General features: G+C 36.4%; 1 protein-coding gene and 1 long non-coding RNA gene across 7 annotated transcripts; both read right to left on the reverse strand.

Annotated features, from left to right (window-relative positions):
* Positions 1 to 4,261: 4,261 nt before the first annotated feature.
* Positions 4,262 to 9,820, reverse strand: LOC129145323 (uncharacterized). Of its 2 annotated transcripts, XR_008550766.1 has the most exons (4): positions 9,406 to 9,820; positions 6,484 to 6,571; positions 5,930 to 6,057; positions 4,262 to 4,284 (listed from the first exon to the last, which is right to left on the reverse strand). It is a non-coding gene; the product is annotated as an uncharacterized LOC129145323 (long non-coding RNA). The 2 variants fall into 2 exon arrangements; XR_008550765.1 differs by lacking the exon at positions 4,262 to 4,284 and having other exon boundaries at positions 5,429 to 6,057.
* An 8,254-nt stretch (positions 9,821 to 18,074) lies between these two features.
* Positions 18,075 to 103,460, reverse strand: HYCC1 (hyccin PI4KA lipid kinase complex subunit 1). Of its 5 annotated transcripts, XR_008550764.1 has the most exons (14): positions 103,266 to 103,460; positions 74,941 to 75,019; positions 69,159 to 69,260; positions 65,237 to 65,416; positions 64,295 to 64,375; positions 63,686 to 63,801; positions 62,625 to 62,720; positions 56,372 to 56,488; positions 52,934 to 53,021; positions 51,177 to 51,336; positions 43,864 to 44,115; positions 39,159 to 39,240; positions 38,255 to 38,337; positions 18,075 to 18,111 (listed from the first exon to the last, which is right to left on the reverse strand). XR_008550764.1 is itself a non-coding variant. In XM_037509044.2 (12 exons), the coding sequence occupies exons 3-12, from the start codon at positions 74,989 to 74,991 to the stop codon at positions 43,541 to 43,543; spliced, it is 1,566 nt and encodes a 521-aa protein (XP_037364941.1). In that variant the 5' UTR covers positions 74,992 to 75,019; positions 102,307 to 102,380; positions 103,266 to 103,460; the 3' UTR covers positions 42,648 to 43,540. The 5 variants fall into 5 exon arrangements, 3 of the variants coding, with proteins under 3 accessions (XP_037364934.1, XP_037364941.1, XP_037364949.1); XR_008550763.1 differs by lacking the exons at positions 18,075 to 18,111; positions 38,255 to 38,337 and adding an exon at positions 42,575 to 42,690 and having other exon boundaries at positions 39,210 to 39,240; XM_037509044.2 differs by lacking the exons at positions 18,075 to 18,111; positions 38,255 to 38,337; positions 39,159 to 39,240 and adding an exon at positions 102,307 to 102,380 and having other exon boundaries at positions 42,648 to 44,115.
* Positions 103,461 to 144,179: the final 40,719 nt, after the last annotated feature.

Raw genomic sequence — 144,179 nt, forward strand, 5'->3', positions numbered from 1 at the left:
TCTCCCTCTAGGAAGTTTTCTCCAAACCCCAAGGCTAAATCTCGTTCCCCTTATATTATATATTTCCATTCCTTCCATCCTTTCGAGACATAGCTCTTATTCTGTATTGTTCACAGATGTTAACTACTTACTTAGTGGTCTCTCATTCAGACTGTAAGCTCCCTGAGACCAAGACCTTGTCTGATTCCATCACCTTTTAATCCCAATGTCTACAACATTTCTTGTCATATAATGGGGTCTAGGTGAACAAACGATAAACACTTACAATGGCACAGTGGTGAGACCAACAAATTGTTCTAAGATTATTTAACAACATCACAGGTTACAGAATCCAATGCCACACATGACCCACTGCTCACCCATTCTTGCCAAGATCATGCCTGAGAAGAGCAAGGTGATGGAAACATAACATAAGACTCAGGGTGCCTGGGGTCCTACTCACTTTCAAGCAGAACCATGCTATTGGTCCAATGGATGGAGAAGCAGTCTGGAAAGATAAGATGGATCATATTTTTCTCAAGGTAATAAACATATAAACATATAGGTGGTGCAAGGGGTTAAACACAGCACTGTGAAGCTGCCCGCAGCCACAGCAGCATGAGTTTGATCCCCAACGAGGGAGCTACCCACATGGCACAGCAAACCTCTCCTGTCTTACCTGCTGCTCCCCTCAGCAGTGTACTTTAGTCAGTCTGCCTGTTCTGTTCCCCAGTCTGTCTCTGGTGAATCCTCTCACCCCCCACACCCTCTGGCCTGTACCCCACTGCTTGCATGCATAAATAAGTAAATCTTTTTAAAACATTTAAAAAAAAAAGTGTACCTGGTCCTCTTTCAGCAACTCATGGTTGGAAGAACAGTTTTTGTTTAATGGAAGTGAGAAAATAACCGTATCAAAAAGACTTCCAGGAGCAAAGACAGAAAAAACAGAGAGTATCAGACAGCCTACTTGGAGTCAGCCGGATATGATTCCCGTGGTGACCAAGTCATAATGCCCCAGGAGCTTGGTGGAGAGAATTGTGCACATCAGGCCAGACAAAGCTGAAAGGGCTGTGAGGATGCTAAGCAGGGAGCCTCTAATCCCTTGGTTATAGGAGTAGTCAGTGGTGATGCAGTCAAATCCCAGCACTGTCATGTAGAGGAAGGCCAAGCCCTAGCAAGCTGGAAAGACTGTCTTTCCAGCCCTGTTAGCACATGTGCAGCAGCCTTCCCATGTTTTGAAGACAGAGAGGAACCCCTGTGGTTTTGGCCTGTTGTTTTTGGGATTAGACCTATCGTCCTTTGCTTTTTCTAAATCTTGTTGAGGAATCTACCAGTGGTTTCTCAAGAATCCATTTCACCTAAAATAAAATCCAAGTAAGCTTAAAGTCAGTACCCCTTAAAGTCAGTATCCCCTCATTACAGCTCAGGCCCCATCTGCCTCTAAGCACCTATCTATCTCTCTGCCTGAGGTTTCTTGCCAGTCGCAGGAACATCAGGTAAGATGTAATGGCTCAAAAATCAGCTAACGGGACCTCCCCTGGTGGCGCAGCGGTTGAGTGCTGGGCTGTGAAGCTGCCCGCAGCCTTTGCAGAGCTGGTTCGATCCCTGGCTGCCGGGTGAGGGTCCCATATGGCACGTAGACCTCTCCTGCCACCCGCTGCTCCCCTCAGCAGTGTACTTCAGTCCTTCTGCCTGTTCTGCTCCCTGCTCTCGCTCTGGTGAATTCTCTCACCCTCCCGTGTTTCTGACTGTACCCAGTGCTTGTATAAATAAATAAATAAATAAATCTGTAAAAATAAAAATCAGCTAACGAATGATAAGACTTGTTAAAGAAACACTCCAGTTTCCTGGGCTCTTGGTGGGACAATTCTGAAGTATGTCCTACATATCCGGTAAGGCTCAGTGGCACTGAGCCCCATCATGGTAACCCACACATTTACACACATTCTACTTGCTTTTATCTCTCCTCCACCTCTCATTTGCTTGCTAGAAGCACCTTCCAAATAGATAATTTATTGCCCTGATTCCTTGTCTCTTGAGAAAACCCAGACTGAGACACCTAGTGAAATCAGGAAGGTGGGCATTAACGTGAGAGAAAGGATATAGGGTAGGGTGAAAGACGGAAGTTCACAGGCTTAAGATGTTGTAAATGGACATAATGATGGATATGTCCTTTGGCTGGCTTTTTTAAAGAAACAATTGTTCATGAAAAGAAAGTGAGAAATACTCACTCCTTTGAGTTTTTCAAGAAAGAACAATGATTGCAAACAGATTTTTAAAATATATAACAATTTGTGAGAGTTATTTAGCACAAATTAAGACAAGATGTGAAAAGGACTAAAGTTGCCAAATAGGGCTGTGAAGGAATAAGTAAAGGTTAGGTGGATCAGATCTATTCTAAGCCAAAAACTGTGGGAAGGGTGAACATCTTGGTTATAGAAAAAAAAATTGTCAGAGCAGATCCCTAAAAAAGAAAAAAATAAATAAAAAGCTAACAATGACTTAAGTTTTCCGATGTATCAAGGATTATCTTATTTAGTTGTCAGAACATCTCCTGAGATCAGTTCTGACATAACGAGTCTGAATAAATTAGCCATCATGGTCACACAACTAATAAGTGACAGACGGAAAGAATTTAGTGCTTGTTCTCTCTCTCTCTCCAGCCAGCCATCCACCACCCAAATATAAATATCTATTTATCTAGCTCTATAAATACATATATTTTATTCATGCAATGAGATTTGGTGAGCTGCAACTGCAAAACAACTTGAGAGAAGAGAATTAATTATAAGAAATCTAGAAAGAGAAATAGAGGTTAGAAGCAATGCTTGGGCTGTATTGTGCCAAGCAGATGGGCAACACTGTCAATAGTCAGAGATGGTTCTTATCTTGGGAGAATGAGGACATATAAAGTTAGGTCGTCCTTCCTCCCATCCTCACCTTAGTGTTACGGAATTTCTTGTTTTAAAAGCATTGCTGGGGCCTCCCTGGTGGTGCAAGAGTTAAGTCTCAGCACTTTCAAGCTATCACCAAACACTGCTGCATGAGTTCGATCCCCAGTCAGGGAGCTTATCCACACAGTACACCAGACCCCTCCTGTCTCACCTACTGCTCCCCTCAGCAGTGTATTTCAGTAGATCTGCCTGTTCTGCTCCCCATTCTGTCTCTGGTGAATTCTCTCATGTCCCTGCACTTCTGGCCTAGACCCCAGTTCTTTTTATTTTTTAAAGATTTATTTATTTATGCATACAAGAACCATGGTACAGGCCAGATGTGTGTGGGGTGAGAGGATTCACCAGAGACAGAGTGGGGAGCATAACAGGCAGATTGACTGAAATACACTGCTGAGGGGAGCAGTGGGGGATACAGGAGAGGTCAGCTGTGCCATGTGGGTCACCTCCCTGGCCAGGGATCGCGCTGCAGTGTCTGCAGATAGCTTCATAGATTGTGTCTTAACCCTTTGCACCACCAGGGAGGCCCCTAGACCACAGTTCTTGTGAGCATAAATAAATAAAATAAATCTTAAAAAAAAAAAAAGCATGGCTGATAGCAAGGATGGCCAATCCATCATAATGCTTTGAATAAAGAGCACCCTATACTTCCTAACACAACTGTCTAGCTTAGCTAGCATCTTTAGGAAAGATGTTTATGAGTGAGATAGGAAGGAATCATCTCCCCAGGACCATGAAATAGATTGTATAGACTATAAGGAAAATTCCCATGGGGGTGTTACTCACATTGGGGTCTCTTTGAATGAAACCACTGAAGTTATGCAGTGCACATGTGTAACTGTACATGGCAGTCCCCACCTGTCCCTGCCAATAAAAGCAGGTATATGAACTATATGACCAATAGCATATTTGAAGGCATATTTGAAGATTGAAGGTGGAGATTATGACAGGACACAATCTCTGAAAAGAAGAAATGAAACACTGACATCATGGATCAAAAACAAAACAAGAGCTGCTCTGAGTGTGCATTACCTTGAGTGTTCACAGCCTCCTGTTATCTTTGTAAGAAGTGACCCCACCCTGTTTGTTGCTGGGGTTTTACAGCCATTTGGGGAACTAGTTGATAAACGCTCCACAGAAATAGAAACTCTACAGAAGTGAAACCAAGTTCCATCCAAGAATGAAACCACAGCCAATCACATGACATGCCCATGTTATCACCTGGCCCACAGACAGGGGGGCAAATACATAGATCTGATCCACATCTCTGCTTTATTTTGGGTGGTGTAATTTAAGCCACACTACATCCAAATAATTGTTGAATTAACTTGCTGTACTGCTGCTGCATTCATTCCTGTGAGAAGAAGGAAACATAGTGTCTCAGTGGATGAGTCCTTCCTCCTGGTGAATGCAACATAGTGCATTCGTGCCCTTGCTAGATTTGCTAGCCAGAAAAGAGTCCTTTCAGTCTAACTGTAGGTTAATCACAGGATTTTTCAACCTAGAGAAGACCTTCAAGAACAGTTGTTGGAACTTGAACAATTAACACATGAGTAAGCTGAGAAGCAGAAAGATTAGGTTACTAGTCTAGGTTACTAATTATTCTAACTTGTGTCTCAGCACTCTTGTCACACCCCATTATCTTAACAACAATAATAATATTAATACTATTATTATGACTAACTTGTTGACAGGGGAAAGAGGTAACAAAGGAAGAATAAAGGACAGAATTAGTTGAATATATATATTGTGCCAGATACTAGTTCAAAGTCTTCTACACATGTGCATCTCACTCACCCTCACAACTTTAAAGCCAATTGTATCTCCACTTTACAAATTTAAAAACTGATGTATAAAAAGGTGAAGTAACTTGCTCAAGGTCACAAAGAAGATAAATGGTGGGGCTGGGACTCATACCCAGGCAAAATAATGCCAAAGCATTCTTTTAACTATTCCACCATCTTGAAAACTATATTTATAAGATCATTTGAAAAAATATAATGAACCACAAGCATTATATTTTTATAATGAAAATAAAATAAATGTATTTTATTTTCAATTTCTTTGAAATTAATTACAGAAACTTTGAAGCTTTTCTTTTACCCAGAAACACAGGATACTTTCAAAACCATGTCACCCAGCTTTTACCCACATCCCTGCTTTATTTTGGGTGATGTAATTTAAGCCACAGTACATCCAAATAAGTGTTGTTTGAAAGAAAACATGATTATAAGGGGCTTCTACTCTTTGTAAGGAGTATATTTTAATAGACTCCTCCGTAATAGCTTCCTTTATCTTGGCTATCAATGCTCATGAAAATTTTCTATCAGGGAGTACCAATCGCACAAATATAGGGTAGGATAAGAAGTGCAGTATTAAGTTCACAATTTGAGTCTATCACCATATGAATGATCCAAATTTTACAAATGGAAGAAAAAACAGAAGATGCCAGATTCTTCATTTTGTTTCATTACTGAAAACAATAATTCTATCTTTCATTATCACTGAAAATGATAACTTTGGGGGATGAACTTTTTTTTGTGGGGGAAGTGGAAGCTTATCATGGGCCAGAATGTTGAAACTCTTAATTCCTTTTTTTTTAAAAAAAACAAAATTGCCTTCTGTATGTATGTTGAGCGTTTTTTCTCTTCAAAGTACAGTCTATATCTCCTTAGGAATAATTTCATCTATTTCTCACATGGTTCCTATGTACAGGTAGAGTGTGCTCAGTGCTTCACAAATCCTTTATCTCACAGAATTCTTCCCCAAATGGAGCTGGGGTTGGGAGTTGAGAGGTAGTGTCATTGTTTCTCCTATTCTACAGATAAGGGAAGTAAATATAGAGAAGTTAAATAACTTGTAGCTTGTAAGAGCTGTAACTGATTTGAGCTGGACTCAACTACAAATACCTCCCTTGGGGCCCTGATTGACTCATAGACTCACTAAGCCTACTTACAGTCAATCAAAGGACTCAGGATGCCCAAAGTGGCACCACTCACCAAAGAGCTGGCATTTGCTTTTCACCTATGAGGCTGACAATCCAGTCCCTTTGGATGGAGGTGGTCTGTGCCGTGCTGGCCAGGTTCACCAAAGTCCCCAGGGTGATGACAGCTGCACAGGAGACCACCTACAGAAGGAGCATTAAAGGGAGCTTGGAATCCAAGAATAGGCTTTCTCAGCCCATTGTGCTATGTGTGGCTATTTACCTGACAAACAACATCTACATGAACACAAAGAGAAAGAAGTTCAGGGCAGGTTTGGAGCCAAATGCTATTGTGTTGATTCTAAGCATTTTCTCCTCCCCACCTCATTAGCACAAGATCCACTGCTAATTTGTACCCTGCAGACAGAGACTCTGCGGTTCTGTTGCCTTCATGTCTGTTGGATTTAGGCTCTGATCCACAAATTAGGGGTGAGGAGAACACTGGGGAAAGATTAGCCAGATCCAAAACCAGTGAGCAGGGTTGTATAGAGATGACTCACTGAAGGACAATTGGGCCTTGTCTCTGACACTCACCCCTCCCAGCACAGGAAGGAGATGTGGGACACTCACTGTGAACCAGCCGTGCCAGAGCTGCTCCATCTCCCTTTTGCGGAAACATGAGCATCAGGATAACACAGCAGGCAGTGACAGAAGCATTCTGAGTGGAGAGTGAGGCATGAACAACTGTAAGTGGAAACACCAGGGAGCCCAATATTTTCCCTTGCTTTTAAGAGATAGGTCGCAGCCACATCATCATTTAATGCAGAGTAATTGCATTTGACCAGATCCCTGTGCCACCCGGGGTTACTGTCCTGATCAGTAGTGACTTGCTTGAGTAGGAGACAAAAGCAGGCTCCCGTGTTCACTAGAGGCAAAAGTCTTTGCAACCTCAAGGAAAAAACAAAGGCTGGCTTTTGCAAGATGAGAACATACTTTGAGAGGACAAGAGACTAGACAAATCAAAGAACTTAAAATTTACTACTGATGTATCACACACTTCTGGATTGAATTCGTGACTGAAGTTATCAACATGGCCACACTCCAAAGTTTATATAAATTGGCATTTTCAATTGTGCAGCTTCAGAAAAATGCCTTTCCAAGCTGTAGGTGGAACGAAAACAGTTGAGTTGGCCAGTAATCAAAAGAATGGGAAAAACATAGGAACTATGTTTTTTTACCCATAGGAACTATGGGTAAAAGAGTGGTTAAAAAGATATTATATCCAAGAGCAGAAAGTATCTCCTATACTCCAGATACTAATTCCTAGTTTAGAGAGATTAACCTGGTACAAAAGAAATTATTGTTTTTAATGAAAATTAGAAGTTGTTCTTAATGAAAATAACACAAGTATATTATACGCAGGTAATACCAGAATATTACAAAGAAGCCATGTTTTCAGGAATTTAATATTAAAAATCTGTGATGGAGAAATTAAAAGATTTTAAAGGTAGCACTGGAGGATGACACAAACTTGTATAACTTTTTCTAGTGTTTTTAAATGTTATGCTCTATTCTATTAAGTTAATGTCTCTATTTTATTTCACTAAATAAACCCCCAAAAAACTAGTTAGGTAATAATGTATCGTATATGTCATGGGTAAGAGTATTAACTTTATTTCTTGGTTTTCTGTCAACCTAATCACCTGTTAAGACCCCAAATATTAATGAAGATCCAGCTACCACTAGGCCCAACAGTGTGTGAGGAGAAGATTGTGTCTATATAGTGCTTTCAGGAACATAGATATGGCAAAGTGCCACATCTGGTCTGCCTACAAGATAGTAGAAGAAAAGCATGTTTTAATCATTGACCTAAAAGATGGAACAAAGATAAAATCAAAAAAGATGCATTTCTCCCAAAGGATGTAAAACATGCAGAATTTAAATTCAAAATGTCAAAATTATATATTTATGCAGTAGAGCTATAACATTTTAATATAATACAGATATACTTCAAAAAGTTGACCGAATATATGTTAAGAGATTTAAAAAAAAAATGAAAAAGAAAAAATGCCAAAGAGCCAAGAGGCCCATGAGAAAGTATCAGATGAACACTGTGAAAACAGGAGAACCTAAAGTAGCAAGCCCAGGTTACCCTAAGAAATTTGCTGTTTTGTCAATCTGTGGGAGATTTCACTCATTGCTTTGATAGATTGCTAGAACAAGGATAAAACAGAAATCTATATTAGATATATACTTATATGTACTTCATATATTATGCATGTGTGTGTTGTACTAAAGGGTTACATAAATCACTGCATCTGGCACCTGCAGAATACACATGCTTTTAAGTACATGAAACATATGGATAAATCAATAGGATAATGTATCATAAAGCAAATCTTAATTTCTAAATATTGAACCATATAGAGGATGTTCTCTGACCTCAAGACAATTAAGCTAAAAGTCAATAAGGAAAAAAAAATCAGAAAATCCCCATGTGCTTGTAAATTAAGAAATACATTTCTAAATAATTCATATGTCAAATAAGTAATCACATAGGACATTATAAAATATTTTTAACAAAGGATATTGAAACTTGTCAGATTTAGCTAAAGTTCTCCTTAAAGAGAAATTTTGTACTCCTGAATACTTGTTAGTAAAGAAAGACTGCATTTAATGAGCCAAGTATCTATACTAAGAAATTAGAAACAGAACCGCAAATTATATATCCCCTAAATAGAAGAAAGTCAATATGAAAGGCAAGGGCAGAAATTTGTGAACTAGAAAAAAGAGATACAATAGCAATAAAGTAAATTGTGGTGTATTATACAATGAAATACTATATACATCAATGGAAAGTAGCAAACAAGGGCTGCATGCAACAATATGCATGTTACAAATTTAATGTTGAACAAAAGCAATAAATGTGTGTAGTAGGATTTCATTTATACAAAGTTCAAGCTATACTTGAATTAAATTAAACTATATCATTTAAGGATGCCTACACTCGTGATAAAGCTATAAAGCAAAGCAAGGAAGTGAATGCCCTAGAAATGAGGCTCGTGGCTATTTCTCATTGGTGAGGAAGGAGCATGATTGAGCAGGGCCCCACGAAGGACTGGCTGCTGCCAAATTTTCATTTTTACTTGAGTGGTGGTTTCAAGGTTTACACTGTAATCATTCCTTATACATATTTTATGCACTTCGCTCCATTTGTTCATTCAAAATATTTAACATTAATATGCACACTTTATGTGTGATATTTTGAGACATCCTTACTGTCCTTAATATTAGTACTATTAACCATTCCAAATACATGATATTGTTTTGATTCATCTTACCCATATTGACTCATGAGGTAGATCAAAGATGCTCCTAAAACACATATAATGACAAATGTCATTAAGTAGCAAAAATATATACTCCTTTCAAGCAAATTCTGTCAGTTAACTCAGTGAACGTAAAATCCTGTTTTGTGTGAATTTACCTTTACAAAGTGGCCCGGTGCTAAATAAAAATACAGGCAACAGAAAAGCAACAGTTTTGACTAACCAGTTAAGGGATTCTCGGGGCTTCTATTTCTTCTTTGGTCACTAAGTGACCCAGGGAAATATTCAACCATGTCCCTTTTCTCACGTCTAGAGGTGGAGACAGAGAAGTAAGTGAGCCAACACACTGTAATATGAACTTTCCAGGAAGTAGGTTCAGTAAAAAGAAAGAAAGCAGAAATGGCACCCATGTCAAGATGGGAAGGTAGGACAGAGGCTCACGGTGGACATTTCCTCTGAGCAAATCTGAGGAATGGGAGTTGAACTAATAAGGAAGTTGGAGGGTAGAGACAGCTTCCTACCTTGAGAAAACCAAGAGAACAAAGGTCTGGAGCAAGGAAAAATATAAGTGCAAATAAGAAATTTAAATTTGGGGGTAAACCGTGCAAAGGTTAAAAGGGAGCAAGAAGGGGAGAGGATGGAGAAATCCAGAGGCAGATTCCCTTTTTCCCAGAAGGAACAACGAAGGTGGTCCTGTCTGGGTTTTTAGCTGTAGGGATCTCAACCCTGGCCCTTTTAGACACGCCCTCTGTAGACCGTCTGTCTCAGCTATTCACCCAGGAACCCTCTCTCCTGCTTCCCTTGTGCCCATCTTGATCATCATCTTGTACTCATATTCCTGACACCCTCACCAGAACTGTACCCCATTCCCATCTGTGTCAGTCCGTAATATCCTGGTTCCCAACCTGCAACCTCTCATATCTCTTACTTATTTTAGAGAGCCCTATTCAGAAAGTCTTCTTCATCTGCTCCCACCACCCTCCACCTATCTGCATTGCTACAGGGAAGATTTGAATAAAGCTCAGGGGTTAGAGGTTAAGACTATAATAGACCTATAAAAGACCTAGGAAACTTAACTACATATCTTTCAAAAGTGCTGTAAGAATTCCCATTTGAAAAGTTATTTGGGATTGAGCTCCTGGTATACTAGTCCTCTTCTCAATTAGACAGCCAGCCAAGGACTCTGACATTTAGTTTGGAGTCGAGAGCCTTCTCTGTGAGGCAGGCTTCTCTAGTTTACAGATCTAACTTTATCCTCCCTCCCTACGCATCCCAATCCTCAATTCACATGTAACAGTGTGAAAAAATGAACAAGAGATGACATTTTTTATCCACAGTTGTGGTAATTATAATACTAATTGTGTATTTGAAATAGTCAACACTTTGGAAATATAATTAGGAAAAATTAAGATGCACCCACACTCTGGAAGAGAGAGATGAGAAAACAAAGCTAATTGTTTTGTGACTTTTAAATTAGTAAAATCAATTGAGATTTTTGTGGAACATTGTCATATAAAAGAAAAAAATGTTGCTTAATTATCTTTGCTTATTTTTTTAACCTCCCATTTTACTTAATTGAAACCACTCTGCTCAGAGGAACGGTGCAATTTCAGATGGTGTGAGTACAGCGGTATCCCCTCCACAGGGACAGTCTGCCCCTTTCTCAAGAAGGGCTTCCTAAAGTAATGTCTACCCAGAGACTAACCTAAATTACTCTTCTCTTACTTTATTCTCCTGCTGCTTTAGTCTGTTTGCAGCTTTAGTCTGTTTTTACTCACTTCCAGAACTTTCAGTGTCACTTAATTCTCCAATCATTACTACACGCTAGGAAGAAAAAATTCAGTAATGAAAAATACATTTAAACTACTATAATAATCCTAAACAGGAGGAAGTCAATGTGTTTTAACTTCTTTCCAACTGGATTCCTCTAAAACTATTAAAATTTCATTTATTCAACTGCAGAAAGTAATCATGTAATCAATTACAAGGACTTTATTGCATATACATAAAGTCATAGCAATTGTTTTTGATAGATAGAGGCCTATTACTAATACTGTTCAAAGCCAATTGTTTTGGGGAAAATAGGCAACCAACCATAATCAGACTCACAAATTTGTCACACACACACACACACAAATGGTTAAAGAGATGTTTGGACAAAATTAAATGAGCTGTCATTTGACCCAAGAATAATGGGGTGAGCAATTTGTCTGTCTTTAATATGTTAGTTCTCTGACTTGTATGTTTTTGACAGGGCAAATTTATTAAGCTGGTATAAATAATGCCAGTTATAAATAAAAACTTCATTACATTTTCATAAACATATATTCCTGAGGAAAAAATTCTTGCCTCTGCTAATGACTATTGTACCTCTACAGTTAAAACAAGGAATTTCTGAAACTTTTAGGGTTGTGCTTACCAAACACAGACAGAAAGAAGGTTTGGATGGTTCACTGGACTCCCAGAGGTTGCACAGAAAGATGAATTACAAAGCAGAACTTCTGAACCACTCACCGGCATTGTCACCACAGGTGCTTTGTGTAGAAAGTGCTGGAGGTGCCAATGTTTCCTGTGGGTACTTCTCTTACCTCAGCCTAGACAAGGACAAGAGATGACCAAAACATCCCTATCTTGTAAAAGCCTAGGACACAGGCAGGAACACTTGTTAAAATTCTTAAGGAAAGTTTTATTCTGTGCTTTTAGAGACAAACAAGAGAAGGCTTTCTGCAAAATTAAGTTTCAACATGTCTCCAGAAAGCATCTGTGCTTAGAGAGGGCTCCCATAGAAGGTGCTGGCTCCCCAGGTCCAAACCATCATCTCTCTTCCCCTCCACCCCTTCCCCTTTGAAGCTCTGCTACTCATCTGCTGCCTTGTCCCCTTAGCAAACTGTGCTGTTGGCCCATTCTCGAGGAATCCTACTGAAGATTAAGGCCAACTACAAGTGTTAGGCTGGCCCTCCTAGATTGTTTGGTCTTTTTTCTAAGAGTAAGCACAACCTAACTGAAAGGATTCCATTTTTTAACAGAAATTTCAAGAATCAATATTCTTTTTTTTTTTTTTTTTTTTTTTTTTTGCTTGGGTGGAAGAGGGTGGACTTGGGGATGTTTCAGTTCTTTGGTTCATAACTTAATGGGTGATATTCAGTATCAGCTGTGGACCAACAAAGACTTCTTTTTTCCTTTCCTGAGACCTTAGAGAATTGGGTACAGGATCCTTGAGGCCCTAATTCCTACCAGTAATTAGCTAAAATACTTCTCTCAACCCAGCTCAGATTCTTGAAACTGCCTCCATGTTGAGTCTACCACATTTAATGGCAGAGTAAATTAAGAAGGCTAAGATTTTAAATGTTCTACCAAAGAAAGTATTTGATTTGACACATTCCAAATAAATTGTTTAAATGTTGCTACAAATATTTCTGCTACAGTAAATTGGCCTTGTTTTCAGAAATATTTATGGTACCATACATTTGTGAAAACTCTTTGCCCACCCAAGGGTGCTGTATTCCTGGTTAAGTGGGGAGATCAGTAGAGTGAGAGACCTGCAGGATGGTAGGATAAGTAAGGGCAGGGCTCACATCCTCTGTTAACCACCCTACAGCTGGTCCCAGGAACAGACCCAGCACAGAACAGGTATTAGAGGAAGGAGCCCATTTGCTATATTTACAAGTATAAAAATACAGCAATCCACCAAGCCCTTGGTTTGTAGGACAAAGGATAAAAAGGACACATCCCAGTTTTTATTTTTATGCCCATACTCATTATGCACGTGGAACAAAAAAGGAGCAGGCAGGTCTTTCAAAAGGAAAATATTCCCTAAGTAAATGAGAATAGTAACACAACTTTGAAACTGTAGGTGCTTTCTCTAAGCAGGATTCTGCAGGAGTCAAAAAAGCGAATGTAGTGTTCTAGGCAGAAAGCTGATGATACCTGGGAATGAAAGGAGAATTTGATAGTGCCTCAACAAAAGGTACAGATACACATACACTGTATTATAGGTGTATATATGTACACACAAATATACATGCACAGTATATATAAACATACATATGCATATGTACATATATTTAACCAAAGATTCTGGTGATCTACCTCAAACTTTCAAAGATAAATCAGAGATGCTTTGATTATGACTAGAGAAACAATGAGGTTCAGCTATAAATAGGGAACAAGGAGAAAACTATTCATTCTGTAGCAGCCAGCTTCCCCAAAAGCACCTTTCTCTACATGTAATATAAAAATCATTTCAAAATTTACCATTTATGCTTTTCATATCTTTCAAGAACAAAACTGACATACCCAAAGTCAATATTAAAAGAGGAGAAAAGAAATGAATCACAAGTTCCTGAGAAGTCAGTACTTCTGCTTTTAAAAGATGTTTCTTCTCTTTGTTGGTTGTTTGGGGTTTGTTTTTTTGTTTGTTTTGCTTTGTTTTTTTACTGTTGTTTTAAGTAAGAGAGTTTGGGAGTTGGGGAATTGCTATGAAGCTGTACATGATAATTGGTGGGTTTTTATTCTCCACAGGAGAATATTTTCCCCCCTCACTGAACATACCTGATAAAACCATGTTCTTGATTTAGTGCCCCAGAGGTAATTGAAATCTGAGGTGAAAAGCTAATGGAGCTCAAGGAGGAAGCACTGGAAAGCACTGGACAGATGAGAGAGCCAGTCTCTCCCCAGGCATGCATAGTCCAGTTTAGACAGATGCAATTTTCCACCCTGAATGAACTCCTTCTACAGAAACGGATAGTCCATGTTCTCCCAGGCACAGGAATGCTGTTACCTGAGCCACAGCACAGGCTCTGGAGTAAAAATGCTTTCGATCAGATTCAGGCTCCTCCACCCACAAACCATTTAGCTTCAGTCAGTTCACTGATGTCTTCAAGCCTGTTTCTCAGCTCTAACACAGAGGTAATAATATTTACCACAGAATGGTTAGGAAGATGAAACAAGAATGATAATGCATGAAGATGCCTAGAAGAGTATCTGGTAGAGATAGTATTCAAAAGAGCATAGTTACTGCCATTTATTATTAGCAGCAGTGCATATTCAATCATCATCATCCTACTCAAGGAGTTTGGTCTAACCTGAAGTAAAAGTGTGCAATGGCGATCAACATGGGAAAGGCAATACATAGTTTTGGGGAATATAAAACTAAAACTCATATACACTCTCTCCTCCCTTTCTCTGTGCCAGACTATCATCCTAAATCTTTGGGATTAATCTAGGCATTCCCCTGGGATTAACTAGTTGAGTCCCTCCAAGCATGATGCATAGTGATACAAACATAGAGCACAACAGAAAACAGAGTTCTACTCTATTAAATTAATTCTCAAATAGTCTGTGCACAAAGATTCTCATTAAGAATTCAAACAATACAGATATGGGCAATCTTCCAGAGGCTCTTCTAGAACCTTCTAAAGCATTATTATTGTTTATAGAAAATATACACTATTTACTTTTGTTCACATAAATGGACTGTTTGACATCTGTTTTTTCCATTCAGTAATGTCTGGAGATTTTCCCATATTAGTATATATAAATAGTCTGCTTTATTCCTTCTTTTCAATGTGTGTCTATTCCTAATAATTATCAATAGTTGATTATCACTAATAATTGGATTATTTCTGAACTGTTTGTTCAATAGTTGTGTCCTTTATTTGATCTCTTCCATCTGTTCTAGAAGCAGTTGCTTTCAGAGAAGGGTGACTAATTTGAGAGTCTGGAGTTTTGTTCTTTGGTCTACCACTTCTAACAATAACTTTAGATAATCATTAAGATACTCATTTTCCTTATCTAATAAATAAGAGAATTGGATTTCATGTCTCTTAGTTCCTGTACAGCTATAATAATATATATTTATATAGTATTGACATTGCATAGGTCTTATAAGTAATCTAATGATAATTTAAAGTATATGGGTGAATGTGTGTAGGTTATCTGCAAATACTGGGCAATTTTTTATAAGAAATTTGAGCATCTGGAGATTTTGATATTGGGAATGGGTCCTGGAACCAGTCTCCATAGATACCAATGGATGAGATTATTTTAAAAATTACTGTTACTAACGTAAATGCCCCAAAATAGACAAATGGATCAAAAAGCTGTGGTATATTTATACAATGGAATATTACTCAGCAATCAAAAAAGACAACTCATGTCATATGCAGCAATGTGGATGGAGCTGGAAGGGATTAGGCTAGCTAAAATTAATCAGAAAGAAAAAGATAAATACAAGATGGTCTCACTTCTATGTGGAATATAGAGAAACCAAACAAAAGGTCAAGAAAAAGTCAAAACCAGCAAGCTGACTATCGAACTGAGGCATACAGCAACAAAGGGAGCAAGAGAGGGTCCAAAACAGGGGAGGGATCAACACAAGGGAATATGGTGATGGTTCACAGGTGATACAGTGGTGAGAGAATTATGGGGACTACAATGATGTAGGAAAAAAATTTAATTAATAATAAAATAAAATAAATACAAATTACTGACCCCAAAAATTTCCTTTCATTGGAAAACCAGAACCTACTGTGTTGTGGATGAATAGTAATATAATTTATGGGGTGTGTGGAAAGGTTGGACATGAAGGATTGCTGTATTAGATGAGAGGATAGAGGAGATCCGACAAACATTTACCTGTCTTTTCTCCTTTACCTTCTGAACTTCAGTAGATTGCAAAGACACAGGAGTTCAGAGTAGGGTCTGCCCCATGCCCCTACATTCTTTGGACCAGCTCACATTCTTAACTACATTCCCATTCCACAGATATAGTCCTGGAGCTCTAAGACTGTGGAAATTGCAAACTTATTTCTTACTTCACTCCCAGGATTAACCTTGTCAATGTAATTAGCGATACAAGTAAAGACGCTCCCAATCCCATCTTGTTCTCTCTGACCAAGTCTCCAGCTCTTAGACTTCCTGCCTGCTGAAGCAAAGTTATATTCAAGCCAGCATTGGAATTAACTCTAATTTTCTTTCACTGAATACAAAATATAAATTCTTGAAGAACTAAGCAAATCTTCTCTTCTCCCATCTCCTACCACTACCCCCCGCCCCTAAAAACAATCACAATAGTTTAAAGCCTACAGAGATCAAGGCCAGTGGTCTGAGGTAAAACGATAACAAAGTCACATTGGTTTGTTTTTTTTCAGCCCCCTTTCCTTCACTGCCCCCTTTCCTTCTATGTCCCCCCATTGCCTCTGGATGCCAAAGGTCCTGATTCAAGGGCTCCCTTCTGCAGAAGAACCCTTCAGACCCACCAATCATCACAGTACCCCTTCCTAGAGGGCATTGCTAATGGTCTGCACCCTAAAGAAAAGGATGAGAGAAACATAAATCCTCATCTCAGCGGCCTGGGAACAGATGCCTGCCCTATATCTACCAAGGGAGTGGCATTGTCTGAGGGTCCCGAGAGGCAATGATTTTTATTTAATTGTGTTTAATGGTATATTTCACACTACCATGTAAAAGGATGGAGGTGGAGCTTTGTAGGTGATAATTTTTCTGGAGCCCTTCAAATATTCCCCACATTGCCCTGCTAATAATGGAACTTCATTAATCTACAAGTTTGCCTAATATATCTTTTTATCCCCCAAATTTGAGGACTAAAGACAGAGGATGAAATTACTATCTATCACTCACCAAGATTGAACACACTACAAATGATAAATTATCTTTATGAAAATTGTAAATAAATTTAATTATCAGAAGATTACATTGAATTTTATGGACACTTTGGCACAAATACCCTGAACTTTAAAAAGCAAGCATTAAAACTACTCTATCTGTGTAAGGTTGAAATTCTCAAAAATATTCCATATAGATTGTTCATGTACACATGGACTCCTTTTCTTATAAATCATTCCATTTAGATTAATTTGATGTCAGAAGAGGCTTTGACTGACTTAATTTAAATTTTCCTTTTAATTGAAAATTTTAAACTATAAAAAACAAATTTTTCTTTTTGACCAAGAGTTTAAAATATGTATGCATTTTAATAAAGTAATTTCCTTAGAATTATAATTTGTTTCCACTGTGACTAAGTGCATTCAAAGTATGATAGAAAGTTAAATAAGTGAAAATGAATGAAAGGTCTAACATTCTTTCCTCCTCATTTTGATTCATTTATAATGCTTTCCACCGTACCAGGTTCTGTTAAAATTTAGTTTTATTGAAGTATTTATATGTAAATACTTCATTGCAAAAACATATCCAGAGGTACAGGTAAAAACTACAAAAATGTAAAAACTAGGCAAATAGTCACAGGGAAAAACCCAACAAGTGCTAAAAACCTCCTGCTCATCCCTCTGAATCCCACAGGCCTATGGACCATCTCAAGTAAAAGACCTCCCTGTGAACTGCTCTGCATCTTTTCTTAACCACTATATGATTTTCAGCCTCTTATCATTTTCCCCCTCACATAAACCTTATTTTCCCCCCAACATTGAGGAAAAACATTCCTGAAAAGTTTGAACACATAATTTCACTTTGCAAGTCACTGTATTCATCTGCTGAAATCCACATAGACTGTTCATGTTTCTTCCTACGTCAGATTAAATCCCTCCCCCACTTCCTTGAGACCTCTTGCATACACTGCTATATTTCAAATAGTAATATGCAGGAACCTGTATAAGGCAGAGACGGCACCAAACATCACCAAGGCAGAGAGGCTGTTTTATTGTTATTTCCTTTTGTTGTACACACTGTGACATCCAGCTAGACGAGCTCCGTGATTAGTATTATATTTGAAATGAAAACGATTCCAAGTTCTTCAAAATTGCATTCTCAAAAGCTGTCTTCTTGAATTTCTATGCTTTAAAGACAATCTTCTGACAACTAAGATCATATTTAAATCGGCTTTGCAAATTCCAGCAAGAGACTGAGTCCACATCACTTGGGGATCTATTCTGTCGAGACCCCTTGCTTCCCCCTAGCCAAAAAGATAAACCATTAAAAATGTTGTATATATATTTTTAATTTAAGTATTTAACATACATGCTGCTAGCTAAAGTCCTAGGGTGTTTAAGACTACAAGGAAAAGAGACAAAAAATAGGATGCAAGGAGTGGCGAAGGAAAATTCATCATAAAGAAAGAGAGCAAACATTAATGAAAAGACCACAATTCTGGTTCCTCTGGTGTCTTTAACTATTTCTGGACTAACAGGAATTAATTTGTCCAAACTGACTCTACAAAATTTTAAAAGAACAGGGCATACTGTTCACAGTAGCATACATTTCTTTTGTATGAAAATTAGGCAGCAAGGCTGATGCATAGAGCTGTCTGCAAAATGCATACATAGTTCAGGGATAAAAGTGGACTTTGATCCCAATAGCTGCAGACTCCTGACTTAAGAAAGTCTCTGAAAATATCCGTATTTTATGAGGATTTGCCTTTTCTACAATTCTCTTTGGTTTCTGTGTGGATTTTATTTTTTTTTTTTTTTTTTTAAGATTTATTTATTTATTCATTTATACAAGCACTGGGTACAGTCAGAAGCGCGGGAGGGCGAGAGAATTCACCAGAGCCAGAGCAGGGAGCAGAGCAGGCAGAAGGACCGAAGTACACTGCTGAGGGGAGCAGCGGGCGGCAGGAGAGGTCCGCGCGCCATGCGGGACCCTCCTCCAGTGGCCGGGGAGCAGCCAGGGATCGAACCGGCACTGCAGAGGCTGCGGGCAGCTTCGCAACCCAGCGCTCAACAGCTGCGCCACCGGGGAGGCCCTCTGTGTGGATTTTAAAAAGGAAAATCCCACTGAGCATTTCTGTTCCTATCTCCTATCCTGAGCTTCTCTGTCATCTGTACTTGTTTTCCTTTCCAAAGGGGGCTCTTCTCTGACATTCTGGGAATTCAGAGTGCAAATCTTCCCGGTGTTAGCTCTGAGCATTGGGCAAGTGATTTAACTTTTGTAAGCTACATGTATTCAACAGGTATCTACTGAGTTATTGTGTGCCAAGCAGTTTTCTAAGAGGGTGAACAAGATTAAAACCCCCGCTTACCAAGCTCCTGTTCTTATAATAGGGGAAACACTAGATGGATAAAGAGGCATTTAAATATTAGGCAGCACTACGTTTTTTGAAGAAAAGAGTATAGCAGGGGAAGAAGGCAAGCTGTTTTAGACCCATCTGGAAAGGATTCTCTGGGATGTGTGGTTTGAGCAGAGACTAAATGAAGGAAGGGAGTAGGTCACATCTAGGTGGAAAACAGCAACTGCTGACTTAGAGAGGGACTAGCTTGGCCTGTTCCAAGAATGTCAAGGAGCCAGTGTGACTGGAGTGAAGTCAGTGTAGTGTAGGTAGAAGATAAAGTCAGGGAGGTATGTGGGACCAGAGCATAGGTGCCCAGTGGATTCTGTGAAACTTTAGATTTTATTCAGTTTTTAAAAGTAGAGAGGATTTTAACAGTGCTATAAGCTGATTTCATTTTATAAAAATGGCTCTGGTTGATTTTGTGGAGAATGGACTATTCAGAGGTAAGTAAGGAGGCAGAAAGGCCAGAAAGGAGATTATAGAAATGGCTAGGTCAAGGAATAATGGTATTTCACTGATCTATAAAACGAGGGCAATTGAAGCCACAATGGCACTGTTGTGAGAATTAAATAAGAGAATACATTTAAGTGGCTTAACATACCACCTATTACATAGGAATAACTCAGAGATAGCAGTATTATTATTTAGAGCTGATTCTTCTACTCCAACTCTTCACTCCTTTTCTAAGCTTTGGTACCCCACCTCTTGCTAGAGGGATATCAAATACTTCTTCATTTCCTCTAAGCATTTCCTCAAATGTCATAGACTAGCCATGAAAGCTGTACATGACCCAACTCCATGGAAGTAGTGTAGTGAGATGGTAGCTAGGGGAGATGGGGAACTGGGGAGACTGGGATAGAGGAAAGAGTGTTGGGTTGAGGATCTGGGCTCAGTCTCCGCTCTAAGAGTACAAGTCATGTGAATTCAGATATTTCATTCATTGTTATTGAGCCTTAGCTTCCTTATCCCTAAAATGGGAGAATTTTCCTTGATTTCCTCTTCGGAATGTGAAGAAAATTCAGTTAAGAAAATGCTTGTGTATACATTTATTGAATTATAAATCATTGTAAGGCTGAACCTATCTCTCTGCACACACATACTGCTAATGAGATAGAAAATACTGTATTGGGAAAGAGGATAGGGACAAAGAGTGAGGGGGTCCAGTGGATTGTGGTGGAGGGTTATTGGTACTTTGATGGTGAGAATTGTGTAGTAACATGCATTTGAAGAAGTATGAACCTGGACTCCTAAAACATACACGGTGTTATAAATCAATACCTGAATTAAAAAAACATATATATATATACACACATATATAAAGAAACTAAAAAATAATCCATAACTTTTTCAGTACTTGTGGAAATACTTATTTGAAAATCAGAGAAATAAACAATCATGCATCTAGAATAAGCAAAAAAAAAGAAAATAATTTCTTCCCTAGAGAATTTATAATTCAATCATCCTTAATGAAGCACTGCAAGCTCTCATTAGAGAAGAAAGTAGGAAATGTGCTTTCAAAAATCACAGGCCTGGTTTTCACAAGCCAAATATTTTATATTTAATTAAACTTTGCAAATGCTAATTCTTTTTTCTTTAGTCAAGCATATCTTCCAAGTATATCCATATTGCATAAAAAGACATATTAAGTAAAAGATGCTCAAGACACTATTTAGGCTTTTAAAAACAAAATTACAAATAACATTGCTTGTGGCACCCACCTTCTTTTAAAAATGGGAAAGGAAACAACTGAATGGCACAAATTAAGTTTTTTTTCTATTTTACTTTGTTTGTATTTTCATTATGATTGTCTCCTTATGGCAAAAAAGCTCACTGGTAGGAATTCTGATATGCTAGAACAAAATTGAACTGATTTTTTGTCAAATTTTATTTTCAGCACTAGGTAAAAATTACTTTGTTTTGAACAAATTTTCAAAATTTATTCTAAAGAGCATTCCTAGCCCAAATAAAGAACAAAATGGAGAGGAGGTATAGGAACATCAAATACTAAAAACTGGACTTCATGTAATTCTTTGAAGTTCTTAATTTTCTTTAGTTAAAAAAATTAATCATTAATTTAGAAATAACCACAAAAATAATTGTGTTAAAATGTACTGAGGTTAAAAATTTGACATACTAAGTATATTAGAAAAGATTAATTACTATGGCAGACACTGACTACTATTTATCCTATATTCACACCCCTTCTTTGCTGCTAACAAGCATCCACTTATTAAGGTAGAAGGCGAAGACCTTTCTAATTCAGTGTTGATAGATTTCTTCTCCATTTCAGAATATGAATCTTAATTTATCTAACCCAATTTCTACCTGCAGACAATGACTGCTATAAAGGTGGAGATGAGACCCAGTTTTAGCCAATGAGATGTAAATAGACATCTACTTGATGACCTTCTAGGATAGGTTTTAATCCACTGTTCTAAAAAGACAAGCTGTAATTAGGGATGTATACTGTAATTCCTAAAGCAGGCACAAAAAAATAGTAACACAAAGAGGTGTAGCTAAAATGCCATCATATAAATTAAAATGGAATACTAAGAAAAAATTTAAACAAAAAAAGAAGCAAAAGAACAAAAATCAGAGATGAGAAATGGTACCTCTAAATCCAACTGTATCAATAATTATACTAGGTTAATAGTATAAACCTATCATTTAAAAGGTCAAGATTATCTGAGTGGATAAAAATCTAGACCTAACTATAATCTTCCCATAAGAGACATACTTTCAGCAAACAAAGAGTTTTGAAAGAAAATGGAATAAAAAATAAGTCATGAAATCTAAAATAATATTAAAGCAATTCAGATGAAGTCAGAAAAAATTAAGCAAACAAAAAACAGAGGGAACTAATAGAAAACAAATACAGAGAGGTATACTTAAGACCCAACATAATTAATAAATAATACCTTAAAAGTAAATGGTATAAACATACCAAATAGATGATAAAGATTATCAGAGTGGGTAAAAGAATAGTACCCAAGTACATGCTGACTACAGTGATAGCAGGCCACTGGATAAGGCCAAGAATGCTGCTGCTGACCCTCTCCAACAAAGAATTATTGGGGCCACAATTCTAATGGTGCTGAAATTGAGAAATCCCCAGCTATAGTGATCAAGACAGTTTGATTCTGGCAAAAAGATACATATAGCACAGACTATAACCCAGAAATAGATCCATATGAATAGCCATAGCCAATTAATTTTAAAAAAATTTCCAAGGCAATTCAATAGGAATTTGTTAAAATATCTTTTAACACATGTTGCCAGAGAAGCCAGATTATTAACAAAGGAGAAAAAAATAAACATTAATCCTCTCTTCAAATCATACACGAAAATTAAGTCCGACTGAATCACAGACAAAACTATAAAACTTCCAGGAGAAAATAAAACATAAAATTTTTGTAACCTTGGGATGAACATTTCCTTAATTGAAACACTAAAACATGGATCATATAAAGAAAAAACGCTAGACTGAAATTAAACAACCAAAGAAGATATACAAATGGTCAGTAACCATGTGAAAAAGATGTTCAGTGTCATTAGTCATTAGAAAAATGCAAATTGAAACCATAATAAGACACCACTTCACACACACTAAGACGGCTAGAATAAAAAAGACAGTAACAGGTGATGGTAAGGAGAGGAAATGGCAAGCTTCATAGACTGGCGGGGGGGGGGCCATATAAAAGGGTACAACTACTGTAGAAAACAGTTGGATGATATCCTAAAAGGTTAAACATACAATTGCTATACAATAATATCACTCTGATGTTGTCAGAATGTTGGTGTCCCTTTCCCCCAAATGTGTATGCTGAAATCTTAATGCTTAGTGTGATAGTATTAGGAGGTGGGGGCTTGGGAATACTTAAGTCATCAAAGTAGAGCCCCCATGAATGGCACTGGTGCTCTATAAAAGAGATAACACATTGTTCATCAACACCCCCGACCCTGCCCCACCATAGAGGTCATAGAAGGAACTCTGCCACACTGAAGAGGGCGCTCATTCAACCTCTCTGCTTCCTCGAACTCAGACTCCAGCTGCAGAACTATGAGAAATTTCTATTTATAAGCTACTCAGTATGTGATATTTTGTTAGAGTGGCTGAAAAAGACAAAGACAGTATATTCATGTATTAGAATACCATTTAGCTTTCTTAATTACAAAAAAGGATAGATTATTGATTCACACCATAATGTGGATAAATCTCAGAATAATTATGCAGAATGAAAGATGCCAGACAAAAAAGGATGTGCTTTACGATTCTATAATGTAATTCTAGAAAATGGAAACTAATCTTTAGTGACAGAAAATGCATCAGTGATTGCCTTGGGGTGGAATTGGAGGGAGGGATAGCTCCTAAAGAGGCACAAGAAAACTTTAGTTTCTCCTCAAGGAAAATAAAAATTAAAGTATAGTAATATAGCAATAACATTTAAGCTTATGTAGAGATGGAATAATGTGAATTCAAAGGAGTCAGCTAAGAAATATGATTTGGCTAAACTTCCTTTTATAGAAAGGTATGCATCTGGATTTAAAGGAAATGCAACAAATATGATGACTTCGAGGGACAACTGAAAAATCAAACAACACAGAAGAGCTAAAATAAGGATGATCTAAACTGTAATCAGTCTAAAGTTGTTAATACATAAAAAGCAAGGATTACTATCGAAATAGTGAATAGATTTCTTAGCAAAAAGTTTGCTAAAAAAAAACAAGCTCACCATGAGATTGTATAATATTGAGAAAACATAATTATATATGTTATATGTTTTATATATAGTATAAAAAATTATACATCCCAACAAAACACATTAAAAAGTGCCAGAAATTCAAAAAAGGATATAAAAATAAAGTCTAAAATCTCATTACTCCATTACCAGAATATGACAAAACACACATATAGACCAATGTTTTCTTAAGCATTAAAAATTGAATAAAATAATAAATGTTGTAGTGATCTCAATTTATAAAAATAATTAAAGGTAAGGCATGAAAATGCACATTTTTAATTAAGAATTTTTCACAAAAAGTAACCATATTTTTTGAAACAATTATGTAACTGGGAATACACAAAGGCAGAAATTCTATAAACTGTGTACTCAGATTCCAGTAAAATTATATACAGCAAACATGGAGCTTAAAATTATCCAAAATAGAAGTATATTTTTATTTGCTTTTCTGATGCATGGCTAAATATCAAAATAATACAACATACAAATACATTGTCCCACAAATTTTGTATTTGTGAAATATTGAAAAAGCAAAATAATGAAGAAAATTAACCAGGTTCCTACCTGAAATACTGAGGGGAAAAAACTAAACAGTAAGCCAGAAGAAAGTAGAAATAGGAAAATAATAAAAATAAGAGTAAACATATACTATGGAGAAGGAAAAGTAAAATAACATCAAAGGTTGGTTCTGGGGGGGGGGAAGTTAATAAAGACCTATTAGCTCAAATAATGAAAAGGAAATACCAATTTATAGAACTAACTGTTGGATAATAAATATTTGTTGAAGAACAAATTAAGGAAACAAGAAAAGACAAAACAAACATAAATAGTTAAAAATAAGAGAAATTTAAATTTATCTGTAAGATACATAAAGCAAACATGACAAAATATTAGTATTGTTGATTCTAGGCATCAGTTTACATACCATTGTAGTGCAAAAATTTTGACCATAAAGTATTGAAAGAAAAATTAGGGATATAAAAGTTTCTTATATGCTAACAAATTTCATTACTATCTAGAGGTTGACAAATATAAAAATACTATAAATGCAATATTAAAGCTGATAAAAGCAAGAAAATAGGCAACACAATACCAATATGATAGAAAGTGTAAAAATCATCAAATCCTGAAGAAAGCTTAATAATTAAAGCATTAACAGAATTTGTCTTGGGATCTCATACTGCTTATCTCATAATGCAAGGTAAAATAGAGCATGATTCATCATGCTTTGAAGAAAACGTCACTTCTTAAAAGAAAATATTTTTATAAAAGTCAGTATCTTTAGTATCATTAAAGAAAATTTGCCCAAAAGGGAAAGAACTACAATTTCATGTCTTAATTTTTTCTTTTCTTATTAAATTTTTTTTGTCATTAAGGTAACATTGGTTTACAATATTGTATATAATTTAGGAGAATAGGGTCACATCTTAGGTGTGTAAGTTTTAATTTTTCTATATCTCTTTTCAATCTTTCCCCAAATGCAGATGTATTTTTACATGGCATTATGCAGTCTGGTTTTTCACTTAAGATGACAAATCTATTTCATTTCTATACAAGTTACTTAATAAAAATGACATATTAGTCATGAGGATTTTTTAACATAATTATTAACTTTATAACCTAATAAAACATATTTGTTTACAGGAAAAATCAAAAGTCTAATGGGAGGAAATAAATGTATGAAGACATATGCCCTGTTCTTGTCTCAGAAGATTAAGTAAAATATTAACATGTTTCCTAAATTAGATTAAATTCCAGTTACGGTCTCCAGCCCACTCTGTTGACAAATTAATAGTGAAATTTATCTGGAAAGTTTCATGAGTAAGCCTATCATACACTGCCATTATTGTTATTTTATGATGATGATAAATAACAGTAGCAGTAATGTCTTCAGCATAATCTGAATGTTGGCACCCTTTTTCCCCTAATGACAAAGATATGCAGATCAATTAATGTTTCCATCTCCGAAGACTCTTTAGTTAAGAAAATTCACATACCAATATTAAAAACAAGCAAGTAGATTAGGAATAACTCAAGAGGATAGATTAGAGAGAGTTTTTAATGCATCAAAATTTGATGTATTTAGTCTGAAAATAATCCTAAACAGGTTAGCATGAAACATTAAAAGCTATTTTTAAAGCTAGGAAAAGATGGACTGGTATATTGATCCCAGGTCTGGAAGAATGATATGACAAAATGGAGGCCACTTTAATATATATATATTATCAAAATTTGTAATAGTATAAACATATTTAAAGAAAAGCAATAGAAGAGAGAGAAATATGTAATAAACTATTTTTTTAAAGATTTATTTTTATTTATTTATACAAGCACTGGGGACAGTCAGAAGCGCGGGAGGGTGAGAGAATTCACCAGGGCCAGAGAGGGGAGCAGAGCAGGTAGAAGGACCAAAGTACACTGCTCAGGGGAGCAGCGGGCGGCAGGAAGGGTCTGCGTGCCATGTGGGACCCTCACCCGGTGGCCAGGGATCGAACCGGCACTACAGAGGCTGCGGGTAGCTTCGCAGCCCAGTACTCAACCGCCGCACCACCGGGGAGGCCCTGTAATAAACTATTGATAGATGTTTATTATCCTTACTTAACAACAATTTCAAATATAGAAGATTAGATCTTACTCTATAGTCAACATGGACAAATCATTTACACTTGCAGACTTACAGACATCAAATTACTAAAATGAAAAATGCATGAATTAAAAATTTTAAAAGCCTGAACTTGGAAGCATGAATTGGTGAAGTTGGGGTTGAAGGGCCAGCAGCAACACAGAGATGCCGCTGCATAGATGTGTGCATAATTTTAAGCAATGCACTTTTCTTTTTTTTATCATTCAGAAATCTATCTAGCAATGATCCATAAAAGAACTAATGTCTTTTAAGTTGGCAATTTTGCTTAGAGAACTATAAAAGCAATCATTTCAACCAGTATGTTCAACGTGCTGATATTAGCCTAGACAAGTGTTTTAACTGCTCTGGTTTGTTCATCTAACTGTATGTGAAGGGTTAGGCTGATGGAATGGTTCTCACATATGGTGTGTGAGTTTAGTATAGGACCTGGCCAGGGTTTGTCCAAACTCCCACCAAACAGGGCTGTTTGGGAAAGGTATGAAAACTTTCCTTTGTACCTTAGTTCAGGCAAGCTATGCCTAGATTTTTAAAAGCAAACTTATCATATGAAACAAAGGTGAAAATAAGAAAAATACATTAGTACCTGGTGATTTTTAACCAGAGACTGGCTGAGGTCAACATACTACCCTAGCTTCTCCAGGTGACCTCAGTACCCTCCAACTAAGAGACCCTTAAATCTAGGAGCTCTGTTAGAATAAGAGAGTCTTTTCGATTGCTGCATAGTATTGCATTGTGTATATATACTACATCTTCTTTATCCAGTCATCTATTTTTGGGCATTTGGGTTGTTTCTATGTTTTGCTTATTATAAATAATGCTGCAATAAACATAGGGGTGCAAGTATCCTTCTGAATTAATGTTTTGTGTTCTTGGGTAGCTTCCTAGGAGTGGAATTGCCGGGTCATATGGTAGCTCCATTTTTATACACAATGGAATAGTATGCAGCAATCAAAAAGATAAAATAATGCCATTCACAGCAACATGAATGGAGCTAGAAGGGATCATGCTCAATGAAATAAGTCAGAAGGAAAAAGAAAAATATCGGATATTTCACTTATAGGAGGAATATAGGGGAACCAAGTGAAGGGACCAAGGGGGGAAAATAATAACAAAAATCGTAACAAAACCAAACAACAATAAAAAGACAACTACAAATCAGTGGCATTCTGCAGGAGTTGGGGAGGGAAAGAGACCAAGGCGAGGACGGGAAGAACACAAGAGACTATGGTAACAGTACACCAGTGAATTGGTGGTGGAAATTCTATGGGACTTCACCTGAGAAAATAAAGAAAACGTTGTAAAAAAAAAAAAAAACCTAATTAATTAAAAAAAATAAGAGAGTCAGCAACTATTTGAAAAACATTTGTATTCTAGGTGTTAGACACTTTGCAGAAGCAGTTTTCCTGAAACTTATCTAATCATCATAAGGAAATAATTTCAAGTGTGCAAAAATATTTTGCAGGACATATAGGTAGATCCAGACTGACATGCTTATTAATATGAAGGTTCCTGGGCTCTGCTCCCTCCGACCCCACACTAAAATCTCCTTTGATGGGACAGAGAAATCTGACAAGATTCTGATGTAGGAAGTCTGAGGCTATCCTTAAAATAAAAATGTGAACTTACAGGAACTTTAAGATATTTCTTGCCCCCAAGAACCGAATAGCAGAAAGGTCCATTTGATAAATTTCTTTTAGCGGACTTGGTGCTCTTCAGTTAATTAATTGATTTCCAATGTATGCTCAATTTAAGTAGTTTCATTGATTAGATATTCTGGCACGGAACTGTCATGAAGCACAGAACCAAGGCTCCTGCCCACAAACACACTTGGCTTTTCTTTGCTTATGATTTTGGTTTTATTATATACCTGTTGTGGTCTTCCTGGCACTATATGGAGGAAAGTAGTGATGAAAACCACATTCCCCAAAATGCTGGCAAATTTCATGCACATCTAGGATTTGTATCTTCTGTCAATGGCATTTTACCCTTTCTCCATTTGTCATTCCATCGTTGATTCTCTGTCCTACCACTTAACCATCTCTCCAGCCTCTAGTACATTCTGCATTCCCCATGCCTTGTGTAGTTAAGGATTGACCTAGCCCAAAGACAGGAATGGCTTTGCCCTCAGTTCTTGTGAGGGGATCCCTAAGGCCTTGGAACACTCTGCCTAATAAGAGTACCTTTGCATACCTGGGGGCCTTAGATCACATTGGGCAGTCTAACAATGTGATTTTTGTGGGGATGTCAAACTAATCAGCACAGAATAACTTTCAAAGGGGCTAGAGATTAAAAGTTAGCCATACAGCCTGGTCAACCATATGTACATGACTAAGCCCCAGTAAAAACTCTAAATACCAAGGCTCAGATGAGCTTCCCTAGTTGGCAATACTCCATGTGTATGGTTACACATCATTGCTAGAGTTAGTGCTGTCCAGAGCTCCACTGGAAGAGGACAGTTGGAAACAGCATACATGGAATTTTGGACACTGCTCCTTGCTCCTCTTCCACAGGCTGATTTTAATTTGTATCCATTTGCTATAAGGAACTATAACCACAAGTGTAATAGCTTCTAGTGAGTTTTGTGAGACCTTCTAGTGAATTGTTGAACCTAAGGATGGTCTCAGCATTTCCCTAACTCTGCATGCCTGGAATGTTCTGAGCAAATCGGGGTCTTTCATTCTTCTAGACATTTCCTCCTACTGTACCTTTTATCTAGTGTCCCTTTTTCCCATAACCCGCCTCTCCCTTAATCATCTGGCAAATCCTGTTCTTATATTAAGGATAATTAAACAACATCTCTTCTGTTGAGTTCTTACCACATCCCTCTTTCAGACAAAAGTAGTCTACCAGCCTCCCCCCTGCCACACACACATTCACACTGTGCTCTCACAATTCTATCAGGACATTTAAGCAAAATAACCATGTCCTTCTCATCTATGCATCCCAGTACCCAGTAGCCTATGCAGTACACAGTAGATCTTAAGTACTGTGCATGGATTGAATGAAATAAATTGTCACAAGTTTTGAAATAAAGGTGGGAAAAAAGACTAGAAAGTAGGCACAAATAAAGCACAACTCAGTGAAAAATACATAAGACCATTAATAAGTATTAATTACTAAGGAATGTCAAGTAATATCATTTAATATTTAATATTAACTATCTTCATTAATCTGAAAGGGATGGCTTTTAAAAATATGCAAAATGAGGTTTGGGCTGCTACAATAATAACTATCTACCAAAGAAGCACATATACACTTTTAGGATTAGGCACATAAAATATGAGGTGCAAAATGTTACTAAAATAGGTAAATCTTCTTATTTTAAATTTATGAAGATTTGTTTTAGCAACTCAGTTACTCTGAGAAATAAAATACATCACTACATTTTCTTACTGTTTTTCTGGTCAACTAATCTTAGTTAACTTCTAGTGAGCTACTATAAGAATATATTTCAAAAATATGATTATTCTTACTGAAAAAATAAACCCCAAAAAATGCCACAGAAATTATGTTGCTGTCATTATTTCATGTTCTGCTATGTTCTAGTATGTTAGACCATTCAATTAGGGCAAATTATTTAGATTTCTACATTTTGAATACCTGAGTTTTAGTTTAATGAAAGCATCTAGCATTTCACAGTAAGGCTGTGAAATTGCAAAGTATTTATTTATGTGATTTTTGGCTTCAGGAACAGAGAGGAAGGATTTTGTGAACTTTTAGCTTTATATGATAGCATCTGAGGATAATTACTGGAATTGGATCTTAGGGTTGCCATCAATTTGATGGTTGCTTAAAGGTCCTTAACCTTAGAAGGCATCAGCTAACAGGACTTTATAAATGAGAGCGGCAGTATGTAGGTTGGTTTTGTTTTGTTTTTCTTAGCTCTTTTGTTATTTTTTAAACACAACCAAATTGCCCTAGTACTAGAGTGGTATTTGGTTTTGTTTTTAATACCAGATACTCTCTGATAATTAGTCTTGAAGTTTTAAAACTTTAGCAATGTCCAGCAAGATATTTAATTGATCCCCAAAATAATTCATATGGAGCAATCATTTTTTGTTCACAAGTCTACATTAAAGTACAATTTCTGTGAAATGTGTCTAATCCTACTCCTGTATCTTTGCAATGTGTTCTAACTAAGAATGAAGACAAAAACATTCTTATCAACAGAAAAGCTATGGCTGTTAGGACCGTCATATAGAAATCCAAAATCACTCAAAAGGTCAAATCTCAAAAGAAGTTACTTCTTATTAGTCCATATATAATAGGTCTATACAAGCTAGAAACTGTAGGATTCTGTACATTCTAATCAAACATGACCTTTGGACATCTTTGGGTATCATAAAAAATATCAATAAAGATTTTCAATAGGCATTTTAATTGTAGGCTATTCTCATGGCTGAGAATAGATGACACCATGTCCACCAATGTATTCAAAAACTCAAGGAGCTACACACCCATATTGAATGGTATAGCCAAAAAGTCAAAAGGATTTTCCCCAAACACTATGAAACATAGTTCTATGTAGACTCTTCCACAACTGGCCATAGATTGTTCTATAATACATTCAATTTTAGAGTATAGAGATTCTAGAAAAAAAATCTAAACCATGTCTCAAAGTACATATGGGTTACCATAGACCACTGGACACCCTCCGCCCTTTATTCCCAAACTCAACTGTCTTCCCTCTTTAGTAGCCTCAATTCTGTAGTCATATTTCTAGGGTTTTTATTTGTTTTGTCTTGCCAGTTCTTTTGTTTCTATATATTCCACATGAGTGAAATCATCTGGTATTTGTCTTTCTCCTTCTAACTTATTCCTCTTATCATAAGCCCCTTCAGTTCCACCCCTGTTGTTCCAAATGGCAAGAATTCATCTCTTTATTTATTTATTTATTTATTTATTTATTTAGATTTATTTATTTATTGATTGATTGATACATACAAGCACTGGGTACAGTCAGAAGCGCGGGAGGGAGAGAGAATTCACCAGAGCCAGAGCGGGGAGCAGAGCAGGCAGAAGGACCGAAGTACACCGCTGAGGGGAGCAGCGGGCGGCAGGAGAGGTCTGCGCGCCATGTGGGACCCTCCTCCCGAGGCCGGGGAGCAGCCGTGGATTGAACCAGCGCCGCAGAGACTGCCGGCAGCTTCCCAACCCAGCGCCCAACCGCTGCGCCACCGGGGAGGCCCCATCTCTTTTTTTAAATAGCTGAGTGAGATTCCATGTCATTCATATATATATATATATATATATATATATATATACACACACACACACCCCACATCTTCTTAATCCACTCCTCTGTTATTGGGCCTTTAAGTTGATCCCATAACTTGGCTATTGTAAATAGTGGTGCAATGAATATCAGAGTACATATAGCCTTTTGAATTAGCATTTTTATATTTATAGATATCTGGGAGTAGACTTGCTAAGTCACATGGTATGGCTATTTTTAATATTTTGAGGAACCTCCTCATTGTTTTCCATGGGACAGAATCCCTCTATACTTCAACTAACAATGTAAGAAGGTTGCTTTTTCTCCACACCCTCACCAGCACTTGTGATTTTCATCATTTTGATTCTCGCTGGAGTAAGGTGGTATCTTGTTGTGATTTTGATTTGCATTTCCCTGATGATAAATGATGTTGAATATTTATTCATGTACTGGTTAGCCAACTGTCTTTTTTGGAGAAGTGTCTAACTCTTCTGCCCATTTTTTAAATTGGGTTCATTGTTTTCTTTTTGTTGAATTGTATGAGTTCTTTGTAGACTTGGAATATTAACTACTTGTTGGAAGTGTGATGTAGAAATGTTTCTTCCCATTTAGTAGGGTGTCTTTTTGTTTTAATGACAGCTTCTTTCACTGTACAGAAGCTTTTCAATTTGATGTAATCCTGCTTAGTTTTGCTTTTGTTTTCCTTGACATTGGAGTTGAATCCCCTAAGACTGAAGCAATGTGTATTTTGCATGTGTTTTCTTCTATGTATTTTATGGCTTCTGATTTTACATCTAAGTCTTTAATTCATTTTTGAGTTAATTTTCGTGTGAGTGCAAGAGAGTGGTCCAGTTTTCCCAGCACCATTTTTCAAAGACACTTTCCTTTCTCCATTGTATACTTTTGGCTCCTTTGTCACAGATTAGGTGTCCATATATGTGGGTTTATTTCTCTGCTCTCCATTCTATTGGTCTGTGTGTCTATTTTTATTCCAATACTATGCAGTTTTTTTTATTTATTTTATTTATTTGTTTGTTTGTTTGTTTATACAAGCACTGGGCACAGTCAGAAGTGCGGGAGGGTGAGAAAATTCACCAGAGCCAGAGCGGGGAACAGAACAGGCAGAAGGACCGAAGTACACTGCTGAGGGGAGCAGCGGGCAGCAGGAGAGGTCTGCGCGCCATGTGGGACCCTCCTCCGGTGGCCGGGGAGCAGCCGGGGATCGAACCGGCGCTGCAGAGGCCGCGGGCAGCATCGCAACCCAGCGTTCAACCGCTGCGCCACCGGGGAGGCCCTACTATGCAGTTTTGATTACTATCAAAACAGCTCCTACTTGTGTCTCTTACTCCAGAACAACCCCCAGGTTTTTCTTTACATATTCCTCCTGTTCCATGTAATGTGAATGTCCTTGGAGTCCACCCTGTTAAAGCATGTATTAATCTCTACTGTCCAAGGGATATGTCAATCCCACTCCTGAACAGTGTTCCTCTTACTTGCTGCTACAAAAGTGGCAGTTGGTGGGAACCAGTCCCTGTTGTTGCCTGTGCTGAAGCCTGTTTCATATGTGCCCTTGGCAGAGTCTGCTCCACTGTTTGCTAGGGTCTACCAGGTCTGGACTGCTTCAAGTTCTTGCCCTGGTGCTCACTGGGATCTTTGCTGGGGTTTGCTGTGGTGAGGTTGCTTCCAGGCTCAGTCCTAGGGCTCACTGGGGTCTGCTGGGGCCTACTACATCTGGGCCACTTATCAGTTCCACTATAATGCCTGTGGGCTAGCAGGGCTCACCTCACATAACTTGGCTAGCCAGTAGGCCCATTCCACTGCATACTTGGGGGCCCCTCCTTTGGATGTTGCTCCTACTGTGTGCTATAATTCTGTGTTTTCCTTTCAGGAGTTATTGACTTTGTCCTACTTCACTCTGGTGGTGAGAATATGGTGGAAGTGAGCCCAGCATTTTCACTCTGCTGCCATCTTGCCACTCTCCTCAAATTGATTTTTTTTTTTTCAATATATAACCATAAAACTTGATTTTTAAAAAACGAATTCTGGTTCTCATGCAATTTTCCATCTTGACTCATTATCAATGCTATTTTTATTTCTATCTCTAACACCAATAACTGAATCACCTTTGAATCTGGTCTTATTGCCTTTTCCTCATAGTTCTGTTTTTTGACTGGGTTTATATATATTTTTTACTTAATACTAGATATTGTACGTGATGCATTGTGCAGTCTCTGGATGATATCTTTGATATCTCCATTACAGAACAGGATCTCTCTATTCCCTGGCAGGAAGATAAGAGTAATGGCAGGTAGATCACATTAATCCAAAAATAATCCAGTTGACTTGAAAACTTGAAACTAGTTAGCAATTTTTATAAAGTTTATTATTTACTCTGATTTCTCCTCTTCCTAGAGTGTAACTCTTAGTACACACCCTATAATCTTTAATTCTACACACCTTAGGGTGTGTACTAAGGTCTCTCCTTCTTAATGGGCCCTGCAATCCAAATTTTGCCTCATACATATGTGTATATATATATATGTGAAGTACCTCTGCTTTGACTTTCTGTTGTTTCCCTTTTTTTTAATTTTTCCTCTCTAAGCAGTGCAAGAATTTAGCTAATACTCAAGGCAGAAAGCCAGATGAATATCAGGCTCACTTCTCTTAAGTATCTTAGGTTTTCCAGGTGCTGGTTGGTTTGATGATCCTAAATATTTTTGTCTCTCCAGACTTATTTAGTCGTCATAGTCTCTTTACTTTTCTGATTTCTAGTAGTAACTTTGTTCCTGAACTTTCCATTCAGATTGTGTCAAAAAACTGGCAAATTCCATAAAGAATAAGTAGCTGCAGGTGTTTTTCACTTCTCTGGTTACCTTCTGTGGTGAGAGTCCCCAAGACAACCCTCAAGTTCAGTAATTCAGGAGGGCTACATGACTCAGCATACAGTCATATTCATGGGTATAATTTATAACAGCAAAACAATAGGTGCAAAATCAGCAAAGGGAAAATATGCATAGAATGAATTTAGAGAATACTTTCTCCAATGGAATCAAACCAGATGTGCTTAATTCTTTCAGGATTGATGTGCGACATAAGTGAAATACGTGGCCTTAGAGATTTACTGCACAGGGTTTGTATTGGGAACAGGTCATACAGGCACCTTATGGTTAGCATACTGCTTGTATCAACAGTTAACACCTAGTAGCCTACTTTATCAGTTTGGGAATAGGGGGAATATTGCTGTAAACGAAGTTGCCAGATGTTGGACAAAGACCAAGCTTGCAGCAGGACTTTCCCAGGATAGTGTCTCAGGCCAGCTATGTTAGCTCTTTTCTGCAAGTTCTCCCTGGGATTCTGGCTTCTATTTGATTAAAACTTCTATGGCTTCAGTGATTTTAAACAATTTTATCCAATGTCACTAGTTCTCAATGTGTTGCTCTGCTGTAGAAGCACCTGGTTATTTTTCTTCTCTGCTAGACATTAATTTGAAAAAAATTATAACATTTGAAACTTAAGATAATGGATTTTCTGTTCTTCTATGGGATATTCATTACCAGACATCTAAGCGATCACTTTATCTCAATTTTGGAAACCTGGGTGATTTGAGACTGTGTTGAATTCCTGGTATATGATGTGCAGAGCGGGGGGGATGTACCTTTAATTTGCTCTTATTTCCATGGTATAGCTTTTGTGGGTCTCAAACCCAAGACTTGGAGCTTTCCAAGACTGACCCATAACTTGGCAGACACTAGTATCCAATTTTTCTCCTTCCAGTATCTTGGAAGTAGTAAAAAAGTACTGCTTATCCCCTTAAAGATTTCTTTTAGAATTAGCCAATCCATCCAGGTAAAAAGTGACCCAAATACTGAAATTGTCTCTTTAGAAGATCATATTTTTAAAAAATTTCATACAGATTACTTAGTTGTCCATAGAATTTTCATGTTAATTACCTATTCTGCCATTACTGGAAGTAGTATTTCCTTTCTACTTTACTTCTTACACTGTAAAAGAAGTTGCTTAGATGTAATGTTTTGATAATGAATAGGGCGCTTAGCATGTACACAGAAGCATGGCATACAGGAAAGGCAAATATAAACCTAGATTCAAAGTGTCTATTCCATGAGGACAAAAGCTGCCTCTCCATGAGAAAAGAGATTTGGTACTTAGTGAGTATTTAGTCACTCTAGGGCATGATATCAAGCATTGGTCACTGCTCCTGGTAGATTGGTTTTTTAGTTGTAACAGTAATCAGGCTAGTCCTGAAAAAAAAATTCCCATATTGTTGAAATCTATGAATAGCATTTTGGCTGAAAGAAGAGAGAAAAATCATTAAGATAAATGCACTTTGCAAGCTTTCATTAGGTAATAATGGATACAAAAGTAAAATAAACTTGCAGTTTCTATTTTAAAAAGCCAGTTAGGCAAGAAGTGAGAATTTGTAGTGTTGAAGTTATATCTTTCCTACTTTATTTTCTGATTAAGCTAGATATTACTCATGTGCAAAAATAAGAAAGAAATTTCAAACACCAGCCCAGAAAAGTCTTCCTATCATTCATTACTCCAAGTAAAAAGAAACAAGATGTATCATAATTTACTTTTTAAAGAATCTTTATGCAGGGCCTCCCCAGTGGCGCAGTGGTTGAGCTCTGGGTTGCAAAGCTGCCCACAGCCTCTGCAGCACCGGTTTGATCCCTGGTCACCAGGTGAGGGTCCCACATGGTGCGCAGACTCTCCTGCCGCCCGCTGCACCCCTCAGCAGTGTATTTCATCAGTCTGTCTGCTCTGCTCCCTGCTCTGCCTCTGGTGAATTCTCTTACCCTCCCGTGCTTCTGACTGTACCCAGTGCTTGTATAAATAAATAAATAAATAAATAAATAAATAAATCTTTTTTTTTAAAAAAGAATCTTTATGCAGCTACAGCTTGAAGAATCAAAGCAGTGAAGTTATACGTGCTTCAGCTTCATTTCTTTCAGATATACATTAGAAAATCAAACAAGTTTGGGAGACTTCTGAATGACAAAAAAGCACTCCAGTATCTTTTATATTGCCACCCATTTCCTGATTGGATTCTATTTTGTAAAACAAATCTTTTTTTCTCTATCATGCATTAGGTATTTAACATCCATAGAGTACTGGATTTCTGAGAGGGACAGATTAGTAAAACGATAATCATAGTACAATGTAATAAGGATTATGTCAGAACACCATGAATGTGAACCAAGTACACGGGGGTCAAGAAGCTCTAGAGGAAATCTTTGATGAACCCAAAAACTCACTAAAGATATATCAGTATGCTACATTTATAATTTTGGCTTACACTCTTTGAACAGGAAGAGACAAACAGACCTAAAGACATCAATGTCAATGCAGCTTAGGAAAGAATATGCCACACCTATGTTAACATAACTTAGTTATTTATTCCAGGAAACCTTGGCAAAACTATAAACAAAACAAAATCAATCTCTAATTTGTTGTTCACATAAGGAAATTCCTATAGGAGGGAAACAATACCAGCTTACCTGGGCAAGCACCTGTCTTATCAAATTACAGTTTACTTACCATGACTCTTGTTTGCTGTGTCTACCAATCCTAAATGATTTCATTAACCTTGCCAAATGCATTCAGTTCCCTGTCTTGACAGACCTATCTTTTGAGCACAGGTTCTAAAGTTCTACAAACACCTTATTTTCTAGTTCTGAGACACAGCTAAACATATCAAGGTGACTTTCTTATTGCAGTAAGTTTTAGTACTTATTTTTGTTTTATTAAGGGTCATCTGATGATATCAAAAAACATATGGATCTACATTTTTAAAAAATTAAGATTGATCTGCACTGTTTTTAACGGCTACATCATATTCTACTGTATGCATGTAATTCACCCATTCCTCCATTAAGGGTCATTGAGATTGCTTTTTTCTTTTTTGCTATTATAAGCATTGCTGCAATGAATACCTTGCATGCTTTTGTTTATACATTTGTACTAAAATTTCTGTAGAATAGAGAATTGACACAGAAGAGTAAGATTGCTAGGTCAGAAAATATGTGCACTTTAAAATTTGATAGATCCTGCTGGATTACCGACCAACTTAGTTGTACCAATTTACAGTCTTTGCCAAAGGCTTGAGACTAATGATTTACCCACACTTGTAACAATAGTAGGAATCTTTTTAATCTTTATCAGTTAGGTTAAAAAAAATCTTATTTTAATTTGCATTTTACCATGTTTTAGACAGCAGAAAAACCACTATTCAGTTTACCACTAAAACATAATTAACTAAAGTTCTACAAAATGTTAATTATTTTCGGAAAACCTTTAACTTAAAACTATAAAACAGATAGGATGGATGAAATTCAAATATATGTTCACTACTCAGTATTTACTTAGCATTTTCTTTTACCAAGTGTTATCAAAGTGAGAGTCATAAAACCTGTGTTCAAGGCCTACCTTTGCCACCCAGAAGCTACGTGACCTTGGACAAGTCTCCTGCCCTCTTGAGAGCTTCCATTTCCTCTTTTGTAAAATAAAGGCTAAATGAAATTATAATTTGAATGACAAAATTAGCTATTACTACTACAATTACAATGCAAGGAAATTACAGAATCACTAGAATTATTTATAAAATTCATTCTTAATAATTATAAAATACTTATATTGGTATTGTCAAAGTCAGATTCTATTAGGTGAGTCGATAATTTCTTGGGACTACTGAAGCCACTAGAAAAGTGCATACTTCATAGGGGTAACATCCTGCTCACTAAATCACTGCTTGGGTTCTCTACAAGTGCTCCCCCAATAATAGTTTAGGAAATGTTAGTTCTTACATGAAGTGGATTTATTCAAATATGTAATCAACTACATATCGGACACTTTTTAAAGTTTCTAAGAGGGTTTTGTTTCTAAGCACACACAGTAATGTAATTCAACTAACACCAGAGATTTCCTAGAGCCAAAAAATAAAATTCTAAAACTTTGCTGAACTAGAGATCCTATCTGGAGATCTTATCTTTGATTCTTTTCTGAAACTAATAGCAACCTACGCTCCCCATTCATTATATGTCTTAATACCACCCATGTACAAAATCCTATGCTAGGTACTAGGGGTATATAATCTCTGAAATCAAGAGCTAAAGACTCAAAGTTAAAAGGGCAAAGCATTGTTATCTAAGATTGCCTGTGCTTCTGGTATAACAATCTGGTATAACATCACCCATGGAGCTAATCTTCTATTGGATGTTCACTAATGGACCTGTCACACTTCTCATCATTAGGCCATGTAAAACATAAAGCCAGGAATGAGAAGTCATTGTCCTATAACTTACTCCCCAAAGCTCTCAATAGCTCAACTCACCTAAGTCTTCCTCCTTTACTTTCTTCCTCCACATCATGACTTTTGAAAATTTTTATGACGCATTTTTAATGAGTAAAATGATCTGGAAAAAACATTTTTTCAGTTTTTATTTCAATAAAACAAAGGGCAACACTGCTGTATAAAGTATTGCATATGGAGAACATTTACACAAATATACAAAACTTCAAAAAACTAAACTCCAGTTTATTTCCACAGCCTTAAAAATGTAGAGAACACATAAAAATATCCAAAGTCATAGTTTGTTCTTTAGGAATGTAAACTCTAGGAATTCAATTAGAATTAAGCATATTTACTATGATTAGTATCACTACATAATTAGAAGAGAAGAGATACACAATAAACTTCACATGAGAAAGGAACAGTATGTGAAACAGCATCTTGTGTGTACTAGTAGAATCTTCTTATCAAGACTGGTACTCTAGAACTCTACTATCAAAAAAAAAAAATTTCCAAAATGTTCACTGCTAGTCTCTCTAGACATGCACAAGTTACAAAACACAGAATAAAACAAATTTATGCTCACTGATGAAGAATTTAATAATATTAAACACTAATGTGACTAACTCAAAGTATTCAGTACACTTTTACAAAGAAACAAATCTAAAAGTACAATTTCATGCTAATTAAAGGAGTAGAGAGTTTTTTTCATCCAAAACCTGGGAAGATATTATGATACACTGATTTCTATCTACAGTGCTTAATTTAAGTACTCATCAAATTATCCTTCCTTTAAATGGTTTTTAAAAAAATAATTTTTCAGTAACATTATTTAATATATATATTTCCTTGATGTGCTTCCCTTTGATAAAGTATAGATTTATTGTTCCTAAAGATTCACGTTAAACAGCCATATTATAGATATTTGGTTAAAATTATGGTCTCAGAGCACATTTTTCTTTATAATTTAAGCTTTCACACATTAATTTTGTTGTTCCAAAATAGCCAAACTCCCTTAAAACTGGGATCATTTTTATCTATTTTGGTTTAAAATATATTTTTCTTTAACTCAACTTTTATTTTTAAATGAATAATGTTCATTGAGTAGTTGCTTCATTATTGAAATGAGCAATGAAAATTTCAAATCAATTTTGTCATTCATCACTTAAGAACTGAAAATTTCTACTTTCAAGTCTACAGAGCTGCCTTAAAACAGTTCCACAGTGGTGTACAGGGGATTTCAGTTTGCTCACTTGTCTAGTCTACTTTGTTTCTCACCCTACTTGTAATTTAAAAGGCAAATTCTGAGTCCCTGTTTCACTAGTAAACCCCAGGTAGTTGGTACTTCAAGAGTGAGAGGTTGGGTAATTACAAAAATCATTAGAGGTTTAAAATATGGAATGGATCTGCTCAGATCCTCTGGGTCATGGGGTACAAGGCCCAAAATTTGTACAGAATCATTCTTGTGATAAAAGCTATTATTCTAGATATACAAAAGATCAGTGACCAAATGGTCAATTCAACATTTTCATGGAAATTTGACTTACAAAAGTCATTCAAACTTTCAAATTTAGAAAGGTGAGTAGGAAGAGAGTAACAGGGATAATAACAATTGTTAACATAGCATAATCCAATATTTAAAATTGCTATAAATTTTTTTCAAATGTATAACCCTCATTTGAAATAGTATCAAAGGTCATATAAAAAGAATTTTACTGTCAACATAACTCCACACTCCAGAAAATTAACTGGTGCTTATTACTTGGAGCAAAAGTTCAGAACCACTCCACTGGTTCTGAGTAAACCTTCAGAGATTTTTAATAATTACACATGTAGTTTTTTTTGTGCATTCTATAAGAGGATGATAACCCGTTTATACTTAAAAGTAGGTATCTACTGCCCTGATGCATTATGATTATAATAAAATACAAAATGTTACATCTTTATTGTAAAAGTAGATGAGAATCATTAATATTTTTAAATTAGAGAACTTATGAGGCCAGGTGTTAATGTTATTAAAAATTAATTACCTGCAAAAAACAAAACTATATTGATCTAGTTAGCTAAAATATTTGATCTTGGGATGTGAGAGCACTGAGAACTCTAAATATGAGATAAGTGATTTGCTTTGCAGTTTGATACTCTCTTCTAAAACTTTAACATGTATAAAAATCACTTTAAGATCTTGTAAAAGTGCAGAGTCTATTTCACTTACCATAATCCTCAATAAAAAAAAAATAGAATCTAATTCAGTAGCTCCAGGATACTCTGCATTTTTAACAAGATGCCAGGTGATGCCAATGCTACTTGCTCGTCCTCAGACCACACAAATAGCAAAGATCTAGAGTAATACCAAAATGAGGTTCCATAATAGTGGCTGAATATTAAAATCTGATCTTTCTTTTGTTCCAGATAATGTTTCCTCAAAATAATTCTACAAGATTTCTTAATCACCTTAATTTGCTTAAAATGCCAGTCTTTTAAATTAGTTCTTAAGACTATTAACGCTGTTAGGAGCTGTGGAGAAATTCTTTTAAAAAATTACAAAAGAATCACATGAAATTCACAGTGGCATTTTACAATTATTTTAAACTGTACAGAGGATACCTATTAAGTAAAAACAATATCAATTTTCATTTTCTGTTTGCCTTAAGTGTTTGGATTTTTTTTTTTTACTAAATTTATGTCAATTAATCTTATATTTGTATTACTGAAAGTAAAATAATCAAATTAATATATGTTAAAAATTATATTCAGGGTTCATGAATGAAAACAGTTCAGACTTTTTGGAATATTTGATTTAAAAGGATAGCCAAAGTAGTTATGGTAAAAACTGCATTCATAGTCAAGTGCTTTGGCACTCTTCAAGACAAACAAACTTTTCATATACTTGACCTCTGCATAACCTGTACAAGAGGAAATTAGCAAATTCTGTGTGACCACAGCTAGGGACTAGGAATAAGAAAACCAATGTGTACAAATAATGAAAGAGAGCAGGGAGATGGTTCCCTAAGCCTTCCTCCCCAGTCAACTTACTCTCCTCCTCAGCCCTACATTCTCCCTTGTACGTTGGATTATTACTTAAGTATACTTAAAGTATACTTGATTTACCAGAAACCTCAATCATGGCTGAAATGACCACCAACAACAATCACCAAACTTTCACATCTATCTAGGTCACAGTTTCCTATAGCTACAGATTTTTTTTAAGCCAGATTGCCTTTTTTTATTTTTATTTTTTGGGTGGGGACAACTACATTGATTATTATTTCTATTATAATAATTTCTTTTGAAATAGACCTGTTCACAAAGAAACCCATTCATTCTTTTCATATTTTATAATTTCAAATTAAAGAACTTGAACATAAGTAACCAAAATTAGTTAATATATAAATGCCCTTTGTCCATATATCAAGTTTTTATTTTCTTTCATGACATTTTAAAGATGAAAAATTTACCTAATTTCCTTCATTTGCAGACAAACAATTCAATAGTACATAGTTGTTTCTGGCATCTTGAAAGTTATGTTGCAAGATTTACAGTGATTTCCAGGAAGTCTTCAATGACATGTGCTCTGAATTATAGGAATCCAGATTAACTAGGATTTTCGAAGTCCAGCAGCAGAATAAGTTAACTGTATGGCCTACTACATCTTAGGAAGTGAAAGAATTTTTACTTGCTAAATCCAGATCAAACACTTTGAAACAACAAACCTACTTGCAGTTTTTGATTTTTGATATAAAAATGTTCCAAAGTTAACATCCTCTACCCATCCCCTGAAATCATCAAACAGTCTAGCTACTGAGTTAACAGGCATTTTCCAGCACCTTATATACACTGTTTTAATCTTAAAGATGATCCGGCTACAAACATTATTAACAAGCACTTTTCATACACATCATTTTTGTTTTTTCCGCTAGCCTGTTTTTCAGACTGACTTGCTGAACAGCCAGCTTAGAATTCCTGGAATTGTACCTCTGCCTCATCCTTTAAAAAATAGTTCCCATACATGGAGATTCCCTTTTACAGATTCCCTGCTGTAGGGCAAACCTACAGCTACCAAAATAGGAGTTATTAAACACACACACACACACACAAACCCACCTCACAACCTCACATGAGATGTCACCAGTCTGATCAGGGAACCTGCCAAAATGTATTTTCACTCTGACAATCTTAGGGCAAGAGCAACAAATAAGAAAAAAAGACTCAAATCAAGGGAGAAAAAACAACCACGAAATAACAAAACATTATGTCAACTAACTGCAACCTAGAGATTACTCCCTTCATAAAGTCAACGTAGGCTTCAGAATTTAAGACACAGGGCTCCTGTCAGGAACAGGAATGCAAGACCCTGCACACTTTCATAAAGAAGCAAAGTCGTATTCCCGGATTCACCAGTTAGGTGAGAGAACTATTACAAATTAATCTGTGGACAGGGTAATGCTAATACTAGGAGGTCTCTGCTGACCTGATTGATGCTTCATTGGAAGTTCAGTCCTTTCAGAAACATAAATAAGCTTTTCTTCTTGGAGACTACAAGCGGAAAACCTGTTGGCATCTGTCCCAGTCCCACAGCCAATAGCAGGTGATGGGTTATGTGGGACTGTGACACCACTGACTTGTTCAAAGGATTTACTAAATACGGTTGCAGCGGTCTTAGCCAAACCATGGCTACTAGGCTTAGGAAGGGACTGGCTGGTTGTTAATGTAAGTCTCTTCAAAGAGAGAAGCTCAAGATTCTCACTTTGGGCTCTTTGGGTTTGTTTTCGACCAAAATGATCTTTGCAAAATTCCCCTGAAGTTTCTTTTTCTTTTCCTCCAATTTTGCTTCCTCCTGAACGTCTCTGAGTCTTTCCTACACTTGTCTTGTTACTAGAATTGTGACTACTGTTTGATAAACCAGACTGGCTGGTACTAGACGCAGCCCTGGAATAAAATCCCTCGTCAACTTCAGATATCTCCATCAGTTCTTCTTGACCTGTTAATTCTGCATTTCCTAAACAAAGAAATAACAAAGATGAATTAACATTATTTTAAGCAATTTTTTAGTGATTAATACCAAATCAGTTATACTTTAAGCAAATTAAACTTTAGCATAATTACATAAAGCAACAGATTACAGACCAAAATCAAAGTCTAAATCAAAACATTCTAAAATGCAAAAATAGTTCACTGTAATTAAATAGCATTAATTTTGAGTAAATTAAACAAAAAGCATGCCAACCACATCCCACTGTGTTTTTAGAAAGAGATCTCTACTATTCATGCAAAAGATCAGAAACAATTAGGAAAAGTACCACACAGTTAAACTAGGGATAACCTCTCCCCTAGTATAGCAAGCCAGTACAAAATCAAAACTCTTACCAAGGAACTTTAAAAAAAATAGCCACTAAAATACTTTAAAGGTTTTTAGAAGTTTGCATTTTACATTGTAGATTATTCTACTAAAATAAAAAAAATTATAGCTTGCAAGTTCAAACTTTTTATTCATATACATTAACCTTCATATCAAAGAAGACAAAAATACAGAAATGAAAAAATATATATTTGAGTTCCACGCATAAGCAGAAATTATTTTGGAAGTAATTTTCTGCCTCAGTTTTCATAACAATTTACTCAAAGACAATATAGGTATGACCATTCCAAAGAGCATTAAGAATCATCGAGAAATTCTGGTGCATAATTCATGCATTTTGATTATTAGATAACATGCAAAATTTTTGTGACTGTGTAACTGTTGCTTAAAACATGCAGCAGTGTCCCTTTGCCAGGAGATACCTTGGAGTGCGACTATATAGTGCTCTGCTAAAACTGCACTCTGCCAGGTGAGTTTATTCCATCCTCCATCATTTTTCTTACAGATTTTTGCCTCCTGATCTCTGGCAAGACTTTGCTCTCAGTTCTAGGATCTGTGGCTGTTTCCTGCACACCCTGTATATGCTGAGCATCAATATCGCCTAGTGTTCTGCCTTTTTCCCCATTCCCGGTTCTTTCTCCGGCCACATTTGTGACACTAATCTCAGGAATGACAAGGATGCCCAATTCAGTAGTATCATTATTGTTGTCAGGTTGCTCTAGAATTGAAGATGATAAGACAAAATGATGGCTGAAAACAAAACAAAATAAAAATGCAAAACAAGAAAAACAAAAGACCCAAACAAAAATTGGATGACTGGATGTTATGAACTAAGCCAAATATTTGCACTGTAAAAAGTTCCAAATTTACAATACTCTTACAGCTCTGGGAGACAACAGGGTCATATTTTAATTTTAAATGACAATGAAAAAACTCACAACGCATCAATTCATGTTCTGCATTTCTTCACATACATTTTGACATGGACGATGAGGCAGAAATTTTTTACAAAACAAAATAAATCTCCATTATTTTTAAGATAAGACTGTGACCATCTAAACTTATGTCAAGTCTTAGCCAAATGACCAAGGAAGTACAGCCAAAACTCTAGCTCTTAGCAACATGTGGAACCAAGTCACTTAGAAATTCCCCTGTACACACTTAAAATTGCATTTTTTTTAAATTAGATTACACTGAGAAAGACTTACTAAGTCATGATACTGGAAAAATGCTTATTCATTTATGATATCAAAGTTAGTAATACTACAGATAATGTTTTTGTCTCACACATCAATTGTCTATTAGTAAATATTAATATAGCTGTGATATAATTAAGTAGTCTATTCTGTCAGATTCATACTTATTCCACAAATACAGGCTGGCTTGTAACAGTTCATTACCACACTAGAGCAAAACAGGTTTGGAAAAACAAGTTGGCTCTTGGTTCCTTATTCTGAAAATTATATTGTAAAAGAAATGAAGGAATTAAATTCCTTAGGAGTTAATACTTATAGACATTTGATTCTGACTTAAATCACAAAGCATGGCTTATTTAAAACTGTCAAGAAAATATCTGTAATGGGAAAAATAACATGAATATATTATGATTCAGTAACGAAACAAACAGCTCAAAACAACATAAGACTCTAAAAATAGTACATACTCAAAATATATAGACCACATACTTACAAATGTTTCTCATAACAGGATTATCTGACTTTCCCTAATAATTCTAAAAACCATGAAACAATAAAGGTAATAAAAGATTGGGGCCAGAGCCTCAAATTTTCCTGTGAATCCCAAACTTTGCGACACTTGGTATAACCACGGTTTCTTTAAGAACTACTGATGAGTGACTCTAACCCTAGACAATCTGATTTAATTAGTATGAGATCTGATCGGGCATTGGGATTTTTTTTAAGTTCTCAGGTGACTAATGTGCAGCAAATATGGAAATCACTACTTTATTCTAATTATTTCAGATTTTAAAAACGGGGAACAAAAGTTATTATGAATGCCTTAGCTACCCCTTACCCTGCAGCAATATTAGTTCTGGAGATCCTCAAATCCTTGTGTTGCCCTGGGCTCATGGACCAATGTGTTGGTATAATCACTTCCCATTTACTTAGTACTTCATGAATTTTTGACTGAAAGTTCTCTAAATGATTTTTTTTTTCCTAGCTAGAACAAGGCAGGTAGTATCACACTGCCATTTGTGGCTGCACCCTGATAATGGTTTCATGAGACTAAAACATTCCAGTCATGCTGTTGCCCATGGCTGACAGCTGTCTTCAAAGCCAGGACAAGTAAAATCTTACTGAGGTAAATGCCAGAGGCCACTGCAACTAAGAGTAAAACCACCAAAGCACTGCTGAGTGACAACCAAGACTTGTCTGTTTACAGTGCAGAGCAGTTCTCACAAAAAAATCTTTTAAAGGGACCATCAGTCCAAAAAAATTAAAAGAGAGAGAGAGAGATAACAAAGGCAATGAATATTAAAATTTAAGTTTTAGTAGATACACATAGAGATGGCTAACAATAAAAAACAATACTACTTATATTAACAGGCACAAAATAATTTTGTGAAAGCATTCACATGTTATTCAATTATATCTCAAAACAGCATTTGGTGAGCTTCTTCTGAAGTAGGCAATTTGATTTTCATTTATAGAAAAGGAAACTAAAGTTCAGAAAGAGCTACCCAGCTATTCAGTGGAGGATCAGAATGATACAATCTTTTGGCTTCAAATGTCCATTCTAATTATAAATCTATATCTCCAACTCATGAAAGTCAATTAGATTTAAATATCCTCTGATAACCTCTAATGGAGTTTAACTTGTTTAGTGAAAATTTAGAATTTTGCAAGAAAAATGAAAAATAGACTAAAAGGATATAAAGCAACACCGGGAAAATGAATTGCTAATCTTATTTACTGGGACAGTGGTACAAATCCATAATCCAAGAAACAATGGTATTCATTTTCTTAATTATGAAATTAAATGGTAACTACACAAATGAGATCATGACTCTTTGATAATTATATTATCACTCATAAATGGTTAAAATGGCAGATCTCAAAAAACTGCTTATTTAAGTAGATCCATCAAAAGCATGTAATTCTGGGGCCTCCCTGGTAGCGCAGCGGTAGAGCGCTGGGTTGCGAAGCTGCCCGTCGGCCTCTGCGGCGCCGGTTCGATCCCCGGCTGCTCCCCGGCCACCAGAGGAGGGTCCCACATGGCGCGCAGACCTCTCCTGCCGCCCACTGCTCCCCTCAGTAGTGTGCTTCAGTCCTTCTGCCTGTTCTGCTCCCTGCTCTGGCTCTGGTGAATTCTCTCACCCTCCCGCGCTTCTGACTGTACCCAGTGCATGTATAAACAAAAAAAAAAAACAAACAAACAAACAAATAAATAAATAAAAACATGCCTCTATTAAAAAAAAATTAAAAAAAAAAAAAGCATGTAATTCTGGACAGAGCTAGAAAGAACAGAAACAATTCTCAGGAAAACTACACAATAGAGATAATTTTGTAACCCAAACAAACATCTGTTACATGATCTCATGTTTTATCATCTTTCCAACTTCTTCCTTTGTATAATTCTGAGACCCAATCCACCGACAGACACATTCATACTGATCTTTCTGCTCCTTAGGTCTGGAATGCTCTTGCCCACAAACTACATGGTTCACCACCTTACTTCTTTCTTTCATGTCAATATTCTCCATATTTCATATACCTTCTTCTCTACTTTATTTTTTTCTTAGCACTTAATTACTCTTTAGCCTAAAATTATTTATTTATCTGTCTATTGGATTTAAGTTCCAAGAAGGAGGGATTTTTGTCTGGTCACTACTATATATCCAGTACCTGAGAAAGTAGATGGTATATAGCATTTTTGCAAACAATAAATATTTGTTTAATGAGTTGAATGAATCTCTTATTATGAGATGAAATTATTATAATAAATAAAGGTGAAAAGACATGCAAAAGACATAAGAAAGGTAAGCTGAGAATGTCTTACTTGACTTAATAAGACGAAAAAATAATATACAGCTTATGCTAGTAAGAATTATTAGATGGCAGAAAAAAAACAGAAATGGGTTCTCTTTTTGGAAAAGTGAAATAGTACTTAAATGTAGGTTTGTAGAAATTTTTAGTAATATCCAAAAGATTTTTTTAATCTCTAGCTTTCTTATGTTTGTCAGAGAATAATATAAATATCCAAGAAAGAAGTTAATTTCCTTTTTATAAATCCCTTTTAAAATATATATTAGAAGATGCTTTAAGGGAATATAAGTACATTAGAAAATGTTTAAAAGCTCAGAACTTAAAAATCTATGCAAAAAGTGTCACATTGTTCTATAACTATAAAACAATACTTACATTTGACTTCAAATAATTCAAAAAGTTCACAAAAAAAGATCCAAAGGGAAACTTCTCAGAATATTTTATTTTTATAACCACTATTAATAGATAACCTCCTCTCCATATACAGAAATGAAGAGAGTTAAAAAATACTTTTAATAGACATTTCCAAACTGGCTCTCAAAGGCACTCAAATAATTTCTCCCTAAAAATTCCTTCTGGCTTAATGGGAAAAAAAGTGAAACAAATTGTAAATATTAAAAATGATCATGTTAAGTAGTGATTTTTCTCAAATGTAATTTTATAATCCTAAATATCTAATCCATTATAACATTCATGAAACTCTTTATCCTAACTTTTGCTCTTATATTTTAGAGTTGACCTATACAAATAGTGATAATTTTAAGAAAAAAACAACTTATTAGTTCATAGGATTTATACCACTCTATACACAGACTACTTTATGAGTTTAAAGGATTCTCATTATAACACAAAGCACTTACAAAATTATTGGCAAAAATAATAACATAAGATGAAGCTTTAAAAAATAATCTTAAATATCTACATCATAAAATATCTGATATTATGAAAAGTATTTTAGAGTAAACCTCAAAAGAAAATTCTTTACAACTATAAGGCATAAATATTTTAAATGTCATAGAATACCTGAATAACTTCATACCCTTTAATCTAGACATTTTATGTTTATAATTAATTTTATTCACTGGAAGAAAAATATCTATATTGATTAAGCTATTCATTGCAGTGTTATCTATAATAGCAAAAAATTAGAAACAAATTATCATAGTCAGGAAATGGTTAAGTAAATAATGGAATATCAACTAAGTGTGGTATTATGTAGCCATTAAAATAACTGGAATTATAGAAGAACTTGGAAATATATTCAACAAAGTTAAGTGAATAAAGGCAAAATAGTGAAAAAAAGTAAAGTGCAAATATGAAAAATACATACACACATGGAAAAAACCTATAAAACAATAACTCTTTAAATACTGGGAACATAAGTGAGCATATGTCCTACCCAGTTTACTATCATTTGTTATACTGTTTTTCAATAAAACAAGAAAAGAAGATACAAGTTGCTCACACTTTACCATATTCAATTAAATGACTTTCTACTTTTAATCTAGCCCCATTCAATAATGTCATTTTCATTGAAGAAACTGAAGCATGTTTAGATTCTGACTGTATGCTTTAAATAGTAGCATAATTTGCACAAATGGTGAACATACTGCCTCTTTTACATATTCATAAAAAAATTATAAAAGTTGTCACACTACTTTAAAAATGAAAATGATCACTGGTTTAGCTGGAAGTTTTCATCATTGTTCTTTTTTGACATGCTAGCTACTATCTTCCCTGAATAGGAAAACTAGCAACTGTTCTCATCATCGACCTTCAGTTTCACCAGGTATAACTTTGTTCTTTCTTCATTTTTGAATTTCCTCTATAGAGACCACAGAGAAAACTAGAACCAAATATATCAAAAGGAACTACTATTTTCACTTCAGTTTTATAGAAAGAATGAACAATGACATTTGTTTTACCCCTAACATATTTGGTTGGGTAAAAAAGTGACTCCTGCTTCCCATTCTAATGGTTACCTTTGAGGAAGGTGATAATCATTATCACTTTTTTTTTTTTTCCTTACACTGATTCTTGCCACTACAACCCTTCTAGGTAGGAGAAAAGTTACACAAAGAATCAAGAAATCAAATTAAAATATAATAAATTATACGAGAAAGGGAAAAACATTGAGAAGGCCACTGAAATTTTGCTTCCATTAAAATTGCTAAATAATAATATGAGGAAGTCAAGAAGGTATATGAAAACAAAGAACCTTGGAATAAAAATTAACTTCCAGAAAATGGAAACACCTAGAGTTGCATTAGTGCTTTGCCAGGAAGTCCTGAAGAATATGTTAAAGTCCTTATTAGTTGTTCTACTTCAATATGCTAGTTTACAACCAAAGAGTTAGTTGAAATCTGAAACATTAAGGAATATATGCTAATAATTGTGACTAGAAACCCAAAAAGTATGAATAATTTTAAAATGATCTTTCCTACGCTCCCCTCTATTGAAACAAAATTTACAAATCGTACAATTTTAAAATAAATTGTTGCTTAAATATAAGGGACACCACTTTCCTGTCTGTCATGATAAATAATAAATTGGGAGTTAAAGGAGATCCAAAGACTTTTTGATCCATGCCACATGATACTTTTTACTAAAATTGGAAATTATAGCACTGTAAATGTAGAGAAAAATGTGACAGAATCAGTAATCCTCCAATTTGAAGAGTTGTCTATTTCTTACCGTGTCTTTTCCACCTATGACCTCTTATTGACATGCTGGTTACTGCATTTCTTGAAATTCTAGAGGCAGTTGGTGTGATTTCAACTTGAATGCACCTTGTACCCTCCTTACTAGATTTCATGGCACCATGAGGCAATGAAGCCTTTATTGCATTAGCAACCTAAAGAGAAAACATATAGCTTAAAACTGAAAATTAACAGACATGCATACTCTTAGATAAAACAAGATGCTAATTTTAACGGGTTTTTTAAAAGATTACTTTCTCCAAGGCATTTCATAAGATAACACCTAAGTTCTCTAGAATATGGAGTAAGAGCTCAGAAGGAAACTTACATAATTAGTATAATGTCATTGAGTTCCAAAATATTTTAAAAAGAATTCCAAAATATAAACTTATATTTCTATTTTTTTTTTTTTTTTTTTAATAAATTTTATTGTTATATTCCCCATACAATTGCCGCCCCCCATTCTGACCCCAATCCCTCCCCTCCCGCCCCCGCCCCCCTAAAAGTGTCTCTGGTTCATAGTTTTTTGTTGATTTTTTCACTTTCTTATAGTTTTTCATTTTCCTGGTCCATTATTTAAGTTTTCTAGATTCCTGCTATGAGTGAGACCATCCGGTATTTTTCTTTTTCTTTTTGGCTTATTTCGCTGAGCATGATCCCTTCCAGCGCCATCCATGTTGCAGCAAATTGCATGTGTTTATCTTTTTTGAATGCTGAGTAATATTCCATGGTATATATGTACCACATCTTCTTGATCCAGTCATCTATTTTTGGGCATTTGGGTTGTTTCCAAAGCTTAGCTATTGTAAACAGTGCTGCTATAAACATAGGGGTGCAGGTGTTCTTTGGAATTGATGTTTCTGTGTCCTTTGGGTAAATACCTAGGAGTGGAATTGCTGGGTCATATGGAAGCTCTATGTTTAGTAGGTCCAGAAATCTCCACACAGCTTTCCACAGTGGTTGGACCAGTTTGCACTCCCACCAACAGTGCAGAAGAGTTCCTTTTTCTCCACACCCTCGCCAACATTTGTTGTTGCTAGTTTTTTTAATATGTGCCATTCTCACTGGTGTAAGATGGTATCTCATGGTAGTTTTGATTTGCATTTCCCTGATGACAAGTGATGTTGAACATTTTTTCATATGCCTGTTGGCCATTTGCATTTCCTCTTCAGAGAAGTTTCTTTTAAGCTCTTCTGCCCATTTTTTGACTGGATTATTTTCTTTGTTGTTGTTGAGTCTCATCAGCTCTTTGCAGATTTTTGTGATCAGTCCTTTATCATTAGTGTTGGGTGCAAAAATGTTCTCCCAGTTGGTGGGGTTTCTCTTTGTTTTTGTTATTGTCTCTTTTGCTGTGCAAAAGCTCTTTAATTTGATATAGTCCCAGCTGTTTATCTTTGCCTTCACTATCACTGCTTTGGGTGATGTGTCTGTAAAGATGTCTTTGATGTGCAAATCACGTAGTTAAACTTATATTTCTAAATGCCTAGTGCTAATTAATAAATGCAGCTCCAGCATGGTATAAAGAACATACAAAAAGTTATGTTTTTCAGGTATCTGGAAGTTAAACTAATGAAATTTTCAAATTTTGTTATATATACCTTTTCTAGTGTCAAATTTTCTAGTATAACAGAAGCATGAGTCACTGCATAGTAAAGACATACTAATGCACTATCAATGGCAACCTTTCAATTTCTAGTTCTTAATTGAGAAATTTTAAATTACAAAATTTATACAAACAAATAAGGCACCTACCAGTAATGGCTCTGGATATAATTCTAGCTGAGCTCTATATATGATATCATCCAATGCTTTTTGAGCTAGATCCCATTCTCCATTATAACTGTAAAATTAAATGAGTTAAATGAAGAAAGCACAATTACTGCTAATTAATTCTATATAATTAAAATATAAAAAGAAACTGCTTATGATTAGTGAGGAAATTAACAGATCATTTTAGCACTTTGCTTAGCTTCCTCCTTTCTTAAAAACATATTTTTAAATCTTTGAATTCCTTTCAATTGTATCTGGAAGACTATTAATAGCAAAGAAATTTTATACATGTACATTTCTTCTCTAAAGAACATGTCTATTTATAGAACAAAAAAAAAGCTAAGGCAATCTCAAAGCACTTTACATTTTCAAGGAAAGCAGAGCATAGTAAATTATATACCTTCGAATACTGTACAGAACACTTTATGGTCAAATTACTCTTTAACTCCCACAGTTTTTAATGAGAATCTACAACTAGTATGGCTTGTGGCATCCTAAATTGTTACTTCTTTGTATTTTGACAGTTATTTAGAACTACAAGGGATGTTTGTGGGAAATACCAGAGTGATACTGAGAGAAAAGGTGTGTGTGTGTATTAATTTACAAAGGTATGGTCAAACACTTCCTTAAAGTAAGCTAATGTTGAAAATGGACTGAGAAATAATGGCCTGATTATCTGCCAACAAAATAAAAAATGTGAATTACATCAAAATATCAAGTGAGCCCTCAAAACTGGAAAGAGCATTGTTCCTACCCGAAAAGCAAGATAGAGCCATGTAATGTACAAAATCATGGCTTTTCACAAATTTAGCAGAAGCTGAGGTCCCAGAGCACCCAAACAGCCTGAAATCTAAGGTTAGACTAGTGCCTCTAAAGAGACAGTACATCATGCAAGGGTCCAAAAGAATTCAGCTAAATGTTCTAATAAATTGCTAAAATGCAAACAGAGGGCTAATAATACAGTGCAGCATCACTGCGAGCAGATACAAACAGAGCTTGCAACCACTTACAAGTTCCTCTCCACAAACCTCCTTTGGCACCCACAAGAAAACTGGGGGCAAGGCAGGGGAACAGAAAAAGCTCCTCTTGTGAGGGCAGGCCTTTTAAATAAGAGTGGCCACTTGTGCAGAAAAGGCAAGAAGATCCAGCCAGATCCTTTTCTCATGTGAAACAAAAAGTTTTAAAGCTTCTAAAGAAAGAGCAGCAAACCATTCACCTTGAGGGCAGAGGTGAAGACTGAGTGGACTATTACTGTGAGGAAAAGAAAAAAAAATAAAATAAAAGACACTCTACCTATGGGAGACAATCAGGAAATTATCCCATACAGAGTCCACTAGAGGTCTTTTACCTTGGAACAGGACCACTGAGAAACTCACATCTCCACCCTTGCCTTCACACACCCCTTCCCCCTGAGGCAGGGACTTAGCACCTGCTCAGAACTGAGGAGGCTAGGCCAGCACAACAGAGAACACCACTCTCCCTCCTTCCAGTGCCCCTCCCGGCTACTGGCTCAACCAAGCTAGTACACATCTAGAAACAAGCACTCTCCTGTAACAGGAGGGGTGACAACATGGAGAGACTCTGGGTGCAGAAACATTGGGAAAGCCAGAAACTGAGGATGGAGAAAGAATATTGAGAAAAACCCTCCAGCAATCTAGCTCTTACCCTAAGTGCCAGGTAATAGGAGAGGAATTTGAAGTATGTGGTGCCCTGAAAGTAACAACAGAAACAAAAAAAATCCAACAAGACCCCTAGAAGAAAAGAGGCAGGCTTCTTTCCAGACATAAATAATAGTGACCTCAGTTGCGATTGATCAACCCATGAACAAAATACTGATCAATTAAATAGTTCAAGGTGTTCAAAATACAAAACCACCCACTGTCAAGAGGCAAAGAACAATACCAAATTCAGAATTTGTAGTTTACCAGGGAAATTAAAGAAACTGTGATATCATAATTACCAGGAAAATTAAAGGAACTGTGATTATCATATTAAAGGTTCTAGCAGAAAAGATGGGCAATGTGCAGGAAAGGTCAGAAATGAAACAGTAACAGAGATGAAGAACCCCTTCAGCAGACTCACTGGTAGAGTCAATACAGTCCAGGAAAAACAAGGAAAAAATCAGTGAATGTGAAGATAGAATAACAGAAATTACTTAATCTGATCACAAAGCAAAAAAGGGAGAAAATAGGAGCTCTCCATCATGCTGGGTCTCTCCAATGTATACAGGAGGTAGACATGGTATTATTAAACTTTTCGGGCCTCCCTGGTGGCGCAGCGGGTTGAGCGCAGCGCTGTGAAGCTGTCCACAGCCTCTGCAGCACGGGTTCGATTCTTGGCCTGCCAGGGAGATTCCCACATGGTGCAGCAGACCTCTCCTGCCTCGCCCGCTGTTCCCCTCAGCAGTGCTTTTGGTCCATCTGCCTGTTCTGCTCCCCATTTTGTCTCTGGTGAATCCTCTCACCCTCCCATGCCTCTGGCCTGTGCCCCAGCTCTTGTATAAATAAAAAATAAAAATCCAGAAAAAAAAAAAAACCAAAAAACTTCTCTATGGCTTTTTTTCTCTGATGAGAGAGAGAGAGAGAGAGAGAGAGAGAGAGAGAGAGAGAGAAAGAAAATAAAATACATCATAGCATCCAAGAACTGTGGGACAATATTAATGGTCTAACATAGGGATCAATAAAACTTTTTTAAAAAGCCCAAAAATAAGTATTATAGACTTGTGGGTCATATTCTCTACCACAACTTCTCTATCACTGTGGCACAAAAGTAGTCATACACAATATGTAAACAAATAGATGTGACTATAGTTCAATAAAACTTTACCAAAATAGGCCACAAGCCAGACATGGCCTAAAGATCATAAATTCTGTCTTTAGTCAGGAAGTTCATTTATAATCTACTAGGAGTATCTACTATTCAGTATCAACTGAATATAATGCCGTGTAGTAAGAGAATTGAAAGTAGTAGAAAAATACTAGTATCTGGCATTAAATAAAACCAAGTATCAATATTAGAAGTTAATACTTGACTCCTAATATATTGCTTCTTATCAAAAAGTCTCTAAGTTTTTTTAAGGGCAAAAATTTCTGGATATTGAAAAAAATTCATTGGGGTAAAATTTATTTGGAAATTATGTTAAAAAAGAGTAATGAAGAAAGTGACTTTGAGTATAACTAAATGTTACTTATTTTCATTCTGTACTTGAATTAAAGAAAGAGGATGAAGTATTTCAGTTGGTTACAAATTCTTCTATTAAAAGTATAATTTAAATAAAACTATTATCAAAATTTTGATTCATACTTTTGCAAAAATATGATTGTTGATTTTTTTCTGATGAGATTATAACACAGTAACAATAAAAACTGACTATCATTTCCACAGACATCTAGGTTTACTTCATATATGAAATAAACTTACAAAGCAAAATAAATCCCCGTTAACATTTGCACCATGAATCCTGAAGAAACTGGAATCCTACTATTTATACCTTTGTATTTTCTTATATGCTGTCGAGGGTATCCACAAACACAGATCCTAGAAAGATGAAAATAAATATATTTGTAAAATTGGTAAAAATTTAAGTAGTTTTTTTACTACCATGAGATACCATCTTACACCAGTGAGAATGGCACATATTAAAAAAACTAGCAACAACAAATGTTGGCGAGGGTGTGGAGAAAAAGGAACTCTCCTGCACTGCTGGTGGGAGTGCAAACTGGTCCAACCACTATGGAGAGCTGTGTGGAGATTTCTGGACCTACTAAACATAGAGCTTCCATATGATCCAGCAATTCCACTCCTAGATATTTACCCAAAGGACACAGAAACATCAATTCCAAAGAACACCTGCACCCCTATGTTTATGGCAGCACTGTTTACAATAGCTAAGCTTTGGAAACAGCCCAAATGCCCAAAAATAGATGACTGGATCAAGAAGATGTGGTACATATACACCATGGAATATTACTCAGCATTCAAAAAAGATAAACACATGCAATTTGCAGCAACATGGATGGTGCTGGAAGGGATCATGCTCAGAGAAATAAGCCAGAAAGAAAAAGAAAAATACTGGATGGTCTCACTCATAGCAGGAATCTAGAAAACTTAAATAAGGGACCAGGAAAATGAATAACTATAAGAAAGTGAAAATCAAAATCAACAAAAAACTATGAACCAGAGACACTTTTTGGGGGGTGGGGGGTGGGAGAGGAGGGATTGGGGTCAAAATGGGGGGGTTGCAATTGTATGGGGAATATAAAAATAAAATTTAAAAAATAAATAAATAAATTTTTAAAAAAAATTAAGTAGTTTTTTTAACATGTATAAGTCAACAAGGTACTTTGTTCTTTTAACAAATCTAATATCTATATGAAACCAAGACTCTTTCCAAGTAGAACATTTGCTTGCAACATTTACTAGAAACATATAAAACTAGAGGTATATTATTATATAGCAAGTGAATCAGATTCTCAGTTTGGTTCACCAAATTTTGTCTCTGTCATGTGAAGACATAGTGAGAAGGCAGTTACCTACAGGCCTGGAAAATCGTTTTACCAGGAATCAAAAACTGTCAGCACCTTGACCTTCGATTTCCCAGCCTATAGAATTGTGAGAAACAAATGCATACTGGCTCAGTCAGTTAATCTATGGTCTTTTATTACTGTAACCTCATCTGACTAAGACAGAAACTAAGACAAATTAGCTGTGCTTCAAATAAAACCAATTCAAATTTTGTTTGATGTTATAAAAAATGTACATCCAAACTAGAATAGAGATTCTTCTCTTATAACTTAAAGAAGCAAAGTTAGAAAAAAATTTCTTACACTTTACAGCTTTATGATAGGGAATATCATAAAGCTAGCCTTCCTTGCATTATGATCATGCAGCTTGTTCTAGACAATGGTCTATTAATAGAAGCAGCTGCATGCTGGTTCCTTGGTTGCAAGACAGAAAGCAGATGTAATAACAGTGGTCTATACACGCAAGGGTCACTTTCTACGGAATGGCAGAAATCCAAGAAAGAAGGAGCCTGAAGACTTTAGAAACAGCCAATCTACTCCCAGGCCATCAACCAACTTGGACAGAGTAAATAAACAAACATCCACTTGATTTGTAAGCATGACTTTTCTATGTTATTGGAGCCAAATCAATATTTAAACTGATACAGTATGCTCTTTTAATAATAGTACTCAAGATGGCCCCAGAGGAGTTTGTAGAAGCCACAGGCTGGCACAATCAGAGCGTTTTTGCTGGATTTTTTTTCACAGAGAAGCTGGGAGAGTTGTTTTTTCTTCTGAGTTCAGTAAAAGTAGACAGTGTAAACCTTCAGCTGCCTGTGGTCACTATTCTTACCACATGAAAGAAGTTTACCTTCAGAAAGAAAGTAAACACCAACCGATGAAGAATTGGGAGAGGATATCCTCATAACATTTGAGCCTCTGGATCTAACTGACCCTGAGGTCAGTTCCACCCCTGTTTTCCCAATGTACCAAAAGCCACAAAGTTTTCTCTTTGGTATAATCTATTTTTACATAGTCATGAGTCAGTTGCAATAGAAAGAGTTCTAACTTTGATAAGTTATCTATGGGATATAGTGACAGAGATGATTACTGCTCTGGCTATACAAATTTAAAAATGAAGAGAGAAGTATAGTGTTCAGGAAAGCAACTTTTTCCACAGCTCTTTCAAAGACAACTTTGCCATAGTTTTAAGATGGTCAATCAACTTTTTTTTAATGAAAAAAAATAAAATATCTTAAATTATACTTAATACATGTAAAAATGATACTATTTAGGACATATTGAATTCAAACTAAACTGACTTCATTTTCTTTTTCATATTTTTTAATGTAATGACTTAAGTATTTAAAATTTCTAAGAACTAAAGGGCAATTTTCTCAAATATCAAAATGCTTGAAAGAGTCAGTCAGGGGGATAAGATTCCAGATTCTCTCATTTTCTCTAATAGCTATCCATTTAAGAAATAAGCAATCATGAGGGGTGAAGGGGAGGGGGAGGGCTAAAGACAAAGAGGGAAGGAAGCACAATGGGCTATAGGGTAGATTATGGGTGATCTGGTGAGGGTGCACTACAGTGGCTATAGCTGATGGCAGGATACAAATATTACCTCAATGAAAAGAATTAATGATTTTTTTAAAATAAGCAATCATCTACTAGAGGCTGAACTAGAATCTTTATACAGAAATGCAAAGGATTAGAGTTAAGGCATTGGCTACTGTAACAAATACTGCAGACTGGGTAGTTGATAAACACAGAAATTCATTTTGAGCAATTTTGAAGTCTGGAAGTCTGAGGTGAGGGAACCAGTGTAGCTGGATGAGGGCTCTCTTTAAGGCTATAGTTTTTTTCATTAAACATGGCAGAAAGGGTAAGGAAACTCTGGGGGTCTCTTATATAAGAGCACTAATCCCATTCATGAGGGCTCTGCCCATGGTTCTAAGCATCTCCCAAAGACCTCACCTCCTAATACTGTCACACCCAGTATTGATTTCAACATATAAATTTGGGGAGGGAAGACACAACCATTCAGACCACAGCAATTAGTTTTTTGTAACTACTAAAACTTTACTCAAACTTTGGAAATTGACCACAGAAATTCTGCATATATCAATGAAAGATTTTAAAAAGTAAAACTAATTATTTCCTTTAATCATAAAGTAGCAGAGTTCATCTATCATTCTATTTATTCAACAAATAGTTAAGTTTCTATTGTATGCCAGTTATTTCCGTAAACTCTACAGACCAATGAAGAGAACATCAAAGCTCTTGACCTCATGAAGTTCCAGCAGTTGAAAGACTACACCAAATGAACAAACAAGGTAATTATAGTGTTAGAAGTGCTAAAAGGAAGTAAACTGAAGTGGGAAGGCACTATTTTTTAAAAGACAGTTATGAAGGTCTTTCCCACGAGCTAACACTTGAGCTGAGACCCAATCTAATCTTGTTCAGCTGTATCATTAAACTGAGAATGATATCACTACCCTCATTTCTTCATTCCATTCTTTAAAAACTTAAAAATTCTGTGATTTACTCTTTAGTTCTTGATCTCTCTATTTAAGGATATTATTTTCTCATAGATTCTTCACTAAATTTAAATTAAATTCAGAGGGAAACAAAAACAATCATTAACATTACATGCTACATGAATACCTGACTCCTCTGTTCATCAGAAGAGTATCCTGGAAGTTATCTGATTTCCCTTTATAAATCCCACACAAAAGAGTAACTAAGGTAGCTGAGATGGCATAACTCCAATTTTTGTATTAATTTACTCAACAGAAAATACGTATGTATTTCATAAACCACATTGAAGCAAAAATCCTTTTAGAAGACATATTTTGTTGGTGTGTATATTGGAAAGCTCTGAGTATCAATTTTTAAGTGAGGAAACTCTTGCCATGATTCTGATTATCTGTTGAGAGACAGTGTCACATTCTTACACTGAAATGTAAACTCTTGGAATTGTTATCAATATATTCTAAGTTACAAGTCACACTAATTATTTTGTAATACTATCATCAGACCAGTGAGTAGAAATAGCCTGAAAAAGAGGATTATTCTTCTAGCTTTTCATTTGGGAAATATTAAAATTTGGTCTAGTTCTATTTCCTATGCACTTGGGTAAAAGAGAGGAATGTGAAATAAAACTCACCAATTTCAAAACCTCTTTCTTTTCTGCTCTGTTTTTTAAGTAGTGAGGAAGGTAGAAAAGTCAGGAGAGTAGAAAAGGGGGAAGTAAGGGAGGAAATAGAAAATGGAAGAATGCTACGTAGAAATAGCGCTAGAAACGAGCATTTTTCTGTTCTCAAACCCCTGCTCTTTAAAAATCCTAATAAAAGCTCCATCTTGTATCAGTTTCCTTCAGAGACAAGCACACACAAAAATAATGCTCACATAGTTGGAGAAAAGATTATTTTAATTGGGTTGCAGAAGAGTGACAAGATTTTGATAGGCAAAATGTTTACAAATAGAATAGTAAGCAATGAAAAGTCAACTGTGGGTTCTTTCAACAAGGGATAGCCTAGGATAAGATACACTCTAGACCTGCTGGTAAGATAATAGCACACAGGTAAGAAGAAAAAGTTGTTGTGCATCCATAGTGAACATGTATCTTCATCACTAGAGTACCGTATACAATAGCTACCATTTTGGGGTGATAACAATACACAGGAACAAATAGATTGATCAAGAATTCATAGCAGTGCATATCCAAGTCAGATAGCTAGCTGAGTCACCAGGTGAACAAAATCAGGAGAGTCCCTTATACAATGGGAGAGAATTTAACTTACCATTTTAGTACAGTTTTAGCTTAAATATTTGCATTTCACTTTAAAACCAGATGATCAAAAAAAGAATGGGTACATTTGTCACTTAATCTACCACAGATAGTCAATGAAATCTTTCTGGTAAAGATATATATATATATAGGCTTTACAGTATGGTTTAAGTTCCACAGGTAAAAACTGTTGCATCAATTTATTCCTTAAACAAAGTGTTTATTCTTACACTCATTATATAACGTCCACAACACGATGCAGATACCCCATCCACTCTAGATTGTTTTGAATTTTATAGATCCGTGAAATTCAAAACTTGGGGCATCTCTGCCTTAAAAGAATTAAAACAAGAAACATATTACAAAGATTTAGTAAGTGGAGGAAAAAGAAAATTGGTACCACCTTCCAAGGTCTAGGAAATGTAAGTAAGTATTTTCAAATACAGGAATCATCGGAAGACTCTCCACTTCTCTTCCTTTTTTCTCAAGCCCTTTGCCTTGCTATCTCCCTTCTCCCTCTAGTCCTGTGCAATTTTTTAATTTATTCAATATCAGTTTTTGCTGTTTTACTTTGCTTTGATTTGATTTCTAGTATTGCTCTTCTTCTGACTAAATTTCCCTGGTTGTATTTTCTGAATCAATACCCTAAATCTAAATTACTCTACAAGTTCTTTATTTCTATATTTTCCCTAATTTACTTGAATTATCAAAAGCATTTTCTCTATGACTTTTTTTTTTCATTTTGCTTTTCTTTCTAAAGATAAAATATTCATATAGGAAATCTAGGGAATGACAGAACATCAACATGAGAAAATTTTAAATTAGTTATAAGTTCATCAATTAGAAATAAATACTGTTAATATTCTGATCATATCCAGCCAATGTTAGAATCATATCATATATACTATCATTAAATAGTCTTTAAAATCAGAATTTTTAAATGCTGCATAGCATACTAAAGGACTACCATAATTTAGTCAGTCCTTTGGCTCAATTTTTTTCAACAACAAAAGCTTAAAAACCATTATCTCTTACGATTTCTTGGTACCTAATTAGAGCACAGTAAAAGTAAATAATAAAAGGTAAAGAAAATATAAGCTAATCACATACTAAAAATTGAAATCATATAGTTCTATCCTTTTATATATATATTATGACCCTTTTCTAATTAAATAATCCATTGAATTATATTTAGCTTTACACTCTGTCATGTTTTTGTGGATATCATTTACAGGGAGCTTTCTAGGTATTGAGTAGGCTGAACTTAATATTAACTCATTTAATATTTTAAACAAATAATTAAACAAAACAAAAATAACTTAGGAATCCTAGGTTCATATGTTTCAATATTAAAAACATTTGAATTTTAATTTACCTTGAACAAATTTGACACAGCGATTGAAGAGAAACACTGGGCATATAGGTTAAGGCAGCATTGTAACACAACAAAAGGAATGTCAACACTTCAAACCTAAAGACAAACCAAAAGAATATTTATAAATCTTTAAAATTCTAATTAGTCAACCATAATTAAGCAGGCATTGAGGAGAGGTATTATGTTATGGAACAGACCTGTACAGTATAATCATACAATAACAAAACTAAACTAAAAAGAAAAAGTAACAGTCACAAAAATCATCTTTAAAATGCAATGATCAGCCCTCCCTGGTGGCACAGGGGTTAAAGTCTCAGTGTTATCAAGCTATCTAAAGCCCCTGCAGCAAGAGTTCAATCCCCAGCCAGGGAGCTAACCAAGGTGGTGCAGCAGTGTATTTCAGTAGATCAGCCTGTTTTGCTCCCCACTCTGTCTCTGGTGAATCCTCTCACCCCCTGTACCTTTGGCCTACACCCCAGTTCTTGTATGCATAAATAAAAATAAATCTTTAAAAAAAAATTCAATGATCTACAGCAACATGGACGGAGTGGAAAGGGATTATGCTTATGTAAAATAAGTCAACAGGAAAAAGAAAAATATCTCATGGTTTCACTTATAGGAGGAACCTAGGGAAACCATACAAGGGATTAGAAAAAAAAAGACAAAACTAGCAGTCAAACTATAAATTGGAGATATTTATGAGGGGAGGGAGAGGGAACAAGAAAGAGATCAAAGTGAGAGACAAGAGCACAAGAGTCTATGGTAATGGTTCACAGGTGCCTAGGTGGTGGTAATTTTATGGGGGCAACACCTGAGAGGAGAAATCAAACATTGTACAAAAAAATTAATCATGTAAAATGATGTAAAAATATATAAATAAAAAAATTCAATGACCTAGATTACATCTGAAGCAAACAAAGTGACAAATTGAGATATGTTTTTCTCTTATATGAAATGACTCAATATTTTAAAAAATTCTTACACACAATTCATTAAACATTATTTATAAATCTACTGAAATAATTTTGTTAACTCGGTGTGGTAAGATCTCTACAGTATACCTATTCTGTGCTGTCAGCATCTCTCTTTGGGGGTGAGGTCCACTGTACACGACCTTTGATAAACCATGCTGGGATAGTGCACTCTCCGTCAGAGCCATGGACCCAATGCTGGAAGGCTAAAGAAAAGACAGTTAAATGAAGGAGGAAAGTCATTCTGTCAAAAATAGAATGTATACACCACAAAGAATGAAGATCAAATGTCTTAAAAGTATTCAGACTGCTTACTAAATTTTCTATTTAAACAAAGAACAAGTTAACAAGTAACTAAAAACCATACCACCAATAGAAAAAAAAAACAGTTTAACTTCAAAAGTTCTACTATGTTTATACATAATTGCCACACACACAAAAATAGACTAGTTTTCTTCTGATTATATAAAAAAAGTATTTCAAAATGAATACCTTCAATAGATCTCTTATTATCAAATTTTAAAATTTAATGATTTTGATTTCTCATTTCATTTGGGGAATAGTAAATACTTTGTGTGGTATTTATACTTTTTAAGGTACAAAATAAACTGATTTATTTTGCCTCAATAACCAGACCCTAATTTATAGCAAATTCAAAACTTAGAACCAATAAACTTACTTTGATAAAATGTTACTTACTTCATGATATACAGATGGTTTGGATAAAGATGGAATTGTAAAGCACAATACTTTGCTATGTCCCTGTTTGTCAACTATTTCCTACAAAAGTGAAAAAAGATCTTAAAATATTTAATTTTGTACACATACTTTAAAAGTTAACTTAAAATTGTTAGTTTAAAAAGAACTAAGAAATGAATCTTAAAGTCAACTAAAAATTTAAACTATGACTTTAAATTACCAACTATTAAATATTACTTTTAAAATATAAGTAACATATAGTTTTAAGGATGGCTGAAAAGTACCCAAGGATTATCATAATTTATTTACCCAATCCTTTGGCTCAATCTTTTTTAAACAAGGAATGTTTAAAAACCAGCATCTCTTGTGTCTTAATAATCATTGATATTTCTCAGATTAATAAGTTATAATTTCTGTACTAATTAACACAGTTATAAAATACGTAAATAGAAGGTCATTAAATTTCTTTTTATATTTTAAGAAGTACAAACATCAAGTATCTAGAATACCATACTAATTCATATAAACACTACTAATGCAAACTATGTATTAAATCAGTGTTGTAAACTCCAAGATGGTTCAAATTTTATAGAATTACTGGTAAATTTTAAGCGAGTTCTTTTCTCCTAAAATTTTAGTGAAGATGCTACATAGACAATGTTTTTAAATTTAAAACTTTAAAATTCAACACATTTTCAGATATCTCTATAAGAGAACTGAAATGATATGATTTCCAGTCCAGTCAATTCAAAATGCACATTTACATAATTATATGTATACTTTATATAGCCCTCAACCACCATAAAGTTATTTTTTGGAGAATGAGCTATGAGTAATTCGATGTATGAAAAACAAGTATTAGTTTTACTAAAATGAAAAATAGTTGCTATTATATATTTGTTTTTGCTGAAAAACATTTTGTTAACTACATAAAATACAAACCAAATTATAAACCCCTAGAAGAAGAGCTTCAATGCATCCACTGCTATGAACATTTCTGCTGGCTGAGACGGCAAGGTAGCACCAAATCAGTTCTGGGAGAAACTGCAGCGTAAATCGAAGTAACTGCTCCTCTCCACTGCGATAGAACTCAAAGAGCTGGTGACAGACAGGTTCTAGCAACTGAAAAAAAAAGACGAAATGTTAATTTAAGGACTAAAATGTTTTGAATGATATTGATACATGAAATACAAAAGGTCTTCCCTGATTGGTAATTACTAAAATAAATAAATGTTTCCATCTTATTAAAAACAAAACTATTCATGGGTAAGCAATGTAATACAACTTTCAACTCTGGTGGAAGGTCAGACAGTGCAGAAGAAATGTATATGAAAGCACTTTGAAAACTTTATAATATTCTTTAAATCTAAGGTAGTATTGTTATTAAAATTGTATCTTTATAACTTCTTAAATTAACTAACTAGGTTGTAAGAAGTTTCTTCCTAAATATTCTTTTTTCCTGATAAAATATACCAAGTATTGGCTACAAGACTGCAGAAATTGAAATGGGAATCAATCCTAGGTAGTTGCTGTCATATCTTTCCCTCCTGATGTGATACACAGCATCAGACAGCCATAACTGGTGTGTGGGGTAGTTGAATAATTATTGAACCCCTAGATTTAGACCCCTATTATAACCATAGTTAATTGCCCATTGGTAATCTAAATATTGCTGTCATTTTGTTTTAAGCATGATTTGGACTTATCTATAACTTTCTTCTCCCATCACACCCCCAACATTATCCAGTCAATAGAGTTGGCTGTATCTTTATAATGGGCATTTTTTAAAATCAGACAGGCAATAAAAGAGACTCTTAAAAGTATTATCTTAAAGCATACACAACGATCACAAGTCATAATCCCATGTCAAGAGAGTCACAGACTACTGATTTTTCAAACCATCAAGGTATTATATTTTCAATTCATTCATTTCACTAACTTTGGCAAAAGATTTAAGTCAATGTATTAAACAGATAATTTACTAATAATTGTAATGAATATAACCTAATTTATAGCAGATGTTTTGATTTCAAATAAATTAAATATATAAAATAAACTGAGTATAATTAAAATCAGTATTATTTATAAGAGGTATAGAAAAAGTTATACTTCAGTGAACATTGAATAAGTGAGACTAATCTTTCTGATTGAAAAATTATCTAATTTCTGACATTAAGAAATACTTGTCTAGGGCCTCCCTGGTGGTGCAGTGGCTGAGCACTGGGTTGCGAAGCTGCCCGCAGCCTCTGCAGCGCCGGTTCAATCCCCGGCTGCTCCCCGGCCACCAGAGGAGGGTCCCACATGGCACGCAGACCTCTCCTGCAGCCCACTGCTCCCCTCAGCAGTGTACTTTGTCAGTCTGCCTGCTCTGCTCTCCCCTCTGGCTCTGGTGAATTCTCTCACCCTCCTGTGCTTCTGACTATACCCAGTGCTTGTATAAATAAATAAATAAATAAATCTTTAAAAAAAGAAAGAAAGAAAGAAATACTTGTCTACTTTCAAAATGGAAAATTTTGAAATATTTTATTAGAAGGCAACAAATGTCTACTATCACCCTTGAAATTAACTGGAAACTGGAGGATCAGGAGGGAAAGTAAGCTCCTTCATAAAGAGCAAGAAAAGTTTTTAGGGCAGGAATTTAGAGGAATGGAGCTGGAGGTGGTATGAAGAAAGACTAGTAGGGGACTATTTAGCTTTCAGGGTGGAGTTCATACACCTGGGAAAACTGATAAAATCAACTGATATGTGTCTAGCAAGTATTTGCAAAATTATGAAGCCTATGTTGAAAGTGTATTCAATAACCTGCATGGACACATAACTTTACCTAAAATACCCTCAAAAAGGCCTTATGATACATCTAAAATCCAAAATTGAAAAGGTTTTGCTTTATGAAAGCAGAACCAAATGAATACAAACTTCAAGGGAATGCCTTATCCATACTTAGTGCATATAGAAATTAAACAAAGAAGCTATCTACCATGACCAAAATCACACAGCTCACAACTTTCAGCCATGGCTGTTGACCCTTTACAAAAGAAAAAAATGATAATGTTGGAAAAACAATGTTGGACCTAAATAACTTAAATACATTTGAGATAACAAATGGGGCATTAGAACATGCTGTGTTTCTAGTGTTTGGGTTGAATTTTTAAATGTCTTTTCTTATAGAAATACTGTCATATTTGATGGTTAGGTTTTACAATACCATTAAGAAAGAACTGCACCTCAAGTATATTTTCATGTGAACCATCAAGATACCTTTTTCTCCATTCTAAAACACATTCTCAATTCTAAAAAAAACTAAATTACAGGCAAGCTTTTATAATAATCCATTCATAAGTAAGAAGTCTGTATCCTAAGAGAGATTTCTAATGTTAAAAGGATTGACATTTAAATGCCTATAAATGACTAAGGCAGAGATAGAAGACAGGAAACAGCTAAAGTTGAATACATTTGCAAGAAAACATTGCAAATTTTTTTTGCATTGAACAATTACAGAGGAATACAGGTAGGAAAAAGACACAGTAAAGTTGGAAGGACACTAATATTCAGGTGTCAGTAGCCACTGAATGGACTTCTCATTCTGGGTTCCCTCTGTGTATAACACCAAAAAGACCTTCTTTGACTCTTTCAAAACACCTGTTTTCATAACAGTCTTGTACATTATTAGCTTCTAATCATATGTCTATCTTAAAATTAGGGATTTTTTTTAATATAAAATAGTCCATCACACAAATAGTTTGAGAAATACTGCTCTGAACTAGTAGAGCTGTATTTAATGGCAGATATTCTAAGTATATCACAATCTGCCACACAAACTCCATTCAAAGAGCTTAGTTAAAATACACTCCAAAAAAGTAATAATTTTTAGTTCTATTAAAATACTAAGCAGTAAAAAATATAAACAATATTTAATTTGTTTTAAAAATAATAAAGCACATAGCTATACTTACTCTATTTGGTGAAGTAATTCTCAATCAAATATGGAGAACTTCAAACTGGCTTCCACACAAATATTTAAAAAGTAAAACCCTTAAAGAAAACACGCTATCTATACATACTACACAAATTTAGAAGTTTCCATTCCCAGTAAGGCACTGCCCTCATTCAGGTTCTCAACAGTTCCTTCCTAGGCTATTGTCACAGTCTCCTAGTCTTCTTTCAATTTTTCCATTCTCCAACCTATGTTCCACATAGCCACCTTCCTAAAACAATAATCTGATCAACTCACCCCTTTACTGTAAAAAAAAAAAAAAATGTCTGAAAAGCTTATGATGGAATTCCAGGCCCACCATGGTTACAACTTAAACCTATCCTCCCAGCTTCAGTTCCTAACATTCTTATCCTCTCTTGGTAACAACTGCATTAGACTATCAGCTTTTTCCCCCAAATGCCATGCTTTTTTTATTTTCTATACTATTTCTAAGCCTCTTCTTTCTATTGCCTAACTTTTCAAATAGCTCATAATGGGCACACAAATATGTGCTGCATGAATAAATGCAGTGACCCACACTGTTCTAGGCTCCTCTAACAAAATAGACAGGTGGGTGGGTGGATGGATGATTGATTGATAGATAAGATAGATAGATAATAGATAGAAAAAAGAGGAAGAACTATTTCAAGATGGCTTTTAGAATATGGAAATAATTCTATTTTTGGCCTACGTGATAGTGTTATAGGACAGGGAGAGGGGCCCCCTTTCCTCGGGACCACCCTGTTACAATAGCACCCTGGAGTTCATTTTATTATAGTTTTTAAACAGATACATTTTCATACTCTTTCACATATGCTATATTTCATTATTTAAAAAACATTAAAATTAACTGACTCAATAGTACTAGCACAATAAAGTAAGAGTACTTACCTCACTTTGAGGCTCCTGGATAACTTTATAGAGAGAAGAAACTAAAGAATTCTTGTCTTTCAAATTTGTGGCATAATTTGATAAAGATGTTTCCGGTAGTGTCTAAACAAATTTCAAAAATACATTATGAAATATTGTGATAAGCAAATCAATACAGGTGGGAAAGTAGATTGATTGTTGCTAGAGACTGGGGGATAAGGGAAATTGGGAATGTTTAAGAAGTCTGCAGTTTCTTTTCAGGGTGATGGAAATGTCCTGGAATTTAGTTGCTGATTTTAGTTATACAACATGGTGAAAATATTAAAAACCATTGCATTATCACCTTAAATCAGTGAATTTTATGTTATATGAATTATATCTCAATAATAAAATTGTAAACATAAAAAATATATCTTGTCATCAAAAGGAACACAAATTAACATCAACAGCTCATCTTTGATCTAGGGGTTAGAAATGAGAATATGAATTATGTGTAAAGCCAAAGATGTATTTTTAATAGCATCATATAAATTACAAATCTCATTATCTATATTGATCCTGCTTCTTGATAAAGTTATTATATAAGAATCTGAAAATGCTTGAAACCTAAAAGGTCACAAATCATCTGATAACTCCTGAGTTACATATTGAGATTGTTAAGTTAGGTAAGGCTGCTCTGTTACAGAACTGTGGGACATTTTTAGACTTCTCAGAATTAGCGAAAAAGAGAGCCACACCACCAAAACCCGAGTTTTTTTTCTAGTGCCATTTAAAATATTGACAACTAGGCCTCCCCTGGTGGCGCAGCGGTTGAGCGCTGGGCTGCAAAGCTGCCCATAGCCTCTGCAGCATCGGTTTGATTCCCAGCCACCGGCGAGGGTCCCACATAGCGTGCAGACCTCTCCTGCTGTGTCTGCTGCTCCCCTCAGCAGTGTATTTCGTCAGTCTGCCTGTTCTGTTCCCCGCTCTGGCTCTGGTGAATTCTCTCACTCCACCCCACGCTTCTGACTGTACCCAGTGCTTGTATAAATAAATAAATAAATCTTTTAATAAAATAAAATAAAATACTGACAACTAATCACAGCTTGCCAGCATCAACCATCCAAAAAAGATACCATAGCCAGAGAGGAAGGGGGCGAGATAGAAGGTCAAAAATAAGTCAACTGGTTTTGAGTACAAGTAAGTCTGGAAAGGACAAAAACAAAGCACTACCATTACAAGTGATAAAATCCTATCCTTCTAGAGTATAACTCTCAAGCAAATTACTCCTTTAATTAATCAACAAATATTAATCCTGAAGCAGATATATCCTAAAATATTCTGATTCTATTCTTAGTTGTTCCATATCCTAGTATTTTCATGATTTAAAATATAGGTGCAGGAGTATGCATAAACAGACATAGAAAATGAAACAGCATATATTTTTATATTAAGAATATTTGATTCATTTTTACTTCACTGTGAGTTCCTTGAGGGCAAGAACTACCTTATCATCTCTCCACAGCATTCACCACAAGGCCTCATACCAAAACCTTTGCTGAAGGAACTTATCATAGAACAGAATAAGAAATAAACACTGTCACTATTTATACTTAAGTAGATTCTTTAAAAATAGGTCACATTTTACCTTAGGATATATAAGTAAATAGATTTTTTTTTTCTAAGAGAGTTTTGTTTACCAGAATGGTTAGTAAACGTGATCTGGAACCTCCCACCATTCTTTAGAGGTAGGGAGGGGAAATATTTTCAATTCAACCACTTACATAAAGAGGAGATTAGAGCATTCTTCAATATTTCAAAAGCATTGTAACAAAAGATCTCCAGGCAACATTCCATTTCCATTATTTGATCAAGAGTAACATAACACTGAAGGAATTTATATAAAAGGTAATAAAAGTCAAATATAGAGCTGATTTCTAATCCCCTGAATGGAAATAAACCTGATTGTCCGTGCAAAACACAATATATGTGTGCCCAACTATTAAATTTTAAACAAATGAACAGAAATATAATTCTTTTTAAAATTATTAGTGAATAAAAGGATTATTATAATATCCCATATACTATCTAGGTTAAAACTGAAACACTCAAAAATATTACAATTTTCAGTTTATATACCTATTTCCAATTAACCCTCCTAAAGTAAAATATTTTCAGCCCTAGACAAAAGGATAGCTCTTTTCTGAAAGACAAGGTCTAGAAAATACCTGGACCTAGGTGACTGTTGCTAAATAAGAGAAAGGGTCCAAAAAATTAGTGTAATGAACAATTAGATTTTACCACAGTTCTGTTAGTATTTTATTCTGTGAGTGTAGAGAAAGTTACTTTTGCCTAAAGATGGGGAGAAAATAAAATTGTTGTATATATGAAAATAGTGGTCAGGAAAACCTAAGATCCAAAAATGTCTAACATCAGTTACATTTTCTAGCACTAAGCTTTCTCACTTTTCAGAAGGCAAAACTGAAGAACAAAAAGCAAGTAGTAATGGGAAAGTATGTTGGGAAATTAGTCTTGGCAAAATTTGAAAAAGACAGATGCTTCATACAAAAGTATCATTTGGACAGATGGTTCTTTTTAAATGTAAGGAGATGATATGGGTTGGGTGGAAAAGAATTAATGAAGATGGACAGATGGGTGGAGAACCAATAAATAAAATAACTCTGTTCAACTTTACACATAAGGCTGAACTTTGAGTCATATATTGATATTCAGTGACTACCAGAAAACTGAAAAAATTAGGAGTCTGGAAATCTGCCAGTAAATCTACACATAATATTAAGAAAAACATAATACAATGTGAAAATATTTTACAAGTAAATCCTTAAACTAGTCACAAAATCACAAAACAATGAAGTCCCATTCTAATCGCTTTGTTTGTATATAAACAGATTCAGTGAGGGTCTACAGCCAGCAGAAGTATCGTGATGATATCAAAGGGTTTCTGACTTCACAGCCCAAAGTACTTTGTACCACTTTCAGTCATGATGACCTTGATTTCATTAAGCCCATAGCTATTAAATTTAACAACCAAAGCAATTAAACAACAGGCTTTTCTAAATATATAAATACCTACAAACTTCCTTCCTTGAATATTTTAATGCAATTTAACATCATTAGTCATTTCAAAGGACAAGATACTCTAAATTAAAAAGTACTGACAGATTTGTTCTCAAGCACTTTTTTATCTTCCATTACCTCTAGTATGCTGCTGATTTTGCCCAACAACCTTAATCTCTTTCTCAAACTAACAGTAGAATTCAGCATATACCAATACAACTCAGAATACTGCTCAAAATAATTTGGGGCCTCCCTGTTGGCACAAGGGGTTAAGTCTCAGCACTATCTAGCTATTGGCAGTCACTGCAGCACAGGCTTGATTCCCCAGTGGGACTAGCCCACATCGTGCAGCAGATTTCTCCTGTCTCACCAGCTACTTTCCTCAGCAGTGTATTATAGTAGATCTGCCTGTTCTGTTCCCCACTCTGTCTCTCGTGAATACTCTCACCCCCCACACCTCTGGCCTGTACCCCAGCTCTCGTATGCATGAATAAATAAAATCAATCTTTAAAAAAAATAATTTTTAGAAACATCTACCAAATTAAAAAAGGAAAGGGAAATACCTTACCTTTAACTACCTATAATATAGTCTTGACAATAATTTGAAACATTTCTTAAATTAAGTTGATTTAAAATTGGGCAAATTTAATTGAGGAAATAGAGAAAAATTAAATTACTTTCATTTCATGAGACACATGATTTCACACCCCTCCTCTCAATGGAAAAAGTTCCTTACCCCTGAATTAAATTTATTAAAAAATAATGAAGTATTACTACCAGAAAATAATGTTCTATTGGTTAAATAACAATTGGAAATATATTTTGTCTCTTCAAATCCTAATGTTTTTTAGTGGAAGATGCTTTTTAGAAAACAAAATGTTTGGAGTACTAATTGGGACAGGTATGCTATTGTTTCTTGGCCCTCAGTGAACAAAGCTAAGAAATGTCTGTGTATATATGCGTGGACATATATATATATATATATTCAGTTACATGAGTTCATAATGATTTTTCTGATCTCAGTGCAACACATCTCAGGGTTCTTTCTTGTCTTTTTTCATTCCATGTTTACAATTTCTTTCTGAGACACAGAAACCAAACTCTCGTTATGCTCCATATATTTATTTATTTGTTCAATGTACTCCACTCCACCAATAAAGCCATTCTGGCTGACTGGTTTTACATGCCAGTTCTGCAAGCCTTCACCCTAACCACCCTCTTTGCCAGAGACCAGGGCACACTGCTACCCTACCCTTCATCACTCATTGACATATTTCCTTTGGATGTCTGCGTATCCAAGTCAGGAGTGGGAAGAAAAGAGACAAAAAGAGGAGAAGGGAAGGGAATCAATTACAATTTTCAATTATTTTCCTTCATAGTTGATCCCTATGCCCCACCTTGTTATATGTCCTTTTTTTATAACTCCCATATTAAAGAATGAAGATTTAATAATAATTGCTTTTTAAAATTGACTTCTCCATTAAACTCAGGAATGCCCTAGAAAAGTGGCATTCTAGCTGTTAAACTTGAAAATTTCCATCAACCTGCTCCCCAAAAAATCAACATAAAATTAACCATATTAAACACTCTTGAAGTAGCAAAAGGCTTAAAAAACACTTTGAATACTTATTCACAAAGACAACATGTGTAGGGGGGAAAAATCATAAACAAGATATAATCAAACTATTATAAAATATAGAAGGCACTATACACTGTGCACTTTTATAATAGTCTACATCATCCTATGAAGACTTATAAGATCCACAAAAGGATACTCAAGTGGTAACTATAAAAGTTGAGGAAATAAAATCTGCCTAGTCATTCTCCAGGATAAGATGATAATAATAGATAAGGCCAGCTGAAAAATTAACAGGAATCATTGCTTCTCCCAAGGACACATTGCAGATGAAAAGTGTCTTAATAGCCTCCTTTCTTGAGTGACTACCATATTCCTACTCACTAAAAAGTCTCATCTAAAATCACAGATATCAAAAACTCTGATATTTAAAAACATATTAGAAAAAGTGAAACATCCCCCTCTTATCTGGAAAATCAAAGTCACTTTGACAGAGAAGTAGCCTTAATTTCAGTGATGGTACAAAGCCTAAGCTAAAGAGGTTCTGAACACAATCTTCCACACAGATGTCCAATTTGTAGCTTCTAAGATGACAGACCCTTGGTCCATTTCACAGTCCAAAACATATTTTTATGCCATTACGTACAGCTCTATTTTGTTTTGAGCCCATAAAAATCACACTTCATTTAAATTTCATCTAAATCCCCTCCACTCCAAATCCTCTAATATAATTTTGTATTTCTCTTTGATGAGCTGTCCCCATGGTTCCTCTTGTGTAGATTTCCTCACTAAAATAAGTCAATAAGTCTGACTTTTGTCAGACTATTCATTGGTCCCTGAAGGTCTTGGCTGACTGGGCTCGACAAAATCAAAATGCAATAGAAACCCAAACCCTCCCTTCCTGTGGTTCACGATGATGAAGTTCACAAAATGATGTGTAACAATGAGTGCCAGAGGACAAGGAGAAGGCGATTAGTGGTTAAAAAAACATAATTTTAACTATCACAGTGAAGATTCATGAGACAAGGAACAGAAATTTGATTTGCTTTGTCAATTAACCAAATGTTACAAACATAACTTTTTTGTCATCTTTTTAAAAAGTCAATGGAATTCAAGCCCCGGAAAAAATACATTGGAATATAATTATTAAATCAAAATAGTAAATTTTACCTTAAACTCAGACAACCACTCCTCCACAACCCCTTTCTCTGAAGTGAACATCTTTCCACATCTGTTCTAAACCTTCAACCTGAAAATAAACATAGAAAATATTAAAAATTTCTTTATGTTGAAATGACCATGGATAGAGTTAATCTTACAAAAAATATATAGCTACTTCTTATTTGTGAAATTGAAGCAGTTTCAAACATAAATTACTGGGTTCATATCAAAAGCGAGTACACAAACAAGTGCAAAAATGAAAGAATTTTGACAAAAGTATAAATATAGCATGATGAAATTCACTCTACAATTTTCATTCAGCTTTCAGAAATGTTAACTGTAGAACATACTGGACATTTTTCTCTAGTTTCAATTAAATAATTCCAAGAAATCATGCATCTTAAGGAACTTGCGGGAAACGTTTTAAAACATTTAAATGTTTTACATGTTTTAAAACTGTGAAAATACAAAAATCATCCACAACTGACTTTATAGAAAACATTAAAGTAACATAATTCTTTCATATTTCAGTTATTTACAACAGTAACTAGATAAGCCACTGGGTTCCATGAAGCTTAATACTCCTAAAACAAAAGTAAAAGTGGCAATATACAAAGTAATGACTATGTTCAACAAGTTATTCAGATTGGGTTATACTTAAGTATAAATTAAATTTAAAAAGTAAATCACTGTATATCTTTGTGATCAGTCCCTTATCAGTTGAATGGAGTGCAAAGATTTTTTTTCCCAATTAGAGGGGTGTCTCTCTGTTTTGGTTAATGTCTCTTTTGCTAAACAGAAGCTTTTCAGTTTGATGTAATCCCATGTGTTCATCTTTTCCTTGACTATCTTTGCTTTGGGTGACGAGTCTTTAAAGATGTTATTGTGATATATGTCTTGTAGTGTTTTACCTATATTTTCTTCTATATATTTTATGGTTTCAGGTCTTATGTCCAGTTCTCTTATCCATTTTGAGTTGATTTTTGTGCATGGTGAGAGGTAGTGGTCTAGTTTCATTTTTTTGCAATATGGTGGTCCAGTTTTTCCAGCACCATTTATTGAACAAACTTTCCATGTTCCATTGCATGTTCTTGCTCCTTTGTCAAAGACAAGCTGTCCACATAACTATGGTTTTATTTCTGGGCTCTCTATTCGGTTCCATTGGTCTATGTGTCTGTCTGTGTTCCAATATCAAACTGTTTTAATTATTATGGCTTTGTAGTATAGCTTTAAGTTTGGAAGTGTGATGCCTCCTTTCTCCTTTGTTTTCATCAGTAGGGCTTTGACTATTGGTGGTTTTTGTGTTTCCATATGAATTTCATTAGTATTTGTTCTATTTCTTTGAAGAATGTCACTGAGATTTTTATTGGAATACAACTCGCAAAAACAAAATAAACAACCCAGTCCAGAAATGGGCAGAACTTAAAAGACATTTCTCCAAAGAAGAAATGCAAATGGCCAACAGGCATATGAGAAAATGTTCAACATCCCTTATAATCAGGGAAATGCAAATCAAAGCCACATTGAAATACCACCTTACACCAGTAAGAATGGCACATATCAAAAAAACAAGCAACAAAAAATGTGGGTTTTTTTTAAAGATTTATTTGTTTATTTATACAAGAACCGGGGTATAGGCCAGATACGCAGGAGGGTGAGAAGATTCACCAGAGACAGAGCAGGGAACAGAACAGGCAGACTCACGAAATACACTGCTGAGGGGAGCAGCGGGCGAGACAGAAGAGGTCTGCTCGCCATGTGGGTTGCTCCGAGGCCAGAGGGGATGGAATGGGCACTGCAGAGGCTGCAGACAGTTTCACAGTGCCTGCGCCACCAGGGGACCCCCCCATAACAACAAATGTTAGTGAGGATGTGGTGAAAAAGGAACTCTCCTACTTTGCTGGTGGGAGTGCAAACTGGTCCAACCACTATGGAAAGATGTCTATAGGTTCCTCAGTCTACTGAAAATGAAGCTACCATATGACCTGGCAATTCCACTCCTAGGGAATCTACCCAAAGGACACAAACACATTAATTCAAAAGACCACCTGTATCCCTATGTTTATTGCAGCACTATTTACAATAGGTAAAACCTAGAAACAACCCAAATGCCCCAAAATAGATGAATGGATCAGGAAGATGTGATATATATATACAATGGAATATTATTCAGCAATCAAAAAAGATAAACTCATGCCATTCACAGCAACATGGATGGAGCTAGAAGGAATTATGCTGAGTAAAATAAGTCAGAAGGAAAAAGAAAAATATTGGATGGTTTCACTTATAGCAGGAATATAGGGAACCAAATAAAACATTGGTGTAAGAAAATAGTAACAATACAAAACACAACAAAGAAAAACAGACAATTATAAATCAGAGACATACAGCAGGGGAGGAGGCGGGAGAGGGATCAGAGGGAGGGAGAGAGGAGCATAAGGGACTGAGGTGATGGTGCACAGATGCATTGGTGAAGGAAATTCTATGGGGACTACACCTGAGGGGGTGTAGGGGGAAGCAAATATTGTTTAAAAATGAACAATGATGTAAAAAAATTTAATTAAAATTAAAAAAAAAAGTAGGGCCTCCCTGGTGGTGCAAGGGGTTAAGATGCAACCTATGAAGCTATTCCACTGCAACATGAGTGCAATCCCCGGTGGCCGGGGAGCAGCCGGGGATCGAACCGTCGCTGCAGAGGCTGCGGGCAGCTTCGCAACCCAGCGCTCAACCGCTGCGCCACTGCAGAGGCCCTCAAATTATATTCTTAGCCTTATTTTCTTGAATAAATGCCTGAGATGAAACTGTTTGCATTTCCAGTGATTTACTTTTTTAAAAAATATTTATTTATGCATGCATACAAGAACTAGGGTACAGGCTAGAGGTGTGGGGGGTGAGAGGATTCACCAGAGACAGAGTGGGGAACAGAACAGGCAGACTGACTGAAATACACTGCTGAGGGGAGCAGCAGGCGAGACAGGAGAGGTCTGCTGTGCCATATGGGTAGCTCCCTGGCCGGGGATTGCACTCATGTTGCAGTGGAATAGCTTCATAGGTTGCATCTTAACCCCTTGCACCACCAGGGAGGCCCTACTTTTTTTTTTAATTTTAATTAAATTTTTTTACATCATTGTTCATTTTTAAACAATATTTGCTTCCCCCTACCCCCTCAGGTGTAGTCCCCATAGAATTTCCTTCACCAATGCATCTGTGCACCATCACCTCAGTCCCTTATGCTCCTCTCTCCCTCCCTCTGATCCCTCTCCCGCCTCCTCCCCTGCTGTATGTCTCTGATTTATAATTGTCTGTTTTTCTTTGTTGTGTTTTGTATTGTTACTATTTTCTTACACCAATGTTTTATTTGGTTCCCTATATTCCCAGAGCGGGGAGCAGAGCAGGCAGAAGGACCGAAGTACACTGCTGAGGGGAGCAGTGGGCGGCAGGAAAGGTTTGCGCACCATGTGGGACCCTCCTCCGGTGGCCGGGGAGCAGCTGGGGATTGAACCGTCGCTGCAGAGGCTGCGGGCAGCTTCGCAACCCAGCGCTCAACCGCTGCGCCACTGCAGAGGCCCTCAAATTATATTCTTAGCCTTATTTTCTTTCTGCCTGGATCTACTTATTTTTATCTTGCTATACAAATAAATGAAGGAAAGTAAATATAAATGTACATCAGCTTTCTTTTGTACTTAACCATTGTTTACTAAATTAGGACGGAAAGTTATCACAAACAGAACCATGATACTTCAAATTATAGGGAATTGGAGAGGTAAAACTTATTAAAATTAAAAATCACTCTCTAGTTAAGATTATTTTCGTAAAGGTTAAAAGCAATCAAGAGAAACGTGCAAAGGATCAAGAATAGGCAAGGCAATCTTAAAGAACAATAGAACTGAAAGATTTGGATTTCTAAATAGCAAGGCCTATTATAAAACATAAAAAAAAAAAAAAACCCACAGCAATTAAGTCAGTGCGGTATTATCACAAGGAAACCAAAAAAACCAATGGAACAAAACAGAGCAGCCAGAAACAGATCAACACATACATGGTCACCTGATGCATGGCAACAATGACACTGCAATTCATAAAGGGTAGTCTTTTTTTTAAACAAGATTTATTTATTTATGCATACAAGAACTGGGGTACAGGCCAGAGGTGCAGGGGGTGAGAGGATTCACCAGAGACAGAGGAGGGAACAGAACAGGCAGATCTACTGAAATATATAGCTGAGGGGAGCAGCAGGCGAGACAGCAAATGTCCTAGTCATCACCTATTATGTAGTGTCTGGAAAGTATATACTCATGAGAAAATGAATAAAGGGGGCAAATAAAGTCCTAGTATTAATTTTTAAATGGTACTATTATTTTATTGATGTAAAATTGGTTTACAATATTGTATATGTCTTAGGGGTACAAAATTACACCTCTTAAATGTAGGTTACCATACCACATTCACCACCAAACACCAATAATATTCCACCATAGTCCACTGGGCCCTCCTCCCCCTTTGTCCTCTACCCCACTCTCCCCTTCTGGTAACCTCGGATTTATGGGTATGTTTTGGTTTCATTTTGTCACTTCCTTTGTTTTGTTTCTTTACCTTCCTCACATGAGTGAAATCATCTAGTATTTGTCTTTCCCCCGACATTTTGTTAAGCAAAGTCCCCACATACCCCTCCTTCACTTCCAAAGTCCTGATATTATTATAAAAATAGTTTTGAGCTTGCAGACTACATGAAAGAATCTTGGGGACTCCAAAGAAGTCCCCAGATGACAGTGCCCCAGCTTTCATCCTCATTCACTCTGACCTCTCCACTGTCTCTTCAGCGTACCGTTAGCTGTACTCAAACTCCAAAACCTTCTGACCATACCAGGACATATTGTTACCTCCCCACTTCAAATTCTCTCCTTACCTATTTCTTGCTTTTTACCACAAAGAGCAACAATAGAAAAAAAAAATTTGTTTACATTATCCCTGGGATCCAAGATAAGTAATAGTTATGACTAAAGGTACACAAAAGACTAGGTAGGGAAAGAAGTAAAGTGACCACAAAATGGAAACAGTGAGTTAAAAACTGTTTCTGTCTGCCAGCACTCAGCAAGAGGTTCTCTACAGTTGCTAAACCACCCCAACACTGCATATCTAATAAGTAACCCATTGAAATTTATGGCAAAGACTTGAATATGTACCTTTGCAGCTTTATAACCTAATTAGATATCTCAAGTAATATTCAAAACTTACACATATCAAAATTTTTCATTCTGTTCCAAGGCAAAAGGAATGAAAATAAGATAGATGTTTCCTGCTGTGTAATTAACATCCTTTTTGCCTCAAATACATCTTGGAACAGAATGTTTTAAATGGTATTAAAAAGCTTGGTAGGACTCTATACAGTATGTCACAAGCAGAGCTAGTCTGTGTGAAATTAACTTTTGACATTCAGTACATAAAATCTTTCTAAATCTAAAGTCTTATTTTTCAATCTCTACATTTTATTCTTATTTTAATCCTAGTTATGATTCCCAAATTCATCAAGATCTCTACAAAGCATACCATAAAAATACTATCATCAGAGACATTCAATATTATAATTGTCTTACTATTATCCGATTATGGAAGAAAATAAAAAAAGAATGTATTTATAACTTTGACTGTGAAACTCTAAAAAAATTCCTTATCTTACTATTATTCACATTGCCACTATAATTCCTAACAATTTTTATAAACATTTACTTTATATACTATTCTGAAAATCAGGTTTCCATAAATCTATAGAACAACCAAATTTCTATAAATGCTTTAAACTGCTGGCCCAATTAATGGGACCTTACAAAAGCTAACTTCAGCACCCCCAACAGATTATCAATATTCTGAGCTGAACTTCAGGAGAAGAGAGCAAAAGGAAATGTTCCATTCATATTACAAAATAAAATCAGTTTATCTCAGGGAATTTATTGCCTAGAAGCTGACAGAATAACTGGAGTCCTCTAATGGAAGTGCTTCTGATTGACTCAGTGTCTACCTGTGTCAAGTGAATAAAGTTGCTTCTCAAAGCACAGGGAGAACAAAATATAATTTAATAGGGCTAATAAGAGGAGTGGGGGAAGACTTTCCAAAACCCATAACTTAGATCTGTTTTTACACATAAATCACAAAACAAGTATTTGGTTATCAAGAATAGAGCAGAGATTTTTACTCAGGGAAATGTTTTTGACTAAAAGCATCTTTTTCCTACCCCAAGGACAAATAAAATTATGTTGGGGTATCCCAGTGCTATAGCAACCAGACCACTATGTTTCTGTTGAAAATGTGAGAACAATTAGAAAGAAAAATAACAATTCTTTTTCTCATTTCCATCTTGCCATTCTTCTCAAATCCTCCAGGACTTCAAAAGAACATTTTGTCCAGGTGATATCTAATTTAAACTCTAATTAGAGAAATAAAAAAAAAATTATTTGTCACCAACCATATTGATATCTTGACAGGGCCTATGACTTGTTTTAACAAAATAAAGCAGTGAACATATTGCTGTGGAGCAATCTGTAGTTTCCACTTACATGCATTTGGAAACCAGTCACCATGCTACGAGGAGTCCAACCCACTCCAAAAAGCTGGAAAAGAATAGAGGAGCTTGCTGAGCCCACATGAGAATCAGTACCAATGCCAGACATGTGACTGAGACATTCAGACATTCCAGCTAAGTCAAGCCTCCAGATGACTGCAGTTTCGGCTAACAACATGGAACAGAAGATATGTCCAATTAAATCCAAGTTAACCTTGGATTTGTGAGATAAAAAATACTTTCTGATTGAAGCCACTAGATTTGGGGATGGTTTGTTAGGCAGCAACAGATAACCACAACACTGACTTAATCAAACATTATGGGCATACATTTTTTGGTCAAGGCATGTATTCATTCCTATCAGAGAACTTTAGATTTATCAAGACTTAGTGCCTGCCACCAAGTATTTAGATTTTTCTCTGAAAAGTTGTAGTAAAACCTATTGCAAATAGACATAGATATCCATGAATGTCCAATAAATGATTATAACCCGCCAGTGTCTACTTTTTTTTCCTGATCTTATTAATGGCAGACACTGTGAAATAGTCAGCTAGAATTTAAAGTTTAGTGAAGTCCATGGCCAGAGAACAAAACAAACCTACAAACTAATATCCATCTTATCACAAATGTTATGTTTAATCAAAAGAGCCAACACATCACTGTAAACATCACAACCACTTTTTATTCATTAGTTGAAGCGATTTTATTTTGTACATATAACGCCACCACCTCAGAACTTTCCTTAGATATTTGAATGTTTTCATTTACATTTTTGGTTAAGAAAAATGAAACTACATCTCAATTTTCTGCTTTCTTGTATAGCATTTTTGCAAGTTTTTAGACATGCTATACCATACAAGTTCAGGGATACAATAAGGGACTCAGGTTTGATAGCATAATTAATAACCCTTAGTATTGGAACTTTAATATAAAATAGGCCACTGAGAGAAAATACACAACTTTCAAAATTCCTTAAGACTGTGATAGATTTTCCATCTGTCTAGAAATTTTTAAGTAAAACTCTCATGAATCTTAGGGATAAAACAGAATATTTTTAAATCCCTTTATCATCCTTGAACCATGTTAAAAACAAATTATTTAGAAGAAAGTTTAGTAAAATATGTTATTACATTGTTAGACATTTTCTAATAGTGTACCACCTTAAATGTCCCAGAAAAGAATATATGTAGAAGACCACAAAACTCAAATGTCCAAACCCATATTTCAAAGCACAGGATGAACATAGGTTGCTTTCATAGCATTGATATATTCCAAAGGAAAAATTTTTGTTAATTTGATGCTAAAATTCTGAGCATAATTCTATGTAAAATGCCATTAAGCTAAACCTGAATATATTGGAACTTACAAACTCTTCCATTCTGCAGAAGTTGGGGAGAAAGATAGAGACAATAGAAATAGTAACTGTAGATTAAAACCACCAAGAAACATATTTTCACCCCACGAGGAAGCCACAGGTCACTCTACCAGGAAGCCATCACAAACCACAGTATGAAAGAGAACACTTAAAAGATAATGTTGAACAAGTGAGGCATGCGTGATGTTACTATCAACAAGAAGTATTCATCTCAGTCATGGGAGGCGGGCAGTTCCCTGACTGTTCTTACATAAAATAAATTTTATCTGTCGATATATTGCACATTATTTTAGTCAGGGATATCTGAATGCTAACGCAAAGAAAGAGGGAGAATATTTGCAAAGAATCTTAAAGAAATCCAAGGGCAAGAATGATAGCACAAAAGGGGCTTAAGGAGATTAGATTTCAAAACTAGAACCTGTATCTCTATGTTACTGTAAATTCTCTGCTTAGTGCATCAGTTCCATTCGGTTTTTTTTTTGGTTTTTGTTTTTTAATTTTGTATATTTTTAAAATCACCTTTCATTTTTGTACAATGTATGTATTTTCATCTTGGTTATAGTCCCCATACAATTCCCATCACTCTTGTTTTGCAATTCCATCTTTATTTGTTGAATGGCTTCCTAGTTTACTCATCCTGCCTATGACCTATTATGGCTATTCTAGTCCTAACTACCATGATCTTTCACTCCAGAAACATACTGTCCTCTGTACTATGCCAATATTTCTCATTTCCCTAAATCTAAATTCTTTAAATAAATCTCTTTTTGTGCCAGTGCTTTATTTTGATCATGACTGCAACTCAGTAGTCAGCCTAGAGCCTGGCAGTCCTTGGGACAGATAGCTCTCCTTGGTCCAACAGTTGGGTATAAACTCATATAGATACAGACTTTTCCTTTTATTAATTTTTTTAAAGATTTTATTTATTTTATTTATTTATTTATACAAGAACCAGGCTACAGGCTACAGGCCAGATGCACAGGAAGGTGAGAGAATTCACCAGAGACAGAGCAGAAAACAGAACAGGCAGACTGACGAAATATACTGCTGAGGGGAGCAGTGGGCAAGACAGGAGAGGTCTGCAGTGTCATGTGGGACTCTCGCCCGGTCGGCCGGATTCGAACCCAAGCTGCAGAGGTTGTAGACAGCTTCACAGTGCTGTGCTCAACCACCTGCGCCACCAGGGGAGGCCCTCTTTTATTAATTTTTAAATTTTCTTAAAACACTGTTGTCCATAATTGTACAATATTTGATTTCTCCCCCAGGTGTAGTGCCCATAAATATCCCAAAACCACATCACCTGTGAACCATCACCATGGCCCTTTCCATTCCTTTGCCAACACCATGCTCTTTCCACTCCTGTTTTGATCCCTTTTCCTCCCACTTCCCTGCTTTAAGCCTCAGATCTATAGTTGCCTACAAGTTTTGTCTTTTTTTTTTTTTTGACCCTTTGTTCAGTATCCCTATATTCCTGCTATATGTGATATCATCCAATATTTTTCTTTTTCCTTCTGACTTATTTCAATAAAGCATAATCTCTTCCAGCTCCATCCATGTTGCTGTGAATAGCATGAGTTTATCTTTTTTGATTATGAGTAGTATTCCATTGTGTAGATACAGACTTATTTAGAAGAGGCTTTGTATGGGCAGAAATGATGAACATATCTAATATTCACAATACATATATCCCACAAGAAATCTAATAAGCTGGATCACAGGACACATCATTTCAATAAGGGAAACCTAAAATTGTGTAACTCTTTCCTTAGCAGTCAATTCAACATAAAGGTTTGAGTAGTTAAGTTCTAAGACCTTTTTCATACAAACAGCTTCCAAACCAAGTCACTCCTATCTTGCACTTACACAGCCACTTTTTAAATATCTAAATTACAATTTAGACTTATTAAATTGGTCCACACATAACAGGTTTATAAACATTTGTTCAGTGAATGTATAAATAAACAAACCTTTGATCTTTGCTTCTTTAGGCCCTAAAATCCATTCTGAGTTTTTAATATAACATTTACCTTAATTCACCTCATCTGAAAAATAAGGTGAAATTTTCAAGGTGACTTTCCCATCAGCAAACTAAGGTATAAATTATGATACACGATGATTTCACATTACCTCACCCTGCCTGTATGCTTGTAACTGTAAAATTCCAACATGCAAATTATTATGCATCATCAATATTATTTAATGAAAATTCTCTTATCTTAAAAGAATGATTAAAGTGGCTCTTTGAGTGAATTTATACATAATTTATGTCATTGGCTTTCACCAGAAAAAAATGACATGATCTCAAGATTAAACTACTTTTCAGTTTCTTTTAAACTAACAACATATTTTAAGTATTGTTTGACGTAGAAATCACACTTACAAGATGCTAAAAGTATGGAACAAAGTAATAGCTGGCATTATAAATTGCAGAGAAAAGACTTTTTACATTCTCTAACACTCTTAATCATTCAAGACCATTAATGTAAGATTCCTTGAAAAGCAAAATCCTCTCTAAAGAAACTTTCATTTGTTTGCCAGAGGATTTCTTATATGCACAATTAATAGTTGCATTTCAATTTGTTAAAGTACAAATGTTTTGTAAGATTAAGAAAAATGTTTACTTTTCATTTACAAAGATCTTTAAGATTATTTTTAAAATTACAAATCACGAGAGAAAATTAAGAACTTCATCACCAGCATATTTAATTTTTTTAATTAATTTTTTTATTTTTTATATCATTGTTCATTTATAAACAATATTTGCTTCCCCCCACCCCCTCAGATGTAGTCCCCATAGAGTTTCCTTCACCAATGCACCCGTGCACCATCACCCCAGTCCCCTGTGCTCTTTCCTCCTTCTAATCCCTCATCCTCCCCCACAACATGTCTCCGATTTACAATTGTCTATTTTTGCTTTGTTGTGCTTTGTACTGTTATTATTTTTTTACATTGATGTCTTATTTGGTTCCCCTATATTTCTGCTATAAGTAAAACCATGTGATACTTTTCTTTTTCCTTCCGGCTTATTTCACCAGTGTATTTAATTTTAAAGTACAAAATGTGTTGTAATTATAGGGGCAGTTCAGTCAGGATATTAAAAGCATAAAATACATACATAAAGTATTCAATAAATATTTGTTGAATAAATTTCCCACTTCATAATGCCTGTCACATTTACTATCTACTCTCCGTCACTACAGTAACACCCTCAGTCTGGGCATTTATTGCTTCTGCATACTCAGTTCACACAACTTTCGTGTTCCTGTTTCCTCTCCAGCATACCATGCAAGTGATTGCCAGACTAATCTTCCTGAAACATAGTAAGACATTTTCCCACGTCATACCTATCAAATCTTCCACCTCAAACACCCCCTATAATTGGTCATAATTTACCTATGTAAATTTTATCACTACTCTCCAAAACACACCATGTCTTCAAACCAATATGTCTTTGCCTATGTTTTCCCACTTACTCCTCAGAGTTTTACAATCTAACCAGGAAAATTCAATGCATATTAAGGAAGTATATGGGTTGGTAAGGTAAACTGTCAGGAGAGAATTATGGCACTGCATCTGTGAGTCACAATGGCATGGTCTGGTTATTTTAAAGATTGATTGATTGACATAGACAAACTTGACTTAGAAAATCTATTATAATTTTGTAAGAATTCTAAAAAAGCCCACTAATAAATGTATTTCATTACAATAAAAGTACCCCAAATTGGATGTTTTTAAATTTAATAATAGGTGGAAATCAATAGGAACTAATATTGACTGAAATAAAATTTTCCAAAATGTTTATACCATCTTTTATAAAATACAATTATAGTATAATATATCAATATATTAAGTGATTCATGTCTTACACCTCAGTAAATAAATGTCCATTAGGCCCTGATAACTAAGACACAAACTAAGATTTTTATTGACAAATTTGAAGACATTAATGTAAAAGCTTCAAAATATAAAAATACCTCAATACCATTCATTGACAATGATTATTGATAATTGCATGGTAGGTGGCATAGTGATCAGTAATACTTTGAACATATTCACTAGATCAGAACCTCAAGATGATAATTTATCAATATTGTAAACTGGGAAGGGCCAGAGTGGAAACAAAAAGAACAAGAATTGAACACAATGGGAAGTCAAGTGAGTACTTCAGTCAATAATTTTACAAATGCAAAAAGTCAGTATCACTATATGTTCAAATCGTAGCATTAATAATTCAACAAACCCTTGAGTGCCTACAGAGTATAATACAAACTGTTTCTATTGCTTTGTACTAGAGGCAAAAGAACAATTAAAAAAAAATAGGGTGTGTCCACATGGACTCTACAATCCACATGGCAAAGGAAGAGAAGAGCATAGATGAGGGGAAACTGAATCAAGAAAACACCCTCGATATTTTAGATGAATAATTACATGTGCTAGAACCATAATAAAATGATCAGAGATACACAAAGTCAACAATGCAGAGTACAAACAAGGATTCTATTATTACATAATTACAAAATTAAAAGTTTTCTCATTAAGAAAGAATAAAACAAGTTATATACACTTTAGTAGAATATTTATTCCCACTAGTATTTTTCTTTATTAGAGTTTTAATTGCTGCACTTAAATCTTTTCCACACAATTGCTGCTGCTATCCCACTCTTCAAAAGAAAATATTATCATATAGTTGTGCATTATTTCAAAATTTTCTATGCATATATATAATCAGTTCTCAAAACTCTTACTCTTGAAAATTATTAAGAACCCCCAAAAAGCCTTTTATGGTTATATTAACTGACATTGATCATACTTGATATTTTTAATAAAAAGTTAAACATTACAGTAATTACTCCATTAAATCAACACGAATACATAACTTTATTAAAAAATAACAATTTTCCTGGGCCTCCCCTAGTGGCACAGGCGGTTGAGTGCAGCGCTGTGCAGCTGTCCGCTGCCTCTGCAGCGCCAGTTCGATCTTGACCGGCTGGCGAGAGTCCCACATTGTGCGGCAGACCTCTCCTGTCTCGCCCACTGCTCCCCTCAGCAGTGTATTTCGTCAGTCTGCCTGTTCTGTTCCCCACTCTGTCTCTGGTGAATCCTCTCACCCTCCCATGCATCTGGCCTCTACCCTGCCTGGTTCTTGTATGAATGAATGAATGAATGAATGAATGAATAAAAAAATAAATAAATACATACATACATACATACATAAATCTTTAAAAAAATAAAATAATAGTTTTCCTAAACAAAAGGAAATATTGAGAAAAATTTAAAAAAAAATATTGAGAAGGCTGGTAGAGTTTCACAATTTTGCAAACTTTAGAACACAATTGGAATCTTCTAACTACTTAATTCACACTGTATAATAGTCAATTTGTGTTTTGACTTTTTTTACCAAAAAGATGCAATCACTCTGTATTGACAATTGATTAGTTTCCATCTAATATATCCTGGACTTTTTTTATTCATGAATGGTAGATTATTACCTCTCCTACTATTCTTCTATGTAGTTGTTTCCTACATTGTTGCTAGGCTTGACAATGTGACCTGTTTTGACCAATGGACTTTAGTATGATGCCAGCAGAGCTTCAATAAAAGCTGGTGCTTGGGCCATGTCCTCTTGAAATACACCCTCTTAGAGGTAGCCACCATGCTAAAAAAAAAGCTCAGGGATACCACTTAGGATAAGACCTTGGACAGTTTTCCTTTATAAATACTGATTTTAGTTTCATAGAATTTTGCTCCAGTGTTCTCCTCTAGAATCAATACAGTTTTTTTCTATGTGATATTTCTGTGATTAATGCATCTGGATTTTGTATGCATACACACAAGATATGATTCTAACTTTTTTCTCCCAAACAAAAAAGTAATTATACCAATATCATTTACTAAATCATTTTCCATTGATCTGAACTTGTCCCTTTAAATATGTACCCAATTGCCATATATTTCGGTCTGTTTCTGGACTCTCTATCCTATTACAATGATTTTTTTTTATTACTCCTCTATCTGTACCATACTATGTTAATTACTATAACTTAAGTGTTTTATTGGTTAGGAATTTCATTAAGTGCAAAATCCAAAGTAACAATGACTTAAATGAAAGAAAGCTTATTACCTTCTCATTGAAAATGAATACAAACGCTGGAAGTCCAGGGTCAGTATGGTGGCGACTATCTATTTTTACCCCACTACCTTAGCAAAATGGCTTCCATTGTCAAGACTATTTTGAATCTCAAGATGGTTGCTGTACTCATCATGTCTACAATCCAAGAAATGGAATAAGGAAGAAAAAGAATGGCCTCCCTAGGCATTCTTCCTTCCTTCTCTGGTCCCATTATAAACTTATACATATATCTCATTGACTAGAATTTAGTAATCATGGTCACACACAGCATTGTGGGAAGCTAACCAAAATCATCTTTAACAAGGTGACAATGTAGTTAAACATTGGGGTTCTACTCTTAAGGAAAAACTGAAAAATATTTGTAAATGACCAATGGTCTGTGCTATAAAGCACATATTATCTGGTAGGGTTTAGTTTATGCTATGAATATGAATGAGTTTTATTTTTTTACATTTTATGTTTTATTATTTGCAGTTATCATTAGTTATCTAAAGTTTTTAGAAAAGCCATCATGTTTATGTCAAATACATTCTGTTTATTTCATTTCTAAAAATCTTAATTATTAACAGTTCTACTTGTTCTTCAATTTATTATCTTTAATTTTCTAGATATCCATTGGTATAAATGTGATTGGGCAAATACAGAAACTAAGGCTCAGAAAGATTTAGTGATTTGTGTGTTAAGTGACATTGAAGCGCTATCCTACCTACCACACATAACTGAGAAATGAAAACATTATAGAATGATAAATGAATGTAAAGTATCATGATTAGTATTGGTTTAGGCAAATGCTATTGAACAAATGACCTATATATGAGGATAGATTTTCTTATTTTTTATTTAAGTCAGGCTATAAATTTATCAGAATATGACAAAGTAATCTAACTTAAGTTTGTAAAAAAAAAAAAAAAGCCTCAAACTTAGATATCTAGAATTTGAACTCCTCCAAGAAACATTTTTACCAGATTCTTCAAAATTGCTATAGTTTTGTTTGCAACTACATCTAATGAATTTGATATCAGGGATTTGAACTAGAACATACCTCTCTTATTCCTAGAATATATTTGCAAGGCTGGTTGTACTGTAGTTAGTACTAAGGACAAAAAAGTCAAATCTAGTAGGCAATTCATTTCAAAGACTCATCATTAATTAAATGCCAATAGTCATTTACCCCATTTATTTTGCTACTTTAAAAAAGATATAGTCTATAGAGAAAGAAAACAAAGAGTCAGATAAAGACAAACTTAAAACCTAACATTTGAAAGTTAAATACAGAACTGAAGCATGGGAGGTGAGGAAGAAGAGGGATGAGAAAAAAGTGGGGACAGTGCACAATGGTCTATGGCTGTAGACTATAGGTGCTTTGGTGACAGGAGCACTAGAACACTACACCTGAAGGGGGAGATTCTATATTTCCAAAATACCAACAACAATGTAAACCAACATTATTTCAATTACAATATATGTGCATGTATGTATATATGTATGTGTGTATATACACACACACACACACACACATATGTTCTTTGAAATATCTGTAAATAAAAGATAAAAGAAAAAATAAAAAACCTCATTCAGAATTTCAGAGGTAAAACAAAAGAACTTCAGTGATCTAGTCTACCAATCTCACACTAAGAAATCAAAGCACATTTAGAGGTTAAATTCCAGATCACTCTCCTAGTTAGTTATATATCTATTGCTAGAATCCCAAATTCCTGGTTTCTTTCAGATATTATCATATAATCATTGCAGAATAATTGGAAAAAATAAAAAGATCACTGTATCAATTCATCAAACTAGATAAATGCAAATTAATCATTTAGGCCAGCACTCCCTAAACTGACATTAAAAAAAAAAAAACTATTCTGAAAGACATTAACAGTTGTACTAAAGAAGTCTCTCCCTGTGAAAATTGTAACTATTCAAGAAGTTGAATTTCTTTTTTTTTTTAAGATTTATTTATTTATGTATACAAGAACTGGTGTATAGGCTGGGGGGGGGGGTGGTAGGAAGGTGGTGAGAGAATTCACCAGAGAAAGCAGGGAGCAGAACAGGCAGATCTACTGAAATACACTGCTGAGGGGAGTAGCGGACCAGACAGGAGAGGCCTTCTATGCCATGTGGGTTAGCTCCCTGGCAGAAGAAACTCATGCTTTAGTGGCTGGTGATAGTTTGATAGTGCTGAGACTTCAACCCCTATGCCACCAGGGAAGCCCTGAATTTCTTCTTTTTAATCAAAAGATTTCTCAGAGCCTTTAAAATGCTAACTCTGTGTTATGAATCTCCAGGATAGGTGTGTAGGGACCATGGGATCATTTACTGTCCAAACACAACTAGTATCATAGAAAACCCAGTCTAGAAAACACAGAAATGATAGCTATCCATGGATAATCTTGTATTAATGACTAACAATCCTCAAACAATTCTCGGGCACGATGCTAAGTGCTTTAAGAGAATTAAATTAATTATTTGAATAATAATCACAAATTTATTTAATCTTCACAGTCTTCCTAAGTGGTGAATTAACATAATCTTCATTTCCCAAAAAAGATATCTGAAAGGCAAAGAAATAACTTGTTCAAGGTCACACACTAGGAGATGCTTGAGCTATGGTTAGAACCCAGGCAGCAGCATAACGCCAGAGTCCCCACTCTCAACCACTCTCATGCTGTCGACAACCCCTACACCCTAGCACATAGCAGTTCAAAGTTTATAATACTCTGTCTCATGAATAATTTACTTTGATTCTTTTTTGTTTAACAATAATTGCATTCTAAATTAAAAACTAGAATGTTTTCATTCTGTATCAATTGGTAAGAGACAGGAAATTTTATGAATGACTCTACTTGGCAGCTAAATTGAAACTAGTCTTATAGAAAGGACATGATAGGATACTAATAGAAGGAAGGTTTTCAATTCACAGTTAGAGGCAGTTGTGCCACTTGTTTAGCACGTGACTGAGGAAATTGTTGATTTCAGTATTTTTCCTCAATAACTGGAATGAAGGGAAAGCAAAGGGATAGAGAAGTACATACTGTAGTAACGGTGCTCCACATCCTGTGGATGTGATGGAAGTTAAATGCCACAATTAGATTAAAAATCCTATTTGCTCATAAATTGGAGGTTTGTTGTTTGTCTTATTTTGTTTTGCTTTATGGCAAACAACTTTTTTTTTTTTAAATCTGGGACTGAGACCCTATTCCGTTGACTTTTAATTAGTTTACCCTGTTTTCAGAATTCTGGTAAACAGCTTCCATGCAATGAAAAAACAAGTGTTATACTTTTGCATATACCCAAAATTTTCTCTTTCAGCAAAGCAGCTCAAAACACTCTGAAAGAGTTGACTGAACACAGCACTATCTGATACATGACCAAATTTAAAAATGACAAGAAAAACAGTAAAAATAGCATATATATTTAGCTTATGGCTCAAGCACATAATGAAAAAAATGCTAAAAATGATTGTAACAACTCAGTATGTCTGGTTGATAATCAAAGAGGATGGCAACTATCAAAACAATAAACATGAGCCAAAAAATACATCAATCTACCCCCATGATTCTAACACAGCAAAGTAATGCTGCTGAGATATGTACAAACAATGAGCTCATATTAACATCATGTCAACAAGTATTTAAATCATATAGTGTTGCAAAACCAGTATTATCTCAAAAAAATATATAACTTTTAAATGAGAAAAAAATAGTATTTTATTCAGTCTTCCTCTTCCATTCTCTACTTTGAAAAAGCAAGCAGGTTTATTCATGGAGGCTCTCAAATACTTCGAAATTACCCCATAAACACTTTCTCCTAGCCAAATTGAAGAAATTCAGTTGATCTGAAATATTAGCCAGTTGCTTGCTATTGACTGTACTGTAATGGAAGAAGATGACCAGTTATTACTTTCTTCATTAAGCCATTCAAATTTTTCTCTACCATGGCTTAGGAAAGAGGGAACTGTTTTAAGGTTTTGACATTAACCTTGTTTTAAGTTTTAAGGTTTTGACATTAACCTTGACAAACTGTTCCTTAGGGGTAGGCAAATTAAGGGTATTTGAGATTCTGCTGCATCTAAGTCAACTCTATTAGTTTGCTAGTGGTGCCATTATAAAAAACCAGAGACCAGTGCTTCCACAACAGAAATTTATTTTCTCACAGTTCTGGAGGCTAGAAGTCTGAGATCAATATGTCAGCAGAGTTAGTTCCTTCTAAGAGCCACGAGGATCTGTTCCAGGCCTTTCTCCTTGGCTTGTAGCCATCTTCTCCTCTGTCTTCACATAATCTTCCGTCTGTACAAGTCATATCCAAATTTCCTCTTCTTATAAGGATACCAGTTATATTGGATTAGGGCCCACCCTAGTTGCCTCATTTTAGGTTAATTACTTCTGTAAAGATCCTATCTCCAAATAAGGTTACATTATGAGGTACTGGGAATTAAGACTTCAACAAGTGAGGGTGGGGAGTGGTTACTCACAAATCAGCTCATAACACCATCGAAGTTGCAAAAGGTAGGATGGTAGCAATTAACTGACAGATTACAAAAAAACAATCTGACTCTCTTTTCTAGTACTGGAATGCTTAAATATCATTAATTTGTTCAAAAACTATTAAATGTCTATGTCACAGATATGAGATTTATAAAAGTGATTATGACACAGTCCCAGACTTGAGGGATTCACAGTCTATTAAGTGATACAGGTAAACATAAAACATAGCAGAAGTGAATATCCCTTAATGCCTTCTGAAACAAATCAAGGTAAACAAGGATGTAGGCAAATGCAACAAAATAAAGTAAAAGTAAAAATAAATGCTATGAGGAAAATAGCCCAATATAAACATTATAAACATTATCTTGCAATCATTTTACTACCATTCATCTACCTCTTTTTCTTCTCTTTTCCCAAAAATAGCACACAGAAATGCACTTTCCAAAGCATAGCACTACTTTGATACCGTAAAGCCTTTTGCATGCTAAGTGCCAGTTTTCCCTGCTACAAGGTGGAGGACAAAGGAAGCAAGAAATGTTAAGAACCAAATTCAAATTGACTTGTGGGTTGAGTTGATATCTCAGGGTGAGTCACTGCCCTTTAGTAAATTGGGAATAAAACTCTTAACCATTAATGAAGTCAGCCAATAGCGGCACAGATGTTCAACTAAAAGATTGGGGGGGGGAAGAGGATGCAGTGAGAAAATGCCAGTAAACAGAGTTAATAGTGGTAATGTGAACCAAAAGAGCCAAAATAATAAAAACAACATATCGTGACTATAGCACAAATTCCATTTAATTCTTGACAAACAGAAATTCAATGGATCTTATTAATATGGTTGTTTTTCTTAGTTTAAAAAAGTATGGCATAAATAGTTCCGTATGATAATGTTTATTCATAGTTAACAGCCAATTTGTTTTAGTAGAGGCTGAATTATAAAATTATTTCTAATAATATTATCTTAGACTAGTATAACAAAATGCAACTTAAAATAGCTGCTCTGGAACTGAATGTGAGATATTAGTACAACAAAAATTTCTATTTTGGCTCCTCCCAAAGTACTTGAAAGTCCTGAAAGAATGTTTAATCCCTAGAGTAGTCTAAGCATTTCTTTTTCAAATATGCAATGTTTCTGAAGTAAAGATTTATAAGAGAAAGTAAAACATCTGTTTATACCCTTTCTTCAATAACCAATTGCTGATTGATGGAACCCAAATTCAACAAATCACAGTAAAGTACAATACACTCTGGAATTTCATAATCTAGTGACATGGAAAGTATCTGCCCTGATTTACCCAGCTTGTGACCAACTCAATATGATTTCCATGAAGACGCTGGCTTTTCTAAGAAGCTACCCAAAATTGTATGATATATTTGAAGTTCTCATAGTAAAAAGAACAAGTTTCACTCTTACAATAGACCCCCCTTTATCCATTCATGATACATTCTAAGACCTCCAGAAATTGTGGATAGTACCAAACCCTAAATATACTATTTTTTCCTATATGTTCACACCTATGATAAAGATTAACTTATAAGTTAGGTGAAGAAAGAAACAGCAATAACTAATAAGAAAACAGAATTAATTATAACAATATAGTGTCATAAAAGTTATGTGAACATGATCTCTTTCTCTCAAAATATTATGCATAATATTTTCAGATGACAAAAATCATAACTGCAGATAAGGGAGATGACTGTGATTTTCTTGCCATTGTCTTTCTTGGTTTGCCCTTTTTTCACTTTCAAACTATCATCATCATAGGTCTACTAATCCCCAATAAAAGTAAATTGTTAAAAGTCAGATAATATACGAATCACAAGGAGAAAGGCAAATATCAGATGATTTTACTCCGATATGGAACACATAGAAACAGCAAAGGAACAGACAAGACAAAATAAAACAAACCCTTGGGTTCTGATTGCAAAATTGAGGTTACCAGAGAGGTAGAGGGTAGGATCAAAAGGTAAAGGGAGTCCAATGGAAGATGGTAAAAGGTTATTGGTAAGCTGGTGGTGGCCATGTTGTGATAACATACATTCGAAGAGTTGTGAACCTATAGGCTCTTAAAATATATATAGTGATATAAACCGTTACCTCAATTTTTTTAAAAATCAGAGATATATGTATAGTAGAGGAGTTCATTAAAAGGAATACGTTTATAAAATATTTTAAATAGAAAAAATATAGTTAAAACAAATTATAGTGAACATTAATAAAATTTCACCTTTCATTCCTTTCTATAAGAGGAGGATTCACACCCTATATGAATCTCCCTCCCCCATTGTTTTAACATAGCTTAATAAATAGAAGAAGCAGCAAGATATCATCTCATACCTGAGAATGGCCCTTATCAAAAAGACCAGAAACAAGTATTGGTGAGAATGTGGAGAAAAAGGAACCCTCATACACAGCTGGTAGGAATGTAGACTGGTCCAACCCCTATGGAAAATACTATAGAGGTTTCTCAAAATATTAGAAGTAGATTTTCATACGATCCAGCAACTCCACTCATAGAGATCCAACTGAAAGACGTAAAAATGCTAACTTGTAGAGGTACATGCAGGTATGGAAATAGCCTAAGTAACCAAGAACAGATGAGTGGATTATAAGATGTGGTACATATATACAGAAATGGAGTAGTATGCAGCAATAAAAAAGAGGAACTCTTACCATTTGCAACAATAGGAATAGAAGTGGAGGAAAATATGCTAAGCAAAATTAGAAGGAGAAAGACAAAAACTGGATCATTTCACTTACATGTGGAAAATAGAGAAAAATACAAAAGGTCAGATGAAACCAAACCAATAATAAACCTTAGAAATCTGATTGTAGAATTGAGGTTACTACAGCAGAAGAAGAGGAACAAGCCAAGTGGGAAGGAGGCATAATTAGCTATGGTGAAGGATATGGGTGCCTTAGTGGTGAGTAAGTTGTGGGAACATATATCTGAAAGATGTGATCCTATACCTCTAAATCATATACAAGTTGTAAACCAAAGTTACTGAAAAAAACAACTCATGCCCACTTTCTAGTCAATTTCTGACTTTATTTCCTTAACTGTGAAAGATTAGATAACATCTATATTAGAAGAATGTTTTAGGAATTAAAAATACAAATAAAATGTTGGTACACTGTAGATGTTCAACAACTTTAGTTATAATTATCACGAACAAAATACTTATCTGTTGGACAACTGAGAATGCATTTCAGGATCTTAAGCCTGGCCGCCTAGGGGTAAGGGGAAGGATGGGAGACTTTATTAGATTTTAAGGCCCTCCAGTTACTCCTATCCTTATTTGTTCTTCACCAATTACCTTTCTGATTTGGCAGCCTAATCTACTGCCACTCCTTAAAATTGTTTCACCCTAATTTATTCCTTAACCCCCTCTAAATATATATTTGGTTCTTATCATGTATTCTTCATAACCTTCTAAATGATAAATCTGTTGTTTCCTTCTCATACTCTTTAACCTTGCCACAGTTTTCTTCCTTTCTGAAATTCTACTGAGACCAAATTCTGGTTCTATCACCCATGGAACCATCCTGATTTTCTGCACTTCTCCAACTGTCCACTCAATTTGCATATTTCTCCCATCTCTACTAAGTTGATGCTTCTCCTCCTACCCATTTCTAAAACACTTTCACCTTCCTCTCCATTCACTTATCAGCACCCATTTGAAGTTTCATAATTTCCCTCCAAATAGTCTTTCTCAAGTATACATGGCTTTGGAGACTGTGCTGTCAGTCACTGTCAGTCACAGTACTATCTGTGGATTAACAAATCAGTAGGAACCCTGAAACATAGATCAAAAGGGCATATATATGCCTGGCAAGTTTACAGAGGTCAGAGTTTTTATGCCTCACTGGAGAAATGCAGGAACTATGTGTATATGTGATTAGAACCAATATCTTAGTTGAATTAATGAAACAGCATTTACACTTAAAGGGGAGAGAAGATAAAAATTTCATAACTGCTTGCCCAACTTAAGCACTTTTAAGGTTTATATTATCTTCAATTTCTAAACCTATAAGTCACTCTATAAGTGAGTAATATAAATCTTCTAATAGCTGAAATTCCAAATCATTTTCAGAGTATAATTGAAGAATTCATATACAATGTTTTTGTTAAATCAAATACAAATAACTGAATGAATCCTTAGGCATTTTTATGAGAAAGCAACTAATGTGCATCAGCTAATAAAAGACTCTTTGTTCAAGAAAACACACACCAAACAAATATCACTTAACATTTACTACTAAAAGGCTTCCCTGATGCAAGCCTCAACAATGACAATATTTAAACTAGAATGGAAAAGTACTATTTCCAACCATCCTTTATCGCTTATATGCATTGCTTTTAACATTCTTCACAAAGTACAAACAGAAATGCAAATTGATCTTTCACATCCAAAAAATTAAAATGTGAATTATGCAAAGTACATTATACAAATAACATTCCATCCCATTCCAGGATCTTTTATCATAACCATATCTGTGTGTATTTGTAAAAATAGCAATAAGATATGATATGAACACAAAACAGACCAATAATAATTATGACAGAGCTACCAAAAACTGAAAGCATTTGGGCTAAGAGGAAAATACTCTATAAGATACACAAATAAGATGATTAAATTTACCTCTAAGTGACAAAGTATAAGGGAACAGTCTTGGGTAAGAAAAAAATTAGAGTACTGATTAAAAAAGCATGAACAACATCAGATAAGAATTGACGTTAAGCTCTGTCATTAACTGCTGTTGATGTTGACAAGTATCTGTTTCCTTATCTGCAGAATAAGACTATTACTTAGAAAGTCAGACAGATTAAACGAAATTAATTATGCAAAGTACTTGGGAAGTAGCCACATATTAAGATCTCAATAACTTGTATTCAATCCAAAAAGACCTAGACATATTTATAGCTAAACTATTTCAGACTTTTAGATTGTCAGTGTTTAAAAAGATGGAAACCTTCTCTATTTTTTATCTTACAAAGTGAACATATTCAGAAACCAAAATCTGCAAAAGGTAACATAAATAGTAGAGATGTATCTTCCATGGCAATAAAACCTAACATGACCTCAAAAGGGTATGCTATTATTTAAGTTGCCTTTACCCCAAAGAGAGCAATTAGTTGGTGATATTCTCTAGGAAATCTTGTAATATAATTCATCAACTGAGAACTAAAGGAAGAAAAACTGCATCATCATCAACGTACATGAAGAGAGTATGTGATTAAATTTAATATCGTTTTCCAACTTATTCCTCTATTCCAAAAGGAAGGAATAGAAAGGGTGGGGGGCAGTGACAGAACAGAAAGTGGATATAGAAAGGATAGAAAAATGGGTGCCTTTGACAACTTCTACTCACAATTCTATTCTGTTGCATTTGGGAAAGAGAATAGTTTTCTCCCCCATGTATTTATAAGGGCAAGAAAACAGGATTTCTTCTGTAAAAAGATGCTTTAAATAGGAAATTTTCAAACGTTAAATGTTCTCTTTCCTCAGTGCAGAGAGGCAGCCTAGCTTGGAAAGGGCCAAAAAGATTCTAACAATACTTGGCTCTCAACAACAAGCATTAGTCAAACTGTTAATTCCATCTGCTCCCCTCCAAAAAATGACAAAGCATTACATGGTGGTGTCAGGGGTCTCAGGTTCCATTTAAAGGGTTTTCCTGAAGGGCATCCATTTTCACAATATTAAGATACCCTCTGATTTTTTTTTTTTGAGTACTTCAGAGAATCATGATACAATAGGATTGAAAACTTTAATGCTGATACCAAAGAGATGGACTATCTTTGCCATCATATTCTTTGTTGGAGATGTTGCTTCCAGAATTGTCTTCCTTTCTTATTGTCAAAGCTCTGAATTTTCACCACGTCTTCTCCTCAGGGACATAGTTCCAATAAATATCCCATCTTTCCTGAATTTCTTACTTCTCATTTTCCTTAAGCATATAAAGAAACCCTCTAGATCTCTCTACAGTGGTTTTCAACCATCCCTCCAACACTGGAATTAACTAGGAACTTTAGAATATCTGTGCAACTACAGTAACAAGGTAGACTGATGGTTTCTTGGGGATAAAAGGGAAATATTATAAAGGGACAGCAGGAAATTTTTGAAGGTGATAGATAGATTCATTATTTTTATTGTGGTAATGTTTTTATGAACATAAACATATGTCAAACATTAATTGCTCACTTTAAGTATTATAGTTCATTATATATCAATTATACTTCAATAAAGCTACTGAAAGAAATACTGATGCCTAGATCCCACTCCACCCCTCAAATTGATTGGGGGGGGGGTCTCTCTAGAAATCAGGATTCTTAAAAATGCCCCAGATTGTAAATGCACAAGACTGCCAAGTACATTGTACAAATGTACAATGATAGCCAAGATAGCTTTCATTCTCTCTCTTCTTTAGATTTCTTGAAATGTCTCTCCTAAGCATGTTTTCATTACCATCATCCATTCTGAACCAAGTTTCTGAATCACCTCTCAGCTAAAACTGTAATTGCTAATGACACCTGTGGACTCCTAACAAAATTCACTGGTTCCTGGAGTCATCTCCTTACTTGACATCTCTCCACAGCATTCAAAATTGTTGACCCAGTCCCTCTCTACTTGAAAATCTCTTCATCCTTAATATCTTTCTTGATGTTCCTCCTGCCTCTCTATTACTCTTCTACTCTTCTACACTATTCTACCTATTTCTGGTTTTACCCAAGGTTCTTCTCTCGCTGCTGTTTTCATCATGCTAAAGGCTTTCCCTAACCTTATTTCAACACAACCAAACCAATTCAGCTTCAATCCTGACTTCATTTATAAGTTCCACATTCATTGATCCAAACACCTATCTACATCTTCACCCAATGTGCCACAGCTTTCTCAAATTCAAAGATCCACAACAGAATTTATCATCTTCCTCCCATTTATGTGTTCCTAATTTCCAACTAATGGAACCAATCAAATCATCAGAGACTTGATTCCTCCTTCCTTCCTCTCAAAAGTGACCAAGACCTATTAAATTCTACCTCACATTGCCAGAGTAAGTCTCTAAACCACAAATCCATTAGATGGTTTCTTATTTATCACCTTCAATCCAATCCCTTAACCAAGAGTAAAATGCCCTTAACTGGTCCTCTACCACTCTCACTATTCTCATCTTCCACCGATTCGCTATCTAATCCCTGTTGTGAAGTCACATCGAAGTCAATGTTATTCCCTTTGGCCTTGTCATGGACAATGATTTCCCTAACCTGCCATGGTTTTTCATGCCCCCTTACCTTCTCATTTATTATGTCCTCCTTTTAGAAAATAATTCATTTACCTCCTTCACTTGGCAAAATAATATCCTACTTTAAAACCCTACTATGGGCTCCTGACTACACCTATTTCTAAGTGAGTTAGCCCTCTCCTACTCTACTCCTTTATTACACGGGGCATATCTCTCTATTCACACATCACATAGTATTAAAATCTTTACTTCATTTATCTGTCTTGTACACTTGACAGTAAGGTCCTAGAATATAAGAATTATGACACCCATATGTCTGTATCCCTAGTACCTATTCAGCATGGGGTAATGACAAACTAATTTATTTGACATAATTTCAATTATTTTTAAAATGTAAACCTGTTATCTCCAAAAAGGTCTTGAATATTTATTTTTTAGACTTTTTAAATCTGTTTTATTGAAGAAACAATGTATTATAATGTTGTTTCAGTTGTGCATCATTAAAAATCAACATTTAGTTCATCACTAAAAGTCCAATACTATCCTCCACCATACTGTTCACTCCTTTTACCCAATTTACCCATCCCCCTCTGCCTATTCCCCTTCCATGTGGTAACCACTAATTGGTCTTATATTTATTTTTGTTTTATTTAGTTCATTTGTTTGGTTATTCTATATATCGCATAAATATTTCTTTTTATTATAAAATATATATTAGGCAACAGGATCCTGAATAAAACAGCTGACTATGTATTTAAACTCTGTCAAAACAGGTGCAGACAAACCTCTCCTGTCTCTGCTGCTGCTTTCCTAAGCAGTGTATTTCATTAAGTCTGCCTTTTCTGTTTTCCAAAAATAAATAATAAACTCTTTCAAAACGTTACTACAAAAAATGCAACCAAGCAGATTTCATAAAATGGAAATAGAGCAAAGAAGGGAAGCATAATTGGGAAAACACTCTGATCTACACAATGCCTCATTTGGGTGTCCATATCCAGGTACTGTTAAAGGTGATAACTAACGGGTTTTATAATACCTCCATGGTAGTAATAGTAAATCTTAAAAAGATAAAATAAAACAAGTCAGAATTGTTTTCCCTTGCCACTTAGTTTAAACAAATTATTTTAATACCTGACTTTGAAGTTACCATTGACCAAGCAGACCTTAAAGATTTATTTTTTTCTTTGCCTTTCCCTGAACTCCAAAAACATGCTTTGACGTTTTGAACTAATATTAATCTTATAAAACATAAAACGTACTAAACTGAAGAAAGAATGCTTAGAAATGGGGGTGGGGGTGGAGAAAGTAAGCAACAGAATATTCTTAGGGGAAACAAATCTCCCTGGACTATCACATTGACTCAAGGTTATAACAATTCTTATGACTTTATGCAGATAAGATTTTAAAAGCTGAAAATCTCCAACTGCAAAGTATTACATGAACCAAAGAGGTGACAGGCCAGCTTCAAAAACTACTATATGACCCAAACGGCACATAATTTGTTAAAGGACAGCTTGGCTCTACTGCCTATAGTATGGTCTGTGAGATAAAGTAGCAGCTGCCAGTACAACAAACTCCCCCTACCTGAAGAACCGAAGAGGCCGCCGGGTTTGTGATAGAAAATTTCAGAGATCCGGATTCTGTGCAGCACGAAACCACTAGGGCAAAATTTAAATCTTTAGGGAATGTCTGAATTCTTGAGGAGAGAAAGCACACGTGTGCATGCTGAAGGGACAATAAACACCCAGTTCCGCTGAAGCTTGAAAACTTGGAGTCTTTTAAACCAACAATTGTCAGACAATACCCTGACGATTCTCGACTACGTTCAAACAGCCTCGGGGAGAGAAATAACTCACAGAAGGGGACATGGGCTGAAGAGATCTCCAACGCTATATAACCAAGGAAAGAATCGTGACTGCTTTCTGAATCTCTCCGCCCAGCGAGGGACCAAAGACCTAGGCGACTGCAGCTGGCAAAGAGGGTGGGGGTCGACGGTGACCATTTTGGCCACCAGGCTGGACAGATAGCGGGAACTAGCAGGAGCAGAGGGAGCGGATGGGAGCGGTGGGGAGCGCACAGGCCGGAGCATCTGCCGCGGCTGAGTGGGGGTGAGGGGTTCCCACCCCAGGCCGACCCTGCAGAGGGGGGCTGCCCACCGGGCCGAGGAGGCTGCACCCGGGTCACGCCCGGAGACTGGACCGCTCCTCGCCGGGGAGAAGAAAGACCCAACCCGCGCGCCCGAAACTGCCGCCGCCCAGGCTGCGAGCGGGCTGCGCCCAACTTCGCGGCGAGAAGCTACCGCCGCAGCCCACCCCCCGGCCCCGCCAGGCACATCCCCCTGACACCCCCAGTGCCCGGCGAGGTCTCGCGCCCACCGGCGGTGCCTCGCGCCGGAGCCGTTACCCCAACGAAGCCGCCGCCCCAGGGACAAAGTCCCGGTCCCCTCCCAGCCGCCGCCTCGCCCCGGCTCCTCCCTGACGAAAAAGTTATCGGTCGCCGGACGCCCTGGGGGCCCGGCACGGGGATCTCGCAGCCAGACTCACCAGAGTGGCTCTCCGAACCCCACCTCCAGAGCCTCGACTTGCCCGGCTCGCAGCGACAGCGACGGCGGCTGCTCTGCTTTCTCCCGAGCAGCAGCACCACCTGCCCCCCTTCTTCCTAGCAGAACGGGTCCCGGCGAGCCATCTTCCCCCTCAGCTCACTGACTGACAACCCAGCCCCGAGGGCCGCCACTGCCGCCAGCCACTCTGACAGGCACGTCTAGTGACCGGTCCCAGGGCAGCCAACCAAGACCGCCCCACGCCAGTTCGACCTATCGCCGTCCGTTGAGGCGGGACCAGAACAACTTCTGCACCAATAAGAGTCCTCCTCTGCTGGACCTGGGGCGGAGCCATCGGATGGGCGGGAGAGAGACCCAGGTGGGCGTGGCCTGAGAATGGGCGGGGGCGGGGCACCCAGGAGAGATGATTGACTGTAAAATTGGCTGCCACTGCTAGGCAATAGCGATCAGTGAAAGTCCCTTAGACTGTGAGCCTTTAGGGTTTATGGCCTTTCAGAAGAAAGTAAGCCTTGCAGAGTGATGTGAAGAGAGTGAAGAGAAACTTAACTGGTATTTTAATTTCTTGGTGTAGGGTAAAGAAAATGTCAGGCTTTTCTGTCCTCCCACCATCAGGATAGATGATGGATCCTTGCGGTCCTGAATGCATGGCTGATGGCCGGCACCTGGAGTAGGGTGTGGGCCTAGGTAGATGGGATTCACCTGGGCTGAGACTGTGCTTTTAAGGGCGGCATCACGGGGACGCCAGTAGCAGCAGAAGCCAAGAAGCTGAGAAAGAAGCCGAAGAGAAGCTGATGAGAGAAGCAAAGAAGCAGAAGCAGGGAACGCCAGAGAGCCCAGAGAGAGTGCGGATTTGCTGGGGGCTGAGAGGACTGCCAGCTTCCGGGTCCCCCAGCATCCTGCCTGCCATATACCTGGTGAACCCCAATAAAAGACCTGCAAAAGCCACTGAGGACTCTGACTTCTCCTTTACCCGGTCTGCTGGATCAGAAAACTTGCACTGTGTCCTCTCCTGCCCCTTACACTTGGTCAGGAGGATTTACTTCCCAGTCATTCCAGTAACAGAGGTTTATCAAATGTTATCAAGTCCCAGGAGGAAAAACTATATACGTTTTGCAACATGGTAATAAAAACTCTTCCCACATTACTATATTATTTTTGGCCTTAGCCTGGAAAAAGTCAAATATAATTCCTCAATTTTCTTTCCAAGGGCTGCTATCATTTTCTTCATCTTCCTTCCCTACACTTCTCCCAAAACACACAAAATATTTTGTGTCATGACTGGAACCTGAACACAGCTGAACCATTTCCTGCATCTAGTTCCTCCATTTTTTTAACTTTGTCTACTCCTACCCCGTCCTTCTCAAGTCCATTTAGGATTAATTAGAAGAAAATGAGAACTTTAACCTGAAAGATAGGAAAGTCATTCTAGGTTTACACTAGTAAGGGGAGGGCTTCTCAAACCTGATGAACACATGAATCACAAGAACATTACTAAGAAAATATATCGCTTAACATCAAAAGAACATCAAGTGAACAATTTCAGGTCATCATTACGGCACATTTATAAAACAATCAAATGAGATTCCTCCTTTCCAAGAACATGGCTTATATTGTTATTATGAACAAAATTTAACAAGGTCTTGTAAAAAGAATACCAGAAGGCCTCCCTGGGGTTAAAATCTCAGTGCTATCAAGCTATCCCCAGGCACTGCAGCTCAAGTTCATGCCTGGTCAGGGAGCTAACCCACATAGCACAGCAGACCTCTCCTGTCTGGCCTGCTGTTCCCCTCAGCAGTGTATTTCAGTCAATCTGCCTGTTCTGCTCCCCACTCTGTCTCTGGTGAGTCCTCACTCTCCCCGACACCTCTGGCCTACACCCTAGTTCTAGTATGCATAAATAAATTTTTTAAAATCTTAAAAAAAAAAAAACACAGAGCTAGCTACAATGAGCAAGGGTAACACAGAAAAAGAAATCATATTTAGGAAAGTTAGAGAACTTCATGAGGAAGGTTATATTTAAATTGGATCTTAAAAGGTAAAAAGGAGTTTGCTAGAGAAGAAAGTCAAAGGGCATTTCAGGAAGTTGGAATAGCATATCCAAAGGACCAGTGTTGTGAAAGGGCTCTAGTAATTAGGGAACATTGAGAAAGTAGGTGGGGCTAAAAGGTGAGGAGCAGCCAAAAACTAGCCTAGAAGAAAAGGTTGAGATGAACTTGTCAAAGACCTAATGAGCCCAGGTAAAATATTTAGACCAGCACTGTCCAACAGAGCTTTCTGAAGATGGAAATGGCCTGTATTTGTGTTATCCAACATGATAGCCACTAGCCACTATATAGAACATTTAAAATATAGCATAGTGAAGGAATTCAACATTTTATTTGAATTTTAACAACTCTCATATTGGACAGTCCAGCTTTATATTTTATTCTATAGGCAATGAAGGACCAATAGAAGTTTTTAATGGTGTGGATAACACATGATTCTTTTGAAGGGTAGGAATCTAAAAACAATGTAGCCAGTGTCTGATCTCTTTGAGGGAATCTTGTCTCTACAAATAAGACCAGAGTACTGATGGCTGCTGTGTGAGTCCAGAAGAGGGAGTCAGGGAAGCTTTCACCATAGAGTTAAAAATTGAGCTGGTGGGCCTTCCTGGTGGCTCAGGTAGTTAAGTCTTAGCACTATGAAGCTATTGGCAGCACCAGTTGGATCCGGCCAGGGAGCTAACCACATGGCACAGCAGACCTCTCCTGTCTTGCCATCTCCTCCCCTCAGCAGTGTGTTTCAGTAGATCTGCCTGTTCTGCTCCCCACTCTGTCTCTGGTGAATCCTCTCAACATCCCATTCCCCGTACCTCTGGCCTACACCATAGCCCTTACATGCATAAATAAATTAAATAAATCTTAAAAAAAATTGAGCTGTTTCTCAAAGAATGAGTAGGAATTTGAATCAGAGAAAATGTGTGTAGAGGAATCTCTTGGAACAGAAGAGGGGAAGCACAATATTCAGAGGGCAACCATTTGAGCTGCCCAGAGTATGGGAAACTGGATTGGAGATAAATAATAGCATATCTTGAATGCAAACATACATCTTCAGACTCTGTCCTTTTGCCTAGTGGCTACCTGTCTGCTCATTAGAATCTCTTAGGATGCCTTTCAAAAATATTAATGCCCAAACCACTCCTATACCACATAAGTCAGAAAATTAGAGGGGGTATGGGGCTGGAGAAAGGTTTCATTTTAATAACTTCCCAAGATATTCTAATATACACCCAGGGTTGAAAATGGGGACATGACATCACAACATTTTACTAATTATAAATCAGGATTATGCATGGGATAGACTGAGTGGAAAGAGATTGAAGGTTGCTTACACATATTTAAATATTTGTTTCCTTTCTGCAAGGAGCAGGAAACAGTTTCTTGCCTGAAGTCACTTCCCATTTTGCAATGATAAGATGATATATAAGGCTATTTTAAGTCCTTCCTCTAAGTCATAGTAAAACCAAAAAACAAATTTACGTTTACAAAGAGTAGTCTCTATCACAATGCGTGTATGTAAAAAATGATTTCCATATGGTGGAAGATTATTAATGCCCTGGTATTGGGCATGGTGTATAACATTTGTAGAGGTATGAACTTATACCCCTAAAACATGTAAACATGTTGTAAATCAACATCACCTCAATAAAAATAATTTTTAAGAAGAACTTCCAATAATAAACTACTACACATAACCATATATATTTTAGCAGCAAAGTATCAGAAAAATTCCTCAGAACATTCTGTTTCAAAAGGGAAATGTGTTAACTTACTTTATGAAAGTCAGTGTATTCCGGACCTTGCCTTCCCATCTTTACAGTCTCTGATATCCACAGGCTAATTCTATATTACCTATTCAATAAAATTAACTACATTAACTATTAAATTAAAAACCTTTGAGCAAGTAAGTTTATTAAAATTCCAGTTAAACATGATCAAGCATGAACATTTTTTCCTACAATATTAAATTTCAGAAATTTTAAGAAAAATTTAGATCAAATATATTTCCATTAAAATCAGCTGAAAAATAGGCCACATGGCAAATTTTTCCAGATTTATTTAGATATAATTGACATGCTACATTGTATAAGTTTAAGGTGTATAATGTGATGATTTGATATAGATTGTGAAATATTGCCACAGTAAAATTAGTTAATACATGTCACTTCACATTGTGTGTGTGTGTGTGAACATTTAAGATTTGCTCTCTAAGCAACTTCTAAGTTTACAATACGGTACTGTACTATTAACTATAATGCTACGAAGACTGTATACACCAGGTTCCAGGAATTCATTCATTAGGTTCCAGGAACTTACTCATTCTGTAACTGGAAGTTTATATGCTTTGACCAACATTTCTCCATTTCTCCCACTTCTTTCCAACTGCTACTCTACTCTTAGTTTCTGTGTCACATGACTATTTAAAAATGAATGAATTAGGAGAATTTTGTTCTCAAAAATACATGAAAAATATGTCATGGCAAGTATGCTAAAATACATTTTTTTAGAAAATCAAAAATAAAAAGAGTATGCTGAAGAGGTCATTCTGTTTTGCTGTGCTGATTCCCCTTCAAAGAGAGCTACTACCATCAGTGACCCCAGTTAGGATCAACCTGAGCCATGATCTGGGTCATATAACCCCCTTCATAGAACCAGGTAACCTGAGGGCAGTCAGGCCTGAAAAGTGACTTGTCCAAACAGGGATGGTGGTGACTACCTAAACCTATTCTCTTTCAAGAACTTGAGCTGGAAACAGGAAGAGAAAAATCAATAAGTAGTGGGAGCAGGAGCTAAAAAGTCAAGCAGTAGAAACAAGTCTTGAAATAACTCTAACAGGATAACTGATGAGTAAACTGTAGCCAATAGGTAAAGAAGAGACATACAAAGGAAAGGATGAAGCAAGTGGTGATAAAGGAGCAGTAGAAGTAGAGACAGTAGAATGAGTCACTGCAATTAAGATGGGGGTCAATAAACTCCTGCTGTCAAGGGATGGATGAAGTAGCCCATTTCTTTCAGCGGCCCAGAATCGCTCCTGTTCCCTGAGTATCTATCCAACATCAGAAAAGCCCAACTGCAGCCATGCCCAGAGTCCTGTAAGATTCCCATCTGCATCACCTAGAAAATGCTAAATGTACCTTTCATCCCTGTATAAACCAATACAGAAGACTTCCAGAATCATGGGCCAAATGAAAGAACCAGACCAACTGCATTTTGCAAACAGAACTTTATCCTTCAAAGTTTGTGACAGATTTTTCTAAGAATAATATCCTAGAAAGAAGAAAACATTCTCTACCTTTAAAAAATTCATATTTTAAAATTAAAATTTCAATATCTTTATGACAAGTATTTTAAGAAAAAAAGTCTTCTTTCTCTTGCCCTTTAATAGTGGAGCCAATCTTGTTCATATTCATTAAAAAGTCATATAGACAGAAGTAGAAAACTAATGACTGCTAGCCTAATGTGATTGAAAATGAAAAATATCCACATATATCTTCTAAGACAGTTTATTAAGCTGTGTCTTCTGGAAGAATTATTATTGGCAAAATCTTGTTACAAAGTTTTAATAAATCATGTTTTTGAAAAATATTTTATGACATGGGGAAAAATAGATACAAACTGCATATATATTTTAATTTAAAATTTTGCAAGTGTTTGTGCCTAGCGGATATATCAGCAATATATAAGCATGGAGGTAGATTATCATGGGTGAATCTGATTTCCTTTTTCATATATGTTTTTAATTTTCCAAATGTTCTACTATAAACAAGTATTGGTTTTACCACCCCCCAAAAGTGCACATTACTTTCAAAGCTGAAGAGATAGCAGACTATACCTCACTCGTTGTTTATTCTGCCCAAATGAACCTCAGTTAAACATTCTTTTGCTTTTAGCCAAAGCATTCAAAATACTAAAAATGCTTTCATGAATCCCACAGAGAAGCACCTGTCATTGTTGATAACCAAAAGTCCTCACTAACACTTATAGGTAGATTTGCTCTTCCAATAATGATCCAGAAAATATCTAGATAACTGTAATAAACAGTGACCCCTCCTCAGAGGGGTAACATCTTTGGGCCCCCTACAACAGTAACATGTTCAGGCCATGCAGGAATTTCAGAACGCGGCTTAAAGGAGAAGATGAAAGATAATAGTTTTCATCCTGGGCCTGGTATATGAATCTTTCTCAGGTTTACACATCTATCCCCAAGTTCACATTCCAAGTGGAAATATTACTTCTCCCCCTTCTGACCGCTCACTGCCTTCATCAGCTGCAAAATACTTCTGTTGACGCAGTACAACACTTCGTTTTGTATTACCTTGAATATTTCCAAAATTGTTTGCCATGTGCTAAACCCTCACTCAGAGAGCAGAGGGCACAATCAGTCCAAAAGCTTCCTTGATTACCTCTCCAATGTGTAACCATGATGCAATTCCAGAGTAGATGAAGATGGGACCTCAAGGAATGGCAAGAAGAGGCACACCCCCAAAGAGTTTTGCCAACTCACTCACTCTGGTCTGTAACTCCTGGGTTAAGAGAGTTCAATGAATAATACTTCCATTTTTTCAACTTTGTTCTCATCTACTTAATCATCACCACACCGTGATACATATGCCCCAAAAAAAAAAAAGAAAATTTTCAGTGAGTGAATTCAACTCTTATTCCTCCACTATGATCTTGAACTGACCCAGTACCCAATCAAATTGCTCTTTCTTGACATCCATTATGCCGGCAGAACCAAAGAACACCTTCTCTAGGTGTCTGCTTACCAGACACAAGTCCTCGGTGAAGGCATGCAGTACATGCCCAGACCCGGCTGCCTTGTGTCATTTAAAGGGCATTACCTCTAGAAAAAAGAAAAAAACACCTGTATTTCTATGGGCTGAATCATAGTACTAATCCCTAAAGTCACTCCTTAGAATTTTTAAAGTCAAATTAGACCAGGAAAAGAAGTCACATTGGTTATTTAAAAACCAGCAAAGATGATTTGATCCTGTCCCTAAGAAAGAATAGGACTTTAGGAAAGAAGATTGGGAGAGCAGAAGGAAAGATTGTAAATAATTGGGCCTGGGACGGTATCTAGGAAGGTCTCACACTGGAGATCATGGCAGGTATACACTATGGAACCAACAAGATTGAGGGAGATTCTTGAAGGAAATAAAATATAGTAAAAGATTCCAGGAGACGCAGGCACTGATGACTTAGACTGGTTCTGCCAGCTCTGCAACTGAATCTTTTTTAATCAAAATATAGCATATATATATATATATATATAATAGAAAAAACAAAAATATGACACTTCTGACCCATGTCAAGAAAAAGAACACTGACAACAATCCTGAAGACTCCCTCCCTCTCTCCCAAAGATAACCTCAATTTTTAATCCCACTGCTTTCATATATCCATCACTATTGAATTTTATATCAGTGAAATCATGCACAATATATACTTTTGACTCTGACTTTTTCTCTCTCCATGTTATACTTGTGGTCTACCCTGTTTGTTGTAATTATAGTTTATTCATTTTCATTGCTATATGGTAATCTACTACATAAAATATGCCACAATTCACCTAACAATTCTAAAGCCAATGGATATTCAGATTGTTTTAGGCAGAGGGTGTTACAAGTAACATGCTGGGAGCATTTTTGTATATGACTCTCAGTACACCTGACTGTATCCAGAGATAGAAGATAGGGTCAGCATCTGCTCTCCTTTACACAAGATTGTCAAATTATTTTCCAGAGTAATTACATCATTTGCACACCCATCAAAGTTGAATATGAGACTTCCAGTGGCTCCTCATTCTTGTCAATATTCTGTTACCAGCCTTTTAAATTCTAGCTATTCTAGCAGGTATGGAATGGCATCTTATTGTGATTTTAGCTTGCATATTCTAGCTATTGTAGCAGGTATGGAATGACATCTTATTGTGGTTTTAGCTTGCATTTCCCTGATGACTACACTCCTGATTTTAAAGCATCTGTGTTTGTCCATATCATTACAAATCACTGCTCAAACGCATTTTCATATGGAACCAACAATCATTTATTAGTTCCCAAGTCCTCTGGAAACAGGATCCAAAGGTGGTAAGTGAGAGATATTTCTGGACTTGGTGATTTCAGATCAGTCTTGCTGGTTTAAGTCTGATGCATTGTCACTGACATAGTAGAGCAATAAGTTGTGGAGAAGACTGTGCCAGCCATGGTGGAGGCAAAAGGGTGAGAGTGAGGGGGCAGGGAGTGAGGATAAAGAATTAAAACTAACTGGGTTTTCAAACTTTATGGCTTAAAAATAGTTGATGATAGTTTCTACAATTACATAATTCAACAAATCAGTCATAAAACAGGATGGTGATTAATACTGATACAGATTAAACTAGCCTTAGAAACAAAGGAAAAGTGAACTTCAATGGGTCCGATGGTATTGTGAAATAAAAATCTTCCAGAAAGATCTTTCTTTAAATGACTCAGAGACAGAACAGGTTCTCTGAAAATGTGGGTGAACTTCTAGTAACATGATGATCTTTGAGGGAAGAAGAGGTTTATTTGGCCTCAAATCTAATTTGGCAGAATTTTTTTCAGACCTGACTATAGGGGGTGCCTTAGAAAAAAAGGCTGCCTATTACCTTCCTCTCAACCAAGAAGTGGTGCTAGATAACCTTCCCTGTTGTCTGGCACAGATTGACTATATGGTCAACCTGACTATATGGAGAATAGGAATAGTTCATGATAGGTTCTACTTGTTGAAATGTAGATGCAGTTGCCAGAAATGAGCATTCAAAACTCCCTACCTCTCCCCCACCCCAGTCGATGCTAACAATATTACTTTTCTTATTTCCAGAGGATGATGAGATCAGATGAAGTTATTTACTTGAAGAGGAGGAAAATATACACAGTAAAGAGGTCCCCTCTCACCTTTTTTTGTTACTTACCCTGTGTTCCAACTGGACTTCAGTACAGCAACTCACAACAATATGCAGCTACACACTTCACATAAAAGAGATCCAGGTTTGGAAACGGTTAAGTCACTTGGCTAACATAAATGACCACACTACGTGCTCCAATTTCCAAAGACCACTCCCTCCCTCTCCACACCTCCTCCAACAAGAATTATTGGATTTGACTTTGAAACGTGACCAGTTTAAGCAAGCAGTTTCCAAGCTTTCCCTTCATTTTGCTTCCAGGGTAGGAATGATCCGTGACTTTAATTTTAATACATTTTGGTTTCAGTAAGGAGTTGGCAGTTTTTCAGAAGGACTGTGCCAACTTTCATTTATTTACTGAGATTTACATTTCTCCATTTCTGCTTATAACCTCCCTCCCTAGCCCTCTTCTTCCCTGCTCCCCCAGTCAATGTGGTTTGAGGCCACTATATTATTCAGGAACAAAGGAATTTGAGATGCTAAATGTCTATTATAGAGATCTCAAATTTGACTAGAATTATCTGCAAGGTCTGAAAGCTAGATATATTGAAGGCACAGAAGATTAGCAGAGCCTTGGGGAATTTGCAACTGTAGAGAATAAAACATGGAGATTCAGAGCATCAAAGAACTCAGAGACAGAAAGAGGAACAAAGTAACTATTAAAAACAAAAACAGGGCCTCCCTGGTGACACAAGGGGTTAAGCACCACACTATGAAGCAATCTGCAGCCTCTGCAGCATAAGTTCAATCCCCGGTCGGCCCAGGAGCAACCCACATGGCTCAGCAGACCTGTCCTGACTCACCCGCTGCTCTCCTCAGCAGTATATTTCAGTCAGTCTGCCTATTCTGTTCCCCACTCTGTCTCTGGTGAGTCCTCTCACTCCCCACATCTCTGGCCTATACCCCAGCTCTTGTATGCATAAATAAATAAATCTTTAAAAATAAATAAATACATAAATACATAAATAAATAATAAAAGGCAAAAAATACCTTGGATCGGCCATTCTTGAAATGTGTGCCTTGGAACCCTAACAGGATACCTGTCTGGAGCAGTGGGGATGAAATGGGGGAGGGGAGTTATGGGAGAGTTTGGGAGATAGTGCTAAATGTGACTCCTTCAGGGAGAGCTGCAAAGGTACTGAGGACCCCTATAGTAAATAATTCTGTTTAATGGTTGAATTCCTATATTTTACCTCAAAATTTTTAATCATGGAAACATTTAAAGTAACACCTATTGCCATTCTCTTATGAAAATATAAAGGAACAAACTTTGAGAAAATAATATACTGGAAGCAGAAACTCAGGGAATTAAAAAAGCAAGAACACAATTTCTGTCTTCTCCTATGTTGGCAATATAGTTCTTGCTCTGGGATCCAAAGTCAGTTTGGTGCTCTTTCCACTTTGATGAACATCCTAGCTGATAATGGTGTAAGGGGTAAATGTGAGATGTTCTGCAAGTGTTTGTTGAGTGAATTAATGATTGAATGAAATGAGATAATCCTACTTACCACAATGTCTGACACAGAGTAAGTAGCAACAAATGCTGTACTTACTAGTCATCATCATCGTTGGGTTAAAGGAAACAAGAGAAAACTCAAAAAACTGTTATTGCTCCCCTCCAGGATAATTTAAAGACTAAGATAGGCTCTGTCATCAGATAACCCCCACATTTTCTGAAGAGAGCTAAATGATCATGCCACAATATAATGACCTTTTACACACAAATAAAACCTTACATGGGCATGTATCAGAATCAAGGATGAAAATGTTTGCTAACAGTCATAAACAATGAATGCCATGTTTCTCCAAGGATAAATATATACATATTTCAGTTCAGAGATGCTAAAATAGAAGAGCTAATGTTATTTGCGAGTTTTGCTTTTTTACTTTTAATATCCTTATCACAGTTGCAGTTATTACAGTAACAATATATAACATAAAAGAGATAATAAAGTTAACTCCTACTGCCACTTGGACTTGTAAAACAGAGTGGAGGCTCTAACTAACTGCATTGTTAAGATCATGTGGATCAACCTCCTTTGAAGGAATCCATCTTATCTAAGAATTCAAGTGTGTCCTAATTTAATAACTTACTGGAGTATGTTTCTCACTAACAACCACTAACTAATCACATCAAATCTTTTGAAAGAGAATTGTTTTTCCTGCCCACAATATTTCAGAAAGCATTAAGAATAAGGTTTTGCTTTCACTGAGCACTTTCTGTGATTTAAAGCACAGAAATAGATTTGTAGTTATATCCTTATTATCTCATTAATGAAAGATTTGCAAGAGGAGAAACTGACATTAAATTAAAGTGTTACTTATTTCAAATAAATTTATTTTCATTCTATCGAGTCTTGGGAATTTATCTGCCATGAAAAAGTTAAGTCAAAGTACAGAAGTAGGGAACTTCACACAACCTCACACACCAGGAAGTACAGAGAAAGATCAGGCCTCTGACTTGATTGATTTATTGGCCCAATGAAGTCATCAAAGACTTGAACTCCAACCCTTTTCTGGTCTACTGTGCACGGCACTGGCTTTTACTGAGACTAGACCTCTCTTCATGGAGGTTAATAGCTGCAACAAATAGTAGTTTATTATTCATCCACAACAGGAGAAAGTAAATCCTACAACCAAGGAGTATGAATCTACGCCTTTTTTTCCCCACAATCTGCTCCCACCATCATTCCTTGTGTGCCCATGCCCCTTTCTCTCCCACCTCCCTCAGGGAGAGAACCTCAGGATGTTTGATGATGCCTAGTAGTTTTTGAAGGTGTTACACATGGTCAAATTGTCTGTTACATGAATGTCCAGTATTTGTTTTTTGTTCTAATTTGTTTAGCTGCACATAATTTTTTTTCAAATTCCCTTAATTTTGTTGAAAATGACTGCATTTCATCCTTTCTTATGGCTATGTAATATTGCCTAGAATGTATGTACCCCACCTTTTTGATTCATTCATCCATTGAAGGAGATTTAGGCCACTGTGTTGCTGTGAATACTGTAGAACATATGGGATTTTTTTGTTGATGGTTTCATATCCTGGGATACATGATTAAGAGTGGGATCGCTGTGTCATGTGGTATTTCTATTTTCAATTTTTTAAGGTAAATCCAGATTTCTTTCCATGATGGTTTCACGAATTCACATTCCCACCAACACTACAATGGACTTCATTTTTCTCCTCAACCTCTCCAACACTTGTTATTGGGGGTCTTTTGGATATGTGCCATTCTCACAGGCATTAAGTTTTAATGCCTCATTGTAGTTTTAATATGCATCTCTCTTATTAGAAGTGACAATTTACATTTTCACTTTTGGGCTTCTGGATATCCTCTGTAGTGAAATGTCTGTTTATATCTGCTGTCTATTTGTTAATTGAGTTATTTGGGTTTTTGTTGTTGATATTTTGGGTTTTTGTTTTGTATGAGTTTTTCATGTATCTTGGATATTAATCCCTTAACAGTTATATAATTTGTAAATATTTTGTCTATTTAATTGTCTTGCATTTTCTTTCACTTATAGAGGCTTTTTAACTAAAAGCAATCTGAATTGTTTATTTTTGTATTTATTTCCCATGAGTCACCAAAAATATCTTTATTGTTGATATCATGTAATGTATCACCCAAGTTTTCTTCTATGCATTTTATTGTTTCAGGCCTTAAATCTAAGTCTTTAACCCATTTGGATTTTATTTTTGTGCATGGTGTTAGTGAGTAATCCAATATCATACATTTATGAGTGACTTTCCAATTTTTCCAGCACCATTTATTAGAGGCTATTTTTTTTTAAATTTTATTATCACAGTTCTTTACCATAAATTAGGTGCTGGTATTGAATCTGTGCCTTAGTAGGACTGGATCAACTTACTTCACTTATCAGCCCCCAGACCAGAAGAATGTGACTGTCCTATTTAGTGACTGTCAAAGTACAATCCTCAGGTCAGCAGCCTAAGCTGCTGAGAACCTGCAAAACTGTTAGAAATGCAAATTCTCAGGCCTCACCCTCAAGAATCAAAAATGCTAATAGTGGCATCCAACAATATGAGTTTTAGAAGTCTTTCATATATTCTAAAGTTGAAAGCCTGTATATGATTTGGGGGAATAAGTTCACACCTCTTCAGATGTATGTCACCACAAAATGTCTGCCCTCAAAGTATCTATAACCTCCCACCATGGACAAATGGGCACTCTTCTCCATTCTCCCCCATCTCTCATCCTACCTCCTAACTGGGAGGCCCACTCCTTTAGAGGAAAAAAACCCACTCCTAGAATTGGAGAAGGGGTGAATACCTGGACCAAATTTGGGTTATGATGGTCAGGAAAAAGAGAAAGTTATGTATTTTATGATGCTGGAATCTACATCTTGGATTTTCCAAGAGATGTGTTAGTTTCAAATATTCTATTCATGGACTTTGCAAAACATCATCACTATTAAGATGACTATTTCAAAACTCTCTTGATATGCTCTTATGAATGAACTATGTCTTAGAAAGACAATGAAAATCTATCAGAGCTGAAAGCAGCTGAGTTCAATTCTAGTTCTGTTACTGATTAACCCTATGTCCTTGAGAAATTCACGCAGACTCTTTACTGCTACAAAGGTATTAGAACACCTTTCCTGGAAAAGAAACCAATTGGAGTCAGCACTTATTGAATCCCTACTGTGCAGCACTGTCAAGGATTTATCTACATGCTACCATTAAATACTTAGAATAGCCCCTATGAAGTACGGAACTTGCCCAAACTCAGTGAGCTGCTGAGTGAAGAAAGGGATAAAGGGTATCTGACCCGCCAGTCCATTTGCTCAGCCATTGCCATAGATGGGCCTACTTCCCCTGACCCCCATCAGACTGACTCTTCATAATTCTGTAATTCATTTGGTTTTATGTGGCTTAGCTCACCATACTTTTTAGGAAAGAGGAAGCTTATTGTATGAAAATTAATAGGAACTTTGAATCTTAATTTCACCACTCTCCTATTATATAACTTTGAAAAAGTTACTTAGCTTCTCTGAAGCTTCTATTTTCAATCTGTGAAATAAAATTTTATATGGCATCTGTAATGACTAAAGTAGAAAATATGTATGAAAGTATTTAACGTATTGCCTGACTATAATAAACATTTAATAAATGTTCATGTCCCCTCCTATCTATTCCCCCATGGGGAACATTATTTGTTGAATAAGGGGGGAAAATTTTAGAACATTTATTTATTTCCCCCCAATATTTCCATTCATACATGACTTTATTAAGTCATGTGCAACAAGAATGTAACAATTCTGCCTGAGTCTTTCTGGCTAAAACTTTTCTAAGTATAAGAACCAGATAGGGGCACTAGTCTGGGTCAAGAACAGTCCTAGGGCCTCCCTATTAGTGCAAGGGGTTAAGTCTCAGCACTGTCAAGCCATGATCACCAGCCACTGCAGAATGAGTTTGACCCCCAACCAGGGAGCTAATCCACATGGCACAGCAGACCTCTCCTATCTCACCCAATGCTCCCCTCAGCAGTGTATTTCAATAGATCTGCCTGTTCTGCCCCCCACTCTATCTCTGGTGAATCCTTTCACCCCCTGCACCTCTGGCCTACACCCCAGTTCTTGTGTGCATAAATAAATAAAAATAAATTTGAAAAAAAAGAACAATCCTAGACCTTCCATCAGTCCTCCATATCCATGGTCTCCTAACAATCTCTTTCCAGAGTTTCTTTTTTTCTTTAAAGATTTATTTATTTATTTATACAAGAACTGGGGTATAGGCCTGATACGTGGGAGGGTGAGAGGATTCACCAGAGACAGAGTGGGGAACAGAACAGGCAGACTGACGAAACACACTGCTGAGGGGAGCAGGGGCATGACAGGAGAGGTCTGGCGCACCATGTGGGACCCTTGCCAGCTGGCTGGGATTGAACCTGCGCTGCAGAGGCTGTGGACAGCTTCACAGTGCGGCGCTCAACCGCCTGTGCCACCAGGGGAGGCCCTTCCCAGAGTTTCTTAGGTGAGCTATGTGGTCTGTGTTTGTGTTTGGGAGACCATTTTTCTTAACTTGCATCAATCTCAGAATAAAACAATCTTGTAAGGATAAGGAGTCTATGCCTTCATTTCATAGGCCTCTGGGCAATGGAGGGATAACAATACATACAAACAGTTTAGGAAAATTATTTGACTCATATTAATCAAAGCCCTGCTCCCAAGGAAAGAATGTTACCTTTGAACCAGATAGATTAAGGAAGAAAGAATTTTACCCTCCAAGTCAGAAGGGTGTGTGTTATAAATATTTCATGATTCATTCCCATGGATTTTAAAGGATTATTTAGGACAAATTGTTTTATGCCTTAATCATAACATCATTTTTAATGGTGAAAAGAAATAGAATTAGGAAATAGATCCTTTCAAACGTTTGAAAAATAAGTTTCCATGCCTGTTTTAAATTTTAATTTTTAGTTTGTCATGGACTGTTTACTTTTGTCATCTTGAAGAATAACAGAATTTTAGAGTAAATTTACAATAAATGACTTCTGAAGTTATTTGAAGCTTACACTTTCTTGTAACATTCTTCAAGCAGAGTGGACATTTATGACCTTGTATTTTCCAAGGCCATGACCAATATCCCTTATAGTCATAATTTTTTTAAAGATTAATTAATTAATTAATTAATTAATTAATTAATACAAGCACTGGGTACAGTCAGAAGCATGGGAGGGTGAGAGAATTCAACAGAGCCAGAGCAGGAAGCAGAGCAGGCAGAAGGACCGAAGTACACTGCTGAGGGGAGCAGCGGGTGGCAGGAGAGGTCTGCGCGCCATGCGGGACCCTCCTCTGGTGGCCGGGGAGCAGCCAGGGATCGAACAGGCACTGCAGAAGTTGCTGGCAACTTCGCAACCCAGCGCTCAAACTCTGCGCCACCGGGGAGGCCCTATAGTCATATTTTGAAGTAAATATTTGGCAAAAGAAAATTCATCCAGAGAATAACTCTCTAAAAATGTTTTGTATTGTAACGGAGAGGCAGTAAGATCATGAAGATGAATGTATGTCATTATCCCTCTGGTTGATACAGAAAACACAAAATGATAAAAGTTTGTTTTATGGCCTTTCTTTATTTAACACAATGCCAAGAAAGTCTGCAGCCATTTATCTAGTGTCTTCATGAGCAGAGGAAGATATACAATTGAAAAAATTTCCAAAAATGTCATTTTGGTAATCAATCTTAATAATTCAACTCTGTAGTTGTTTTAAGTTTCCATGTAATTTTTATATGAAAAAATATCAGTTTACATATGTATATTTATATAATATATAATTGTCCTAATGCTACTATGTGGATATATGTTTTTATTATTATCCGCCAGAGTTGGGCTAATAACCAAGAACCTTTAGGCTCTATGGGGTAAAGCCCATATGAAAAATAGATTATTAGACTCTTGTACTTTACAGTATATATACAGTGTATATATATATATATATATATATATATATAAACAGTTTCTATATATACAGAATATTAAATTCGTTAATATTCCCGAACCCTGGAAGATCCAAATTTTTGAACATTTGAATGTTTTATGTGGGCTTCCATATTTCTTCTAAATCAATTTTCTAGCATGAACCCTGGGTTTCTCTCAGCACAAATTAGCCAACATGTTTACTTTTACTCAAAATCTTTCTCTTACTTGATTTTTTAAAAAGAGTTATTTATTTATGCATACAGGAACTGGGGTATAGGCCAGAGGTGCGGGGCATGAGAGGATTCACCAGAGAGAGAGTGGGAACAGAACAGGCAGATTGACTGAAATACACTGCTGAGCAGCAGGCGAGTCAGGAGAGGTCTGCTGGGCCATGTGGGTTGCTCCCTGGCTTGGGATCGAACTCGTGCTGCAGTGGCTGCAGATAGCTTCATAGGGTGCGTGTTAACCCCTTGCGCCACTAGGGAGGCCCTCTTACCTGATTTTTTAATTAAATTATTCTTACTGAGATAACACACTGTATATGTTTTAGGAGTATAGTTTCACACTGCTTGCATGTTACGGAGACAAGACTAATAATCCTCCACCATATTTCACTGGGCCTGCTAGGGTCTTTGTTCCCCTCCCCTATCTACCCAAACCCTCTGGAAGCTTTGGTTCTTCAGATTTCAAATGTTTTGTTTCCTTTTTTTTTTTTTAATATTTATTTATTTGTGCATACAAGAACTGGGGTATAGGCGGGGGGGGGGTGAGTGGAGAGGACTCACCAGGGACAGAGTGGGGAACAGAACAGGCAGATTGACTGAAATACACTGCTGAGGGGAGCAGCAGGGAAGACAGGAGAGGTCTGCTGCGCCATGTGGGTAACTCCATAGTTGGGGATCGCAATCGTGCTACAGTGGCTGCGTATAGCATCATAGGTTGCGTCTTAACCCCTTGGGCCACCAGGGACGCCCCTCAAGTGTTTTGTTTTTATCTATTCCTTTGCTTTGTTTCTTTGTATTCCACATGAGTGAAATATTCTGGTATTTATCTTTCTCCTTATGTCACTTATTGCAATCCTCCAGTTCCATCCTTGATGTTTATTTTTTAAAATCTATTTCATTGGTATATAATTTACAGAGAGTAAAATGTACTTTTTTTAGATGGATGATATTTTGAATTCTGAAAAAGACATCTAGTTATTAACTACCAACATAATATGTAGAACATTTCTACGACTCCAAAAATGTTCCAAGTGCCACTTTATGATCAATCCCTAACCTATATCTTTCCCTTCTGTTTTAATTTTTTCCCAGAGTGTCATATCAATTGAAAGATGTAGCATGGGGATTTAAAATTTGTCATCTTTTAGTTAGCATAATGCATTTGAGATCTGAGTTTTTAATGCTGAGCAGTATTCCATTATACAGAACTCAACTGTATGTGATGTGTCACAGTATTGTATACAGCATACATATACCATATTTTACTTATCCCTTCACAAGTTGATAAAATTTGTTTGTGTTGTTTTTTGATGGTTATGAATAGGGTTGCTATAAATATTCATGTACACTCTGTACGGAGGTGTTTTAATTTATTTTGGGTAAAAACCTAGAAGATGAGGTGGAGCATGTAGTAAGTATATGTTTACTGTCATAAGAAACTGTCACACTTTTTTCAGTGGCTGCACCATTTTATATTCCACCCACAATGTTTGAGAGTTCTAGTAGCACAGCATCCTCACCAGTATTAAGTGGTCTGTGGTTTTAATTTCTATTTCCCTAATGACTAATTGTCTTTTCAGTGTTTATGTGCCATCTGTATCTTTTGTTTTGTGAAATGTCTGTTCAAATATTTTGTACATTTTTTAAGTGGGATCGTCTATTTTCTTATTATTGAGTTGCCAGCTATTTACACAATAAGAAATCAGTCTTTTGGGCCTCCCCGGTGGCGCAGCGGTTGAGCGCTGGATTGCAAAGCTGCCTGCAGCCTCTGCAGCACCGGTTCGATCACCAGCTGCTCCCCGGCCACAGGAGGAGGGTCCCACATGGCGCGCAGACCTCTCCTGCAGCCTGCTGCTCCCCTCAGCAGTGTACTTCGGTCCTTCTGCCTGCTCTGCTCCCTGCTCTGGCTCTGGTGAATTCTCTCACCCTCCCGCGCTTCTATCTGTACCCAGTGCTTGTATAAATAAGTAAATAAATAAATACATCTTTTATAAAAAAAAAAAAAGAAATCAGTCTTTTACTAGATAGTGTTTTCCCAGTGTGTGTCTTCTCTTCCATTTTCTTAATGGTAGCTTTTGAAAAGTAAATGCTTTTGAGGGGGCGGAGCAACATGGCGGCGAGGAGACGCTGCGAGTAAGATCTCCCATTAAAAAAAAGTTAATAGGGAGGAAAAGCGGCAGGTCCCAGTGAGAACTGAGACAGGGAAGATAAACGGACGACTCCAGCAAACTGCCCGAAGAAGAAAGTTGCCATAAAAGAGGACGAGAAGGGAGGGAAGCGCAGAACCCTGCTCCCCTCCCCCGCCCACAGAGGCGGCACTCTCCGACCGGCAGAGAGGAGGAAACAACAAACCAAAACGCCCAACAAGAAAAACGGATGCAGCAAGTGGGACTGTGAGTGGAAAGGAACTATTTCAGCCACCACACCCCGTGAACGGGAGCTGAGGCGAACCCTGCAGGATCCGCCGCGGAGGTGAGCTCCAGGCGCCAGTAAAGAGAGCCCCGCCCACCAGGAGGAGACCAGCACCAGCACACAGCCCCAGCCGCCCGTAAAGGCTGCTTGAAACTGACAGATGACTCCTGGAAGAACCAGAGGGGAACAGAGAAGCCCACCCAAGATGCCGGCCAGTCCCAACAACACAGTGTCCCAACGCATACGGCAAATTAGAAAACAGACAGTAGGGAGGAGAAGAACCACACGCAACCTAGCAACTCTCCAGAGAAAAAGCACACCACAAAAAGAAAGCCAGCCCCCAGATTGCAACGACAATAACTTGGAAGAATTTCTGAGCCTTCCAGAAAGAGAATTTAAAATTGCCGTGATTAAAAAACTGACAGAAGTCATAAAGGAAAACAATGATAAGGGAAAAATAATCAATGATCAGAAGAATGCAATTGAGTCCCTAGAGAGGGAAAACAATGGTCAGAAGAAAGAAATTGAGTCCCTAAAGAGGGAAGTAAAAGAAATGCAGGAGATCAAAGAATTAATGGAAGAACTAAAGAATTCTGGGAAAAGCAATGAAAGCAGAATAGATGAAATGGAAGAACGAATAAGTAATCTTGAAGACACAGAAATAAAAAGAACCAAAACAGAGAAGGAAAGAGAAGTACGAAGGAAAAAGAACGAAGAAAGACTTCGGGAACTATCGGACTCCATGAGGAAAGGAAATATAAGAGTTATAGGAATACCAGAAGGAGAGGAGAGAGATGTAGGAACAGAGAAAATATTCAAAGAGATAATTGAAGAGAACTTCCCAAATGTGAAGAAGGAGCTGAAAATTGATATACAAGAAGCAAGAAGAACACCAAACTTCCACGACGAAAGGAAAAATACAGCAAGACACATAATAGTAAAGCTCCCAAGAATCCAGGACAAGGAAAAATAATGAAGCTGGCAAGAGGGAAGAAACAGATAACATTCAAAGGAAAACCAATCAGGCTGACATCAGACTTCTCCGAAGAAACACTACGGGCAAGGAGAGAGTGGAGGGACATAGTCAACAGACTCCAAGAAAACAGATGCCAACCAAGAATACTCTATCCCGCAAAGCTCTCCTTCCTCTTTGAAGAAAGAATATGGACCTTCCCAGACAAACAGAAACTCCGGAATTTCATTGCAACTAAACCCCCACTCCAAAAAATTCTACAAGGAGTTCTAAAGCCAGAACCTCAGAGCGACGAATAACAATGAAAGAAGGCCAAAAAAAAAAAAAAGTTATTAAAAGAATAAATAAATAAAATCAAAGGAAAGACAAACACAATGGCAAATACAGATGTTAACATATCAATATTAACTCTAAATGTAAATGGACTAAACTCTTCAATAAAAAGACACAGAGTTGCAGCCTGGATTAAGAAACAAAACCCAACCTTTTGCTGTCTCCAGGAAACACATTTAGCTACAAAAGATAAAAATAGGCTCAAAGTTAAAGGATGGAAAACAATCCTACAAGCAAATGGACCAAAAAAGAAAGCAGGAACAGCTATACTTATATCAGATAAAACAGATTTCAAACTCAAAAAGATAAAAAGAGACCCCAATGGTCACTACATTATGATCAAGGGGACAATACTTCAAGAAGAAATAACACTCATTAACATATACTCACCAAACGAAGGAGCACCAAAATATATCAGACAACTGTTGTCCTCTCTGAAAACAGACATCAGAGAAAACACATACGTAGTGGGAGACTTCAACACACCACTATCAACAATGGATAGATCAACAAGACAAAAATAAGTAAAGAAACCAAAGCTCTAAATAAAGACCTAGAGCAATTGGGCTTAACAGACATCTATAGAACACTAAACCCCAAAAAAACGGAGTACACATTTTTCTCAAGCGCACACGGATCATTCTCCAGGATCGATCACATACTGGGGCACAAGACAAACATCAACAGATACACCAAGATTGAAATCATATCAACCATCTTTTCTGACCATGAAGGCATCAAACTAGAAATAAACCATAAAAAGAAGGCAAGGAACTTTCCTACCTCATGGAGATTAAAAACCACACTACTGGAAGACCATTGGACTAATGAGGAGATCAAAGAAGAAATTAAAAAATTTTTTGAATTGAACGACAAGGAGGACACCAATATCCTAAATGTATGGGATGCAGCAAAAGCAGTAATAAGAGGAAAATATATAGCAATAGAAGCTCACATCAAGAAACAAGAAAGAACGCAAAGAAACAACCTAATCTCGAAGCTCAAAGATCTAGAAAAAGAACAACAAGAAAACCCCAAAACCAGTAGAAGAAAAGAAATAATAAAAACCAAAGCAGAAATAAATGAAATTGAAACTAAAAAACAATCCAAAAGATCAATGAAACCAAGAGCTGGTTCTTTGAAAAAATCAATAAAATAGACAAACCCCTAGCCAGGCTCACAAAGGAAAAAAGGGAGAAAGCACAAATAAACAGGATCATCAATGAAAGAGGAGAAATCACAACGGACACAGCAGAAATCAAAAGAATAATCAGTAACTACTATGAACAGTTATATGGAAACAAGTTTAACAATCTAGAGGAGATGGACAAATTCCTACAACTCTACAATCACCCAAAGCTAGATAAAGAAGAAATAGAACACCTAAACAGACCAATTACAATTAGCGAAATTGAAATGGTAATCAAAAACCTCCCCAAAAACAAAAGCCCAGGACCTGATGGATTTACAAATGAATTCTACCAAACATTCAGAGACGAATTAGTGCCTATCCTTCACAAACTCTTCCAAAAAATTGAGAAGGAAGGGACAATACCAAACACGTTCTATGAAGCCAACATTACACTAATACCAAAACCGAACAAGGACAACACAAAAAAGGAAAACTACAGGCCAATCTCCCTAATGAACACTGATGCAAAAATCCTCAATAAAATTTTAGCTATCAGAATCCAACAATGTATCCATAAGATAATTCACCACGACCAAGTTGGATTCATTCCAGGGGCACAAGGATGGTTTAACATCCGAAAATCAATCAACGTTATCCAACACATCAACAAAAAGAAATATAAAAACCATATGATAATATCAATAGATGCTGAGAAAGCTTTCGACAAAGTGCAACACCCATTCATGATAAAAGCCCTTGAAGTTCTTGGGATACAAGGAACATACCTCAACATCATAAAGGCCATCTATGACAAGCCAACAGCCAGTATCATTCTCAATGGTGAAAAGCTGAAAGCAATTCCATTAAGATCTGGAACAAGACAAGGATGTCCACTCTCACCATTGCTTTTCAATATAATACTGGAAGTCCTAGCCAGGGCAATAAGACAAGAGAAAGACATCCAAGGAATCCAAATAGGAAAAGAAGAAGTCAAACTATCACTATTTGCAGACGATATGATATTATACATAGAGAACCCCAAAAACTCCACAGAAAAGCTAATTCAACTCATCAATCAGTTCAGTAAAGTGGCAGGATACAAAATCAACACGCAAAAGTCAGTAGCCTTCCTATACACAAACAATAAATCTGAAGAAGAAGAAATCGAAAAGACCATCCCTTTTGTTATTGAAACAAAAAAAATCAAATATTTGGGAATAAATCTAACAAAAGAGGTAAAGGACCTATACAAAGAAAACTATAAAACACTGTTAAAAGAAATAGAAGAAGACACAAAGAAATGGAGAGACATCCCCTGCTCATGGATTGGAAGAATAAACATTATTAAAATGGCCATCCTTCCAAAAGCAATATACAGATTCAATGCTATTCCAATCAAAATTTCAATGTCATTCTTCAAAGAAATAGAAAAATTATTGATGAAATTCATATGGAATCACAAAAACCCCGAATAGCCAAAGCTCTCCTGAAAAAAAAAGAAGGGAATGGAGGCATCAGACTCCCAGACTTCAAACTATACTACAAAGCCATAATCATCAAAACTGCATGGTATTGGAACAAGAACAGACATACAGACCAATGGAATCGAATAGAAAATCCAGAAATAAACCCACAGATTTATGGTCAACTAATCTTTGACAAAGGAGCAAAGACTATGCATTGGAGCAAAGAAAGTTTGTTCAATAAATGGTGCTGGGAAAACTGGGTCGCTACATGCAAAAGAATGAAGCTTGACCACCACCTCACACCATACACAAAAATCAACTCAAAATGGATTAAAGAACTAGACATAAGACCTGAAACCATAAAATATATAGAAGGAAATATAGGCGAAACACTACGTGATTTGCACATCAAAGACATCTTTACAGACACATCACCCAAAGCAGTGATAGTGAAGGCAAAGATAAACAGCTGGGACTATATCAAATTAAAGAGCTTTTGCACAGCAAAAGAGACAATAACAAAAACAAAGAGAAACCCCACCAACTGGGAGAACATTTTTGCACCCAACACTAATGATAAAGGACTGATCACAAAAATCTGCAAAGAGCTGATGAGACTCAACAACAACAAAGAAAATAATCCAGTCAAAAAATGGGCAGAAGAGCTTAAAAGAAACTTCTCTGAAGAGGAAATGCAAATGGCCAACAGGCATATGAAAAAATGTTCAACATCACTTGTCATCAGGGAAATGCAAATCAAAACTACCATGAGATACCATCTTACACCAGTGAGAATGGCACATATTAAAAAAACTAGCAACAACAAATGTTGGCGAGGGTGTGGAGAAAAAGGAACTCTTCTGCACTGTTGGTGGGAGTGCAAACTGGTCCAACCTCTGTGGAAAGCTGTGTGGAGATTTCTGGACCTACTAAACATAGAGCTTCCATATGACCCAGCAATTCCACTCCTAGGTATTTACCCAAAGGACACAGAAACATCAATTCCAAAGAACACCTGCACCCCTATGTTTATAGCAGCACTGTTTACAATAGCTAAGCTTTGGAAACAACCCAAATGCCCAAAAATAGATGACTGGATCAAGAAGATGTGGTACATATATACCATGGAATATTACTCAGCATTCAAAAAAGATAAACACATGCAATTTGCTGCAACATGGATGGCGCTGGAAGGGATCATGCTCAGCGAAATAAGCCAAAAAGAAAAAGAAAAATACCGGATGGTCTCACTCATAGCAGGAATCTAGAAAACTTAAATAATGGACCAGGAAAATGAAAAACTATAAGAAAGTGAAAATCAAAATCAACAAAAAACTATGAACCAGAGACACTTTTAGGGGGGCGGGGGCGGGAGGGGAGGGATTGGGGTCAGAATGGGGGGCGGCAATTGTATGGGGAATATAACAATAAAATTTATAAAAAAAAAAAAAAAAAAAAAAAGAAAAGTAAATGCTTTTAATCTTTTTTTAAATTTATTTTTAAAGACTTTTTTTATTTGTTTATATAAGAACAGGGGTACAGTCAGAGACGCAGGAGGGTGAGAGAATTAACCAGAAACAGAGCGGGAGTAGAACAAGCAGACAGACAGGACACTGCTGAGCGGAGCAGCAGGGCAAGACAAGAGAGGTCTGCTTGCCATGTGGGAATCTCTCTGGCTGGCCGGGAATCACACCCGCGTGCACAGGCTGCGGACAGCTTCACAGTGCGGTGCTTAACCCGCTGCGCCACCAGGGAGGCCCAGTAAATGCTTTTAATGAAATCCAACTTATCAACTTCTATTTTCTGGTTTGCATTTTTGGGATGTTACTTAAGAAATTTTTACCTAACTCAAATTCACAGAGGTTTTCAGCTGTAATCTTCCAGAAATACTGTAGTTTAAGGTGTATGCTATGATCCATTTTGAATTAATTTTCATGCAGTGTAAGTATGGGATACAGTTCATATTTTTGCACACGCACATCCAATTTAAAGTTCTATTCTTTTTCCACTGAATTATCTCAGCATGTCTATCAAAAAATTGAATATAAATGAGTTGTCCTTTCTGGGCTCTATTTTAGGAGTTGACCAACTTTCCCTGCAAAAGTACAAGTAAGAAAGATTTTAGCCTTTGCAGACCTTACAATCTCTGTTGCAACTCTTCAACTCTGTTGCAACTACTTGACTCTATCATTACAGCAGATAACAGTCATAGACAATATATAAACAAATGAACCTGATTATATTTCCATTGAACTTCATTTACCAAAACAGACAGCAGATGAGATTAGACTGCAGGCCAGTTTGACAAGTTCTGCTCTAGTCTAATTCTATTTTTCTGGTTTTTGTTTCTGTTTTTTTGCCAGTATCACACTGTTTTGATTACTGTGGCTTGAAGTTTTGAAGTTAGGCAGTAAGTAGTGTGAATCTTCCAACTTTTCCCCCATTTCAGAATTATTTTGATTATTACTTTATTTTAGATATTCCTTTACATTCCTTCCTTTGTCTAAATTAGGATGTTTGCCAATTTCTATAAAAGAAAAAATGTGCTCATATTTTTAATAGAATTGTGCTGAGTCTATAGTCAATTTGTAACAGGGTAGTCCCCAGGAAGGTGGGAGGTTCCAGGTTTCCTGCCCCATCCAAGGAAGGGTGGAGCTGAGCAGGGAAAAGAAGCTGCAGAAGGAAACTGAGAAGGAAGGAAGCAAGATGGAGAGCCAGAAGGAGACCTGAAGGAGGCACATGGAGCAGAGAGACACATGAAGAAACTGTGCTTGCCTTTTGGTCTTGGACTGGGTGAAACAGATGCAGGTGAGAGACCTGGGGGGATATAACAATGGCAACTTTGATCTTGATATTGATTTTGCTCTTTTCCTTCCAGACTTGTCTGGTTGTTTCTGATCCTTTTCTGTGAGTCCCCACTGAAAGGTGCTTTAAACTTGTGGCAGGCTTTTGGGCCTTGCTCTCGGCCAATCGTGTTTGGGTGGACTTTTGCCCAGAAGGGGATGGATAACTTTGGGTGCTTGATTTAGAAACTATATTCTTTGCCTTTCCTGTGTTGTTTACTAATTGTATTAAAGTTCCTTTTCATTAAAGTCTCATATGTTTTGTGTTGATGCTGTGGATGGCAGAACCTATTCCGAACAGGCAGGTTTGCGGGGTCTGGGCTGCCCCTCTCCCTGCCCTGTAACAAATTTGAGAATAATTGTTCCCTTAATGGTATTAGGTCTTCCAATCCATGAACAAGGATAACACTTCCTTTCATTTTGATTTTATCATCTATGTTTTATAGTTTTGGGCATACAAACTTTCCATGTTTGTTAGATTTATGCATAAGTATTTAATGTTTTAGGGCTGTTGTGAAGTGGTATTTTCATTTCAATTTTTATTACCAGTTGTTCATTGCTAATGTGTAGATATACAACTGATTTTTGTATATTGAGCATCTATCTTTTATTTTACTGTAGCATTTCTTTTTTATTTTTATTCCATACTTTTTTTTAATTTTTGTTTTTCAAGCTAGGTTGAACTTTTCTTATGTTTTTCTAACACTTTTTTTTTTTAAAGAGTGAGGAGCATTTTCCTGCAAACTTTTAATTTTCATATACAAGCTTCTTACTGAATTGGAGAATTACTGAATTGGTTTCATTTGAAACCAGCCAGGACAAGCACTGGGACTGAATTCACTTATTGTCACTTCCTTCTATTTTTTAAAAATAGGTATTCTATATCTATTTCTTTTAGATTTCTTTTATTTATTTATGCATACAAGAGCGGGGTTATAGTCTAGAGGTGTGGGGGATGAGAGGATTCACCGGAGACAGAATGGAGAGCAGAACAGGTGGATTCACTGAAATACACTGCTGAGGGGAGCTGCTGGGAAACAGGAGAGGTCTGCTGCGCTACGTGGGTATTGAACATCTATCTTTCATCTTTACTAGATTCACTTATTTAGCTATTTTGTAGATTCTTTGGGATTTTTTATGTAAACAGTCCTGTCCTCTGTAGATACAGTTTTATTGCTTATTTTTCAATCTCTCTGCATTTTCTGTTTTCTTTTGCGCTGGCTATGACCTATGGTAGGTAAGGTGTTGAGAGCAGTGTCATTGTATGTTAATGCACTTATTATTCTGGTATTGTCTTAGGACTGGTCAAAAAAAATGTTAAATCCAATTGAGTTTAGGCCTATGTAATCGCTAACTAATTTTTGTTTCCAAAAAACAGAAACAAAATTCTCTCTTACAAGAATATAAACTCCTTATGAACAAAACATATAGCTTATGCATCTTTGTATTCACAATTCTAGCACAAGTCTTGGAAAATCTTAGGTATTTGCAATTATTTATTTATTTATTTATTTATTTATTTTTAAGTTTTATGTATGCATACAAGAACTGGGGTACAAGCCAGAGGTGCGGGGGGTGACAGGATTCACCAGAGACAGAGTGGGGAACAGAACAGGAAGACTGACTGAAATACAATGCTGAGCAGTGAGCAAGTCAGGAGAGGTCTTTTGCACCATGTGGGTAGCTCCCAGGCCTGGGATCAAACTCATGCTGCTGTGGCTGCGGATAGCTTCACAGCCTGCGTCTTAACCCCTTGCACCACCAGGAAGGCCCCCCTTCAGTAATTTATTTAATGAATGAATGAGCATTTTAAAAATTAAAATAAAGCTTTTAATTTTAGTTCAATTTTCTTTATACAAACTCTTCTTTTGTGGTAATGAAATGCTCTCTGTACCAGAACATATATAATAAATGATAAAGTGTAAATCTTTTACTGATATTAAAAGGATTCAATTTGTCATTGGGTTTTATGGAGGGAAAGCCACATTTTATTAAATATAAGTAATGGTTGTTACTGGGGTTATTTCTTACATGGTGGTTTTAATAAACTTCAGAATCATGTTGAATGCTTAAAATTGTCAAGTTGCCAGCTACATTTTTTATTAGGAGTTATAATATTGTTGGCTTCATGTATTTCTTTGACAGAAATATTTTTTGGTTACGCCTCATAATCTCTTTTAACTTTTAAAATAGCCACAATTTAATAGCCATGGCAGGTGTGTGTTTTTGTCAGTATGTGAATAAATCTATATGATGCTTTTTTAATATGTATGTACATTCACCAAGACAAAAAAGACATTTCTGAGTTCCAAATCTTTGGGTTAACTAATCAGTTATCTAGCCAGCACTACAATGACATCTACTGGTACAACCAGGACAGAGCATGCATTAATCTCAAAAAGGACAGAGCAGCTTGGTCTTCCTTTCTAATTACTGGCAGATAACATGAATTACACAAGCCTGACTTTCTCAAGCACAGAGATCATGTATTTTTGAGTATTGTATTACTATTGCCTAAGATTGTGCTTATCATAGTAAAGATTAGCACCAAGCCAAAAATATTTTGGGTGATCTTGAATGTAACTATCCATAGTTTTACCTTTTAAAAGGCATGTAATCTGAACAATAGTGTAAAGTGATTTCAATTTTTAAAAAAAATGAAATTCTCTAAACTTCGTCTTTGTGGTCGATAAACCTCTTCTAAATTCTAGCAGTAAAATTAAGTCCCATGTTCCAGAAAAATCACACACAATTTGATATATAATTTCATGAAGTTTCAAAAATCTATTGTTCTCCTCCAGGCTAAAAATTCCAGATTAGGAGGTAGTTGTATGTTTTAAGACACTTTACATGCATATGGACAAATTAAAACAATAATGAGATACCACTACATACCTACAGAATGGCTAAAATCCAAAAACATTGACATCAAATGCTAACAATATGTGGAATAACAGAAACTCTCATTCATTATAGGTGGGAATGAAAATGGTAAAGCCACTCTGAAACATAATTTTCTTGTCCCTTATAAAGCTAAACATACTTTACATATAACTGAGCAATCGGCATTTGATTTTTTTTAAAAAGATTTATTTATTTATACAGCACTGGGTACAGTCAGAAGCGCGGGAGGGTGAGAGAATTCACCAGAGCCAGAGCAGGGAGCAGAGCAGGCAGAAGGACCGAAGTACACTGCTGAGGGGAGCAGCGGGCAGCAGGAGAGGTCTGTGCGCCATGTGGGACCTTCCTCTGGTGGCTGGGGAGCAGCCGGGGATCGAACCAGTGCTGCAGAGGCTGCAGGCAGCTTCGCAACCCAGTGCTCAACCACTGCGCCACCGGGGGAGGCCCTCGGCATTTGATATTTACTCATAGGAGTTGAAAAGTGTATCCACACAAATGTTTCTCACACTTTTATCCAAAAGTGTGTTTCTCACACTTTTTGCCAAAATCTGAAAGCAACCACAAAATCCTTTATTAAGTGAATGGATAAACAAACTATTGTATATCCATAAAATGAGATAATTTTTGACAATAATAATAAACCATCAAGTCACAAAAAGACGTGGATGAACCTTAAATGCTTGTTACTTAGTGAAAAAAGCCAGTCTGAAAAGACTACATACTGTATAATTCCAACTACATAACATTCTGGAAAAGTAAAACTATCAGAACAGAAAAAGTTCAGTGGGTGTGAGGGATGACTAGGAGTAACACAAGGAGCTTTAGGACAATGGAATTATTCTGTGTAATACTGTCATGGTGGACACATGTCACAGTACATTTGTTTAAATCTGCAGAAGATACAACATAAAAAGTGAATCCTAATGTAATTTGGGTTTTATTTAATAATGATGGATCCATATCGATTCATCAATTGTCAGGAAGCTACCACATAATGTAAGCTGTTAATAACAGGAGAAATTATATGAAGGGAGAAGGGAAGGAGAAGAAGATCATAGGCATGTACTTTCTGCTGAATTTTTCTGTAAATCTAAAAATGCTCTATTCTTTTTTAAAAGGTCAAAGAATTCTATTCATTAGTCTTTTCATTTTTAGAAGGTAAAGAAGTAAACATCTATCATATTGAGATATATTTTATATATCTCAATTTTATATATCTCAATATTTTATGGTATAATTATAATTTTAGATATAATTTACAAATATATTTTATGTATTTGTTATAGAAATTTTTGAAAGTCATGTGGTCCCAGAAGTAATGAATCAAACAGGTTTACATTCCAATGTTTTTTGGCTACAATTCTACGTGTAACATCATCTATGTTAGAAGTTTATTTTATAAGTTCTCATATAGTCAAATCTCCCTAACAGAAGGCTATTTTCCTTCTGTAAGCCCTAAGGAGAAAGAGACTGTTTACTTAATCCTTGGGTTGATGAAATTAAACACTTCATTTCAGAATGCTATTCATTCTGATGTCCCTTAAGACTGAGAACTGCGTTTCTCAGAAATTACGATAAATCAACTGTGAATTGCTGGGGTGATAGAAGAAGGATGATTCCATTATAGCTTCTGCCAAAAGCTCTCAGGCATATCTAGCAAGCTGCTGCCAAGAAATGTTGAATAGTGTGATAGGGAGTTCTACTCCCTCGATCATTGTGAAAAAACAAAAATTGCTTTTGGTCTGTCAGTTCCACTGTAAAAAAAAAAAAATTCTTAGCCTTTAAAATTGATTTTCCATTTTACCCCAGAAAGCAGAATAGTGGCCTAGAAAATGATTGCTCTTATAAGTCCTCATCAGAATCAGAACCCCTGATGCTTATCAAAGAGGAAATATTTTTTAAGGTGATCTCTATAAATTCAAAGGAAGTGGACATTAGGGCAATGGCTTGAGCACTTTCAGAGCAACAATTTGTCTTTTGGCCTTTCTTCATTAGAGGTTGGGTCTAGTGTAATAAAAATGTCACAAAATAACTTATTTGCTTTTCTAGCCAGCCTTAACCTTAGCTAACAAAAAAAAAAAAAAAAGTGTAAGATAAGATTATAGCCATGACTGTTAATATTATTCAGGTTAAAAGATAGTCACTTTGGTCAGATGCTATTAAATATGTTTGGTTGATGTGTAAAGGAAATGGCCCTGTCCTAAATAAAACCAAAGGAAGTGAATCTCTGTACCCACACTGGTGGCCTACCTCGTGCTTAGCTTGCTCGTGGCATAACCCAGTGCATACACTAGATTCCAGTCCACCAGTAATCCTGGGACTTTCCAATGAAGAGAGCAGAGTATGAGACGTGGGGTATCCTACTCTAAAATTTCTACCAGCCTAAAATCTTGTTAGAAATGGATTTCTTTACCTTATTTTATAAATTGCAGTTCTTTCTGATCACTCACTACAATCTTCAGGTATAGTGATCACTAACACCTTAGGCTGAATTCATTTGTCAGATTTCCCTCTTCTGTAGCATCTGGTAAAAAACAGGGCACTAAAGAAAGCATATATTTTAATATACCTATTGAAGAAACAGTATACTCAGGGATTGCCCTAATGCACAGGGGCTGCAGCATCTCTGCCTCAAGGTATTTATTACAAGCAACGACAACAAATAACCATATGTCTTTGCCTCCTCCTCAGATACCTCACATAGATTTCTTTGCTGAGAAATACAGTGGCTAAATTACCTAATGGATAATTGTTTTCACCATCCCTAATGTTTCCCCCTTCTTTTCAGTAATAAATGTTTTACTTGTGATGCTCCTTCAGTCAGGCATTTATTTGAGATACTTTGTTGAGGTCTACTTACCTTTATGGTGGAGGAGATTGAGTTGCTATACCCAAAGCAGCATCCACTTGATTTTAATAACTTGTCTGGTATCAATCAGACCTATCAAAATAGGAAGAAATGATCATCAGAAAAGGAACAATGTTGCAGACATACCATTAAAACAGCCCATATTTTAAAAACCTATTTATTAACTATAGTTTATTAACTATAGTTTATTAACTACAAACTATAATTAGGCACATAGAGTCTAGTATTTTGGTTCATATCACCCAGTTGTTCAGTAACAGAGTCAGGATTCAAACTCAAGCCTTCTGACTCAAAACCCATGTTATGTCCACATCCTGTCAATGACTTCAGGCACTGTTTTAAGGGCTCTATACCCATTAGCTCATTTTATCTTCACTGTGAACTGTGATAATAGTTACTATTATTATCCCAATTTACATATGCAGACACTGAGGCAGGGACAGTTGCAATAGTTTGCCCACAGTCATGCTGTTAGTAAATGGTAATACTTGGCTTTAGGAAAACTTGGATTAGCTTTGACAATATAGTGCTTCTCCAAAACTGTAATTCAAGATTTGTCTTCTTAGTAATAAATTTTAATTCTTCCCTATGGTGGTCAGTTTTAGCCATTGGAAAACATCTCTCTCCCGGTTCCCTTTCTCCACCCCAGCTCTTCATCTGGAGCAAATGAGGTCATGTGCTTAGTAAGAGCAGCACACCACAGTCCATCAGCAGATTTGTTCTGAGTCATGCAACAGATTCAAAGCCCTGTTCCAGGTTACGTAAAATTAGGCAGGTCCTACAACTTCTCTAACCTTAGTTCTCTTATCTGTAAGATGGTAATATTTAGCCCTATCTTATGCAATTGTTATGAGGATTGAATATATACTTATGTATAAATATTCTTAGCCCAGTTCCCGACACAGTCACTAAAAAGTAGCTAGTATTTTTATTATTTTTACTATTATCATCAACATCATTGTTGTCATCATTACCATCATCACTAATGTGATTATATTACCACGTTACTATTATATCAGAACCACACAATCTGCTGATCAGAGAGCTTGCCATTTTTGGTTAGATACTTGTGTGCTGTTTCCAAAAGGAGGTACTTACCATTCCATTCCTGCAAAAGATGACTCATTGTTCTTCCAAAACATTTGAAGCAAGGTACTAAGAATTTGAAACAATAATATACTTTATGTTGCAACACCAAGTACCAAAGAATAACAGTTACTCTCACAAGTGCAAAGTCAGAAAACTGAACCCAACTTTTTGCATGAAACCGGGGGCCAGGAATGCCAAGCATAAGTAAGGAGCATCTGCTCCAACATATAAGTGCCATGACTCAGCACGATGGTCCACTGTTATGAGACTTTGGCACAGGATCCTGTTGCAGACACTGTAGATCCCACTGCTTTTCTTTCCCTTGTCATAGCTATTAGAATGCTGTTGTGTTCACGTTATCAGGCAGTAATATGCCTCTGGGAATGAATCATAACTGGCCTAAGCCGATCATGGTATTCTCATTTCCCTTTCTTTACTTTTACTTACATTGGTTTGAGAATGAGAATGGAACATGAGGTTCAATTAATTATATGGGGAAATCAGGTTTATTAAAGAGATATTCTTCTTTAATAAAACAGAGTCTATGAGAAGAAAATTCTTTCCTTTTGTTGGTTTTATCAGCTGAGAGCATTATGTTTATTTTAGAAGAGTGGCAATTATTATGTGGCCCTGAAGAGGAAGATAAAAGAGAATTGCAGTCTGGCTGATCAAGAGCTCAAGCATCATTATAGTTCTGGAACCGGACCTCACTGGTGATGCAAGGGGTTAAGCACCGCACTATGAAGCAATCCGCAGCCTCTGCAGCACAAGTTCGATCCCGCTGCTCCCCTCAGCAGTGTACTTTAGTCAATCTGCCTGTTCTGCTCTCCACTCTGTCTCTGGTGAATCTTCTCACCCTCCACATCTCTGGCCTGTACCCCAGCTCTTGTATGAAAAAAAAAAAACAAATCTTAAAAAAAAAAGTTCTGAAACTTACTACCTCTAGATTTCTTTTTATGTAAGATAATAGACTCCACTGTATAGTCACAATTAGATATTCTGCTACTTACAGCCAAAAGCTTCATAATTAATTCAAGCCATAATCTATCAGGTTCTAAATTAAAATCATTCTTGTGTAAAGTTAAAAGAGTTCCTAAAGATCTCTCCGTCTCTATGAAAGCAGTATGTTATGAGGAAATAAGCAGTACATAATTCAGACTCATAATAGCATTGCGTTGTCATAGATTCCAAACTTCCTTGATAACATTAAGGTGAAAAAAGATTGATAAAATAGATTTAGTGTGAGACAGGTATGAACTTGAATCTCAGCTCTGTCACTTACTAGCAGTGTTAATTTAAGCAAATTATTTAACATCTATGAGCCTCACTTTTTTTTTTATTTGTCAAGTGGGGAAAACAATACCTGGTATCTTTTGTGGTAAAGATCAAATATAAATACATAAAAAGTATTATCTTACTTTGATTATGCAGACCTTGAACACAGAAGGACTTTAGGACTGATACAGGCAATCAAGACATATGTCTTCCTAAGCTTAATAAATGCACTCCCTTATTTACCCCCAAGATGCTCACAATAGCTCTCTCTCTCTCTCTCTCTCTCTCTCTCCTCTCACCTGCTCACCAGTTGAGAGATATTCTTATTCAAATTCTTCATTTTACCACTAAAAAATGACAATTATGTTGGGAGACATTCCCAACTTCAAATCTCCTGCCACTTCCACAGTCCTGAAAATTCAGTGACTTACCACCTCAGACCTTCCTTAGATCCAGTCTCCCACGACCTTTTAAGCTGCTCCATTCCCCCCCTCATTACCTTGAAGGTCAAACTTAGGACTTTTCTGTCAAACTTAGGACTCTATTTCCAGTCCTGCAAGAAAGTGAATTCTGCCAACATAACAATAGTTTCTATTCAAGACAAAGTTACTCACATCTAACAACTAACATTTTGGAATAAAGTAGCCTCTACCAAATACTTCAGGGGAGACAGGGAGGATTTACACTTAGATACCATAGACAATGTCATTCATTTAAGACTCGTTGGGTCTGGCTACTACCATGAACTTTCATTGGTTTTGTCTAATTCTGACTTCTATTCATCTTGCTGGCCCCCTTCTCTACTTTCTTTTCTTTCCTTTACCTTCCCTTCTCCTAGTATAATGCAATTTACCTCCAACCCTAAATTCTTGATAAATCCAACACCCAAATCCTCAGTAGGACTAACCTTCTCTCCCAAATGAGGCAGATAAGCTCTCTAGAATGTCCCTCATGATCCCACTTCACAGTGGTCACTCTCTTGTGTGATCCCCTCCACTGAGTATAGACAAGACCCACAACTTGCTTCTAATCAATAGCATGTGGTCACGACAATGGGCTGTCACTCTTGTGATATTGTCACATTATATAAGGCACACTCTATTAGAAGACACGCATTACATAAGCACACTCCCTGTAGACACTTCCTTTGTTGGCTGGATGAAGTAAGCAGCCATATTGGGAGGTCCACAGCCTCTGGAACTGTGTGGTGTCTAAGAGTTGAGTATAGCCTCTAGTTAGAACAAGTATCTGGGACTCTGTTTCCAGTCCTGCAAGAAAGTGAATTCTGCCAACAATCTAAGTAAACTTAGGAGCAGTTCTTTCCAGTCAAGCCTCCAAATGAGCCTCTTGATTGCAGTAGGGTGACAACTTTAGTAAAGAACCCAGCTTAGTGTGCCTACACTTCTGATCCACAGAAATTATGAGGTAACAAAGGTGTTACTTTAAGCTATTAAATTCATACTGATTTGCTGCACAGCAACAGACAATACAGCAACGATATATAGCAAGGTGTTTTTCCAAGTGCAGGTAGTTCTCTCCCTAAGAGGAATTTAGTTTAGGGGTTGTGATAATATTAAAATAGTAACAAATGTTTACCACATGGTATGCAAATTGGGAGAATTTCTATGCAAATGTTATATGCAAAGTTGTAAATTGTACTCATAAGATTTAGTGACTATATTGAACAGGAAATTAAGAAGAATTTAATAAAAAGTCTGTTTATAATAAAATTGTGACCAGGGTTTTAGAAAAGTGACAGAACTGGTAGTGATGGAAAAACTTTACTATCCCTGGTCTAAAAGGAGAGAAGAAAAAGAGCAATTACTAAAACCAGAGGGGCTAAATGGGAAGGACTGCTTAGTAGGAGAACCCAGCCAGCTTGTGGTCACTTGGGAGTGACCAGAGGAATAAATACCCTCACCTCCCTGGCCTCCCTCTGTCTCCAGCCAGTGCCCTATTTTTGCTAAATTCAACCAAAACCAGAGGTAAAGGAGGCCTGGTAAAGCAGTTCATCCGGGCTAGCCTCCCACAACACACAGCAAGTTAGAACAGGGTAGAAAATAAATGTGTAAGGGATATTTAAAGAAATCCAGCAACAGTGGCTTCCCAAGGTCTTTATAGGGAGTTGGTGATAGAAACAGGACTAGGACCTATGCCTCTGCCCTCCAGTCCCATCTTCTCTATCCAAGAGAAGGTTAAAGACAATGGACATGGTGGTGCGGAGAGGGGGAAAAACTACTAATTGCAGAAGTTTCTCCTTTTAAATAGTGTCTGGTATACAGTGCTTATTCAATGCAATTTTAGCAATTGGAGAAAATAAATGAATAATGAAAGAAGTTCGACCAACTCATCAACTACAGGGATTCAGTCAGGCCTATTCACAGATCCTATTACCCTCCACAGACATGAGTTTCCCAAACATCATCCCACCCACCCACCAGATCAAGCAGCTTTGGGCAAAGCCAGGCCACTTCACCCAAAATCCCAGGCTACTTCAGTTCACTCTCCACCTCACAGTACTGCATAGCTGACCTAGCATCTACCAAGCCCTGTTTGACCTCTGGTTTGGTATGGACGTACAACAATACTCAGTAGCCAAAAGTCCAGAAGAACATTAAGGGCTGCAGCCAGAACCTATTCTAAGTAAGTTCTAAAAGTAAGTAGCTTGTCCAGACACTTTGGAACAACAAGAACACTGGACTAGAAGTAGGCTGAGTTGGTCCCAGTGCCTTCTCTGTCCCTATTTTATATGTTATTCAACAAACAACTACTGAGATCCTCTCCTATATCAGGCCCTGTGCCATGGGCTGAGTTTACAATGACTTTTCAGACCCTATATCTACCTTCAAGTGTTGGGGGAATAGTATGTCCTGAATGAACTCTGATATGGACTCCACCCCCACCTCCATGCCAAAGAGATATCAGGTAATAAAGACTAGAACTCCCATAATCCCATGAATCTGCCATGACTCTTGACTCCTTGAAGAGAGGATTGCTGGGAACTAAAGGTAGAGTTAGACCAAGCATAGTTGAACATATCTGGGTCTGCAAAGGGCTTGGTTTTGCCTGCCTTCAGCTTGTATGCAGGGTTCCAGCCCAGACAGTGTTACTAGTAGGACATATATACCAATTAATTGCTCTTTCTCTGTCTTTCTGTGCTCCCATTCTCATTTCCCTTGTACAAGTCCAAGGCCAAGAAGCAAGCACAGCTGCTTCTTCACAAGTCTCTGCTCCATGTGCCTCCTCCATGTCTTCTCTCTTCCTCTTCTTTTCTCCAGTCTATCTCTGCTAGCCCCAGGTGCCAGTGATGTCATTTTGATGAGATATGGGGTTTCTTGAGCAGGGTTTTTGGGTTACCTCTGAGAAAAGTTTTGACAGATTTCCCCTTTCAGTGTGAGGCAGCAAGTTTGCCAAAGAGACAAAGCCATGTGGTTATATCAAAAAAGGGCAGGTTTATTAGAACAAAAAAGGAAAGAAGACACTTGTATAGACACAAGAAGACAGAAAGAGCTGCACCTGAAAGGGAGGGGCTTGTTAAGAGATACCTGCATAGACAGTGATGAACAGTCTTGAGGTTCATGAGCTGCATTTTGCCAGTGCAGAAATTGTTCTGATAGAGTGTCCTTTTGGGGGGATATTTGTTATCTATTGTTAATTAATCGCTTCTATGGTATAATTGGGTTAACTTGTGAGTACTAGTGATTCTCTATAATACCACTTAGTCTCCATATCCCCACCTATGGTCATCGCTAGAATATTTTTCTGTAACAGCCCCTTGTAATGATTGACAATTCCCTTATCCCCATCTCCTGGTCTCCCTTAGGGAGTTTTCATTTCCATAGCTAGTTCAATGATGATGTTAATCATTTCTACTCCCACCTCCAATTTCTGGTCTTGTGATACCTCCATCTCAAATTTTCTACTCTAGACCTCCATCACCAGTACTATAACAGAAGAGAGGTACTAGAATGGATTTCTCAGTGGAGAATTTGGTTCATTTCCCAGATCTTAGCAAGTCCTGATGGATTTGGGGATAGTTTGAAATCTCCTCTAGGAGATTCTATAAAACTCTACTCTGAACAGGATTTGGTATGGTGAAATATGATTTCCATTTCTTAAACCTATAAAGCAGAATCAGCATCAATTCTATGAGTTACAGCTGCTACTACCACAGTGTTCCTAATCCTCATAGGTGGTTGTCACTTAGGAAAAGAGCTAGAATTTCCTTCTGAGGTGCTGAATGCCACAGTGCAGCAGTGCATTGTCCTAAAGATGTATATCCCAGAATCTGGTCACAGAAAGAGAGCACAGCATATCATGACAATGCTGAGACTTCTTTTGATCAGAAATTATAGGTGGGCAATAAAGATGACAAGGATTCCTTTTCCCTAGATAATTTGGAAATGAATTATTTTTCTCTTTCCCATTCTTACATAATTCTCATCTTCCTTGGATATCCCCAACACCCGAAATACACAAACACATAAAGTTAATGACAAATGAATGTCAACTTTGATGTCATGTATTGTAGTGGGACAACCAGGCACAGGGCGGGCAGAAGAGCCAGGGGCCAGGAATCTGGCAGGCCTCCCAGCCCCCAGTAAATCTTTACTCTTTGGGCTTTCTTTGGCATTCTCTCATAGTCCTGCCACTCTGTAGTCACTCGTCCTCTTGTAGCCATTCTGCTGCACCCATCCCTGTGTGACATCGTCCTTGTAACCTCAGCCTCCAGGCTCGGATGTGCCCACTTACACATGCCCACACCATACTCCAGGTATCCACCATCAGGCACGTGTACCCTGAGCCCACAGTCTCAAGCCCCTTCTGCATTCAAGGCTGTAGGTGATAGCCATAGAGGCCAACAGAGTAAAAACCTGAGCATGAGCATCTTCATTTACCCTACATGTATGTCCTAGGTTGCTCTCAACCATGTTACCTAAGAATTTAATAGATCTAAAAGTAGAAACAAATCTGATTTTCTTAAATATTATTCAACTTGAACCTTTACAAACTGTCAGTGCAACAGCAGTAAAACTTTGAAAATTTTATGCACTTTTCACTTTTACTTTTCTTAGTCATGACTTTCTCTTTAAAGAGCTAACAAGCCATCCATTTGGGTGTATGCTGTGGGAAGGGTGGTAATTAGGGGTGAAAGCAGTAACAGTCAGCTTCTGATGTGTAAATTAGGATTTTGTTTTGAGAAACTGCCAAGGTGAAAGATTTTCTACATCTCTTTGGTTCCCACTTAACATGTTAGGTGCTAGGCTTGGCAAACCAAATCATAGAACTATGACAAGAAATTTCCTACTTTGAAATAGAAAGAGGATATGATAGAGGAAAATTAAAACAAAAACCTTCCTCTTGTGGTCCAGAAGACAATGAGAAGGAAAGGAAATTCATGCTTCAGAATGGGCATCTTGCCTGCTTGGGATTCTGGGATAGCTGCACTGAGTAGCTGTCAATATGAAATGTCCTGGTGTGATTGGGAGAATGGACTAGTCCTGAGGTAGACAGAGGGAGAGGGAGACAAGGCAGGGGGAGGGGGAGAGAGAGAGAGAGAGAGAGAGAATGAGAATGAATTCAATTTATAGTCTAGATCCTACCTTGGTACCCACTGACACAGACACAGACTTGAGAACTAGAGTGTGCAGTGGGATGTGTTGTGCCAATGGGATAGAGAATCATGTGGTGAAAATAATCAGGAAGGACAGTGCACTGGGGCACTGGGTGAGGGAGACCTTCAGAAGGGTCCACAGCCAGAAAGAGCTGAAGGGAGGCCAAGTCAACAGGAAGGTAATTAGGCCCTTACTGACATCTTGGCACCTATTGAAGTCTACTTGGGAGAAATGACCAGTGCATACTCAAGAACCAAGACAACACCATCTCCCTACCCTAAACCAATTACAACACACTAAGCTGTACTCCTTCACCACGTACTTTCAGATAAGAAGACAGGGAGGCAGGGCCTCCCCGGTGGCGCAGTGGTTGAACGCTGGGTTGCGAAGCTGCCCGCGGCCTCTGCGGCGCCGGTTCGATCCCCGGCTGCTCCCCGGCCACCGGAGGAGGGTCCCACATGGCGCGCAGACCCCTCCTGCCGCCCTCTGCTCCCCTCAGCAGTGTGCCTCGGTCCCTCTGCCTGCTCTGCTCCCCGCTCTGACTCTGGTGAATTCTCTCACCCTCCCGCGCTTCTGACTGTACCCAGTGCATGTATAAACAAAAACAAACAAACAAATAAATAAATAAATAAAACATGCCTCTATAAAAAAAAAAAAAAAAAAGAAGACAGGGAGGCATGAAAACACAGGAAATCTGAGACCATGAGAATTACCTAAAGAGGTGGTTTTAATTACTGGATCCAGTAGACATTTTAAACCAGATTAAATCAAGTTATTTGGTTTTACTTTTTCTTTCCCACTACTACGAGTCACAAGACCAAATAAGTTAAAGACAAAATAAAGAAATTAAATCTCTTCTAAATTTCTATATCAAGAGTAATTTTGCTATCCTGTTACAAAAACAATATGATCAAACAATATTACATTCACATCATATTGCATTTGATCACAGAAAAATAAAAGTCTTTCTCTACTTGGAAATTTGCATACAGCGTGGAGATTGATCACTACTATTTATGCTTTGGTTAATAGTCAATATTTTAATCTCATTGATTCATTAAATATAGCAGATTACATTATTTGCTCACAATTTCTCCCACCCACTCCCCACCCATGCCATGGTTCACTGCAGGCAAAACATTCTCCAATAACTTCTGATGTTGACTTGGCCATGTGACTTGATTTAGACATGGAATGTGGAAACAAAAAAGAGCAGGTCAATTTCAAGACAAGGAATTTAGGGATGCCACATGTCTCCACCCTTCTCTCTTAGCATTTTTTCCACCTGCCATGAGAAGAACCTCCTGAACTGTCACAGGAGCCATGATAGAAACACAGGAAACATATCTAAATTCAACT

The sequence above is a fragment of the Talpa occidentalis genome, unplaced genomic scaffold (assembly GCF_014898055.3).
Source record: "Talpa occidentalis isolate TD23 unplaced genomic scaffold, MPIMG_talOcc4v2.1, whole genome shotgun sequence".
Lineage (NCBI taxonomy): Eukaryota > Metazoa > Chordata > Mammalia > Eulipotyphla > Talpidae > Talpa > Talpa occidentalis.

What these genes read in the sequence shown, in the direction of transcription:
- HYCC1 (XM_037509037.2), bottom strand. Translation starts at nt 74,991, where the DNA reads ATGTTCACTTCAGAGAAAGGGGTTGTGGAGGAGTGGTTGTCTGAGTTT. An exon ending in TTCTAGGGGTTTATAATTTG is followed by an intron (nt 64,376 to 65,236) that starts GTTTGTATTTTA and finishes TCACTTTTGTAG; the next exon opens with GAAATAGTTGACAAACAGGG. An exon ending in AACCATCTGTATATCATGAA is followed by an intron (nt 63,802 to 64,294) that starts GTAAGTAACATT and finishes TCTTTTCTTTAG; the next exon opens with CCTTCCAGCATTGGGTCCAT.